Below are 103,380 nucleotides of genomic sequence, written 5' to 3' on the forward strand. Positions count from 1 at the left end.
TAAGGCAAGTAGTATATAAATCCCTAGAACATGCCGGTCAGTCCCAGGAGAAACCACTTGTTACAATGATACACACTGCGGGCAGTTGGCACTTCATGGAAGCAGCAGGGATGGAACTTTCCAAGCCCTCAGCCTTCACCACTTGAGCCATGTTAGCAGCACCAGGCTCCTGGCACAAGCTGAGTATTTCTGTTTCCATCCCGCCCGGGCAGAGCACATCTACTCTCCCCCAGTCCTTGTGACAAGCGAGGAACAACCCCGCACTCGGGGAGCTGCTCTGGAAATGACGCAGGCTACCAGACACAATGGTGAGGAGCAGATATTTCCCCCAACTGCGCTGCAGGGCAGAGCCCTCGCTGAACGGACACGTGTGGGTTGGCCTGAGAGGTCCTGTGTGTAAGGCTGTGATCTGGGGCTGAACAGGGATGAGGGGAGTGGGGACAGACAGGCCAGGAGCCATGGGTCAGGTTGATAAATTCATTTATTTGTGAGGCTCGTTTCCCTTTCCTGGCTGCTGTTTCCTCTCTGTCGACCCATCCAACCACCTCAGCCTGCGCAGGGCACAAGCCGGGGGGATGCCAGAGGCTCGGAACACGGCTCCATCCCTCACACGTTGCTCTGCTCGACTCCCGCTGTGAGGGAAAAGGAGAGGGAGCGGATGGGGGAGAGGGGCTAGAGAGGAGAATTGCTGCTCCTCCCCCAGGCTGGGCACAGTGCCAGCACCACACCCAGGGCCAGGAACGGAGCCCGGTGCTGCCAGAGCTGCAGGCCAGAGATCCCATGGCCCTGACCTCTCCCCTCAGGGGCAGGGCTCCCTCACGGAGTGTTCCCACCTGGGGAGAGGCAGCACAGGATCCAGCGCGGGCTGTGTGAGCCTAGGGGGTAGCGGGAACCACTCCCTGCTGTGCCCGACTCTGCAGAGCGGCCACGTGGCTGGGAGACACCCAGCTGAGAGGGACGTGGGGCCCTTGGACGCTGGGTGCCATAGACATGCTGAGGCTCAGCTCCGACCCTTGCTTTGGGAGCGAAGTGCTGGCTCGTCTCGCCCCTTTGTTCCAGTGGGACCCAGCGCGGGATGGATCGAACCACCTTATCCAAGAACCAGCAGTGCCCAGGGGAGTGAAGGGGGCTCCCAGCATTGGGACTGAGCAGTTGCCTTTGCGTCAGCACCAGGGGAACAGAGCCCAGAGCAAGCGCTGCATGCTGAGAGCCTTCCCTGGGCCCTCAGACCTGCAGAACAAGGGCTGGGAAAGGCTCAGACCAGGGGTGGGGAACCGAAGGCCCAGGAGACAGAAGTAGCTCTCGGCTTGCCTGGATCTGGCCCCTGAGACTCAGGGCTCCCCCCACCATTGGGGAGCTCATGCTGGTGGGGGGGGGGGGTTCTTACCTGTGTGCAGCCCCTGACTGATTTTTCTGTGGGTCAATGGTCCCCGACCCAAAAATGGCCTTGGGGAGCCCCTGCTGAGTCCTGCTGGGGGGGACTCTCCCGACCCTCCCCTCTCGCTCTCCCACCCTTTGGTTCTTCCATTTGCTCCCTGACTCTCCCTCTCTTGCGCCTCTGGTCTGTGCCAGCAGCAGGCAGCTCAGCCCCAGCTGCTGGGGAAGGGGGAAGGATCGAAGCTTTTAGGGCAGGCTGTGGCCTCAGGTTCCTATTCGATCCGACCAGGCAGCCTGTCCCTGAAAACGCCACAAAGCAGCAGCCCCGTGCGATGGCAGGGACCTGCCAGCTCTGCCTGGGCTGGAGCCCTCGCCCGGCCTGGGAAGAGCCTCTCTCAAAGCACCGCAATGACGCGGCTCCAGGGCAGCTCCAGTGGGGAAGAAGGCAGGTGTGTCAAGCGGGGGCTGAGGGGGAAGCTGCCGGCTCCGGCTGCACGGGGCCGCGCTGCCTGGAGATGAGCAGCACAAGGGAGGAAACGGCGCTTCATGCGCTACCTTTGCTGCAGGGGGCGCCGTACTCCGCGATGGCAAATTCATCTGGAAGACACAAGGAACGGGAGATGTGGTCAGGGCTGAGACCCAGCCAGGGCTCCTCGCTCGCCCCCAGCCCTGCGGCAGAGAGCTGGCACCGCACCGGAGATCTCAGGGGAGGGGCCCTGTCTCCGAGGCACTGGGCGAGCCTCAGCTGGGCTCCGTGGGAGGAAGGCTGCAGCGCAGCAGCATCTCCAGCAGGTCTGTGCCAGGTGTCCCCTGGCCCTTCGCAGGGCTTGTCTGACGCACGCCAGCAGGGCTGCCAGCAGGCTCTGGTTTGTCACCCGCTTTCCTACCTGGGGAGGCTGAGGAGCAAGTGTGCCTGCCTCAGGTCACACGCAGAGCTGGGAGCCCAGGGCAGGATCTGAACCCGGCATCCTCCCAGTTCCCTTTGGCTCTCATGTACCTGGGCTGGCACCTTCTCTGTGCTGTGCGGGAGGGCTCTGGGACCTCGCCCACTGCCAGGGTGCGAGCATGAGGCCAGAGGAGGATGCGCCCTTGCCCATAATCCCTGTGCGCCCCACATGCTCACTGGGGAGAGGGGAGATGCTCTGACCCATATGCCAGCAGGCTGAGTGTGGTACTGAAAGTGACTGTTCCCTCCCTGTGACCAGCCCATGGGGCTGACGTCCCCCCAGCCCTGCCCCCACACACCCGTCTCGTAGTAATCGTAGACTTTCACCAGCGCCGGCTTCAGACTCTGCACAGGGAAGTCCTGCTCCACTGCGAAGGAGAAGCTCTGAGTCACGTTGCTCACCTGAGGTGGGGAGAAACAGATGAGGCTCAAAGTCAACTCTTAGGCACCTCTCCCCTCTCTTCTCCATCTCTCCATCCCTTACCCTGCAAGTCCAGCCTGCCCCTTCCCCACCCCTCCCGCCAAGCTGCAGGGCCTGGCAGGGATTGACCTGAGAGAGGAGGAAGAACCCAGGGCTGGGGGGAGAACAGGGCCCTGGCTCTTTATGTTGGGGGAAGTTGCAGGAAGTGCAGCACAGAAATGCTGAGGGATGGTGGGGCAGCAGCAGATGCGGGGACCACTTGGGTTTGTTAATCCATGGCCTGGCCGTTCCCCCCCCTTTGGTGCCTCTATCAAAGGTTTGTCGGGGGTGACTCTTCCCACCCCATTCCAGCCCTGGGTGGCTGCTCACCTGCTCCATGTACAGCAGCACGTGGTTGGCGCTCAGTTCTGTGCGGTGGATATGGTGCTTTCCTTCCAGCTGCCAGGGGCCAAGGGAGAGAAGAAGGATGTTACTGATCCCCCTTTGGACCACCCAAGATGCTGAATGGAATGCTGAAGTAATCTCAGAATTGTTTGCAAGTAACTTTGAGGTCCTCTGAAGGATGGGTGTTGTCCCCCATGGATTGGGTAAACACAGCAACTATCTTTATAATGGGGAACCAAGATGACTCAGGAATTCAGAGACTAGTCAGGTTAACATTCAGACTTGGAAAGAGCAGAAATTATAAAACTGTCTACCTGTGAGGACCTAGAATGTAACAGGGTTACAAGATGCAATCAGCATGTATTTGTCAAGAAAAAACAGGTACTTACTTTCATAACTGTTGTTCTTCAATTGATTGCTCATGTCCATTCCACTTAGGTATGCATGCGCCATGTGCTCTGATTGTTGGAGAGTTTTCCCTTAGCCAGCAGTACCCGTCCAGCCAGCAGGGGAGCCCTCTGGAGTGGCGCTGTTATCTCAGCACATTTATATCCCTGCTGCACCCTTCATCTCCTCAGTTCCTTCTTGCTGGAACGCTCTGAAGCAGGGGAGGCGGGTGGGATGTGGAATGGGCGTGAGCAACACACCTCGAAGAACAACAGCTACAAAAGTAAATAACCATTTTTTCTTCTTTGAATGCTTGCTCATGTGCATTCCACTTCGGTGACACCAAGGCTAAAACCATAAATGAGGGTCCACCCATAGTGCTCTCAGTTCCGACATTCGCCTGGCCAAAGTAATGGCCACCAGGAAGGACACCTTCCAGGAAAGAAGCAGAAGGAATCATGTTGCCAACAGCTCAAAGCGGGGGGGGGGGGGGACCTATGACTCATGTGAGAACCAGATTTAGGTCCCAAGAGGCTCATGCACCCGGGGGTAGACCCTATCCAACCCCCTAAGAAAACTGTGCACCATGGTACACCCATGGGGTCTAAAACTGCCACTGGGCCAGGTGCTGTCACTGCAGATGCCAGGTCTGCGATTGGCCTGAGACACTATCACGGTGCTCGTGGTGCTGGGAGTGAGACTGGCTCCAGGACCTGCATCGGCATTGGGAGTCCGAGTTGCACTGGGAGCAGGAATGAGACAGCGATGCTCTGGACCACACCAACTCTGCGTCAGAATCCATCGAGTAATTGGACTCCAGCCAGGGTGGGGCTAAGGCTGGACCTGGGGAATCGGTGCCTCTCCACATGCCAAACCACGGACGCTGGCTTGCCCGGGTGCTCCACTGGCAGTGGGGACATCAGGTGCCCTGCTGCCATGTAATGGGCTGCCGGGGTGAGCGTGCTAGATGTCGAACTCTCCTGTATCCCTGCAATAGCAGGACTACCAGTACTCAAGGACCCATCGGTGTCGGTGCAGAAGTGAGCGCTGGGGAATGCAGCACTGCACAAGACACCGGGGCCGAGGGCAGTGTGGGCCTGCCTGGGTTTGGAGCCGATGATGAGGCATGGGCCCGAGGCCGGCTGCAGCACTCTGGAAGGGACAAGGACGAATCAGCAGTCAGCTCGATCAATTCCCACACTGCCTCAAACATGCCTAGAATGGAGGGACTTTTGACCGGAACCGGCTCCTACACTGCACTGCGGCTCTTAGTCACACTCAACTGGCCAGGAGCAGCAGACTTCATGGCCGGCATGGGTGCGACAGGGTTCTCCGACTGGGGGTGCACTGCAGGCGCATGCTGAGGAAGAGACCTGCCCTTCTCTTCTTGCGCAGAACCAGTGCGCCTCAATACCGACAGGGCTCCTGAAGACCCTGGTGCCTCCTGCACCAGGGCAGTGTGCTGTGGGACTCCAATGCCATGTCCGCTGACGGTGCCAGGCAAAGCGCTGACTCCATCAGCCGCCCTCCATCTTCAAGCACAAATATGTCGCGCTGGGTCCAGGGTAGATTCTGCAGTTAGCTGGGACTTGGGCCTTACCCAGACACTTCAGGAACAAATGGTGTGGGTTGCCACAGGGCATGCTTGGAACAGGCAGCACAGGGCTTAAAGCTGTGAGGCCTTGGCGTGCGCTGTGGCCTGGGAGGGAAGGGGAAGCAACAGCGGAGCCAAAACCCAAGCAACTTATCTAACCCTATCTAAACAGATACTTAGCAGGAGAAGAACAAAGGGATTCAAGTAGGTGCTAACTAACTCTGAAGACTTATGAGAGCATGCTTACAAACAAGGGAGAAGGGGCTCCAACAACCTTCATGGGCGGCCAGTAGGGGTATATATGCACCCATATAGAGGCGCCACTCCAGGGGGCTCCCCTGTTGGCCCGATAATCCAGTAATCCGAGCATGTAGCATGTGCACACCTAAGTGGAATGGACATGAGCAAAGACTTGAAGGAGAACAAATCATTCCAGACCAACCTCATGTTCTTCTCTGGGAGGATTACTGGGGAAGCAGCAGTCAACATATATCTTGACTTGTATAACGCCTCTGACACAGTCCCACATGACATTCTCATCAGAAAAGTCAGGGAAATGTGGTCTAGATGGAATTACTGTAAGGTGGAGGCAGAAGTCATGGAAAGACCATATTCACAGATGTTTGCGGTTACACCAGGTGGGTATATCTAAAGGGGGTATGCAGTCGTTAGTCCTGGGTCTGGGACTATTCAATATGATCATTTCACATGAATAGTGGAGTGCAGAGTGTACTTATAAAATCAGTGGATGACACCAAGCGGGGAGATCTGTAAGCAGTTTGGATAGGGTCAGAACTCAAAACAACCTTCCAGATTAGAGAATTGGCCTGAAAGCAACAAGATGAAGTTCAATGCAGATAAGTGCACAGTATTACACTTGGGAAAGAAGACACGATGCATGACTGCACAATGGGGGGATGTGGGGAGGTGGCAATACCGCCGAAAAGGATCAGGGAGTTAAAGAAAATCATACATTTCATATTCCTTAACAGTGTGATGCACCCCCCTCTCATGGGATCTCTACCTTGATGTGGTGGGGGGCTTGCTTATCTCAGGGACCTTCAGAGCTATGCCGGCGGGATCTTACTGCTCCTAGTAGGGCCAGGCTGGACAGGTTGATGGATAGAGACCAGACAAAAAGTGATTCCCTGATCCTCCAGGTTGGGGGTTGGGTGATGGGCTAACAACTCATCCCCATAAAAAAATATATTACGTTACAGAAACCTCTACATCATTCAAAATCAAAACCATCTCAGTCCAGGGAATTCCAAGGGCTTCCTCAGTGGAGGCTTATGATGTACAACAGTCAAACCCGGAAGGATGCTGTCGTGCCAATGACCCTTAGTCGATCCCAGATGCCCCTGGAGAGTAATCTGCTTTCACATAAGAAACACGTGATGATTGGCATGTGGAATGCAAGAACGCTGAGAGAAAAAGAGAGATGTGCACAAGTGGCAAAAAAAATGCAAGCGTACAAACTCTCCATCTAGGACATTTGTCAATAAATGTCTTAGACACATTCTCCAGCTAAAGTGGTACAATAGAGTGCCAAATGAAAACAAGCGTTAGAATGGATTCCAAAGGGAAAGAGGAAAAGGGGACGTCCCAAATAAACATGGTGACGTAGCTTCCTGGATGAAGTAAAAGCAGCTGGCTTAACATGGGATCAAATCAAGACTATCGCTAAGGATTGCAAGAGATGGAGAATGATTGTGGAGGCCCTATGCTCCATTAGGAGCCCAAAGGACTAATAGATAGAATAGATAGTGATGCACTTCCAAAAAATATGACACTCATTCTGGGGTGTATTACCAGGAGTGTCATATTTAAGACATGGTATGGGATTGTACAACTCTGCTTGGCTTTGGTGAGGCCTCATTTGGGCTACTGTGTCCATTTCCAGGCTCCGCACATTAGCAAAACTGTGGAGAAACTGGAGCGAGTCTAGAGAACAGCAACAAAAGGGGTAAAAGGCTTAGAAGACCTGGTAGGAAAAATAAATAGTGGGCGTGTTTATTCTTGAGAAAGGATGATTGAGGTGGGATCTGAGAACAGATCTGAGCACTGTTAAGGGCAGTTGTAAAGAGCCTGGTGAGCAATTCTTCTCCCAGTGCACTGGGACAGGCTTCTGAGGGAGGCTGTGGAAGTCCCAGCACTGGAGGTTTTTAAGGACAGGTTAGACAAACACCAGCTGGTTTACATGGTCCTGCTTCTGCACAGAGGGCCCTTCAAGTCCCTCCCAATCCTGGAGCTCTGTGATTCTTCACTGGTGCTTTAAGGGCAGAGGCTAATCTGTACTAAGGCAACACAAACTGCATGGACTGAGAGGGGATGTGTCCTAATTTGAGACCTCTGGAGCTGGGATTCTATCAAGTGCAGAATCAGCTCATGTCTGACCTGTCCCCAGAGGGGAGGGCTGATGCTGTGAGTGCGGATGGGGCTCTCTACTCCTCAGGCCTCATTAATCTGCTAGGATCCCACCTCAGGGTCCTGGAAGGGTCACCGGCCAGCGTCTGGGCCTCTCTGAGGAGACGCAGGACCTGGGATGGGCTAGGGAGTTGCAGGGGGGAGAGGGGTGCAGGGAGGTGGGGGCTCCTTGCTCTGCCCAGCACCCCGAGAACTCAGCCTTACCTCCCCTTACAGGAGCGCTGCCCCCTGCAGGGGAGAATGTGAGGTGTCTCCAGGCAGGTTCGCCCGCTCTGTGCATAACAAGAGATTACTGAGGGGGAGCTCAGGGGGATGGGATGGGGCAGGGGACGAGTGGGGCATCGGGGAGGGCTGGAAGAAGAGAGGGGATGAGAGAGATGGGAGACAAGGTGGCCAGGGGAGGGGGAGAAGGCTGATGCTGATGAAGGGAGTACGGAGGGACCAGTAAAATGAAGGACTGGGGTTTGGAGCTGATTGCAGGCAAGGGACCCTGAGGTGCAGGGGCCCATACACAGAATGGGATGTTACCTTCTTCACTGAAGGCTTCACAGGGATGAATCCTGACAGCATCTTAACGTCGACGATGACCATGTTGGAGATGGGACGTTTCCCTGTGTAGCTGGGAGACCAAGCAGGATACAAAACAAGGTTTAATACAGCTCAGCACAAAGCTGCCTGCAGAACCCCCCTTTCTGCCTGGCTACTGCTACTCCAGTCCTGGTACCTGGCTCCCTGCTTTGCCACTACCTTTAGTTCTTGCACTGCAGTTCAATCCTCCTGCGATTCCCTCCCTGGGATCCCCACAGCCCTGCCAGTGCTTCTCAGTCCTGCCTTGCAGCCAGCGGTGCCGTTTCAGATTCTGGTGGTGGGGGGGGGGGGCAAACTGTAATGGGGGGAAGAGAGTGAGAGCAAGGGGGGGCAGATTGAGGACAGCAACTTCAGCAGTGTTACTGAGCATGCTCAGTACCAGCCAAGCAGCAAATTGGGAGAGGGAGGAGGAGAATGATCCCATTCACCCTCCCCCCATACACATACATCACCTCTTTCTAGGGCTACCAAGGCACTGGAAAATTGTAGGTTTTTTTGCAATTTAGCAATTAGCTGACAAGAGCACTGTATCTAATCCGTATAGAAAAGAAAGAAAATGAAATAAACATTAGAACCATGCAGCTCTAATATTAGAATGTTCTGATAGCTTGTGGCAAGTCACTTAAATGTTATTCTTAACATTTTAATATATATTCTTACTTTGTTACTAACTGTGCAAGGAGAGACAGGGAGATGCTGTCAGGACTCTTGGGATATGTCTAGACTGCATCCCTCTGTCGGCAGAGGGATGCAGATTAGGCAGGTCGACATTGCAAATGAGGCAGGGATTTAAATATCCCATGCCTAATTTGCATAAAAATGGCCACTGCGTTTTGCCGACTCAGCACTTTGTCAGCACAAAGCGGCAGTCTAGAGGGGGATCTGTTGAGAAAGAAAGCCTTTTTCAACAGATCCTGTAAACCTCCTTGCAGAAGGCATAAGGGATCTGTCAAAAAAGGCTTTCTTTCTCAACAGATCCCCCTCTAGACTGCCGCTTTTTGCCGACAAAGTGCTGAGTCAGCAAAATGCAGTGGCCATTTTTATGCAAATTAGGCATGGGATATTTAAATCCCTGCCTCATTTGCACTGTCGACCTGACTAATCTGCATCCCTCTGCCGACAGAGGGGTGCAGTCTAGACATACCCTTGGGTTCTACCTCTAGGGACATGACAGAGGTCTATAAGATCATGAACGGTGTGGAGAGAATGAAAAAGGATTAAATGAAATTAATGGGCAGCAAGTTTTAAACAAACTTGAGGAAGTACTTCAAATAATGCACTACCAATATGTGGGATACATTGCCAGGAAATATTGCAGAAGCCAAAAGTTAAAAAAAAATCTATAAACTCATGGACGATAGATTTACCAGTGGCTATTAGTGAAGATGGTCAAATATGCAACATCATGCTCTAAGTGTCCTAAACCTCTGACTCTCAGAAAGTGGAGCTGGATGACAGATGCATCTGGCAACAGCCAGCGTTGGAAGACCGGATACAGCGCTAGATGGACATTGGTCTGGCCCTGTATGGCTGTTCTTATCTTCTTATGACCAAACTACCTTCTCTTCACCATTTATAAGGATGATAAAGTATATCTCCTTTTTGTACTCTGCACGGAGATGTATTAATTTTTGATGAAATGATTTCATCTGAGCCTAGTTGACAATTTTGAGTCGTGATTAATGTCAAATATGCTGTATGTGGAAAATCTCTTGTTTTAACGCATAACATGAAATGTTTATGTATAATATAAGAACGTGTGGAGAATGTCCCTCCAAATTTAGAAGAATATAAGGGATTTTGTTGGTTTTCATTGTAAATTATTGTTGTGGTCTAACATTAATAGGAATTGTCTGTCACATGAAAGAAGAAATGTTAAAAGCTATAAAACCGGGTATAACTTTGTGATAATGATAGAAATTACTTAAGGGGGGATCCAAATTAATACTGGGGGCTAGAAATGAAATACCAATGGAAGCAGCAAGCAAATTGAAACAATTTAAAATTTATGCATTCACTGGGCATGTGTCCAATAGGAATAAGATGCTGCTGGCCCACCTCTTATGAGCCCTAAAGCTAAGTCTGAAGTGACCATGTGCTCAGGAGAGTGGACTGAATCCAACATAAGAAGCTGCAGGACCCTAAGTACAACCAACCATTGCATCAGCTGTGGGGAAAGCCTCTCCCCTATTCCAGAGTTAAGAGGATAAGAAGAATGGGAGAGATTACATTTCAGAGACTGTACTTCTTCTATTATTTAATATAAATAACTGAAGGTTATGTTGCTGAATCTAGACACTCTAGTGAGGCATTATACAACCACATTTTAGATTTTAACTCTTATACGTTCAAGCAAATTGCTCTAAGACAGTGTTCCCCAACCTTTTTGGGTGGCGGGCTCTGCGCAGGGCTGCCGGGCTGCCCGGGTGTGGAGCCACACGCCTGGGGCAGGGCCACCCATGCATGCGTTGGGTGCCGGGGGCAGGGGCCGCGCACTCCCGAGGGCGGCACTAGGCAGGTGCACATAAATGCCCCGGCGGGTGCCATGGCGCCCGCGGGCACCACATTGGGGACCACTGCCCTAAGAGAATTTGAAAAAGAATTGTTTTAAGCAACTGCTTGTAATATTCAAAACTTATTCCTTTGGACCAATCCCGTTGAAGAGTAATAGCCATACTCTTAAAAGAGCCTTAAAGATAAGCACATCCTTGGAACTGTGATCAATATGTTACTGAGAATTGAGATCATAAGTAAATGTATGAGCATCTTAGCAGTTTGCATTTTTCTTTGATCTAATGGCTTAGCTTAACTCTAGTCTGTGATGCTGCTGGCAGGACACACAATTGGCTGTGTCTACATTGGACTGTTGAATTACTGGTTGTACATTAATATGGCTGTGGATGAATGAATACATTGTCATGTGGTTTAAAATAAGCAAGTGAACAGTATTTCTCAAATTGGGACAAGTTAAAAGCTGACCTAAAACCAACCCAGCACTGGAACTAGTAAGGCAATGCTCCCTGGACCTAACAAAAGGGGTTAACCTACTGGATTCTCTTCTGAATTTGCAAACCTTTCTGCTTACAGTACCTAGCTCCACTCACAGATGGGGAAAGCTGAGCATGTGCACAAGTGTTTGCAGCATCAGGGCCCAAAATTTTATCCATTAACATTTTTTCCAGTGTTGGTGTAAAATCTCTGTCACTTCAGATCCAAACTGGTTTAGTGCTAGCACTGGAAAGTTATCTCAGTAGCAATTGTGAGGGTTTTTTTTAAATAAACTTTCAAACCAAAAGGAGCTGAAAGATATGTCTGGTCTACTCTACTGACCTTATATCACTGTAACTCCACTGAATGTGCAACAGCAGCTGGCAGACTGTAGGGACTCATAAATAATAAGAGAAATATTTATATTGCCTCTATATAAATCCATCCAATATGCCTACGTCTTGATAGTGCATACTGAAGTGATCATCCCATCTCAAAACAGATATTGGATTTAGAAAAAGTGTAGAAAAGGGCATCAGAACGGGCATAAAACAGCTTCCATATGAGGAGAAATTAATAAGATGGGGACTTTTCAGCTTGGAAAACTAATGGGGGATATGATAGAGGTCTATAAAATCATGATTGGTGTGGAGAAAGTAAATAGGGAAAAGTTATTTACTTGTTCCCATAATACAAGAACAAAGTTTCAAAGAAACAAAAGAAGTATTTCTTCCCACAACACACAGTGAACGTGTGGAACTCCTTGTCAGAGATGTTGGGAAGGCCAAGACTTTAAGAGGGTTCAAAACAGACCTAGATAAATTCATGGGCCATCAATGGCTATGAGCAGGGCTCGACAATTAACATAATCTACTCGCCTGTGGCGCATGCGCAGCACGTGGTAGCGCGCAGCTGGCGAGACTGGCTTGGCGAGCCTTGGCTATTAGCCTGCATGGATAGGGATGATGTCACTACCCTTTGTTTGACAGAATCTGGGTATGGGCAGGTCACCTGTATTACCTGCTGGGTTCATTTTCTCTGAAGCACCTGGCATTGGCCACTACCAGAAGACAAAATATTGGACTGAATGGATTATTTATTTTACCCAGCATGGCTGTTATGTTCTTACCTTCTAACTTTGTTGTTAAGGGGTATGAAAATCTACACCACAAACTGTAGTTATACCAGCCTAACCCCTCTATAGACAGTGCAGTGTCGACAGGTTAGCTACTTCCGTCAATATAGCTACACCTATCAGGGAGGTGGATTAACTATGTCAAGAGGAAAGCTATTTACCATTGACATGGAGTGTCTTCATTAATGTGCTACAGCGGAGCAGTTGCACCTTGAAGCATGTTAAGCATAGACATGTCCTTAAACCTCCTAAGCCATATTTGGCCATCTAAGGGTGGGCTTTGTAAAATCACCCAAGTGATATTGGAAGACAAGTCGAACTGAACTCCATTTGCAAATTCTGAAGAAGAAAAATGGCCGGGTCAAAGTATTCAGCTCCTGTGACTGGGGACAGTTTGCTCTGTGGGATGGTGGTGGCGGCTGCAGATATAGGACAGGGACTGGCCTGCCTGTCTTGTATCTGAGTTAGTGTTGCTCTCACACAAAGGCTATTATGCATGTGCTGACTTGTGGTTTCCAGCCTCAAAGAAAAAAGCACAAGACAATATTTCTACTAATTTAGGGGTAGGAGTGTAAAGAGCTGGTAACATAGAAATACAAAAATCAGTCACTGAAAAGAGCAATTGCGATTACAAATTATCACAATTTAAAGTAAAAAAAACCCCCAGTTTTCGTTGTTAGAAAAATACTTTTTTTGGTGGCTCCCCTCATTTCTGGGGACTCCAGGAGCAGCTCTTCTCCAGCCCTACAGCTGCTCTGGAAGGCCTGGCCCTGCAAGGAGAGTTACCTGATGTTTATGGCGATGTCAAAAGTCTTGTGGGCCCTGGGGCTGTCACACGTCTGGGGGACCGTGTGCACTTCCAGTGCGAATGGCGCCTCGTCCGGCTTGGGGAGCACATTGTACCTGAGGCTGGTCTGAAAGAGAATGCACAGTTCTGTGTATCCATCTCTTCTCCTCTGTCTCCTTCACTCAGCTCAGTTCCATTCTTTCTTTATCCCCTTTCTCTCTCTCCCCAGTCCCCAACTCTCTCTGTCCAGTCTCTTTCTTCCTCATTTTCTCCTGTCCCTCACCTCTTCCTCTCTTTTGCTTCCCTCCCCTCCCTTCCTCTCTCCTCCCCAAACCACCCCACCCTGCCCTCTCCATGGTATGAGATGGGCTCCCCTCAGCAGCAGCCTCTCCCCCGCCCCAGGGCCCCTCACCTGCATGTAGACACACCCTTCTCCTGTCACCCCCATGCTGTAGTCCCCTGGCACTTCTGGCAATGCCACACGCTGGAGCAGAAGACGGTTGGTGTGATCCACCTGGAAGTGGGTCTGGAAGTTCCCTGTGGATTGCAGGGTCACTGTGGAGGCTCCTCCACTCTTGGCGTAGGTCGAGGCTCCATATTTGGACAAGGCCTGGAGTGCCACCACCGTGTCCTGCCAGAGAAGAGATGGGCCCAGGTGCCCAAGGAGATGAATTAGCCATTCCCATGGGCCTGGAGTTTCCATCCCTCCAAATCCTCCCATACAGCAGTGCCTTGCTGAGGTGTAGAAGGGAGACAGAAAGGTTGGCTATCCCATTTCTACCCATTCTCCCCCTTCACCAGCACACACTATGCTCCTCAGTCACTTTGGCCCCAATCCTCCAAGATATTTAGGCACCTATCGTCTATTGAAAGCTGCCAGATGTCTAAATACCTTAGGGAACCCTAGGGACCTGGTATCCCTGATGCTTCATTGACAAGAGCTGGGAGAAGACGCCACCCTCTCTCCCTTGAAGACATGCTGCAGACAGCCCAAGTGGAATAGAGCTGCCTGTGGCTCAGAAAGGACCATGGCGAGACAGGCAGGAGGCTTGGCAATGGAGTTTGAGAAAGTCTTACAGCCCTTGGGGTATCAACCTAACCAAGATAGCATAGAGAGGTAACTCCCAGAAGTCCTTGCCTCAGAACATTAGCATGGCCTGGACCAGCTCATACGGGAAGCTGGCACCTGCTGTTCAGTGTCACTCGGGATGGTTCTATCCTCTCTCCCACCAGGCATGTCCAGCAGTGCCTGGCTGCTGCTGCTTCTCTGAGGGAACCTCAGCTCCTGAGCTGGATTGGCTGGTCTGGATGGGGTCAGTGCTGGGGAGCTGGGAATGGCATTGCACTTGCGGGGCTCAAGGTGACTCATTTGTCATCCATATATAGGAGCAACATTCATCCTGTTTCTAGCTTCATTAGCTCTTTGTGCCTGTGGGGATCAGATGGAACTGTGCTCCATGCTATAACTATCCCATGATTTAACCCATATGGTGAGGAGACTGCACGCTCACCCTTTCTGCAGGGCTGCCTTTCCCTCCTCCCGGGTCACTTGTCTGTCTCCTGCCCTGTCCTGTCCGCCTCCCACCCTTGCCCTTGGTGCCTGGGCTGGGGAGGGGAACGGCTCACCTGGGTGGAGGAAAAGCCCCCGTTGGGATTCTGCTGTTTGCTGATCCACTTTGTGATTTGAGCTGCCGACGACAGGTCATCCCGGGACAGTTCCGGAAGCACGGTGAGGTAAGCCAGGAGCACGTAGGACGTCATCTCCACCTCAGCAGAGGGAGCCCGGGGGTGATAGAAGGGGAGATCGGCCTCGGGCTGCTTCCCAGGCCTCTGCCAGTGAACGGAGCCGTCTGCAGCGGGAGAAGGGAGAGGGAGGCAGGGGGAGAAGGAAACAGAGGCTGGGTAAGTGTCATTTCTAAAGGGGTTATTGATCTTCTGCTGGTGCAGGTGGGAGGACAGAGTCCCCCAAGCGCCTCTGGCACACTGGTGTGAGAGGGAAAGGGGTTAAGTAGCCCCTTGCTGGTTTGGTGGATTTACACAAACACTCAGTGACTAATCAGGCTGCCACCTCTGGGCCCACATCCCCTTTATCTTATGCAGGGACAGCCCAGAAACAGACAGGAGCAGCCTCTCTTGCACTCACTGACCCAAAAGATGGGAGGTCGCTCAGTGGTCCCAGCCTCAAGGGGCAAAAGGAGGATGAGGGAGGCAGTGACGGTCACACTCCATTCAGCTGGGCGAGGGCCCTGTGCACCCTTCTGTTCCAGCCCAGCCCTAGTCCTCCGTGGGTTTGCCCGGGACACGGGCACCTTGTTTGGAGGCCCCAATGATCCGTTTCCCCCTTTGCCAGTCCAAACATCAGGCTTCTCCTCGTCTTTCGTCTCCTGCTGCAGGGAGCAGGCCAGGGAGGAGCGTCCAGCGCGAGGAGCGGAGCCTGGAGTGAGGAGCGGAGCTGAGCCGGGGGGACCCGGCTGAGCTGTGCTGTTGCTCAGTGGGAAGGGCGCCATTGGGCCAGGGTGACGGGATATGCTCACGCACAGCACTGAGCTGCAGGGAGAACCCTTCCCCCCGCAATACACCTGAGTAGCTGCAAAGTCAGGTGCCCGCAGCCCTGGCCCCAGCTCACGTTTCTAAATCCCCTTTGTCCTAATGGGACTGGTTCAGCACGAGGAAAAAGCCGCCATCCAAGCGTCCCCACAGGTGCCAGACCTAGGGGAAGGGACCCAGGCCCAGCTCTCTCCTCCCTGGTGATGCCCCTTATGCCTGGGGACCTGTAAGGCAGCTCCAGTGCCCTGAAATGGGCCCCTTGAGGCTTCTCTCCATGTGATGCCCCTTGGACCAAAGCAGCTGCTGCCTCGCCCGCTGCCTCCTGAGCTCCTCCCAGCCCTTCCTGGGTTGCGGTAGCCAGCAGAGCCTGCGCCGGGGTGGAGGAAGCTCGAGGCCACTCAGCTGCTTCCGCCCCAAAATGGATGACAGGGCTGGGGAGCAAGAACCCTCCTGAGGCGCAGGGGGAGAGCAGGGAAGGGGGGGCTGGAGCCAAAGGGGCGGGCAGAGGGAGGGGCTGGGGAGGAGGGAGAGGGAAGGAGAAAGCGCGGATGAGGGATTCCAGCGAGGGGGTTAAGGGGCAGGGAGGGAGAGAATCGGCACCTCTGGGGGGTGGGGAGGGAGGGAGGGAGGGAGACACCTGTGAGAACTGGCGGACACACAGATTTTGTGCCACTACCCCTGTTTTGCTTAGGGCCGTGATTTTCCTGCCGGTGCCTTCAGTCTGGGCGCAGTTATACCCGCAGAGCGGTGCCTTGTCTGGGAAAGCTCCAGGGGAACAGTTCTACTGGCACACGGTTATCACTGCGTCCACACTGGGGGAGTCACACCACTTTAACTGCACGGGAACAGCTGCACAGCGCGGCTTGTGCACAGACAAGGCCTTTGGGTCCATCTACGCCGGGGAAATGCTCCGTGTTAGAAAACAAAAGGCATGACGCTGGTGAACGTGACTCTCAGCCAGCACAGACAGGGACGGCGGGGCCTACACTCTGCTGCTTGCAGGGCGAGGCGCTGGGGCACCCTCAGTGAGCCACCGGTGGGAAATGTGACTGGGTTGGCCACGACCGGCTGCTGGATTCCACCCCCCGACTCGGGTGCTGAGTGGCCTTTGGCAGCCTGGCGATACCTGCATTTGCAGAGCAGAGAGTTGCCTAACTCCCATGAGGCCTCTGGGCGGGGGGCTGGAGATGGGAAAATGTGTTTGTGGAGCCTGCAGAGGGACAGGTGGCTGCAATGATGGGAGGAGAACTGGGAATGTGGGGAGGGGGCTTTGGGGTGGAGTGAAGGAGCCCGAGTGTGTGAGTGGGTCCTGGGGCAACAGTGCATGTGCTTGGCATTAGCTTGTGCCTGGGGCCAGCTGCAGCGTGTGTGTGGGGGGGAGGGGCAGATGTGAGGCAGCAGGACCATTGAGATTTTGTGGGCGTGGAGGGAGTATGGGGGAGCTTTTAGTGCGGGAGGCAGCAGAGAGGAGAGAGGTTTGGAGCGCTAGGACCTAGCGGTGCTGCAAGCAGGGACTGGGGGAGCTGGAGAGCTCTCTTGGCTGGCTGCTAGGGCCTGCAGGGCAAGGCCCTGAGGTAAGGGCAGAAGAGGGTGCGGCAGTCGCATGGAAGAGGCCCTGGGACAGGGGCCGGCAGCAGGGGCGGATATAGGGCAGGGCAAGCGGGGCAGTCGCTCCCGGCCCCGCGTTTCAAGAAGCCCTGCACATGCGCCGTGGTGCCACCGCGCATGTGCCATGTCAAAGGGGGGGACCCTGCGAAATTGTGCTGCCGTGGGCAGTTGCCACTGAGGAAGTGGCTGGAGGGAGATTGCCGGTTCCCCGGAAAGGGAGAGCGCAGCGCGTGGCACGGCTGGAGGGCAGTGTCACTGAAAAGGACGCTGCAGTCCTGGGACTGGCCCGGGGCCTGAAATGACAGTAAAAGCGACAGGGCGCCTCACGAGGGTGCATTGGCCAGCAGAGCTAATTTCCAGGCCAGCCAGCAGGAGGCGCCACAGTGGCACGTGAATCCTGTGTCGGCCGGGAAGAAAGGCCTGGGAGCTCCCAGTGCGGGAGGCAGGAGTGAGGTTTGCGGAGGGGGACGGAGGAAGGGAGCAGAGGAAGAGGAAGGCCGGTTACACGGTGCAGCAAAGGGGAACATGGGCGAAAGGAACAGGAAATGCTAACCAGCTGCGGGGGGCTGGGAGGGGGCAAGCGGAGGGAGGCAGGACGAGGGAAAGCACCAATGCAAGGGACAGATGCAAAGGGAAAGTTGCCCTTTCCCCAAAGGCGGGATAGGAAGGAGGCATCAATGACCCAGTGTGAAAGGCCGGGGTACGACAGGTTGTGAGGCCAGAACTAAGCCTGGGCTGCCCCTCTCTCCATCTTGTTTCATCCTGTCACATAAGAGCCACCTGCCTGGTCCTCGTCCCTCCTGCCTCTGCCCTGCGGTGGCTTCCCCTCTGTGCGAGTCTGAGTCCCAGGTCACCTTCCACGTGGGGATGCAGGCCCCGCAGGCTGGGTCAGGAGAAGGGCCTGTCAGGAGGTCTCACCTTCTTTCACTGCTTCCTTGTCCAGCGAGTCCAGCAGGGCCCTGCGCTTCTCCTCCTTCCCCGCCAGGGCGAAGGCGTAGGCCAGCAGTGCCCTGGTGTACACGTGGGTTCCTTCCTGCTCCATGGCTGTCTCCAGGCAGAAGAGAGCATTGCGGACCACAGAGTGCTGTGAGGGGAGAAAGAGGGGGCTGAGAGGGGGCGGGGAGAGATCGCCCACTGCGCTTCCCCAATGCAACTTGCCCTTTAGCAGAGAGACCCCGTCTGGTAGCCAGAGGCTGACAGCTTCGGTGCAGAAGGGGCCGGGCCTTGGGTGGAAGGCGCGGGGCTGGGGGCAGCCAGTCCTCAGCACTGCCCTGGGCATGGCACTGGGTCGCCCAGCCCTCAGGGCCGAGGGGAGGGTGTGAAGAGGCAGCCTGGAGGCGATTTAAGAGGCCCAATGCTTTGTCTGTTGCTGCTGCCCCCATGGCAGTAGCAGTGGCCAGGCGCTCTAGACCCCTTTGAAGCGCTGGGCCCTGAGGCAACTGCCCGTTTTGTCCCCCCGTCGGCAGCCCTACTGGTAGCAGTTTTGAACCAAGGTCCTGATGATGGGAGACCTGTCTGGCTCTCATACAGTGAGTACACGGAGCAGAGCCACAGCGGCTCCTGCCTCTCGCTACCTTCCCCTCATCCCGAGGGGACATTTCCCACACGCACAGGCTGGGCCGGCCGGAGGCATGGGTGAGCCAGGCAGCTGCCCAGGGCGCCAACCGATGAGGGGCGCCTGATGGCAGCTGTAAGGGGCGCATGGTGTCCCTTACAGCTGCCATCAGGAGCCGTGCGCCTGGCTCCCGCAGCGCCGGCCCTGTGGCACTGGCCAGCAGCACCCTTCCTCCCACGGCTGCAGGGCCTTCACGGCCCGGCACGCGCGCCAAAAGGGCTCGGGCCAGCCCTGCGCACAGGGACAACTACGCACTACATGTCCCCACAAGGCAGTGCAGCTGGAAGGGGCACAGAGGGCCCTGGGATGCCTAGATCATGCACCACCCGGCCGACGTGCCTGATACCACAGGAACACGACGCGCTGGCACAAGTGGCCCTGTGTGAACTCGCTGCCCCAAATAGCCTTTTGGCTCCTCGCCGACGAGAGAACTTTATCCAGGGCCACGTGCGGGTGTGGAAGAGGCCTGACTGCGGGAGAACAGAAATCGGCCCTGGACGGGGACCCATCTGGCTAGTGCCAAGGGCGGGAGTGTTATTTCCCCGAGGGTTAAATAGCTGCACAACTCTAAGCTGGGTTGCCAGAGAAGGTCCAGCAAACGCTGCCTCCAAAGCTTTTAAACAACGATGATATGAAAGGATTAGCGACGAGACAGAGCCAGTGTCCTGGCCGGGAAGGGAAGCTCCAGGGAAACTCCAGCTCAAGGTCTGGATCTCACTGTTACGTCTTTTCTGACTGGATTGCCCCATGTTTCAAGGCTTCTGTCTCGGGGTGGGAGGCTGCCGAGTTGGGGCCCCTGCTGCGCCGTGGCTGGCGGGGTTATAGGTACGTACGGTGACGGGCAGAGGCATCTCCAGCAGCGCGATGGTGATGTAGGCCGAGAGCGTAACCTCATCATCCACCCCGCCCTGCAGGGAACCAGAGAGAGACATTAGCCCTGAACCTCTCCCCTGCTCCTCCTTCCTGGGGCCTTCGACATCCCTGGTCTTCCCACAAGCAGGTGCCTTCCCTGTATCCGCCCTCTTCTCCCTTCCCCTTGCTCTTCCCCCAGCTAGATCCCATCCGCCCCACTCCCAAGGCCCCTGCCCAGCTCCATGTGCCGCAGTGGCAGAGCTGTGCCCATGCGGGGCTGCAGGATCCCTGTGACACTGGCATCCTGTGTGGGTCCCACGAGGCCCACTGGAAGCCAGCTGGGCGGGTACGTCACCTTGATGGCGTTGTTCAGCAGCGTCCCCGAGCTGCGGAAGCAGCCGTTTTCCTTCTGTTTGCCAGCGAGCCAGGCCAGGGCGTCCTGCACGTGCTTCTCCTCGATGAAGATGTGGGAGCGGGCCTGCGCGAAGGACTTGAGGACGAAGGCCGTCAGCCTGCACAGAGATCAGCCGTGGTGAGAGCCCCTCCCATGCCCTGTGCTCGCTGGCGGGGTCGGGGGCCCCGGGCAGCACCTGCCTGGGGGGATGCAGCAGGAGCTGGAGGCCTGGAGCAGGGAGCCATTCACTCACTCCGCCGCCTGCCGACCTACGGCCCATTTTAGGACAGGAAGGGAACCAGCTTCCTGCACTGGTTACAAATGGCGAGGGCAGCAGTGGGGGGACAAAGTGGAAGAGCAGCCTCAGACTCTGCAGTGACCAGGAATGGCCAGGACATTGGCCCTGCACGTTCTTCTAGCGCCGCACTGGGGGCAGCACTCAGAGGAGCAGGCCCCTTATTCGGCCTCTGAAGCCCAGCGCCTCCTAGCGCCGCACCGGGGCAATGGAGTCAGGAGTGGCAGAGGGAAGAGCAACCTGTACCGAGCTGCCACTCCCTGCAGAGCCGGTGTGTTCACCCTGCAGAGCAGGCACTAGGCACCGAGGGGCTGCAATGGCTCCACCCTCCGTCACCCGCTCCTCATTCGCCTGAGGGCTGTGGTGGCCTAACCTGTCCAGCTTGGGTCCAAATACGTAATTTTGGAAAGGCCGAGTATCCACACTCAGACTTGGGGATGGATTCTCTGCCCTGCCCCCTCCACTCCCACAGCACAAAGGGAGCTGAAACTACCAGCAAGTTGTCCAGCCGGGGACTCTTTGGCCAGCACTTTTATGCCTTCTCCACATAGCCCGGCACAGAGGACAAGTGGCTGGCGTGTGCTGTGTTGTGGATGCACCTAGCTTATGTACGGGCCTCCTGGAACTGAGGGCAACTGGAGCAAGTTAGAGCAGCCCCCAAACGCTCTAACCTGACTTGAACAGGGAATCAGAGGGCTGGGAATGGCAGGCCTCCAGCACCTGAACTACATGAGATCTCCCTTCCCCAGGCATCCTCAGCTCTCCATCTCCTCATCTCTCCCGCCCCTGCAGCATCAGCGCCTGTTAACAATGGGCAAGCTCCAGGTTACAAGAGGAGGGAAGAGTTCAGCAGCACTGAAATCCTACCAGGTGTTTCCCGATTGCCCATAACGTGGCCCAAATGTGCTGTAGGAGCCGTCCCAGTGTTTGTAATTCAGCTGTGTCTGGTAACCTGAGAGGGAGAATGAAGGTGCGTTTTACTGCAGTGAAGTCCAGTGTAGAGGTCAGCTGGGAAAAGGGAATCGTCAGTTCCGTCTGCACACAGATGTCCTGTGCTCAGCATTATAACTAGGTATAGTTGCGCCCTCCACCTGAGTTTCGCATGCATCGCGCTGTTTACACAGATGTGATCAGCACTGTAACTACGTATATTTCACCCGGGGCAGAAGATTAATGATGTGCCCCCCCCCACCTGAGGTTAGCACGGATCATGCTGTTTACTTTCGCAGCTTATTATTTTTACTTAATGCATCTTTGCACCCTTGATTATGACGCGTCCAGCATGAGCACTCTGCTTGCCCTGCCCTTTTGACGGCCCGTTAAAATGCTGCAAATCCCAAGGTTGTTAGGATAGTAGAAAAATGCCAATATCAAGAGAGCTTGTTCTATTGGCATTGGCAAGAGGAAGTGAGAAGAAGGGAAGGGAGTAGAACTGCCTGCACACGAGGGGTTGTACGGATGGAATTATTGTTATTAATTTACTTTCTTACTTTGTAACTGAAATAGTTACACTGGTACAAAGCTGGGTTTGGATGAAGTGTGAGATGCAGAAGCAGGTTCAATGTACAGTACAAGAGCCAGCCAGCCCTCCCATTCCTACAACCAGCCTCAATCTGTCAGCAGAGAGACCTTGGTCTTCTATTAGCTAGTAAATGAAGGTTCAGGCAAAGGGTTATGATGTGCCTCTGCTAGCCACCAATGGCGAGTTTAAGGGTTCCTTTGCAGCAGCTAAACTAAATGGGAAGGCCATCTCTGAAGACTGCAACCTCATGAAATGAAGGGTGGCGCAGAAAAGGAGAATGAGGAATAATCAAGCGTGTGGCCCAAGCTGGGGCTGTCCTGTTGGGTGTTGCTTTCTTGTTGCACCGGCTGTTAACCGGTAACTTCTCTGAGTTGCTCCTAGACACGGGAATGTCTGACCACGGGGGAGGAGAGGGCCGGGAGGGGGGCGTCAGAGGCACCATTCCAAGGGGTATGACAAGGGCTCAGTGTGAGGGTGCTGCCGACGCCCTGGTGGCCAGGAAAGGCTGAGGGGCTATGTGGGGAGCCGACTCTCGTTTGCTGAGGTCAGAGTGAGTTACATCTGGGCTCAGACTGGAGAGCAATGGGGTGACGGGGCCGAGAGTGTACAAGTGACTACTCCCCGCCTCCCAAAAGTGGTGGTCCGTCCATCTGTCTGTCCACCCTTCTCAATGGAAACCTTATATGAGCAAGGCAGATACAGAAAGCTCCAGCACGACCTTGGAAGGGAGCAGGGAAGAAACAAAAGCCCCGTCCCGCCTCACCGCTGACTAAGTAGCCGATGGCCTTGGATTTGGTCTCCTCGCTCAGCTGCCCCGTCTTGTTCAGATAGTCCAGGACGTAGATGTTGGGGGCAAACAGGACCATGTTCTGCTCCCCGCAGCCGAAGGGCATCTGGAGGAGCTGCTGCAGGTTCTGCATGGCCGTGCCCAGGATATCGCCTGGGGACGGACCCAGAGAGCGAGTGTCACACAGAGGCAAAGGGCGCTGCAGAGCACAGGGGGCCAGTGTGAGAGGTGCAGGCCAGACCTGCGAGAGCTCAGGGGGCGGGAGGGAGAGAGGGACACAACAGAGGGCAACGTGCGCTGAGAGACGGGACGTGGAAGAGCGCCGTGAAGGGTGTGCTCCGAGACGGCCAGAGAGGAGCAGTGGGCTGGACGAAAAGCCGGAGGTGGGCACGAAGGAGAGAGGAAAAGGAGGAGAAGAGCTCGCTAGAGACCACGGCAGTGGGCAGCCGGGGACAGAGGGAGGGGCTGTGGCAGGTGAACAACAGGGCTGGGGTGGAATGGGGGCAAGGCCGGGACCGTCAGACAGGGAAAGCGGTGGCAGCAGGACCCACAACCGGGCTGTCCCATGGCCTCACTTACCCAGTACTGAGAAATAGGCCCTGGCTGAGCCCTCCACCACGTTCTCCGGGAGCCTCAGGGGCAGTGGCTGGGGCACTGTCTTTCCTGGGGACAAGCAGATCGATGGGCTAGCTGTAAAATCCCCCCTGAGAGCAGTGGCCAGGCCGCTGGGACACTGCCTCTGCTGCGGCCTTTGCCCTCCACTGCACAGGGCTCCCTGCCGTTAGCAGCCCCATTCCTCCATAGCTTTACAGTGACCCCCACAGGGATCCCCAGCTCCCCCGTCCGGCCTGGATCCCCTCCGTGCCACCCCGGCCCTCACAATGGAGGGAGGTGCCAGCACCTGATGAGCCTCCAGCTCTTCTTCCTCTGGAACCTTCTTATCTGTAATGCCACTCCATAGACTCAGAGAGTGAGGGAAGGGGAAAGCCCCAGTAAATCCCATCTAGCCCATACCCCTAGGACCCAGGCCAGGAACGTTCCCTAAGACCCACCCCTCCAGCCCTTCCTGTGGGGACCATTCCAGCCCTTCACCGCAGCAAACCTCTCCTCGTCATCCTGCTTTCTTCAGTTCCATACTCAGCTTCTAGTTAGCTCTTCCCCTTCCAAGCCTGCGGTGCCCACCCTTCCCTCTGCCGAGGACGTCAAGAGGGGCGGGGCTCTTACCAGCTGCACAGAGCAGGACGTTGTAGGTTGTTTCCTTCTCGAGCCCTTCAGGCTTTGGGTGGGGAGGAAAGGGGAATGGAAGGAAAATGAGAAAGGTGAGAACCTGCAGAGACACTGACCACCTGAGGAAAAGCACCAGGATGGCTGGGTGGGTGGGTGGGAGAAAGGAAGCGGAAGACTTGCAAAATCTCATGTAATAAAAAATCTCACTGAGCCAGCAGATAATGGTCGGAAATTGTCTACTAGGAAGTTGTTGCCTCCTGGCTCCCAAGGGGAGGATATTGCAACGTTATTCCATGGGTGATTACTTGGCGATAGCACACTGGAAAACACGGGCTTTGCTTGTTCCACAGAGAGAAAAAGGAGCCAAGTTACCATTCAAATTTCACTTGGCACATAGGCTAATTTTAAAGCAAAAGCCAAAACCGACTTACTGTAACATGATAGAAATGAAGATTTGGAGGAGACTTTGAGAGTTCATGTAATCCCACTCCCTGCTCTGAGGCAGAACTAAGAAAATCTTTGACAAGTGTTTCTCTACCCTATTCTTAAATCAGATATGAGGGGGAATTTGCAACTTCCCTAGCTGCAATCTAATGCAATTATTTCTTTTCTTACTCTTGGTGAACATGGAGAACAATTGATCATTTTCTTTAAAGCGCATATTATTTCTAGGGAAATTGTACATGAAAAAAATTAAAAATTCTGAATACAATATTTTAGAACTCTTTATATTTTGTCAGAATGATGACATCTAAGCATATCAATTTCAATTATTTTGATAATTTATTTAAATTACAATACCATGGATGGAGAATGGGAGTAGGAAGCACTGGAGAAAATCCCCAAACTCCCTTTATATAATAGTAATGGAGCTAGGGTTGACTCTTTATTTATAAGTATCAGAGGGGTAGCCATATTAGTCTGAATCTGTATAAACAACTAGAAGTCCTGTGGCACCTTAGAGACTAAGGGTATGTCTACACGATAAAGTTAATTCGAACTAACAGATGTTAGTTCGAATTAACTTTGATAGGCGCTACACACGCGAACCGCTAGTTCGAACTTAATTCAAACTAGCGGAGCGCTTAATTCGAACTAGGTAAACCTCATTCTACGAGGACTAGCGCCTAGTTCGAATTAACTAGTTTGAATTAAGGGCTGTGTAGCCACTTAATTCGAACTAGTGAGAGGCTAGCCCTCCCCAGCTTGCCCTGGTGGCCACTCTGGGCACCACCAGGGAAACTCTTCTGCCCCCCTCCTGGCCCCGGAGCCCTTAAAGGGGCATGGGCTGGCTACGGTGCCCGTGCCAGGTGCAAGCCTGCCAGCACCCAGCCAGCAGACCCTGCACCTGGCACGGCTCGAGCCGGCCACCCGCTGCCACCCAGCCCTCCTGGGAGCCTGCCCAGGTCCGCAAGAGGCGGGCGCCCGCCTGGTCTACTGCGGACATCGTGGACCTCATCCACGATCTCCGCACTAGGCACAGGAAAGTGGCCGTCTAGGGCAGGATAGCTGCCAGCCTGGCCACCCAGGAGCAGGTTTGCATGAAAATCAAGGTGGTCCACTGAGACCCCCGACCCTGAGCTTAGAATGGCCGTACTGGGTCAGACCAAAGGTCCATCTAGCCCAGTAGCCTGTCTGTCAACAGCGGCCAACAGTAGGTACCCTGGAGGGGATGGACCGAAGACAATGACCAAGCCATTTGTCTCGTGCCATCCATCTCCAGCCTTCCAAAACAGAGGCCAGGGACACCATTTCTATCCCCTGGCTAATACCACTCCATGGACCCAGCCTCCATGAATTTATCTAACTTCTCTTTAAACTCTGTTATAGTTGTAGTCTTCATGGCCTCCTGCAGCAAGGAGTTCCACCGGTTGACTATTTGCTTTGTGAAGAAGAACTTTCTGTTAGTTTGAAGCCTGCTACCCATTCATTTCATTTGCTGTCCTTTAGTCCTTATATTATGGGAACTAATGAAGAACTTTTCTTTATGCACCCTCTCCACACCACTCATGCTTTTATAGACCTCTATCATATCCCCCCTCAGTCTCCTCTTTTCTAAGCTGAAAAGTCCCAGTCTCTTTAGCCTCTCTTCCTATGGGACGTGTTCCAAACCCCTGATAATTTTAGTTGCCCTCCCCTCTCCCACCCTCTCTCTGATGCCCTGCCGGCACTGCTTCCGGCCATCTTTAAGCTCGGTTCAGGGTCCACTCAGTGTGGACATGCCAGTTCGAATTAACAAAACGCTAATTCGAACTAGTTTTTAGGTCTAGATGCACTAGTTCGAATTAGCTTAGTTCGAATTAACTAATTCGAATTAAGTTAGTTCGAATTAGTGCTGTAGTGTAGACATATCCTAACAGATTTATTGGAGCATAAGCTTTCGTGGGCAAAGATCCACTTCTTCAGATGCATAAATAAACTTTATTTATAGTTAGTAGTCAACAAATATCTGTTGCCATATGTTCCTATTACATTAGACACAACTGAAGAGTAAGTAAGAGTAAGTAATCTTTACCCCACTAACTCCACCCCTCCTTCTCTTCAGCAGGGAGCTGGGGTTTGAGAGAGGGTACTCTCTCTGTGGTGGGGCTGAGGGTTTGGCAGTGTGGGAGGGGACTCTGGGTGGAACTTGGGATGTAGGAGGGTGACAGGATGCAAGCTCTGGGAGAGAGCTTGGGTGCAGGAGGGGGCTTGAGGCTAGGACTAGGGGTGCAGGAGGGATAAGGGGTGCTGGCTATGGGAGGAGTTTGGGCGTTGGGGTGCAACCTCTTCTCACTTACAGCCACTTAAATCCTGCTGCTTATACTTAATACAATCACTTTTATTTACTATCAAGCCCAGTGTAAATACTTGTTCCCTGGGGGAACAACCAGTGTGCACGTTCCTCCTTTCATTGTGAAGGGGGCTTCCCCAAACAATTTATGTGGGGTCTGATCCCATTTGGTATCCCGGGAAGCTGGGCCCAAAACTGCATTTTCCTTGGGCCTGAAGAATTTCAGTATCTGTCCTTCTCTTCAGGGGGTGGGGGGGCAATCTCAGCTCTGGGCCTCGGCTGGGGGAGACCAGGGAGCTGGCCCAGCAGGACAGGGTGGTGAGAAGCCCCAGGGAGCAGGAAGGCGAGTGGCAGTGGCCATGTCAGCACCTCGGGAAGCATCCCCAAAGGGAATTCTGCAATCACCCCCGTCACATAACTCCTTACCTCTACTAAGAGCTGTTTGATCACCGTGTCCTTCCGCCCTTTGTCCAGTTCCTCCACTACCTCATTCCCACAGCGCAGATTTGTCCTCAAGGCCTCAGCACTCACTGAGAAATTCACATTACCTGAAGCAAAGAGGAAGCCTTTGGCTGGGCATCGCAGTACAGGCTGTCCATGTCATTCGCATGGTGTGCTGCTTTGCTGTACTGCTGATTGCCCAATGGTGTCTGGACACCTCCCATGCATGGATGAATGTATGATGCCCATTTTACAGATGGGAACACTGAGGCACAGAGACACTGACTTGCCCAAGAGCTGGACACTGAGTCCAGGTCTCCTCAGTCTAGTCCAGTGCCTCAACCACAAAGCCGGCCTACCTCCTTTCACAGCAGATCAGACTCTTCCAGAGAGATTGGAGCCACCCAGCATCTTGCTCCAGTATTTCTGGACCACTTGGTCCCTCACACAGAGGTTTTGGAGCCGGCCATTAGTGCCCGATACTGAGATTTTGGAGTTGCCAGGTCCCTTACCCAGTGATTTTGGGGTCACAGCCCACGACGCTGTTTTCCGTCCATTCACACAGAGACAATAAGATTCTTCTTCGTTCTCCACAGGGGTAGCCTGGAAGTCGGCAGATGGAGCCAGCGAGATGCTGACCTGTCAATTGGATAGAGAGGTGTCACCAGGCAGGCAGAGAGAGGCAGTCGAGGGGCTGGGAATAAATGGGGATGGGACGGTGCAGGGAGTTTGGAGGCCATGGGGATTTGGTGGGCAGGGACCAGGGGGGAGGGAAAGCTGAGGGGTCCTGTGGCTTGGAGAGGAGCAAGAGACTGAGGAGGGGCAGAGAGCTGGGCGAATGGTTCTGAGGAAACAGGTGATTGCAGGGCCTGAGGGACACAGGGCCAGTCGGGGGAAGAAAGACAAAGTGGTGGCCCCAAATCTGCCACCTTGGTATGAGTGAGAGCCCGCTGGTGTCTTCTGAGGGGAAGAGAGAAAGTGCTGGAAGTGAGGGAGGGACTGTCTGGGGAAGCTGAGAGAGAACAGAACTGGGAGCATCAGCGAGCACAGCAAGGGGCAGGGAAGGAACGGGGGGACGTGGATGAACAGCGGAGCTTGTTCTTGCTTCACTTGATCTAGAATGACCTTAGACTGTAGCCCATCCTGAGCTTTCCAGCGCACTGGGCTACCCGCATTCTCTAGACTTGCTCATCAGCTGCCATGTGGCCTAAGGCCTCCCATTTCAAACTACATTTCTCTCTGTGTGGTTGATAATCACACGCTTCCAAGTCATCCTGGCTCTGCCCCTCTGTCTTGGACTTTCTGGCTGCCAACTGAGAACCATAACAGGGAGTCGGTTATGATTCGTTTGGCACACATGCCCTACCCATCCACGTCTTCTCTTACAAATGCTCTGTGGTCGAGACCTCGCCTTAGCCATTTTTCTGACCTCGTCATTTGTTTTCCTTCCCTCATGGCTTGTTCCTAATATTCTCTGCAAGCACTTCTGATGAAAAGCATCTAACTTGTGAGCATCTGTTCCCTGAGCGTACGGACTGAAACCTCAAAATCGACAGGGAACGGCTAGAGAGGGTCAATTGATTCAAATATCTTGGAAACACAATAAGCCAAAACAAGCAAATAAGAATAAGGACCAGTAAAGTGAGTGAAGCCATTGGTAAACTTAGGAGCATTTGGAAACTTAATACCGAATCCTTATATACAAAAGCAAGTGTCTACTCAGATGTCGTAGTAGCCATAGCAACATACACAGTGAAAACTATCTAGAATGAAATCTACTGACATAAAAGCAGAGAGAAAAACCATCCCGGTCTTGCAGTGACCCCTTCCAGAGTCCCCTCCAACGCCTGTGTTGGAGCAGGAATACACAAGAGGCAGTGGGGCCATAGATGCAACTGGACATGACAGGCCAGAGAGTTTCCCAGCAGCTGTAGGCAGCTGGGGATGTTGTGCAGCAGGAGACCAAAGGCCAAGCACACGTGGCCATTCCAGAAAGCCGGGGTCTCTGCTGGGGGGAGGAGATTTACAATGTGTGGGTGCCCCAAGTCCCTTGCTTGCCATGGGCTCATGAGATGGGCATAGGAGGTCTAAGGCCAGGTGACTCCAGCTGCACAGGAAGGTGGGTTCAGGTATATCTGCAGCTTGCAAACATCTCAAGAGATTTCTTCTTTCCTGCACCTGCTCTGTACCCCTGTAGAAATGCACACCTAGCAGCCAATCAGATTCCGCCTTTCCATCACCCATTTCTTACCACTGTAATAAGACACTTTCCAAGGGACCAACCAGCTGCAAACCCTGGATGGGATGCTGAGCTGGATCTGGCCCATGTGGTCTCCTCCCTGCCCCTGCTGAGCAGAAGTGCGAGGGTCCCTTACCCTGATGCAGCGGCCCAGGTAGTTGAAGACAGTGGCCTTTAGCGTGAAGGCCTCACCGCGCACTACGGAGTAGGGCAGGGTGAGCTCCAAGAAGAAGGGCTGGAAGGCTCTGAGGGACACAGTCGGGGACAGGCCAAAGCCAGTGTCGCTTGAGGTGCAGAAGGCGTTGGCTTTCCACTCTGTGATGGTGTCGGGGATGGTCAAGGCCAAATCAGCACTGCCCTCTGAACTGGTGAGAAAACAAGAATGAGGTGATGGGGGGTGAGGGGGAGGTTGTGTACCTCTGGCAGAACATCGTGTCCCTCATAGCATCTGAATTTTCCTCCTCAACTTCTGTAGCTGCAGGGTCTCCCGGGAGCACTGAGCATGTCCATGCGGGTTGGCTCTTGTAGACTCGCTGCAGAGCAATTCCTCCCATCCCAGCCTACATTCAGCTCCACAGAACAGTCATCCAAGTAACAAGACTGGCGGGTGGGGGGGTGGTTTGAGAAAATCCCTCAGACACACGGATATAGAACAGGGATGAGGTGCATAGCTCATAGCACTGTCTCTGCCAGAGCTGGGACAAAAACCAGTGACACCTCCCTCTGACACACACGCTCCCTGCAGAGGTAGGTCAATTAATAGGGGATTGTCCATTGTGATCCACACAATGAATTGCCTCTCAGTTACAGAGAGGAGAGGGAGTGGATGTGGTACATTAGAATTAGTTACTTCCTGCCTTCCCTCCAGCTACCCATCCACCCCTCACCCTTATCTCTGGTCGATACTGCACCTGTCACAGAAGGATCAAAGCACTTCCCATGGCATGTGAATAACTTCTGAGTGTCTGTGCAGCCCACTTGACCACATTCCCCACATCCCATAAACATCACTTACTTCACTGGAACTAAATCCCAAATCCACGTCTCCGGGAAGTACTTCCGGATGGTCTCCACTGGGCCAAGAGTGCCAGTATCCAACCTGAGATTATGTAAGCCACCTCTTCCATATGCGTGCCTCGCTTCAGATGTTGGGGGAGGGAAGGGATCAAAAGGTGACATGTTAGACCTCGTTCTATACCAGGCCCAGGTCCACTGATGTGAGTGCGTCTGTTTTGGATGGGGGGGGCAACGAGGGCAACTTCCCCAGGGCCCACCAATTGAAAATTACTCCTGGCTGCTGCTGCTATTGCTGCTGGAGCCCAGTGGTGATGGGGACAGGACGAGGTGGGGCCTTGCAGAAGCAGGAGGGGGTAGGAAGAGGTGGGTCCCTTTCCTGGGCCACGGGTGGTGTGGGAGGAGTCATGTTGGGGAGAGTCATTTGGCTGGTTTCCAGCTTGTGTCCCTCCCCAGGTGTCATCACTGGTCCAGTGGATAGAGACAGTCACCCTGGTGGGTTCTTGTGGCAGATCCCCAGAGTCCAGTGGGGTCACAGCTACACTGCCCGGGGCCCTGGGTCCAAGTACTGAGTGAGTACAATTTGTGCACAGGCAAAGTTGAGGTTGGGCTGCAGCCTAAGTCAGGGCTACTCCTTATGTGGCCACGGATGGGAGAGAAAACAAAAAAGGAGTCGCTATAATGGCCTTCTGTTGGTATGCATTTTAGTAGTTACATCCCTGGACTCATCTCCAGTTATATCCCCAGCTCATAACTCTGGTCATCTGAAGAAGTGGACTGTGCCCACAAAAGCACATGATCCCATCTACATGTTTTGTTAGTCAATAACATGGGTTCCCAAACTGGGGGGCGTGAAGAAATTCCAGGGCGGGGCATGAGGTGACCCAGTCCCCTCACCAATCCTCCCCCAAGTTTTGCTGCTATTTTTGTTTTTTGTCCACGATCAGTTCCTTTTTTTCCCCCCCTCAACAAGTTTTGCTGCTATTTTGGGAGGGAGGGAGCATGAGGGTTTCTCAAAAATCAGAAAGGGGATGTGATGCTGAAAAGTTTGGGAACCACTAGTCTGTAAAGTGTTACCAGACCATTTGTTGTTTTTTTCTGTAACAGACTAACTTGGTTACCCCTTGAAATTCCTGGACTGTCATTGCTCATTAAAAGTGCTGTCATATGGGTAAAAATCAGGTAAATATTGCATTGTATTAATATCAGCAGAACTGACTTAAATGGGGCCTGCATGTTGGTAAGTCTTGCCTTCATTTTTGTATTGATGCCTGTCAGTGTGAAAGACATTATTTGCATATATTTGCATATATATTTGCATGTATACGCAACCATACTTAAGTTGTGGCCCTCAGCATGTGCTGTATCATTGTGGCCCCCGGGGCTTCCAAAGTTGAGTAGCTCTGGCCTAAATTAAAGCTCTGGCTCAGCCTGCAGAGTACACGTCCCAACAACCTCCTCTTTGAACTTGGCCTTTTTTTGCTTAGTTTTTCCTCTGGTGCTTCCTACGAAATGGGAGCCTGGCTGTGGAAATGAGCCTGATCCAGGTCAGAGAGCTGCAACCAAACTCAACAAGAGTTAGCAGCTGTTTTGCGCCAGCGGTGCACAGGCGCATGAGGAGGTGTCAGCTGCCTTTGCAGCTACAACAATGCTCATGTCCTCAGCCCACGAGCAGGCAGGGGGAACTGGACCAGATTCCTATTTCAGGACTGACTGTTGTGGGGTTTGGCCAGCACAGCTGAGAACAGAGTCTGGTCCAGTTGGTCTAGTTTCCATGCAGAGGAGAGGCTGAAGGGGGGGGGGGGGGGGGGAGAAAAGCAAAGAGGGTGTAAGCAGGGTGAAACAATGCCATTACCATATTCCATAGGAGCATAGAACCTTTGCGGCAGACAGAGGTTGGGCTTATGGACCTTGGTGCTGGTGAAGACTTTTAACCCCATCTCCTGTAAGAAGATAACCCAGACAGCCGTGTGAGAAAGGAAACCTTACATCGGGAGGTCAGTGACCGCCGGGACAGGATCAGGATGTGATGGGCTTATCACAGTGGGTCACTGCAATGGGCAGACAGTGATGCCTACTGGTATCACAGAAGCCTAAAATGTCAATGCCAGTGAGGCTAGTGGGGAACCAAGGGCTGGATTTATGTCATTTAAAGGCACCAGTCCAGCAGCTCCAGACAGCCATCCCCTGTGGCCTCACAGCAGGTTTATTCAAGGCATCAGCAGTGCAAGCTTCTTCCAGGCACTCAGCTGCTGCTGGCTGGCCAAGGCCCTGCCCTAGAGGGAGTTCAGTCTCTCTGGCCCAGTCCTTCCCCTGCCTCGCTGCAGAGACACCTAATGCGCACTTGGCTTTAGGAGTGAGTCCCACTGGGAACAAACTGGAGAGCCTGCAGGACACCAAACCCTTGCCAGGTGGGCTGGGCGCTGCCTCAGAGCAGCACTCCATGTGCACATGCATGTCGATAAAATGGGGGTCGGCCCATGGAGAGGGGACAGAGAGTGTGTGGCAGAGAATCTCTGCCTCTGCAGCCATTTTGTCAAAGTCGCCCCTTTCTGGGTTCTGTTGCTTTGCTTCCACGGTTAGGACATCTCCTTGTCATGTGTAAGTTAGTGATGGGGAAAGGAGCATCCAGTTCCTACAGCTGGGGGTTTCCATCTAGGCTTTTCCCTGCAGCTTTAGTTATTACCTCCAATGTATCAGTTCACAAGCATCCGGATCAGAGGCTATGTCGACACTGCAATGCTATTTCCGGATACCAGAGGTGCCCCGGACTATCTACCCTGTGTCTTTTGAGTGCATCCGCTATATCGAAATATAGTGGACGTGCTATTTCAGCATCCCCGTAAATCTCGTTCCACGAGGCATAAAGGATGTCTTGAAATAGTGCTTTATTTGGAAATTTGGTGCTATGGAGACGTGCCAAATTTTGAAATAGCCTATTTTGAAAAAGAATCGAAATAAGAGATGCAATTTGCATAGCACAAATTGTGTATTTTATTACACGCTAAGGGTGCAGCGTAGATGCACCCACACAGAGTCCAGTGAGGAAACTCTAAACCAACAGCAATTTCAGACACTACCAGGAGGCCTGGCGCTCACCTTGAGAATGTGGAAGGCATCCCCTTCCCCGTCAGGAGAAACGGGCGTGTAGATGAATCCATTTAAAATGACATTGCTGAGACTCACACAAGGGTTTTCGTCTTCCTCCTCCACATGGTGCCCCCTGTAATCATAGCCCCTGATGTCCTTCACCGGGAGTAAATCGTACACCTGCAGGGACACGACTCGATGGCAGTGACCACAGGCCCAATAATGACAAACCAGCATACGCCACCCTACTATCTGGTGAGGAAATTCTAAACCAACAGCAATTTCAGACACTACCTAGTGATCACAGACAACTTTACACGAACACACCCACGTGTGCAAGCCCAGTGCCCAAGGGTGACCCTACAATAATAAACCCTACAGTCAGAGCAGCATGCTCGCTGCTGCCTTTTCCATAATAACCAAGGGCTGCCCTGTGGCGCCACAATAATAAATCAGGACGTGTGGTTGTGTCCTCACACCAGGCCCCAGAACTAAACACCATGGGGTGCAGCAACAGTTTTCACGAGTGCCCGACATAGATCAACCCGCAGTGCAGACCCTGTGCTGACAAGGGGCACCCCAGTACCAGACAGACTGCCCTCAGCCTCACACGTGATTCTCTGCACTCTCCAGACACCACCGGCTCTTGTGCCCTTTGATCACCGGACCAGGCTGGGACTTACAGAGCTGGGCGACAGCTCGGCTTCAGGCTTCATGAGGAGGACGCTCTTGTCCACAGCTCGGACGGCGCACAGGGAGCCCGGGGAGGCTCTGACCTGTAGGTGAGCATCAGAGGCTGGGAGGCCCTCGACTGGTGAGAAATGCAAGTCGACCTGCAATGCCAGGAAAAGTCTTAGAGGAGATATTTCTCCAGATACCTTCACACACTGCCCCACAGCACAACCCAGACCTGGAACTGCCTCACACAGCCCTGCCCGTGCCCCTCAGACCTGCCCTGCAGCCCCCTGCTATTCCAGCCATGGGCTCCCCTCACAGCCCTGCCCGTGCCCCTCAGCCCTGCCCTGCAGCTCCCTGCTATTCCAGCCACGGGCTCCCCTCACAGCCCTGCCTGTGCCCCTCACTCCTGATGAATACAATTTAAAGATGACCAGCAGCTCCCCCTATATGTTAGTTCTGCTTGCACCTTCCATAATTTTGCCCATGCAAATTAGTCCTGAAGTGAGTTCATCTCTCATATTTAGTTGCTGATCCTTGGTCAGGGCCTGACAGGCTCATGGAGCTAGTGAATGTTTCCTGAGTTTCCTGTGAAGTTTGCCATTCTAGGTTTTACAGACGGGCCATGGTCCATGGGGTGAGTGTGAGTCGCAGATCAGGATGCTCACCTTATTGGCAAAGCAGTTTTCAATCTTGAAATCTTCCGAGTTGGCGACAACTTCCCCGCTGGGTAACGTGGTGTATACAAGTACCCGGGCCAGGGGGGCGATCTCGGGCCCCACGGGGACCCTCAGCTCAAATACCTGGACAACTGGCAAACAGAGAGCCAAGAGGATGAGAATGAGCTCCAGGACCACACACTTCCCTAGGCTCCCTCATCACGTCTGCAACATCAGCCACCCTGAAAAGTGCTTTAAACACAGCGTCATGGGGTCCCTCCCCTATGCTTTATGAAAATTGGCTTTTGGATATGAATATATGTAACTCAAAGATGTTTTATGCAAAATGCATCATGCAACATGTCACTTTTAAAGTTACAATCTGCTGAATCTGAATGTCCCATTTTTTGTGCATGTATGATTCTTGTTCTGCATGGTAGGGAAAGGAGGAGGGCACCTCTCCCCATCCTCTTGGTCCACCTTTGGTCTGCTCTTTCTCCTCCCCTCCCTACTTGCCTTTTCCCAGCATTCCCCAGGGCAGCACTGCTGAGAAGTGGCACCACACAGGCTGGAGCCAAGTGGCTGTGCCTTCCCCACTGCCTGTGAGAGAAGGGAAGGAGGGATGGAGGAAGGGGGGTGCCACACTATGGAGCAGACTGAGACGCCTGACGGGCTGGCCCTCCCATTTGGGGCGGGAGGAAGCACTCACACACTCCTTATGTATCCCTGTGTGTCATCACTGTTCTTGTATGTTGAATTAGGAAAATGAAGTGTGAATCTGGCTTGAATTCTGAATGTGGTAATGAGCACCATCAGGGATACTTTAGGAACATAACGGCTCAGTACTCAAACCAATGACCAGTGAAAAGTCTTGTTTGTCCTATAAGCCCAAACTATGATTGGTCCTAGAAAGACATGTGACTACCTGCTACTAGACTCCATCTTGAATCTAGTACTTTTCCATGGGTTTGGGTAGCCTAAATGAAGGGTCCCCACCCTGGGGGAAAGTGTATTTTAAAAACTGAAATTTGTCAGGTCTTTGTCTTCAGCTTGCCTGTGAAACTGCCTACTCCATGCTAATAGGATACACATGAAGAAACCTGGCAACAAAGATCTCTGAAAAAAGCTGTAGACCTTGACCAGAATAACTGTTTAGGATAAGAATTTGCATGTAACAAGTTTCTTAGTGGATTAGAATTAGCTGGCATCTTTAGTAACTTAGTTTGATCTTTTTTCACTTGCAATCACTTAACTCCTACTTTTTATACTTAATAAAAATGCATTTGTTTATTATCAAGCCAAGTGTAAATAATTATTACCAGGGTGGGCTTGTGCCTCTCTCTCTTTCATTGATAAATGGTACTGATATTAGGAGCTTTCTCTGTGTAAAACTTTTACACAGAGTAAAATGGATTGATTTGGGGCCTTGGTCCTCTTTGGGGTCTGTGTTCCTGGGTGCTGAGCCCTTATAGTTAACCTCTCTCAGAGCTGAACAGGTTCTGTTTTGCTCTCCTGGGGGGCAGTAATCCTAATTCTGTGCCTTGGTTGGGAGGAGACCAGAGGATCTGGTCCAGCAGGACAGGATGGTGGGGAGCCCCATAGGGCAGGAAGGCAGGCATCGGTGGCTTGATCAGCACAGCAAGATTTAGGTGATCAAACCCCAAGCATTTGGGGATCAAACCCGTAATACATGACTAAGAATTCTGGTGCACAGCGGAGCCCCTTGACTCCTACTGCAGACGCCTGTGGTGGGATATGCAGGAGAGGTAGATTTGGTGGAAAATCCAGCGAGAGTCTGGCACTGTCCTCCTGGAGCCCCATGCGAATGAAGGCAAGGAGAGGAGCTCATGCCGTGCAGTGACTCGGTGTGGAGGGTTGTGCCCACAGGGCTATAGAGGGGGTGGGATTCCACACTCTTCTGCTCATCCCAGTGGAATGATTTGTCCAGCCAGCCCGAATGAAAGTGGGAATCTCTTGACACTGCCATTAAGGAAATGAGTCGTCCTGCAGCACCTTAGAGGCTAACAAAAATATATTGTTAGGTGCTGCAGGACTCCTCTGAGTCTTTTAAATTGCAAGGCCACCATTTCAGATTTTGGTAGCAGGGGCTGCTCTATGCATGCAGTGAAGGGGGGGAGAAGAGAGTGAGAGCATGGGGGGTGGACTGAGGACAGAGGCTTCAGCAGTGTTACTGAGCATGCTCAGTACAAGCCAAGCACCAAATGGGGGAAGGAAATCAACTACACCCCCCCACACACACACCCCACCTCTATCCATGGCTACTAAGGCAATGGAGAACTCTACTCTGTTTGGCAGACAACTTAGCAGTTAGCCATAAAATATAATGTCTATTCTTACTTTGGGTATGTCTACACTACCCCGCTAGTTCGAACTAGCCGGCATTTAAAAATGGCGCCAGCCGGCTTCATGGAAATGAAGCCCGGGAAATTCAAATCCCGGGCTTCATTTGCAACTGTGGATGACTACATTACCCCCGCTAGTTCGAACTAGCGGGGTAGTGTAGACATACCCTAAGTTACTAACTCTGGGGAGAGGCAGACCCTGTCAAGGCTCCTGAGCTCTCTCAGCTCTGGAAGGGGTGTGGGGTCTGTTGGGTTATACCAAGGGAGCAGATATATTTCAGCTCTATATAAGAACATCAGAGGTCCTTCTAGGCCTGTATCCTGCCTTCCAACCACGGCCAATGCCAGGCGCTTCAGAAGGAATCAACAGAAGAGGCATCATCATGATCCATCCTGTCACCCATACCCAGCTTCTGGCAAACAGAGCCTAGGGACAACCTCCCTGCCCATCCTGGCTAGTAGCCATTGATGGACCTACCCTCCTTGAACTTATGTTGTTCTTATTGGAGCCCTGTTATAGTTTGGGCTTTTCCACCATCTTCTGGCAAAGAGTTCCACAAGTTGACCGTGAAAAAATAATTGTTCATTTTAAATTGTTGTCCATAAATTTAAATGGGTGAGCGTCTTCCGTTATGTTAGTGAAGAAATGAATATTTCCTTATAATTTTCCACATCACTCATGATTTTCTAGATCTCTAACACATCCCCCCCCTTAGTCATCTCTTTTCCAAGCTGAAAAGCCCCAGTTTTGTTAATCTCTCTCCATATGGAGGCTGTTCCTTACCTCCTAACTATTTCTCTTGCTCTTCCTGTACCCTTTCCAAATACGAAATAACTTTTTTAAGGATTTTTTTAGATGGGGTAACGAAAGATGTGGGCATACAATGACTTTATACAGAGGCAATATGATATTTTGTGTTATCTATTCCTTTCCTAATGAGTCCCAATATTCTGTTAGCTTTTTAGTTTTTAGACTGCACTGCACATTGAACAGATGTTTTCAGAGAACTAGCCACAATGATTCCAAGATCTCTTTTTTGAGTGGTAACAGCCATTTTAGATTCCATCATCTTGCATGTGCAATTAGAATTTTATTTTCCCATTTGCATTATTTTGCACTTATCAACACTGCCTTTATGTTGCCCAATCACCCAGTTTTGTGAGATCTCTTTTTAACTCTTTGGGGTCTACAGTGACTAATCCAAAGCTGAATGCATTTTCAAGCTTCAGGAAGTAGCCGAATTAATCTGTACAGAATAAACTTAAAAACAAACAAACAAATGGTCTGGTAGCACGTATAGACTAACAAAACATGTAGCTGGTATCATAAGTTTAAGAGCAGTTTTTATTGTTAGTCTCTAAGGGTATGTCTACACAGCAGCATTATTTTGAAATAACTGAAATTATTCGGAAATAGCAAAGAGCGTGTCTACATTACAAGCCTTTATTTTGAAATAAAGTCAAGCTGGAGGGCTTCTTATTCTGACTCCTGTAACCCTTATTTCACAAGGAGTAAGGAAAGGCAAAGGAAGAGTGTTCTTCCTTCAACTTCCTGCTGTGTAGATCATGCCAATAGCCAAATTAAGCTATTTAGACATCTACATTAATTGCATACCTTAAGTTGTGTAGCTTAATTCAACTTTAAACCTGCTGTGTAGACATTCCCTAAGGTGCTACAGGACCACTTCTTTTTTTAAGTTTTAAGTTTAACAGCAGTGATTCAAATGCAAATACCAGTAGCACAACATTCATTCATATTATTTTTTTCTACTATCTTTTACAGCAATGTTTTCATGATGATATAATGATCCTTCGATTACTTGCATGCCCAGAATTTTGTTGTTCTTAATCTCCCTTTCTCCCTCTTTTCATAACTCCCTGCCCCAAAGCCAAAGATGCAAGCAGCTCAAACTCTGTTGCAGTTAGGACCTGCCTCTGGAGTCAGGTCACGTAGCTTGAAGCAGAGCTTAAATATGAAATCCAGAAGTTTAAACTTGGGCCTACTGCCACCCTGGTCCTCCATAAATGGCTCCCTTGTTAAACTGCCATTAAGGAAATGAAATCAGTTGGGGGGATTGTAAGGTGTCCAAGAGAGCCAAAAAAGAAAAAGTGTAAGAGAAAAAGTAAAGAGGAGAGAAGGCTGCTAGTTTGGGCATCCCTTTCAGAGACAGCCGCTCACTATACCAGCACAGACAGTGAACGGGGTGGCACAAGCTCACAATAAGAACAGGCTGAAATTTTTCAGGTGCATTTTTTCTGTGGTGAAAAGTGCCGACTGAGGGAGACCAAAGCATTTCACATATTTAGGTTAAATTCACCAAATGATTTTGGACAGAAACAAAATTAGAACGAATGAGAAGGTTTGTTTCAGCACTTCCTAAACAAAAGGTTCAATTTTTCAATAAAACTGAAAAGCTGTTTTGAAATTTCCCTTCAATTCTATTTACAAAAGAGATTAAAGCAACTCTAAAGAAAAGTGAAATGATTCAGTTGCCCCCAAACAATTGTTTTTTTTGGGGGGAGGGAGGGGCGGGAGCTTCTGTTCAGCCAGTGACCCGGCAACTCCTTTATTCACACGGCTCTACTCACGTTCCCCATCCCCCACAGGATGCTCCTCGGTGCCTGCCCTCACGATGCCTCCCTTGGCCATCACCTGCCAGTAAGAAGAAAACTCCTGTCACAGGGACCTGGTGGGGGATGGAGGCAGGATGCTCACGGGAAGGCTGGGCTGGGGCTGAGGGTCTGTACTGATCCCCCGGAGTCTCACAGAGTCCCAGACCCAGACGGGACTTTACTGGGACCTGGACCAAGTCAGAAGTTCTCTCTCCCAGCAGAGGCCGTTCACTCCCTGGGCAATTCTGCATTTCCCTGCGTGGCTTTTACACGTAACTGTCAAGTCAAGTGAACCTGCCCTAAGGGTACTTTGGTGACATGGGACATATATGGATGTCTGGCCTCCAGTGCTGTGTCCTGTGTCAGAAGGTAAAGGTCTCTGGGGGTCTGGGCGTTGTGTCCTGTGTCAGGAGGTAAAGGTCCCTGGGGGTCTGGGTGCTGTGTCCTGTGTCAGGAGGTAAAGGTCGCTGGGGGTCTGGGTGCTGTGTCCTGTGTCAGGAGGTAAAGGTCGCTGGGGGTCTGGGTGCTGTGTCCTGTGTCAGGAGGTAAAGGTCGCTGGGGGTCTGGGTGCTGTGTCCTGTGTCCTGTGTCAGGAGGTAAAGGTCGCTGGGGGTCTGGGTTCTGCGTCCTGTGTCCAAGAGGTAAAGGTCCCTGGGGGTCTGGGCGCTGTGTCCTGTGTCAGGAGGTAAAGGTCTCTGGGGGTCTGGGCTTACCAAGTAGTAGAAGACGATTTCCTTCTGTTCCCGCACGGCCTCTGGCTTCAGGATATAGTGCACCCGGACTCCCACACTGGAGCCACAGCTAAAAGTCTGAGGCACGGGCTCGATTTTGAGAAAGCTCTGACTCGGGGAGTAAAAGCGCGTCACTGAGTGATGGGCACTACCGTACTCGGGGGTGACCCAGGTGCTGTCGTAACAGTTCAGTTCCGATTTATGTGTGGCCTGACAAAGAAGAACATTTCCACATCAGATCAAAGAGTGGGTAACACGTCTCCTCCCATTTCAAAAGGAAGCGGCCATGCTCTCAACACGGCCTTTGCAGATTCTCCAAGGCACAGCGCGTTGATCTGCATTTCTCATACTGCCATGGGGCGAGAGCCGGAGAACCAGAGGGAGAGTGACAGAGTGTGTGCTAACCAGAGAGATCCAGGCATAGAGAGGAGGAGACTGAAATTCCCAGCCAAGCAGACAACCCTTTGTTTTATCTCTTGATGAACACAGAGATCAGTAAACCCGAGGACGCTCCCTGGGAGCTGAGTCAGTGACACCTCCCACCCCCTAGGTCCCTGGATTCAGCCACTTACCGCAATCTGAATAGAGGTGTCTGTGAAGTTGACAGTGTCTATGGAAAACCAGACTTGGCCCTTTTCATTCGTCGTGTAGTTGGCTTTATATTTGTTTCCCCCCATGGAAATCTGGATTCTTTCGTTGGCGATTGGAGCATCAGTCCCATCCACCAGCTTCACCTAAAGGAGTGAATCCAATCGCTTACAGCAGGCAGGGAAAGCAGCTCCCAATGTCCTACTGGCCCGCTGCCCACGGTCTCGCCCTGTGGCAGCTGCAGACGCAAGTGCTACTTTTTCCCCAGAGCGTGAGATTGCAAGCCTGGAGTGGACTGTATTCATGTCTTATAACTGCCTGGGCTCTCAGAGGTTCCCTACCTGCCCGAAGAAGGGGATCCCCGGCCGGTAATGAGAGTCCACCTGCTCAAAGCTGATTTTGCTCATGGTACCTGTGATCTCACTGGAGTCTGTCCCAGTTAGCTCCACCCCTGCAAGGAAACATGGCAATGAGGGGCCTGAACCAGTGCACTGACCTTCCAGATGCTTTCATCCCCCCCCCTTCCACCACCCCCACCATCATGTTGTCCAGCTGTGCCAGGGCCCTTCAGTGCCGGCTTGCAACACCCACAGTGCCACAGGTCAGCATGAGGCATACCTGTCCCCTCTTCCGTGATCTTGCCTTCCACCTCAATATTCATCTCGTAACTACCCTTTCGCTTGAGCTGGAATATTTTAGTCTTCACCACACTGGAGACACAGCCTTGACTGTCCGCCTGAGAGAGAGACCAAAGAGGGAATCACCCTGCAAATCCCTGTTCAATTCAGGTCTGCGAGAACACGATCAGGCCAACATCCAAGACGTTTGCCAGCTGCTCGGTTTGCCCTAACCCCAGCCTCTTATTGGCTTGGTCCAGCCCGACACCCTCTTTTTCTTTCCTCTGCAACAAATCAGCTGAGGTATCTCTGGTTCCCAGTGGCTCATCCTACGTTTCTGCTGCCTTCCATGATGAATTGCACTAAAAATTCTCAAGGTTACACACCTGGTTTCCACCTGGTTCCCTGATTTTTCAGATCACGTCCCCTCGATTTGCAACTTCCCATCAGTGTGATTCATCTTATTGTGTCCCACCTTAGAACCCTCTTGCTTTCTCCAGGCATGTTTTCTCTTCCTCCTCCTCCTGTTCTCTCTTGTCTTTCTCCTCCCTCTGTCTAACTCAGCTCTATTTTCTAAACAATGGAGGCGCTAATGGTTCTTATCAGACTCTTGTAACCATTTAATCTTTAAATCTTCAACTATTCATTGTTTTTTAAGTTTTTTCTGTTACAGACTAACTCAGCTTCCCCCTTCCCACCCTTCCCGAAGCTTATCTACTCACTGTCTCTTTTTTCTTCCTCTCCTCCTGTTTCCTCCCCCTCCCTTCCCTTATTTATTCTTGGATCTGGACTTCAAACGCTCTGGTCATCTGAAGAAGTGGGCTGTGCCCATGAAAGCTCATGATACCATCTACATGTTTTGTTAGTCTTCAAGATGCTACTAGAATATGTGATGCATCTGACGAAGTGGGTCTTTGCCCATGAAAGCTTATGGTCCAATAAATTTGTTAGTCTCTAAGGTGCCACAGGACTTCTCATTGTTTATGCAGATTCAGACTAACATGGCTACCGCTCTGATACTGGACTATTTGTTGTTTTTTACGTTTTTTCTATTTTCTCTGTCACTTTTTTCTCCTTCATATTCTTCCTCTCTCCTTATTGCTCTACCCCATTCTCTCTACTTTCTTGCCCTGTCTCTTTCTTCCTCCTCTTGACTTCTCTCTTCCAGATCCTACAGTTCCCTCTTGATTTCACCTCTGCTCTGCTCCCACTTTCTTCCCCATCTCAATCCCATTCAGATCCAAAAACCCCTCAGGGTCCTCTCTTTCCCAGCTAGAAGAAACACCCAGCATGGGGTGAATCCTGACGTAACTGATGTCAATAGGAGTTTTGCCATTGATTTCAATGAGGCCAGGATTTCACCTGAGGGGTTTCTCTTCAGAATTTGTATCCGAGTCCAGGCCTCACCTCCTGTTGACCAGTACCTGTGACAGAGCCTTCCATAGTGAGCACAGAATGCCAGCTAAGGTCTAACAACCCCTTCTGACAAACATGGATCACCATCCCCAAGAGAGTTGCTTCCTGACTATGGCTTGCATCTTGGACTCACCTGCCCGGTGAATTCCTCACACACAGCCTCGCTCTCTCTTCCATAGCAGCTTGACCTGCCTTGGGAAAACCTCCGGCACACACGGACACTCACGAGGCCGGGGACAGGGGGCCCATAGGTGTATCTGTAACCAGTGGGGTCAAAGAGACGCACGATGCTTAGATGGAGAGAAAGAGGCAGGCAGAAGTGGCCTTTGGGGCCCTTTACACTGTTACCCCGAGGACTCTGTGCCTATTTTTCCATGACTCAAGTGATGGGGCTGCAACCATTCCCAGGGGAAAGGGTTCAACTCCATAGCAGACCATTAGGACATGCTGCCTGAGAGTCCAGCTCTTCTGCCCTTAATCAGGTGAGTTTCCCTTTCCCCAGCTGCCTCTCATTTAGTCCAAACTTTCTGGTATGGAAGAGCCCAGAACTGTGGACTAGGTTCTAGCTGTAGTCTCCTCAGAGCTGTGGGGCCAGAGCTGAACACTGTCTTCCAGCTGGTGCCTCACTAGCACTGCAGAGAGGGAGCTTACTTATCTCCAGCCATTGCTTCCTACAGGACACCCCTTCAGCTCCAGGCATCTCTTCACCCCAAAGCATGAGACACATGGGAGGGTGTTCTCATGAATATGGGCAAGGAGCTGGAGGGAGAGGTTTGTGAGGAGGAAAGGATGGAGATAAATCTGGTGAGTCTGCTCATGGGGTGGAATGGTGTTAAGAAAGGGGACATTTGGACTGAAGAGAGAAGAAAACTTTAATGACAGGAAGCTGTTCAGGGCTGAGGCTTCATTTCCTGGGGCAGGGGGAGGAGCCCCATCCCTTGGGACGTTTGAAGCCAGAGCTGGGGGCAGACTAGAGAGCAGAGAACAATCCTGCCCATGGGCTGGAGATGGAGTAAAAGTGACCCAAGGGGCCTCCTCCAGCTCTGGTTTCCGGGCTGGTAGTGGGAAGGCAATGATGGGGGAGCAGAAAGAAGAGCAACAACTCACAGGCCACAGACAGCTACTTTCAGCTCCTCGTCCTGGATGGTGATTTTCTTGGGCATCCTCACCGACACCTCGAACTTGGGCAGCACTGAGGGGGAGAGAAGGGCCAGATGCTGGACAGAGCGGAGGGAGCACACTCACATCACAGTCACTTCCCCACTGAGTGACAGACCCAGCCTGTCTCCCTGGCCCCCGATGCATGGTCCAGATTCTCAGCCTGCTATAAATCACCACTGATGTTCTGGATATGATAGGCTACAAGGAAGTGGTGTGAAGAGTGGAGTGGGAGAAAGGCGGAGAGGAGAGGAGTGAAGCAAGTGTCACTGGCAGAACACAGGGGGAGCAAACTGTGCCTCTGGCATGCAGCATTCCCACAGGTTGCTCTGCACCCCTACCACAACCTGCACACAACTGATAGGAAATGGGCCACACAAAAATAAAGCTGCATTGTACTGAAACTGAAATCACAGCCCAGATCTAGGAGACCTGATGGATAGGTCTTTGCATGAAGACCCCCAACACTACCCGTGACTCTTGCAGTCTAAGTCATGGGGAGAAAGCTACACACCCCTGACTCGAAGCTGAGATTGAACTCTAGTGCAAGAGCTACAAATGGCACCCTAGAAGGAGTTCTTGTTCCACTAAAGTAGTGGTCTCCAAAATGTTTACCTCACTTCTCCCATAATCCATGGGCCCCCAAAGCAGGGGCCAGGAGGATGCAGAAAAGGTAAAGGAGTGGAGGTTGGGAGCACAAGTGGGAGCAGAGCCAGAAGTGGAGGTGAGGTCAGTTGCCTGGTCCCTGGAGGCAGGGCTGGCAGCTGGGCCCAGGAGAGGAGTTAAATGGTGCTTCCTTCCCTCCTCCATGGAGGCTGGCCTATATCAAAGCTGAACCCTGATGAATGTTCCTCTCCATGCACCTAAGGAGGTGTGCCTCATAATTTGCACTAAAGCATCCAGTTTTTCCTGGCCTTTAGCTCAGATAAGTCATCACTAAGCTGGACACCCTAGATAATCTTAAATTGATTTTTGTGCCAGGAACACATCCCAGACATTAGTTCTGTCTTCAAACAATCTCAGCCCCAGCAGGAGTGAGACCCTTCCTTACCATATTCCTCCACAGTAAAGGAATGTTCTAGATTTGTCCCCGACTCCTTCTGTACCACCACATTGTAGGTGCCTTGGATGGGCTCAGAGGTGAGGAGGAAGGAGAGCTGGGTGAGGCCCCCATTTAACTCCACCTCTCGCCACTGGAACACTCGGTTCTTCTGGGGGTCCTGCAGATGGGGAGAGCACAAGGTCACAAGACAGAGTGACTCATACAGGCAGGCTGGCTACATAGTATGAAGCTTCAGAGCAGGGCCATTTCAGTCCAATGCTCAGCAGAGACACAGGAAATACATGATCATCCCTGTGATGGTCTATTTCATATTCTATAAGGAAGCAGTCTTAAATATGAATATGCCCAACTCACACATGCTTTAAGCAAAATATTGCACGTAAGGTATCATTGGAAAGCCTGCAATCTTCTGAATGTGTAGATTCTATTTGTATGCATGTACCAGTTCTATATCTGAAATTAGGAATACTGACTGTAGATGTATGATCATTGGGTTCATGTGGGGAAAAACCTATTTCCAGTCTATCAGGAACAACAATGAAGCAGCTAATAACCCATTATCCAGAGACAACTGAGTAGGAGAAAACTATCTCCATGCAGAAGTGCTACAAAAACACATGTCCATGTCACCTGATGCTGGAATCCATCTTGAATTCTGTACTTTTCTGCACAGGTGTTAGAGAATCAAACAAAGGCTTCCTGCCCTAGGGAAATTCTATATAAAGCAAGGTAAGTAAATTATGATTGTCCTCATCTGGCTTTACAAACCATCTCCCCACCTCACAGGGATATTTGGAAACAAAAGGACTGTAATGACAGAGGCAGAGGGTATGTCTACACTAGCCCCCTAGTTCGATCTAGGGAGGCTAATGAGGGCGACCGAAATTGCTAATGAAGCGCGGGATTTAAATATCCTACGCTTCGTTAGCATGTGCCCGGGTGGTCACCATTTTAGAAGTTGACTAGCCCGAAGTATCTGCCCGCGTCTACACGTGACAGTGAAACGGGATTCTGAATTAAAACCCTTAAATTGAATTAGTTGTTAAACCTCATTCCAGGAGGAACAACAGCTAATTTGATTTAGGGCTTTAATTCAGAATCCCGTTTCACTGCTGCGTGTAGACGTGGGCAGTTACTTCGGACTACTCAATTTCTAAAATGGCGACCGCCAGGGAACATTCCAAAGAAGCGCGGGATATTTAAATCCCGCGCTTGATTAGCAATTTCGGTCGCCCTCATTGGCCTCCCTAGATCGAACTAGGGGGCTAGTGTAGACGTACCCAGAGAGAATTGCTGGACCCAGGTGAAAAGAACTTTACTTGGAATAAGAACTAGGATGAGAAATTATGATTTGTAACAGATTCTCTTAATGTACAGGCAGTCCCCAAGTTACGTGGATCCGACTTATGTCGGATCCCTACATACGAACGGGGCTTTTCTCACCGCGGAGGATGCGGGCGGCGGGACCGCCCAGATGTGCCGCGGTCCCGCCACCCGCATCCTCCGCGGCGAGAAAAGCTGCTCCGCGTCTCCCCAGCAGACCAGGGAGACGCGGAGCAAAGCCGAGGAGGACGCGTCTCCATGGTCTGCTGGGGGGGGGGGGGGCGCAGCTAGTGCACCCCTCCCTCCCACGACAGACCAGGCTTTTCTTGCCACGGAGGACGCGGGCGGCGGGACCGCGGTGCGTCTGGACAGTCCCGCCGCCCGCGTCCTCTGCGGTGAGAAAAGCCGCTCCGCGTCTCCCTGGTCTGCTGAGGGGGGGGGGGGGGGGAACCCCAGCAGACCAGGGAGACGCGGAGCAAAGCCTTGGAGGACATGGGCAACGGGAGTGCCGAGACGCGCCGCAGTCCCGCCGCCAGCATACTCTGCGGTTTTGCTCCGCGTCTCCCTGGTCTGCTGGGAGGGGGACGCAGCTAGTGCGCCCCCCCCAGCAGACCAGGCTTTTCTCGCCGACACCTGGGGTAGAGCAGCTGGGGTGCTGCCGGTTTGGTCCCGCAGCGCCGCTCCTCGGCGCTACTGGACCAACCCGGCAGCACCCCAGCTGCTCTGCCCCAGGCGTCCCCAAGTCAGCCGCTGTTGAAACTGACCAGTGGCTGACTACAGGAAGCCCGAGGCAGAGCTGCTCTGCCTCGGGCTTCCTGTAGTGAGCCGCTGGTCAGTTTCAGCAGCGGCTGACTTGGGGACGCCTGGGGTAGAGCAGTTGGGGTGCTGCCGGCACTGCGGGGACCTACCCGGCAGTGCCCCAGCTACTCTGTCCCAGGCATCCAGATTCAGCCACTGTTGAAACTGATCAGCGGCTGATTCCAGGAAGCCCGGGGCAGAGCAGCTCTGCCTCGGGCTTCCTGTAGTCAGCCACTGGTCAGTTTCAACAGTGGCTGAATTTGGACGCCAGTTCCGACTTACATACAAATTCAACTTAAGAACAAACCTACAGTCCCTATCTTGTACGTAACCCGGGGACTGCCTGTATTATGTTTAGTTGGTGTGTTTTGCTTTATTTTGCTTAGTAACTTACTTTGATCTGTCTGCTATCACTTAAAACCACTTAAATCCTACTTTTTATACTTAATAAAATCACTTTCATTTATTAATAAATCCAGTCTAAATATTGTTACCTGGATAGGGGACAAAAACTGTGCATAACATGCTTCCATTGGTAACAGAGATGAACAAGTTATGGGCTCGTTCTCTATACATTTTATACAAAGCAAGATGGATTTATCTGGGGCCCTGGTCCATTGACTGAGCCTTCCCAGAGCTGAGCAGATCTGGGTCTGTGTTGCTCTGCTCTGCTGTGAGCTGTGACCCCAACTCTGTGCCATCACTAGGAGAGACCTGGCTCAGCAGGACAAGGCGGTGGGGAGCACCAGAGGGCAGGTAGGCAGGTTCAGAAGTAAGATCTACCCATCAGGTGACAGTCTCAAGGGTAATTATGACCAAACCTGTCACAATCTTCCTCTCCTATAGCTTAGAGCAGGGCACTTGGCAGCCAGCTCTGTACTTTCCCACTAGTCTGTAAAGATTTGTAATTATGAGAGACCTTTCCAATGAAGTCCTGTGCAATCAGTATGTGATCATACAACCAGATACCAGCACTGAATCTAGTTGATTTCTGCCCACCCCATCAACATGCTTACAACTGCATGGAATGAGCAAGGAGGATGGGAGAGAGTGAGGCTAGGAAAAGTTTGGCGGGATAGGATGGGTTTCCTCTGATCCTTTGAGCTCTCCTGTTACATTTGCAGAGTGAGAACTGGCAACTGGTCTGCTGAACAGAGAATTACTCAAATTATCTCAGGCTGAGAAAACCTTCCTGCAAAGGTACATACAAGGCAATGGAAATGTTAATCTGGTTTTAAATTTCATGTTATTTGGGCTACTGCTCCAGTTCAAGCAGCTAGTGTATCTTTGACCAATACAGCTTATCCCTGTATTGGAAGGGGAATGAGCTATGCCAGCATAAGGTTTTCTTTACACTTCCAGGTAGAAAGTGCTGCAGTAGCAGTGATTGAACACGGCCATGAGTCCCATGCACAAAGAGTTCTCAGCGTGCTCTAGTTAAACCACCTCCACAAGGAGCATTGCTCCAAGAGCTGGGAGCCTGCTTTCACTTGCACTTTACAGCGCTGCAACTTGATGCCCTTGTGGAGGGAGGAGGGGTTCATATCCCTGAGCGAGAAAGTTACAGAGCAGTAACTTGCCAGTGCAGACAGGCCTAAGGCACCTCTATGCTGGTATAACCACGCCCACGCTAGCATAATTATTTTGCTATGAAATCACAGCCCTGACTGACAGCTAAACTGGAATGAAATTGGCAGGCAGATCCAGGCTCACTTTGACAAAGACCCTTGTCAGCCTCTTTTAAAGAATCTAAAAAACCCAGAAAAGGCCCATTTTCCCCCTTTACTGGCCATGTTCCAATACATGCTGCAGCCAAGGACCAAAATCTCTGATCCAGGGCTGATCTGCCGGAGACCTGGCACCCAGGGGGAAGTAGAACTCTGTCTCCTGCTCCTCCAGACTTCCCCTTGCCTCCCTGCACCGAGGCTCCTAGACCTGCACTAACCATTCCCAATGGACACCACGCTCACTCCTGCTCTGCTGCGGAGCACAGGAGTCTCCCAGTCCCTGCAGATGCCACCAGCTTCCAGCTAGTAGCTGTGAGAATGAAAACAAACATGCTACTTACCTTGATGAAGACCAATGGAAACTGTGGGGAGAACAGGGAGAAGCAGAGTCAGAAACACAGGTCAGACATGGCCTGAGCTCATTTGTCCTGCTCAGGGGATTTCTGCAGCTCCCCTGCATTCCCCTCTGCCCCCGCCCTGTTACTCAGTGAGAAACTCCAGCAGGGCCTTCTAATGCTTTACAGCCCGAGTTGGTCAGTTTCACACAGCAGTGAAATCAAACATTTCGTTCTGCATTTAGGGGGTTCAGGGCAAACATTTCAAAATCACCCAAATGCCTCATTAGCATTTTCCTAACCAATTGGGGTGCTGGGGCCCAGAGACAAAGGGACTTGGGTGTCTCATGCCCATTGATTTCAGTGGGAGTCAGGCACCTACATCCCCTTGCAGTTCATACTTCGGAGCCAAAGAGCCACTGACTGTCAGTGAGACTCGGGGGCAGATTTGTAAAGGAGTTTAGGTGCCGAACAATTCAGACAGGCACCTACTTGAATTTCCAAGTGCTGAGGTACCTAGTTCCCACCACAGCCAATGGGCGCTAGGCTCCTAACCTACCTGCGTGCTTTTGAAAATTCCTCTTGGTGCCTAAACCTATGTCTGTAGGCACCTCAGCCCTTTGGCAATGTGGCCCAGAGTGCCCAGGTCACTTCTGCAAACAGGACTTGGGTTCTAAGTCACTGAGGCACTCTGGAAACGTGACCCCGGGTGTGCAGCCGCTTGCTCCCCCACCGGGGCCCGGCCAGAGCGCCACTCAGGTGAGCCCGGTGGGAGCGGCGGTCAGCTGGGGAGCACGGACCCCAAAAGGCTGCTTGCCGCTGCTTGCTCCCCCTCCAGGGCCCGGCGGGAGTGCCGCTCAGCTGGGAGCAGCACAGCGTGCCACAGGGGGAGGGGGAAAAGGAGGGCAGGGCAGGGCACCAGGCAGGGAGGGGAAGGGGGTAGGGCTGGCCGGAAGGGGGGTGGGAAGCAGAGCTGGGGCAGATGGGGGGCTGTAGGGAAGGATGGGGAGGCCTGGAGGAAGGGGGAGGGAAGCAGCACTGGTGGGGGGTGGGATGGGGGCCGTGGGGCTGGATGGGAGGAGGGGGGCGGGAAACAGACCTGGCGAGGGGGGGAGGTGCAGCCACAGGCCACTTGCCACAGCTTGCTCCCCATCTGGGGCCCAGCTGAGCACCGCTCAGGTGGGCCCAGTTGGACAGGAAGGGCGGTGGGGGGGTAATGTACATGGCCAGGGGGCGGGGCCGTGTACGTCACAGCCCCCTCTTCCTCCTCCCGCCGTGGTGCTGAGTGATGCGCCCCTCAGCCAGGCCGCCGCGGGGGTGTGTGTGTGACAGACAGCGCCGCCCCTTGGCTGTGTACGTCACTGCCTCACCCCTCCTCACCTCCCCCACATTGGCCCAGCTGAGCGCGCAACACTCAGCCGAGCCACCACAGAAGGAGGGGAAGGGGGCGGGGAGGTGACGTACACGGCCCTGCCCCCCTTCCCCTCCTGCTGTGGCACTCAGCTGAGTGCTGCGCCCCTCAGCCGGGGAAGCCAGAAGCGCAAGGGGCTGTTTGGGCTCCCCCAACGTGGGAGGGGAAGGGAGGGCGGTGATGTACATGGCCCTGGCCCCAGCCGTGTACATCACCGCCCTGCCCCCCTTCCTCGCGGCAGCCCGGCTGAGCAGACAGCACTCAGCCAAGCGCCATGGTGGGGGGGAAGGGGAAGAGGAAGGGGGGTGGGGAGAGACAGGCAGGAGGAGGAGGAGAAGAGAGAGGGAGAGAAAGAGATGGAGAGAGAGGCAGGAAGTGGAGGAGAGCTGAGGAGGGGGGAGGCAGTATGGAGAAAGAGAGAGAGAGAGCGTGCTCAGGAAAGAAGACCTGAAAATCCCGTTGGCTAGTTATACCATAGGTGATCCAATGAGGAATCCTTTTTTTGGTTTACTATTCTGGCCTTCAGGACAGTACAATGAAGTACATGCATTAATTTTAGCCCAGAAATGGAAAAAAGTTCCAGAAGAAGATTTTTTCCAAGATAAGTATTTTTAGGAGAATTCTAATTAGCAGTCCACCGTTTTGGCTAAATTATTTACTGCCATTAATCATACTGGATGAATTCCCTCTTGCTGGAAATCCAGTTCTTATTTTTTTTAAAAGGGATCAGAAAGATTCCTTCTTCATGTAGACCTATTTACTACAGGTTTTTATTATCTGGACTTGAAATATGGGCTTTCGAGGCTAATGTATTAGGCAAGGGCTCCAGCTTTAGGTTTAGTAGAGCCACATTGGATAAGTGTTTTATCTCATAGTATTGATAAATATAATGTGGTTAAGGATACTAGTTTATATGCTGCTTTCCTGTATCTAAAGATGGCATTTGATTCGATCAACCAAGATGAACTTTGGGCAAAATTAAAAAGGAAAGGTACTGATTTAAGACTTTTGCATAGTTTTGCAGCTCTATACCAGTGCAAAATAGTTAGGATAAGAACTAAAGCCTTTGGAAAATATACTAATGCATGAGTATACCAGCTTTGTTTTCCAGGGTCTCTTCTTTTTAATTTATATATTAATGAGGTGGTTGATATTGTAAAGGAAAATAAATTCTCTCCATTGCATTTAAGAGAGATCCAGTTCAGTGTTTGTTATGTGCTGATGGTATGATTGTAATTACAATATCCAAGAGACCTCCAATGGTTATCCTCTTGTTTTTTCCTCTTATTGTAACTCTTGAGCCTAGTTCTCAATTATAACGAGCCCAAAGACATGATTTTGGGGATGAACCATTTGCAAATTGAATGGAGGATAGAAAGCTACAAGTCTCTGCTTTTACTTTATTAGGGATAGAGTTTCATCATTTGAGCCACTGGTCACCTTACCAAGAAAACCTAAGACAAAAGGTCCTTAATTCTGCCCAAGAGATGCTCTATCTGCTCACATGTTGGGAACAGAGCTGGCCCAGAGCTAGGAATCTTTGATGCAAAAACATAATATTGCACATGCTCTATGTGAGGGGGGAGGCAATAATTGTTGGTAGGGTACACTCCAAGAATGTGGAAAGTGGTCAAGGCTGCACTCTTCCATATTAATGGAGGAGATGTGGGGTCTGGAATAGAGGTTGGGTGCAGAAGGGAGCTTGCAGTAAGAGACTGGGGGGCAGGAGAGGGTGTAGGATCTGGGAGGGAGTTTGGGTGAAGGAGGCAATTGTGACCTGGGTTAGGAGACTTAGATGCTGAGGTTTGGGTTGTGACCTTGGATAAGAGGGATTTGTGACCTGGAGCAGGGGCAGGTTTTGGTTGTGATCTGGGGTAGTGGATTGGGGTGTAGAATCTGGGAAGGGATGTGGGGCCTGGAGTGGCAGCATAGAGTTTGGGTTATGTGGGGTAGGAGGGCAAAGGGTTGGGGAGCCAGAGGCAGACTCTGCCCAGAGCCTTGTCTACTTGACTCCCAGCCAGTAGCCTTCTCAAGCAGACTCCCTGCCCCCGCATTGGCTGCATGGGCCATGTGATTTTAGAAGCCTAAGGGGAAGGGGATGGAGGGTGCTTCACAAGCTTCCAGTTGACAGCAGACAGGTCCCATTGGCTAGAAACCAGTCAATGGGATTGTGCTGGGGCAGGAGCAGTGCATGAAGCCTTTGCATCCTCCTTTGGGCTCACAGCTGTTCAAATAAAGCCCCAGCAGGTTCTCTCAGCAGTGCGTGGGGAAAGGGGACAGGCACAGAGTCTGCACAAAGCTGCTGGCTAGATTTAGCGGCTTGGAGGGAGGGGGAATCCAGCCTGAGGAGGATATTTTGCCCAGGTCTGCTCTATGAGTTTCATATGGGGCCAGATTTCAGCCTTAGAGATCAAAGTACAGTAATTTTTTGAGGACACTTATGATTTCCCCAAATTCTGCCCCTTTTGTTTTTATGTGCTGAAGGGAATTTTTTCCTGTAAAGTCATAAAGCTTGTATTGCTTTTGTTAAATTTTTCCTCGTTCTTGCCTTCAGGAGATGGAGAAATATGTGTACTCCATATTGCCATGATAGAAGACCCTCTAAATTATTAGAGTTAGGCTAGATTTGTTTCTAATACTCATTTCTTATACCTTTTAAGCAATATAATCCGCCACTCAGAGAGTGGCAAATATTTTGTTTATCTACTTTGAAGATGTCTCATGTTTGACTGAATGATCAAATCCTCATTTCTGTAAGGGATATACTTAATTAAGATTCCAAACCAGGAAAACTGCTGTTCTTATAGATAGATATGGAAACATTCATTCACATCTTCATTTTTGCCCTGTAAAAGATTCACCTCATTTTTTTTAGTTTAGAATTTATCAGCTTCTGAAAACATAGTGGATTGTACCTCTTTGATATAAAAAGAATTTATCACCATGTCAAAAGATAATACTTTTAGTTTTTTTCTCTGTCCATGATAGTTATCATATTGGTGGCAATTTTTTGTGCCAAGGAAGAGGTATGTTATTAAGTTCTGATTGACATTTTAAGGTAGTATATGTTTTATATGAATGTTACTCTTGTAGACTGTGTACATTTTTATTTCTGTATTTACAAAAGGCTTATAACATGATTTAATACAAATGAGACTAGCTAGTTTTACAGTACAATAAAGCACGATTCATATTATGTCAAAGGGATGTATACTGTCCCAGGTACACTCTGGCAATGAAGCTGAATGGGGTGCAAATCATGGTAGAATCTGACTCTTATGAAGACAATGTGGGGAGTCTGAAGGGATCATTTGCTTTACAGAGTTGCTCTCGTGGCTCTAGATGGACATTAAAAGCAATAAGATCCTCGGGCATCACAAGGGCCTTAAAGGGGACATCATCAGTGCTCACCAGCTCAGCCATGGACGCTGACGAGGGTGATCAGACCTACCTTCTCATTGAGGGGACGGAAGTCTTCATCCAGAGAGACGATCCGAAAAAGAACTGTGGAGACATGATGGAGAGAGCAAGAGATTCTCACTATGAAAATTGCAGCTGCTCTATCAGGCACCATGAGTCATTGAGGCAGGGGCTGCGTGCATGCCTGGCCCAGACGGAGTGACCAGTGGGCACATGGCAGGGTAGGATGCATGCACCACACTCCCCAGGCTCGTGACTGGTGGGGGGAGGGAACGGGGGTTGGGGGGAGGGAAGGCAGGTTTCCAGCCTGCTGTACTAACTTGGTGACGAGTTGTGGGGTCTGAGGAGGCAGGGAGGATTTCTTGCTTTGTATATAATTCCCCACCTGATTCCCTGTACCTGTTTGTCCCGGTTTGTAGATGGGCTTGTCTGTCTGGACAAAGACCAGGCTCTCTGAGTTCTTGACCAGCACCGATTTCCGGCTCCTGAACTCCAGCGTCGGCCCCTTCACCAGCACCGTAAGAAACGCTGCTGCTGGGCTACTGGACTTTGGAACCTGGAGAACAGCAAAAGAATCCCAAGCACTGCTACAGGCTGGGGACTGACTGGCCAAGCAGCAGTTTGGCAGAAAAGGACCTGGGCATTCCAGTGGATGAGAAGCTGGATATGGGTCAACAGTGCATCCTGCTAGCTAAGGTGGCTAGTGCCACTAGGGCACTAATTAGGGTGCATTAGTAGAAGTATTGCCAGCAAATGTCGAGAAATGACTATTCTTCCCTCTACTTCCTGAAGTGTAGACAGCACCAAAAGTGGAGATAAGGTACTTCTACTTCAGCCACACAATTAACATAGCTGATGTTGCTTATTTTAACTAGACTTTGTCCTGTAGTGTAAACATACCCTTAGTAACTATTAATCTTGTCTGAAACTCTGCACAATTGTGTGGTGTGAGTGGAGGATGTATAAGTGTGACAGCCCTTACAAATGCCCAGATGATCACGAAGCGGGAACCTTGAAGATAACCAGGAAACAGCCATTGTGTCTGAGGCTGAATTAGCAGCCATTGATGAACCCTGGAGACAGGCAGAAACACCCTTCTCCCCACCCTAGAGTGAGACACAAGACTAGGAAATCTGACATTCCCCATCAAAGGATAACTCTGGAGAACACAGATGAACACCTCCTAAGGATGGATGGTTGCAGCAGGACACTGCAACACCCCCAGCCCCCAATGGGAACTGACATGTATAAAGTGGGGATCTCTTGCCACAAGAACTTGGGTTCAGTCCTACAAGCCAAGCCTCAGAGGAGCCCTGAACTGTGATTGACAAGAACCCTATTCCTCACTCAGTCTGTTTGTCTGGTAAGACTGACTACCATGTGCGTGATAGAAATGTAGCCATGTTAGTCTGGTGCATGTAAGAGATGTGCGTGTAAGAAATACCATGTGCTTCTTAAAAGCAGTCACAGAGTGTGGGGAGCCACCGGGCCCTGCACCCCCATCCACAGCCAGTTGTGAGACTCAGCCAGCAAGTAGAACGGAAGGTTTATTCATTGACAGCGCAGCACAGACTTCTTGTTATAGGAACCAGGAGCAGTCAGTACAATCCATCTTGGGGGAGAGGGGCCAAGAGTCAGGGCTCTAGGCCGCTGATTGGCCCAAGCCAGGTAGGCTCCCCTCTCACCAAGCTAGCTGAAAAATTAACTCACACCCCCAGCAGCTCCTTACCCAGCCCCACCTCCTGCTGTGTCCTACTTCCCAGGCAAAGTGTCACCTGACTGAATCCTCCACCTAGCTCAGGTATCTGATGACTGGGGCCATTCCCTACATACCTTCCCTCAGGAGTCCCTCCCCAAAAATCCCATTCCTCGCTGGGCACCCCACACACAGGCTACGTCTACACTGGCATGATTTTCCGGAAATGCTTTTAACGGAAAAGTTTTCCGTTAAAAGCATTTTCAGAAAAGTGCATCTAGATTGGCAGGATGCTTTTCCACAAAAGCACTTTGTGGAAAAGCGTCCGTGGCCAACCTACACGCGGTTTTCCGCAAAAAAAGCCCATTTTCGCAATCGGGGCTTTTTTGCAGAAAACAAATCTGTCTACACTGGCCCTTTTGCGCAAAAGTCTTTCAGAAAAAGACTTTTGCCTAAACGGGAGCAGCATAGTATTTCTGCAAAAGCACTGACAATCTCACATGAGATCGTCAGTGCTTTTGCAGAAATTCAAGCGGCCAGTGTAGACAGCTGGCAAGTTTTTCCGCAAAAGCAGATGATTTTGCGGAAAAGCTTGCCAGTCTAGACACAGCCACACAGTCATTGCAGAGCAGCACAGGCCAGTAGGAGTCACATACAGCATAACAAATAGTGAACGCAAAACTAGAGTGAACACTGTGGCTGCAAGAGCCACAATCCCCACTACATCACATTTGCATAACACCAGCCCCCCTAGACACACCTTGCCTCAGTGACCCACTGCTAGGCATCTAACCCTTTACCTAATCTGAAATGGCCACTCATCATTGGCAGGGGTGTGTGGACCTGCAGACTTTGCCTCCCCATGGCCCTAGTAGCCTCAGGCCTTGCAGCCTGGGAACTCCCCTGGCCAGAGCTTCCCCAGCTCTGCCTGCTTTCCCCCAGCCCTGCTCTAACTACAGCCCTAGTATTCTCAGGGTCCACAGCCTGGAAGTGAGGCCAGGCGTCCCCAACTCTGCCTGACTCTTCCCAGCTCTGCGCTGGCCCGCCCAGCACTGCTCCATCTCGGGAAACCACCAGCTTCTCTGGCAGCCAGGTCCCTCCTGCCCCCCAGCCCTTATTTATACTGCCCCATCTGAGCCCTCATTGGCTGTCTCTGCCTCAGCTGCTTGCTCCACAGCTCCAGCCCTCACCCGGGGTGGGTTTTACCCTTAAAGGGCCAGTGCAGAGCAGATGTCCCGTCACACAAGCCTTTTGTTATCTAATCACCCTACCTCCCTCTGTTTATAAACAAACTCCCTGCCCCATGTGGAGGAGCACAAGCTCTGCTGAAGTGAAGAGCTGCCTCTGGGGGCTAGGGCATGTGCTTTAAGCAGACCTCAAGTATGAAATCCAGGGGTACAAACTTCAGGAGGAGGTAACAGCACCCCTTAGTCTCCCCACCTCTGCCAACAGAGCCAGCCACTCCGCAGCCAGTAGCACAGCATCTCCCAGCTGGGGCTGGGCATAGAGCTCCATACTGACTGAAGAAGCCCACTCCAAACGAGTCACCCACCACACAGCCGGCAGGAACGGAGGTTTCCTTAGAATGTCTCTGACCGGAGCTTGCTGCCTGCTGTGGTTTCTGACAGTGCCTGGCCTTGCAGGGGCTTGTCCCGGGCTGTCACTGTCTTACAGGCTCAGGTCACAAGCCCCATGGGGATCAGATACTCACGGTGAATGGGACGCACTTGAAGACGTCCTTCCCGGTAACCACGTCTGCGATCAGACTCCGGTTCTCCCCTGCATGCTCCAGCGTGGCGCTCAGCGTCACAGACTCGTTCAGGTGGGTCAGCTGGATACAGACCTTTTCAGGAACTGTAGTGTGGATCAGAAAGGGCACGAGGACCATGTACTGCCTGGGAAGGGAAGGGCAGGGTCAGAGAGGCAGGGCTGGGGGACAGAGAAGGCGTGGAGGGAAGGGCATGGACTAGTGGGACAGCCGAATCCTGACCACCCATCCAAACTGTAATTCATGCACACAGGATAGGGACTTGCATATGGGGTTTGTAAAATGCAACATGCCTCTCTGCTTAGCCAGCTGGGCACCGAGCACACCCCTTGGAGTGAAGGAACTCGTTCTGTGTCACCTTTGAGTGCTGCTGCCCAAGGGCTGTTTGCTCAACCTCCTGGCAAGCGTGGGGTGGCTCAGGAAGCTCCAGGCATTATGTGATTTTTGTGTACCCATAGCCCCGTACTGAGGTTCCCAAATCTTATCCGAGCATCCAGGAGGGAGCTCCTCTGAAATGCTTGTGCCCACGTAGAGTCTGGCAGCTTGTACTCAGGCTCTCACCTCCTCTCCCACCGTCTGTCCATCTGGGCGTGTCACCTGCTGCCCTCAGTGAGGGAGGGATGCAAACGCTGTGTGGGGCCTGGCCTCTGAATGTAGGGAATGGCCATCCTGCTGAAGGGGCGCATGGCCCAGTGCAAGCGGCTTTAGCCAGGGAACTCATTGCTGTTCCTGCGTCTCCAGTGACATGCTGTGTGCTGTTGAGCATGTGGCAGGGGTGCTCTGTCCCTCAGTTTCCTCATTTCTGATACGGGGATCCTGAAAATGCTGCTTACGCCTCCATTTAATGTGCATGGAGATCTCTGGATAAAACATGCCAGGTACTTTTAAATGTTAACCAGGACTTTGCCCAGGCTGGCTCACCCCTCGCCAGCAATGACCACAGTGAAGTCATGTGGGCTACCGGAGAGCTGCCCGGCCTTGGCAGGGCAGAGATGCTGGCCGAGCGTCATGCTGGGAGATGGACGTGCAGCAGCGTGAAGCTCCCTGGACAGCCCAGCTGCCTGCTGCTCCTTTGCTTAGCTAAGATTTCAAATGGACAAAGTCAGGTTGGAGCAGCCATCACCTGGTCCTGATGAAATTCCACTTCACCCTTTGCTAGGCCTGAGCCAAAGCCCACAGGAGTCTATAGGGCTCTCCGTTCACGCCCTGGGCTTAGGATCAAGCGTGGAGTGATGTTCTCTCTACTTTTAATCTCGGTCAATAAGGGCTGGGGGCTGATTCTCCTCTCCTTGGCACCTGGTGCAGAGTGAGCCCAAAAGGTTCTGCTCTTGTGGCCTTTGACATCAAATCTACCCTGCTGTAAAGGAGGAGCAAGGCCATGGGGAATCAGGGCCCGTGTTTAGCACTGCCAAGTGTCCTGCTTTGTGTGCAACCCATTTGGCAGAGAACAGAAAACCCTGTATGCGGAAACCAGACACTGCACCAGTGCTAAATTTGTGCTGGACTTGCCAGGCTGAGCCCTGGCATCTCTGGGCTTGGGAATTGATAGCCTCCGCACCTCTGAACTCGCTGCATTAGTTGGGAATGTAAAAATGTTGCTTGAGCCTCAGCACTTCCCTCAGTACAAATTAAGCAGCGCACATGCTTCTCCCTCGGGCGGTGGGGCGGATGACAGAATGACCAACACATGACAGTCACATTGCTTGAGACCCTGCTGGTGGGCACGCTGACACTTCAGTGAACAGCACCACAGAAGCTGGCTTCCTGATTCCCCAGGAGGTGCTGGCTCTTGCTCCTTCCTGACCCCGTCTCTTCCCATCCCGCTCGACCACTTCCCACTCCTGCCCCACCCCCTCCCCCGAGGGTGCCTCATTGATGACTGGTGCCTCCCCACAACAGGGAGCATGAGCTAAAGGTGAGGTCAGTGTTTCCCCTTGCCATGCCCATCCCCCAGACCCAGCCTGGGGCCACCAGGATCTCCCCACTCCACATGTGCCCACGTTATCTGCTGCTCTCCCTGGTGGATGGGAGGCCAGGAGGGGGCCACTGGCCCTTTCCAGTTGCTGCTCTGCAGCCAGGCAGCTGCCTGGGAGATCCTGGCTGGGGAAGCAGTTCCTACACCCTGCCTGGGATTGGTTGCCAGGGACCATGGCTGAGTGAGCTGGAAATGTGCTAGGAGGAGGCTCACTTGCCCTCTAGCCCAGCTCTGGAGCCCAAGCCAGGAGGGGACACTACCTCCCCAGCCTGGCTCGCTCGAGCAGCCACCAGCCAGGGCTGCAGAGCAGCATCCCAGCATCTGAAAGGGTCTGATCCTGAACCTTCCACTCCCCTGCATCTGGGGTTATCCCCCCGATGAGTCACTCAGTCCCAGTGTGCCTGGCCCCAACTTTTCCTGCCCTATTCTGCCTTTTCCCCTCTTCTTCCTGTCCCCTGTCTGGCACCAGTCCCCCTCCGCCCTCCACCACTGAACAGCTGAGTGTGCAGGTGGGAGGCACTTGGAGGGAAGGAGAGGCACTGGGGTGGGGTGGGCTGGGGACGAGGGGAGGGGCACATCAGTGGGTATGAGCATCCATGGAGTCAGCGCCTACAATTAACACAATATGAGATCATCAGTGAGTAGCTGAGTCGTAAGAAGGCAGCAGGCAGTTTCCTGCAGTTGCTCCTGGGCTGCTAGAGGCAGCGGTGGCATTTCCTGAGCAGGCAGCCTGGTGCCCCCTCCTTCCCTGATGGGTCATAGCAATCAGCCTGGAACTTATGGCAGAGCCATTTTGGGAGAGAGAGGGGAAGTGCAGCCCCCCACACCAGGATGCTGCTCACTCTTCCTCCTCTTCCCCTCATTAGCAGGGAGTGAGGGGGTGTACACAGCATTCCTCTCACTCCTGGCTGGGGAGCAGAAGAGCAGAGAAGTGAGCGACACAAACTGTGTGCTTCCTCTTGCTCCCCCGTAGTGAGGGAAGGGGAAAAAGAGCAAGGAGCTTCCTGGTACAGGGAGTTTTAGCCCCTTCTGCCCTCCCAAGATGGAGCCCTTGCCTGTGGCTGGGGTAGAAGCAGAAAGTGAGAAGCCCTGGTTCCCCTTCACCCCTCCCCTCAATACAATCCCCCAGCCACAATGAATGAGCAACCCAAAGCACCCCTGGGGCTCCAGTCCAGCAGGCTCACCACCCAGCATCAATAACACTAGCAGCTCTGCCACAAACACACTTGAGCACTTGATATCCCAGCCAAAGCTGTCAGATTATATTCAGCTTCCTGGAGAACACGAACTCTCCTTTCCCTCCACCAGCTTGGGCAGGGTGTGTCGACTAAACTAGGCATATATACAACACACTCCTATGACAGTTACTTCATTAAACAGTTTGCAAAATGCCTCCTAGAGCAAAATGAAACTGGTGACTGTGCCTCACATTCTGTTCTACTTCTGCCCTCTCAGCCTGCGTGAACTTTACCTTAGACTGAGGGAACGAGACTGGACAAAAGTCAGGTCTCATGGCCATGTTTACACAGCAGGGCTAAACTCCAAATAAGCTTCGCAACTTCAGCAATGCTGATTGCGTCACTTAAATTGAAATAACTTATTTTCATGTTTACACAGCAGTTATTTGAAAAAGAGCACTCTTCCCCTGACTTCCCTTACTCCTCGTACAATGAGGCTGTGTCTACACTGGCGCGATCTTGTGCAAAAGCAGCCGCTCTTGCACAAAAACTTGCAAGATGTTGCAAAAAACATTATGTCAAAATAACTGCGTGTGTGTAGATGTGGACTGTGTTATTTTGGAATAACGCTGCTGTATGGACACAGCCTGTAAGACAGATGGAGAGAGAAGAGCTGGGCCTCTCCTGTGCAGCACAATGTAACCAAACCCCAAAAAGCAGCTGCTTTTGCTGCAGAGAGAGCACATCTCATCCTTTAAACGTGCAGGGCACAGACAAGCCTGACCAAATAGAAGCTACTTGCTCACAATAGAATAAAGCTGGGTGAAAACGTCTGATGAAACTGTTTTCTGTCAGAAAGCGTAGTTTAGTGAAATGGAACTTGTTGAGTTTGACCAGTGCCCGGTAGAAAAATGAGAAGACAGATTGTTTCAATTATTTTCATTTTAATAACATCAAAATGTTTTATTTTGATTTTAATACTATGCTGTATTATAACATATACTAGCCAATAGCCTGTCATAAGACAGGATTTTCGGGTCTCTCTTCCACGTCTGTCTGTCTCTCTCTCTCTCTCTCCCCTCCTCCTCCTGCTTCCCCCTCTCTCTCTCAGCTCTCCTCCGCCTCCTGCCTCTCTCTCCATCTCTCTCTTTCTCTTCTCCTCCCCCTCCTGCCTCTCATTTGGGCTCCATGCTCCCTGTGCAGGAGCAAGCAGCGCAAGCAGTCGTTTGGGCACTGCGCTCCCCATGTTGCATGGGAAGCGTGGAGCCCAAACGGCCGCTTACACCTCTTGCTCCCGCGCGGTGACCCGGCTGAGTGGCACAGAAGTCAGCCGAGCACCACAGCAGGAGGCGAAAGGGGATGAGGCAGTGACGTTCACAGCCAGGGGGCGGGACCTGGAGCACATCACCGCCCTGCCTCCCTTCACCTCCCGCCATGGCCCTTGGCTGACTTCTGTGCCGCTCAGCCAGGCTGCCGCGGGGGAGCAAGCGGCCATTTGGGCCCTGCACTCCCCATGCAGCACGGGCCGCCCAGAGGGAACAGCCAGCATTTCAGCGTTACAGACTCTAAGACATTGGGCTGCTATATATATGATGATATTTTACATTATAATTATTTAGTATTATCATAAAAATGTGACATTATCAAAATGAAACATTTCTATATTTCTGAATAAAATTTTTCTGGAATTATCATCTTCCCAAAATTTAAACTACAAGTCCCAACTTGGAATGAAAGGAAATTTTAAAATGTCAGGCTTTCTGGTGACAGTTCCGGTTCCCAGGCAGCTATGAGACTGTCTCCCTATTGTGTATTTGTATAAAGCCAAGCACAGTTCAGGGCCCTGGTCCATAAGGGGGTTGGCACTGCTGTGTCACACACAAACAATTGGGTTCCATTGGGTTAAGAGACCTGACATTGGAATTATGGGACAGGATCCATCCCCCACTGAAGCAAGGCAGTGAAAACTGCACCTGCTCATGTACACTAGTGAAGAGGTGTGTTGCACCAAGGAGAAGTGGGTGTGCACTGGAGGGCAAATACTTTAATCTATGCTGAGTTCCATTAAAAAAAAAATTCTGTGTCCATTGACACTGCTAAAGGGATACTCTGAGTATGCCCGGATCCTGGCTGTCTTTAGCTACACCCCCTCTTTACCCATTCCAGAGGAAGTGGCCATTCCAGCAGAATGTGCCATTGCCAGGGTCGGTGCTGACAAAGGAATCTAGGTCACAGACTCTCTTTGGAACAAAGCACCCTCTATGGTTGCCAAGGGAAGCAACTGGCTTTAAAGAGGAGAAGAGAGAAACACTTGTCTGAGCCCTCACAGGAAAGGGAAGTAGGGCTCATTCCCAAAGACACCACTAAGCAGCTGGCACTTTGCCCACAAGCCACAGAGAGAGAGCCAAACACGTGTATATGTCTAAGTAGAGATATATCCAGAGAGAGCTGTCTGAGTGCTTCAGATTAGACTAGAGCATGGGGCTGCAGCACAGGACTGAGGGGCACTGGCCAGGCTGTGTGAGGAGCCCAGGGCTGGGATAGCAGGAGGCTGCAGCTAAAGACGGTGGAGCATTAGCACAATTGTGAGTGGGATGAAGGAAATAAAAGAGAAGACAGCACCAGCCCCCTCTGCATGAGCAACTTACGGTTCGGTGGTGGGTGAGGTAGGATAGCAGGGGGCTGCAGGGCAGGACTGAGGGGCACTGGCAGGGCTGTGAGGGGAGCCCAGGGCTAGAATAGAAGGGGGCTGCAGGGCAGGGCTGAGGGAGGGGCACTGGCAGGGCTGTGAGGGGAGCCCAGGGCTAGAATAGCAGGGGGCTGCAGGGCAGGGCTGAGGGGCACTGGCAGGACTGTGAGGGAAGCCCAGGGCTGGAATAGGAGGGGGCTGCAGGGCAGGACTGAGGGAGGGGCACTGGCAGGGCTGTGAGGGGAGCCCAGGGCTAGAATAGAAGGGGGCTGCAGGGTAGGGCTGTGGGGCACTGGCAGGGCTGTGAGGGGAGCCCAGGGCTAGAATAGAAGGGGGCTGCAGGGTAGGGCTGTGGGGCACTGGCAGGGCTGTGAGGGGAGCCCAGGTCTGGAATAGCAGGGGGCTGTAGCTAAAGACGGAGGAGCATTAGCACAATTGTGAGTGGGATGAAGGAAATAAAAGAGAAGACAGCACCAGCCCCCTCTGCATGAGCAGCTTACGGTTCGGTGGTGGGTGAGGTGCCTCCGGGGAGGAGGAAGAGGAGCAGGAGGAAGATGCTCGGGCCACCCAGCAGCTTGTCTTTCCCCATGGTGCAGCGCAAGGTTGGTGAGTGAGGCAGACACGCAGCCTTGTCTGCTGGCTTCCTGCACCCGGGCTCTCTTCAGATCAGCCCCTTTATGCTGCTCTCTGCAAACAGCCCCTGGGAGGGGCGAGAGAAGGGCAGGGTGCCAGGACCATCTGGGAAATGGGGAAAGGTACATGAGGAGGAGCCAGGCCCAGCAGCTCTGACTCCTGGCACAGAGACTGTCCCTGGCCAGACCCTGACATGCTGGGGGGCTGGGTATTTCCTGTTGATGTTCATGTGAGACACTGTCCTGTGTCTGAACCAGTCACACCCACACCCGTTTGCCTCACTCCAGCAGCACCCTGCCGTGGGGGGCGGGGGCCTGTAGTTCATTACCGGGCCAGCCCAGCATTCGGTGGGGGTTGGAAGCAGCTTCCAAACACTGCCCAGGGCGGCCAGAGTAACCTTTCTTGGCCCCACCCCCTGGACGGCCAAACACAAGAGATGAACAAGCGCAAGCCAGGTCTCAGCAGCAGCAGCAGATTGGTCCAGCAAGTCTTAAGATTTATCCCCCCCCCCTTGTGATTTTTGTCTTTGGAGCTTCCCAGGCTTCCCCACTTTGTGCACAGCTGTCAGTCTGGCCCTCTCCACCAGAAGGGGGAGGGGTGATGGGAATTTGGGCCCTGCTGCTGGAACTCTCACCCATGTCCGGGCATTAAGCCTGTTCCTCACCCCCATCAGGGCCCCAGGCACAGGTGTCGACTCCATGGGGGCTCCAGCCCTGGAGCACCCAGAGGGCAAACAGTGGGTGCTCAGCCCCTACCAGCAGCGCTGCGGATCAGTTCCTCCCCTTCCCGCCCAGCACCTCCCTCCTGCCTGGGTTCAGCTGTTCAGCGGCAGGCAAGAGATGCTGGGGGAGAAGGGCCGGAGGGAGGCAGGAAAGGCGGGACAGGGATGGGAATAGGATGTAGGAGGGGCTTTGGGGAAAGGAGTGGAGTGAGGGCAAGGCCTAGGGACAGAGCTGGGGTTGAACACCTGTGGAAATCAGGGAGGCAGTGTGTGTGCCCCAAGTTTCATCAGTTCCCTACACGGCCCCCACCTCCAGCCTCAGATATGTTATTACTGGGGCTCTTACCCCTCTGAGGGGAGGAGGCTGCAGTATGTGTGTGTGGGGGGAGAACCAAGTCTCTTCCCCCCGCTTCCCAGGCAGCTGCAGAAAGGAGAGGAGTGCGGGGAGGAGCAGAGGAGCTGTCTAGAGTGGCCCTCCCCTCCTATGAGCATGGCAATGGCAGAGGACTATCTCTGGACTTCTAGCCCCAGTATTATCTTGTACCCACACAAGGAGAGCTCCAGCCCCCTCTGAATAGCTGTCACCTCCAATAAAATCTCAAGCGTTGGCAATACTGCATTCCGCTGGGGCGATAGCCAGTTACCTCCACTACTATCCCTCTGGCACCCCGGAGAGAAACTGGAGCCCGGTACCTCACGTGGGCAGGGAACCAACCCATTCCCATTCACTGTATCTACAGAGATGCTACAGAAGTTTTGGGACCTCCATGAGTTTGGAGAATGGTGTCCCCTTTCCCTCCTCTAGTCAGTCCTGTCTGCTGGGCAGCCACTGAGAGGCCATTTTGTGTACAATTGCCCCCTGCTGCATGGTGTGTGTAGATCTGGCCCTGGCCATAATCATGCCCTTTTCTGGTTGCATGAGTGCAGCTGTTGGGGTGGGGCTGTGTTTGTGCCGCTGCCCTTGCCAGGGATGTGTAGGGCATATTTGCTCTTGTCCACAGCACTTGCCTCTCTTGGCTGAACAGCTGTGCAGGAACCAAGCCAGACTGCTCCATATTTCAACCAGTGGGAGGCTACATCCGACTAGCTCTGAGTACCCCAATGCTCTCCATTGTGCCAGGGAGAGCTTCTTTAGCCCCCATTTGTGAATGGTCTCTGGAGCACAGAGAGTGGCACACTGGGGTCTACATGAAAGAAGGAGAGTTGTCAGCAAAGATGTCAGAATTGGGAGAAGTGGGTTTATTTCTCAGTCCTGCCACCAATTCACTGTGTGACCTTGTGCACATCTCTTACCTCTCACTTTACTGGTCTGAAAAATGGTGTAATTATACTGATCCACCTAGCAGGGCATGTGGGGCTCAAACAATTAATGGTTGTTAGGTGGGTTAGAGTCTTCTGATGGGAGGTGCTATGGAAAGGCAAAGAAGAAACCCTTTTCAGGGCACATGGGAAAACCGAAGACAGACTTTCTGGGCACGTCTAGACTGCCCGTGGCTTTTGAAAGAAGATATGCAAATTCAGCGCAAATGTATATATCTTCTTCTGATCCTGTTTTCGGAAGAGTTATTTAAAAAAAAAAAAGCAGTCTAGACACAGCTCTTTTGGAAAAAAACCCCTTTGTATTCATGCCAAATTTGCATATCTTCTTTCGAAAGCCGCGGGCAGTGTAGACGTGCCCTCTGAAGGTGGATCCCTTACCATGCTCTGGAAATAAGATCATTAAGGATGCCTAGGCATCCCCTGCCATGCTTCCATGGAATGAATATCCTGAGATATTGGGAAAGCCTCAGTTGGAGGAAGTTCCCCAGTAGATCTGGGAGAATAAGAAATGTTTCCATTCCCTGACAATTTTATTTTATTTTTTCAAATTGATATGGATCAAACCAATACTAAAAGTTTTCTAAACAGTTAATAGAGTGACAGAGTAAAAAAATGGTCTCAACTGAAACATTTCATTCAGTCTGAAAGAAAATATTTCCTTTTTATTTTGAGTGTTTATGTTTTGAGTATTTTAAAAAATAAAAATTGAAGTAAATTTTGAAAGGCCCCCCCCCCAAAATAACCAAAGAAAAAAAAACCACAGCAACAAAAAATCTACAACCCCTGACATTTTATTTGAAAATTTCAAAATAACATTTTCTTTTTTTGGGAGGAATTTGTTTTAAGCTCCTCTCTCAGCCTCCTCCTCCCAAAATGCACCAAAATTTGCTGTTGCCCAATGTGCACGCATTTATTGGCTTCAGAAGAGAATTTTGTACAAAAAATGTCACTCAGCGATAATCCCCAACCCACACAGTCCCAGCTTTAGTTGTTTTCAGTACAAACAGTTGGAAAAAACAAACATGTGCTAAGGTTATGCAATTGCCAGTGGCTGATAAGTTAGCCTTCATCTCACTGTGGGTCTTGACCAAGGAGTGAGGTGGAAACATCTGAAGAATTAGTGGTTTAATAGTCCTTGGAACAAGGACTCTGAGGACTCTGTCAAACAGGACAACAAGTTGAGATTCCCCCTCCCCGACTCAGTCCCGTTCATATTGACTCTACCTTTATATGCAAAGGAAATGTTTTAATGACGCAGCTGTCAATTCATAATGGGCGAGAATTTGCGGATCAAGAAGACTCTGTGAAATAATGGTCCTAAGAGGGTCCAGTGTTGTGGGGTGGGGCTGCAAGGAAGGATGATAGGCATTGGTAAGGCTGCAGAGAGTCCAGAGAAGAGCTCTGAGAATGATTAAAGGGTTAAAAAACATGGCTTAGCATTCAGATAAATCATCTGAGTTCCTTGTGTCTAAAAAGAGAAAGTTAAAGGATGACTTGATCTCAGTTTGTTCACAGGAAACAAATATTTGATAATGGACTCTTATTAAGATCCACTAGCTACAAAATGAAGCTAGACAAATTTAGACTAAAAAAAGATGCACATTATTAACAATTGTAACAACTTATTAGTGGTCATGCTGAGTCTCCATCAGGAGCAATTTCAACTCAAGATTGTCATTTTAAACACATTTCAAAAATAAATGTCTTCAGCTTGTGTTAGACATGAGATCAAAGCAGATGATCACAATGGTCTCTTCTGGCCTTGGAATCTATAAACAGGGGGCTGCAGGGCAGGACTGGGGGGCACTGGCAGGGCTGTGAGGGGAGCCCAGGGCTGGAATAGCAGGGATCTGCAGGGCAGGGCTGAGGGGCACTGGCAGGGCTGTGTGGGGAGCCCCAGACTGGAATAGCAGGGGGCTGCAGGGCAGGGCTGAGGTATGACTCTGCATAAAGGTTGTAGGACACCTTTTCTACATCATTGTGATGTTTTCTGTGTCTTATTGACAATCCTGAGACTTCTAGTGATATGTGTGTGTGTGTGTGTGTGTGGTGGTGGGAGAGTGGTGATGAAGCAGTGTCCTGGCTCGCCGACAGCACAAATGACTATCAGCTGTGGCTAATAAATAGTCTTCCTTCATTGTGAAAAATTTGAAGTTGTTTTGAACAGAACAAAGCAAAACTCTTTTGTCCTGAGTGAGGATATAAGTCCAAAAATTTGAAAATATGGAAAGGCTGAAAACATCTCCTGTGTGGAGAACCAGGCCAGAATTTATCCACTTGGTCCAGAGGCTGCCTGACTCTCTGGGCCTTTCACTCTCTGGGTTGGTTGACTCTTTGGGCCTAGGAATGTTCTCAGAGCTGCCTGAGGAGCTCTGGGAGCAGAGGTTCCGGCTAGCTCCCCAGGTGAGGAGCAAGCAGAAACGCAGGCAGATTCCTGTTCCATGTTTCAGCCATGTCTAGTGAATAGCAGGGAACATTTTGGCAGTTTCCGTTAGCCTGTGTTTGCTGAGCACATTGACAGAGTGGGAGTTTAGGAGAAGACAGGAAAGCAGATAACGGAGGATTTGGAAAGCAGGGCAGGGCAGAATTTGCTGATTCATCACTTAGTGACTTGACTTTGTTACAACAGGGGTCGGGGGAGCACAGTGGATTTGAGCCAAGGGACAGAGCAGCCAGCTGCATATTTGTAACTGAGGCATTGACTGGCTGCAGGGCCCCCTGGCTCAAGTCACCTGACCGTGGTTTATCAAGAGGGACACTGGGTAAACAACCAGGAGTCCCAGCAAGGACATGCAGACTGCCTTTGTGCCAGCTTCCCTGGGCCAGGCATTGTGCAGGGTGTTCTGCAGCCCTTTCATTCTCGTGCCCACATGGGGGGGGGAGGTGCATGCACCCAGACCGAGTGCCAGCCCCTTCCTGCATGGCTCTCAGCACCTTCCATCCTGCACTGCACTGAGATGGGCTCTATGGCATAAACCTATGGCCCGAAGCGAGGAATGAATGAGAGCGGTTAGAGTGATTACTAGAATTGGGGCCAGAATCTTGGTTTTGGAGAGCGTTTGTAATGCTGAGAAGAGAACCCTCGGCTGTGTCTACACTGGCCACTTATTCCGGAAAATCAGCCGCTTTTCCGGAATAACTTGCCAGCTGTCTACACTGGCCCCTTGAATTTCCGGAAAAGCACTGACGAGCTACTGTAAAATCATCAGTGCTTTTCTGGAAAAACTATGCTGCTCCCGTTCAGGCAAAAGTCCTTTTCCGGAAAACTTCTGGAAAAGGGCCAGTGTAGACAGCACAGTAGTCTTTTCCGCAAAAGAGCCCCGATCGCGAAAATGACGATCGGGGCTTTTTTGCGGAAAAGCGCGTCTACATTGGCACAGATGCTTTTCCGGAAAAAGCGCTTTTCTGGAAAAGCATCCTGCCAATGTAGATATGCTTTTTCCCGAAATACTTATAACGGAAAACTGTTCCGTTTTAAGCATTTCCGGAAAAGGGTGCCAGTGTAGACGTAGCCCGTCAGTGGGGTTAATGGAGAGCAAACTCAGAAGTGTAAGCAAGGTCTTAATGAATTCTTCCCTGCCATCCATCTGGGGGGATGCTTAGATATCCAGCAAATAGAGTACTTTGCACAAAGGGATCAACTTTGGCTGGTGTTGAGTTTAGTATTGCATGCTGAGGTAGTGAACTGTTATCAATATTGCTGTCACTATTGTATGCATAAAGGGAAGGAGACCTGTGCTTAATGTGTCCCAAATAAGGACATCCATCACCATTAGCTGAAAGGACCTGGTTAAGGTCATTTGTGTGTGTAAAATTAGACACAGGGAGTGGGGAATAATTTGTGAGTAGATGCCATGTGGCCTAGAAGACGAAGGCACGTATGGATGGACACAGTTGGGGCGATGTCGAGGACCTTCAGTAGGTCTTGTATCGCTTGAAACCTGTCTAGGGGCAAGTATGCCCTTGCCGTGATAGAATCTAGGATTGCCCCTATAAACTTTATATTTTGTGTTGGAGCAATGGTTGACTTCTGTTCGTTTATTATCAGACCGAGAGAATCGAACATGCTTCTGGTTAACAAGACCATTTGCATGGTTTCCTGATGCATTGGTGCCCTTATGAGACAGTCGTCCAGATATGGAAAAATGAGAACATGCTGGCGCCGGAGGTATGCCGTGACGACCGCTAGAGTCTTTGAAAAAAACTCTGGGGGCTGACGCCAGGCCAAAGGGGAGGATCCTGTACTGGAAATGGTCATTGTTTAATCACGAAGCGTAAGAAGCATCTGTGCGCCGGATGGACTGTAATGTGAAAATATGCGTCCTGTAAGTCGAGGGCCGCAAACCAGTCATTGTGATCTAGAAATGGAATTACTGTGGTTAGAGTTACCATCTTGAAACATCTTTTCTGCAGGTAACCGTTGAGCTGACGCAGATCGAGAATCGGTCTCCACCCTCCCGTTTTCTTTTGGGTCAGGAAATAACGGGAATAAAAACCTTTCTCCTTGAACTCTTCCGGGACCTTTTCTATGGCTCTGATAGCTAGCAGGCACGTAGCCTCCTGCCATAAGAGAGTTTCGTGAGAATGGTCCCTGAAAAAGGACGGGGTTGGTGGATAGGTAGGGGGTATAGAAGTAAAGGGGATGGTGAAACCTGAACTTATTATTTCCAATACCCATTTGTCAGTGGTCACTTCGGCCCAACGATGGTAATAAGGCCGAAGGCGATGATGGAAGATGGGTATGGCATCGGCAGTGGTGGTAACTACAACTGGTGTAATCGCGCCCTCGACGGGCGAGTCAAACTTGTTGTTTTGCGTGCGGCGTGTTGGTCGCCCTAGATGGTTGAGGACGTCTACGTTGAGGTCTTTGTTTGGACCAAGCATGATCAAAAGGACGAGGTTGTTGTCTTTGAAACTGAAAATCATATCACCTTTGATACGGGAAGTACCTTCAGCGACGGAACGGTGGTACGTACATGCCAAGAGTACGAAGAGTCGTACGCGAGTCTTTGCCAGTGTGCAACACCTCATCTGTTTTGTCCGCAAATAATTTTAATTTGTCGAATGGCAGGTCTTCAAATTTTGCCTGCAAATCTCTAGGGGCCCCAGCGGCAGCCAACCATGACGCTCTACGCATGGATATCGCGGTGGCTATTGACCTTGCGGCAATATCTGCAACATCCATGGCTATCTGAAGACTAGCCCTAGAACAAGCAGACCCATCCTGTACAACGGTGCGGAGTATAGCCTTATCCTCCTTGGAGGCGTTTTGGGCAAGCCCTGCCAACTTAGCAATATTATCGAACCCATGGTTGGACAGAAGTGCCGTGTAGTTGGCGATGCGAAGAAGGAGGGTGGAGGAAGAATAAACTTTCCGCCTGAAAATGTCCAGTTTCTTGGTGTCTTTTTCCGCTGCTGCATTTTTTACTTGCGGATTTTTGGCACGATTAAGGGCTGCATCCATTACTAGGGAATTCGGCTGGGGATGCGTAAAAAGAAATTCCAAACCTTTGGAAGGAATGAAATATCTCTTTTCCACCTACCTTGAAACGGGCGGGACAGAAGCCAGGGTGTGCCAGATCTCTGAAGCTGGTTCGAGAATGGCCTCGTCAATGGGAAGTGCTGCTCTTGACTGCTGCCTGAGATCTAGAAGCATGCATCCCAAAATGTGGTATGGGGTGCCTGTAAACATAGGTGTAGTGGTGCCTGGAGTGGCGGTGCGGAGAACGTGGGCTGCGGTGATAACGAGGCTCCCTGGGAGAATGGTATGTCGGAGGAGACGGAGACGGTGCTGGTGAAAAGATGGGCGAGGGAGAAGGGGATACCCTTCTCGGAACCGACTTCCTTTGAGCCTTTGTAGGTACGGCCGAAGGCATGGCAGGAGGCTCATCGATAGAGGAATGCCTAGAAGTTTGATCCCCATCATCTAGTACTAGTATCGGTGATTGCCGCACCGGTGAAGGCAGGGATCGTAACGGTGCCTCAGGCAGGACCAAGCTGCAGTGGTCCGCTGGTGCTGGTTTCATAATAATTTGCGGTGCCACTTCCGGTACCGCAGATTGGCTGCAATTCGGCACCGCCTTCGGTGCCATGGGCGATCGGTGCCCCGGTGCCGCCTGCTCCGTCGGTGCTGCCGACTGAAGCGGTGCCGGCTGCGGTGCCGTGTCGTGTCTCCTGTGCCGGTGCAAGGTTGGTGCCAAAGCTTTTTAGTCAGGCACTTTCATAGGCAGCCTCCCATGAGCCGACGGTGCCGACGTCTTCCCTGTAGTCTTAACAGCAGTTGACTGCGCCGGTACCGAGGAGGAGCGCACCACAGGGTTATGCTTCTCCGGTTTTTGTTTTGCGGGTTGAGCACCCGTTCCGGAGGTACTGGGTCAGTCACCCTCACTGCGTTTAGATAGAGGGGCCACGGCCAGGGAACGTGCCGGGGAGACTTTCTTCCCCTTCTTCTGAGTTGACCCCGTCAACGGTGAAGACCTCCTCTTGCGCTCCATAGGGGGATCTCTTTGACGCGTTTCTGAAGGCTGTAGAGCCTTATCAAACAGGATGAGTTTCAGCCTCATGTCCCTGTCTTTACGTGCTCTAGCCATTAGCTTGCAACAGTGAGCACATTTGCCTGGCACATGGGACTCCCCCAAGCAACGTATGCATATGTCATGGCCGTCAGATGCTGGCATGGGGTCTTTACATAAAGAACACTTCTTAAACCCCGGTGAACCGGGCATTTTGAAGTAACTGGTTCCAACAGTAAAACGAACTAATAACAAAACACTAACTATGTCCAACTTCAACTATATAAATATAAATATAAAAAAATATTAAACAACAACAACTAACTAACTAACGAAGTAAAAGGTGAGGAAACTGATGAAATTTTTTTAACTTTTCTACAGAAAGAAGCTAATTCTGAGGAGAGACTCTGATCTCCGTCAGCAGCCTAGGACGGTTGAAAGGAACTGGCGGAGGGCTCGGACCGCATGACTGAGGAAACCACGCGAAGCCTGCCACGCATGCGCGGTTCGGCCGACTACAGCTACGAAAAGCCTCTGATCAGCGGTGCCGGGACGAGCCTGACACCTAGAGTGGAGCACACACGGGGACCACTCGAAGAAGAACATGCCTTTAAAGCCTGCACCTGGGATCAGAGTGAGTAGTCTAGGAGATTGCTGAACAGTAAATAAAAGCACTGGACCATTATAAAAGTGTGCCTTTATTCGTCAGAAAAAGCACCCCCAAAAGCTGGTAAGTGAGGTGCTAGCAAAGAGTTACCACCCACAAATGTGTGTAGGTCCAGGTATCATAATCACAGTTGGGAGAGGGGGTGGAGTGCCTGGGATAGTGAGAACTTGCAGAAAGTGAAAAGGAATGTGAGTGTTGGGGGAGATTGTTGGACACTGAACTTTGAAAATGCTGCAGGTGAGGGTGAACCCATGTTGGCTCACTCTGCTGTTTGACTAAACACTTGAGAATCTCCATCTCTTCCTCCATCACCCTGATCATGCATTCTGTGGCTTGCCTGGTGAACGCCTCATTGTCCGTGTGGTTCTGCAACTCCCTTTCCAAGCATTGTTCCTGATGTCTGCATTCACTTGATGACTGATTTAACATTTCAGGAATCATCTCCTCCCTCTTTCTTTTAGGGTGGTTCCTTATCCTTAGGGTGGTTCCTTATCTGTTGCAACCTCTCTGACAAGGATGTTAAATAGCAGTTATCTGGCCAATCATGTAGTCGGTACAATTGCCATTCATTTCTGTGCTGTAATTTCCCAAAATGTCAGGCAGGGCAGTCTCCTGGGGCAGCAGGCAGTTCTTGCTGTCCCTAAAAAACTCCTTCTGAAGGACTTGTCAGAGTGGATTTTGACAGGCTTAAATTTGGTCCAAATACTTCACTGCAGAACTGTAAGTACCAGGGGGAGGAAAGACCTTAAAATATAAATAGCAAAAACCACACAAACCAGCAACATGGAATAGTACTATAGAGTGTGTAGAGACAGGCTGGGGCCTCAGCTATAAACAATTCCAAGGGAGGGGGCAAGGGGGATGAGGAACCCATATTTGGATCTGAATTTTGAAATTGATCACTACCTTTCTAATGGGCTTAACCCAAATCTTAGATCTGCACAACTCTGATTTGGCTCCAGAAAAAGAATTTTGTGGTGTAGGTCCTCCTTTGTTTATAAACTGATGGGTTCAAACTGATTAATACTGTACATTGCTCCTTAAATACATCCAGGAACTAGGAGTTCCTGTGCATACTGGAACAGTGATCAAATAGATCAAACATAAGCAGAACACAACCACCAGTATGTCATAAGGCATATGCTATTCTAGATCTCTGTGTTAATACTCCACTCACAAAAGCGGAATATGGTAGAGCAGATGGTTGCTTCTTTTCTCCATTGCCTGCAGATAACACATGCCTGTTCCTCATCTACACCCTCACAAGTACCACTTCCCAGTGCCTAGACAATCTGTAATGATTTTAATATAAGGTAAACTGACAGAAGTATAGGTTCAAATGGTGGCCACAGTAAAGGAATCCTTACCAAGCTGGGGTCTCTAACTTAAGCAAAGCTGTAGTGAAGTAGGTTGTGAATGAAAACTCATCATCTACTCCTCCATGAATAGGACACTCAGGCCATATGTACACTACACGGAAGATTGATGCTGCCCCAGTTGATCTTCCCACGACATTGATTTCAGAGGGCGCCCTGTCAGTACTGCTGGTACTCCTGCTCCTCACAAGGAGCAAGGGAAGCCAACAGCAGCATTTGCTCCCTTTGGTCTCCTGTTGTGTAGACGATACAGAAATACGATATAAGGTACATTGACTCCAGTTACGTGATTTACATAGCTGAAGTTGGGTATCTTACTTCAACCTTCTGCTGTAGTATAGACTAGGCCAAAGAGAGCTAGTCAGTGCAAGGAAAGAAAGGAAGAACCATCTTCTCCACTTCCAGTATCTTACTAACACTACGGAAAAGGGATGCAGATGAGACAAGTCGGAATTGCAAATGAAGCGGGGGATTTAAATATCCTCCGCTTCATTTGTATAAACATGGCTGCCACTTTTTTCCGGCTCGGGGCTTTGCCGGAGAAAAGCGCCAGTCTAGACGGGATCTTTCGGAAAATAAAGCCTTTTCCAAAAGGTCCCTCTCCTGTTACCCATTCCCAGCCTTTGACAAACAGAGGCTAGCGACACCATTCCTACCTGTCCTGGCTAATAGCCATTGATGGACCTAACCTCCATGAATTTATCTAGTTCTTTTTTAACCCTGTTAAAGTCCTGGTCTTCACAACATCCTTGGGCAAGGAGTTCCACAGGTTGGCTGTGTGTTGCATGAAGAAATACTTTTGTTTGTTTTAAAACTGCTACCTATTAAGTGAGCCCTAGTTCTTATGTTATTTAGTTGTTCAATAACATTTCCTTATTCACTTTCTCCACACAAGACATGATTTTATAAACCTCTCATAACCTCTTCTTAGTCTTCTCTAAGGTGAAATTCTTTTCTAAGCTGAAAAGTCCCAGTCTTTTTCATATAGTAGCTGTTCCAAACCCCTAATTATTTTGTTGTCTTTTCTGGACTTTTTCTAGTGCCAATACATCTTTTTTGAGATGAGGTGACTGAATCTGTATGCAGTATTCATGATATGGGTGTACCATGGATGAAATCCCAGCATTCTGCCAGTTGAATTAGTTAGCAGAGTGCTGGAGAGATGGTGGAAGATATGTTGATATCAATGAAAACTATGAGGTATAAAATATTTCCAGCTGGACTGGGATACAGTTGGTCACCCTATTCTGTTCCTGGACATAGTAGTTCAAATCCTGATGAAAGTCAATAGAATTACTCATAATTTACACTGGTGTTAAAACAGAAAATTGACTGGGAATATTTTGCACACAGCCGTAAGCCCCATAGGACAAAATATGCTTTGTAATAATATTTTTTAGTCGTTACACTAGATATACAATGGCTGGATATTCAGAGACATCATCTTCAAGCCATTATTGAAATGTTTCCCAGCATTTTGGAAGCAACTGTTTGACTTCTGTTTGCTTTCCAGCCAGACTAGTGTTTCAGATGGTCATCAATATAGATATAAATCATTTGCACCAGCCAAATGCTATATATGAAGGTGTGAGCCTGCAAGGAAACATGAACACCAGAGACATGAGCTCAGCTCAGGTCTGTTTCCTTCCATGCAGGCTGCGATAAGAAATTTTGTCTATCTAGACAAGATTAGTGCCTCAACCCCTCCTTCGCTAGTCCCTATCTCTGGGAATTAGTTTCAGCAAAATCATCCATATGATTAGAAGGAGGTATCATTGAAAGCCCTTCACCGCTGCCTAAGTATTCGATGGCCTTGGATTTGGACTTCTCACTCAGCTGCCCCATCTTATTCTGTCCAGAATGGAGATATTGAGGGCAAACAGGACCATGTTCTGTCTCCCACAGCTGCAGGGCATCTGGAGGAGCTGCTGCATGATATCACCTGGGAATGGAAACAAGTTAGTACATGAAAGCTCTCAGTCTGTACATACGCTTAAGTTTCAGAAAATCCATTTCTCCTCCCCCCGCCCCCATTGGCACACAGGTTCCCTCTTTGCTACATATAACACTGAGCAAGGACAGTGAGGATATGTCTACACTGCCACGCTAGTTTGAACTAGGGTGGCTAATGTAGGCATACGAATTTGCAAATGAAGCCTGGGATTTAAAGATCCCGGGCTTCATTTGCATGTTCCCGGGCAGGTGCCATTTTTAAATGCTTGTAGTTCGAACTGACTGCCCACGGCTACACACGGCACAGACTAGGTAATTCGAATTAAAGCTCCCAATTTGAACTACCATTATTCTTCCTGCAAGGGAGGTTCCCGGCCAAACCAGTGATTTCAGCTCTTAGTGATTTCAACTCTTAAGCCACCACCTAGGCTGGCCAAACATTCCAGCTTCCACTGGACTAGCAAAAAGACTCCTCATGGAGTCTGCTTTAGGTCTGTCCTTAAAACAAGGGGGAAAGGGGCAGATTGAGCCAGTCTTACAGCTCGCACCTGGCAGGCATGAAGCAGGCTCTCAAGCCCTTTCCACCCCAACTCAGTTCACTCAACTCTAGCAGGGGGGAGGCTTATTCCTCTGAGACCTCTTACAATGATGGTGTCTCTCCTGGTGTCATATTTTACAGTTCCCACATTTAGGGGTAGCATGATTTGTGACCCCCACAACAGCCCCAAATTAGTTACAATACACCACATTTCATTCCAACACTGATTCTCCATCAGCCCTGGCTGAATTGGATTTACATAGCCACATGTCGGACTCCTTCCCCCTCCTGGCATGAGCTGTTTTTACATATCAGCAGATAACAGTTCATTATCTTGCAGAGCTAAACAATTGTAGTGAGCATACCCACCCCAGAGCAGCTCTCTTCTTTTAGCTGACTGATAGCAAGCAATAGTGTAGCCCCTGCTTACACATGCTCCACAGCTTCCATCAGTCCCCACAGAGTGGTGCCCCAGAAATACTGGTGCCCTAAGCAACTACCTGTTCTGCTTATGCCTAAAGACAGCCCTGAATAGCTCTGATTGCAATGCCTCTTCTTTGAGTCAGAGATTTTGCTTTATGAAGCAGTAGAAAAGCATGGGGGGGTCTGCCATACTGGCCAGATGTCAAGCATTGGCAGCTGTTGTGTGTCTGGAGGCTGTCAGGACCAGCTTCTGTTTTTCTAAATTTTGTTCCTCCAGTTTCCCGGGCAATGTCAGGTAAGTCCAGCTAATCTAATATATAAGGGTATGTCTACACTACCCTCCTAGTTCGAACTAGCGGGGTAATGTAGGCATACCGCACTTGCAAATGAAGCCCGGGATTTGAATTTCCCGGGCTTCATTTGCATAAGCGGGGAGCCGCCATTTTTAAATCCCCGCTGGTTCGAACCCCGTGCAGCGCGGCTACACGGGGCTCGAACTAGGTAGTTCGGACTAGGATGCCTATTCCGAACTACCGGTACACCTCGTGGAATAGGCATCCTAGTCCGAACTACCTAGTTCGAGCCCCGTGTAGCCGCGCTGCACGGGGTTCGAATCAGCAGGGATTTAAAAATGGCGGCTTCCCGCTTATGCAAATGAAGCCCGGGAAATTCAAATCCCGGGCTTCATTTGCAAGTGCAGTATGCCTACATTACCCTGCTAGTTTGAACTAGGAGGGTAGTGTAGACATACCCTAAAGGATAATGTTTGTGCTCTAATAACTTGGACACTAAGAGCTACAGCAACCAGACTTTCCATGGGATAAAACCTTCTCCTGGAGGAAAGGTTAAGGTACTGTGGGAAGGTGTTACACCCTCCCCCCACACACACAAGCTCCACCGACAGTAATGCGCTCCCAGGCTGCCGCTGTTCTGGGCTTGTGGCGCTTGCACAGAGGCGGCGAGCAGAGGACTGCCCTCACGGTGCAGGCATGCCTCAGCCTGCATGCAAACCGGTGGGCAGGTGGACCCAGGGAGAGCAGGAGCCCCGGCAGGGATGCCGGCATGGAAAAGAGCGCTGATGGTTAAAACTGAAGCCAGGCCAGACACAAGGGCTGTGTTTACATTAGCATCCCTTTTCGGGAAAAGGGTGCCAATGAGACTTCGGAATTGCAAATGCCGCGGGGATTTAAATTTTCCCTGTGGCATTTGCATGAACATGGCTACTGCTTTTTTCCGGCTCGGGACTTTGCCGGAAAAAAGCGCCACCCTAGACAGGGATCTTTCGGAAAATAAAGCCTTTTCCGGAAGTTCCCTTATTTTAAGAGGGGTAAGTGGAAGGAGGTGAGGGAGGAATGGGGTACGAGCCCCCAATGGGGAGGACTGGGCTGGCTCTGCAGGCTTCTGGGGGTGGAACCTCTCCTGCAGCCCCCCAATTGCCCCCTCTCCCCAGATGGCAGCCTGCGGCAAGTGCAGCCGGTCTGATGGCCGAGTGCTGTGATGTGCCCAGTACTCTGGGCAATCCAAGCCAGGACTGCTTTGCAAGCGGGGCACCCCTGAGAACTGTCTGTCCGGGGTGGGGGTCGGGTCCCTTTAAGCACAGCCCTCGGCTAGCCTGAGACAGCATCTCCACGCTCTAAGTCCTCCTCTGATGCCCTGCCGGCACTGCTTCCGGCCAGCCTTAACCCCGGTTCAGGGTCCACTCTGTGTGGACATGCTAGTTTGAATTAGCAAAACGCTAATTCGAACTAATTTTTAGTTCTAGATGCGTTAGTTTGAATTAGTTTAGTTCGAATTAACTAATTCGAACTAAGTTAGTTCAAATTAGCGCTGTAGTGTAGACATACCCTTGGACAGTATAAGAGCTACCACAACCAAACTTTGCATGGGATAAACCCTTCTCCAGGATGAAAGGTTAAGGTACTTTTGGACCCAATTGGGGTCCCACCCTGTCCCCCTGTGGCACCTACGGCCCTGGGCGCGAGCTGGGGTGGCCCTCCCATGCCCCGTCCCATCCACAAGGTTACATAACTGACCTTCTATTGCCCCCTTTCCCCCGCCAGCACACAGTGCCGCCACCCCCATGCACACAATGGCTCGGGCACCCACCCTGCCCCCTGAGGCACCTGCAGGTTCAAAAAAGAACAAGATAGATTCACGGAGGTAAGGTCCATCAATGGCTATTAGCCAGGATGGGCAGAGATGGTGTCCCTAGGCTCTGTTTGTCAGAGGGTGGAAATGGATGATAGGAGAGGGATCACATGATGATTACCTGTTCTATTTACTCCCTTTGAGGCATCTGGCATTGGTTGCTGTTGGAAGACAGGATACTGGGCTAGATGGATCTTTGGTATGACTCAGAATGGCCATTCTTATGCTCTTTTAAGCATGGAACATAATAAACTTATCAAGACCTGAGAACAAAACTGGGATTGATCTCTGTGCCAGGTTTGCTGGCTCCTTCAGGCACATCAGCTCAAACTGCAGAGCCTGGGAGTAAATAAAAAAATACCCCCCCTTAAATTATACACCAGGCTACTCAACTTTGGAAGCCCCAGGGGCCACAACGATACTGACAGCACATGCCAAGGGCTGCAACTTAAGTGCGGTTGCATACTCATGCAAAATATATGCAAATAGCTTCTTTCACATTGATGGGTATGAATATAAAGCACTTCCCACAATGTCCCATTGCCCCGAGCACCTCCTCCCTGGGGGCTAGAAACAATGACATCCTGTACCCATCTTTTCCAGCCAGCCCATCCACTTACATCTTCAATGCTCACCCTACCTGGAAGATGCCTCGCCATTGTGGAGCATGTTCCTAGTGGAGGCCTTGTTCAAAACATCCCACCAGTGGGCCACATGCTGAGCCCTGTGTAAACCCAACCCACACTGTGGGCCGCAAATAAATGGGCCAAATGTTGAGCAGTCCTGTTATACACATTGAAATCTAGTTGAAATACAAAAATATATTTTGGGGGGGTTTTTCAGACCTGGGACTAAACCCCAAACTCACTTCCCATGTCCCAGCTAACATTTTTCTAATGTTCAAAGAAGAATTAATGCGGAATGTGCCACTGAGCAATGTAATTTGCATACACACATTGTCACATTGCTGGATCTTGAGGGGAGCAGCCAGATCACTGATGCACCCATAGGTGGGGGTGTTGGCCCCAAAAATGGTATAGAAGGGGGCCATGTGAGGTATTGAATAGAAGCTTATTATCTGATAATCCTATGTATGCTGTTCATGTGTTTGTATAATGTCTGGCTACGTCTAGACTGGCCACACAAGACAGAATAGTCATGCAAAGCAGGCAAGTCAGAATAGGGAAATCCGCAGGGGATTTAAATATCCCCCGCGGGATTTAAATAAACATGGCCGCCGCTTTTTTCCGGCTTGGGGAAAAGCCGGAAAAGAGCGTCTAGACTGGCGCGATCCTCCGGAATAAAGCCCTTTTCTGGAGGATCTCTTATTCCTACTTGCAAATAGGAATAAGAGATTCTCCGGAAAAAGGCTTTATTCCGGAGGATCGCGCCAGTCTAGACGCTCTTTTCCGGCTTTTCCCCAAGCCGGAAAAAAACAGCGGCCATGTTTATTTAAATCCCGCAGGTGATATTTAAATCCCCCGCGGATTTCCCTATTCTGACTTGCCTGCTTTGCATGCCTATTCCATCTTGTGTGGCCAGTCTAGACGTAGCCTTCTGTGTGTGCAATTATTAGCATGTACTTGTATAGACACTGACGATTTCCCTTCATGTGGTTAAGCATTGGGCAGAGCCGAGCCTGTGGTTATGCTAATTACCGAGGCCCTGTGGGACAATGGCTCTCAATGGGCCAAGGACACACCTAAAGAATGGGGGCTGTCACCTGAGAGCAGCCAGCAGGGAACACAGAGATTGGCCTCTGTCCAGGTGACCTGCTACATACTAGAAGAGGCCAGGAAGGAGGTATAAAGAGGCCATGTGGTCGATGCCATTTTGTTCTCAGCTCAGCACTTCATCCCAGAGGCAGCATTGCAGGGATTGAAGAGCCCGGAAGACCTGTGAACCCATCCTGATGCTAGGATGTGTAAAAAGAACTTTTAAACCAGCAGCTGTAACATCTCTGCTAGAGCCTGCATCGAGGACTGGGAGATTCGGTGCATGTAACGTACTATTCTTTAACAACCTGACTCTCATGCTTTTCTTTCTTGTGATAATAAACCTTTAGTTTTAGATTCTAAAGGATTGGCCCAGCGTGATTTGCGGGTGAGATCCAGAGGGTAAATTGACCAGGGATCTGTGGCTGGTTTCTTGGAACCGGACAGAACTTGTTCGGGGTAGGTGGGATTGGGTGCTAGGACCGCCCCCCACCTGTGTATGAGGCCCGGGGCCATCTGGGGCACGGATATTGCTGGGATGTCGGTGGAGTTTTGCTCGTGAGGCTTCAGGCAGGCAGCTGAAGCGCTCTGTGAGACTGGTTTGTGGCCTATTTGGAGAGGTCACCAGTCTGGGGGCTGTAAGGAGCCCCGGATTTGAGCAATTCGCCCTGAGCGGACGCCCTCAGCTGTGCCCAGACATGGCCCAGTCTCACACACATATAAACAAACATGAAATTAAAAGAAGTCAGAGACTAGTCCAACACTCCACACTTAACATGAAAGTGAAAATTTTTATATAAGGAGTGCACTGCTATTTGATTGTAAGTGTCAACCCCAGTTTGTCCTTGTTTTAACTACAGTGCTATGCCAGGGATGGGTCTGAGCCCATGTGTCTCCGCTGCGTGCAACTGCTGAATCTACCATATTGAGATTTTAATAAAATGGCAAAAGTCAGAATAAATTTCCCAATCACGTGCACAAAACAATTTGATGGATTAGATGTGCTGCAACGACTCCAAGCCAAAGTGAGTTTAAGTCCAGGGATGAAAGCATCTGCAGTGCAGATGGAGATGACTGGCTGAGAGATAAATGAAAAACTGGTCTTGCAAGACAAGCATTTCCTCCTCAACCTCTCCACAGCTGGAAACTCAGTCCTCTGATGCTGAAGTCAGTGGGGAATAAAAGGTGCTCAAAACTTTTCAAATCTGAAAACGGCACATTTAATTTTGAAGCAGTTGCTTGGGCCCAGTGAAGTTTCAAACCACAACTGCTGTTCTAGGACCTGAAAAATCTACACAGAAAAATGCTGCAAATTGTCTTTAAAATAGGCAGACATTTAATGCAGACAGCTGTCCTGTCTTTCTGATCTCAGCACTGAGACTGTCACAGTAGACCAGCTGATGGAAAGGAAGACGCTTCTTTTCAGTTTCATGCCCATCCTTCTCTTTTTTAAGAAGTAAATTAATTTCATTCCTACCCTACTTCTGAACTGAAGTAGAACTTTTTCCAAATATTTGTTTTGCCACTTGTGTATGTGTGTGAGTGAGAGAGAGAGAGCAAGCATGCATGCAAGACTATAGACAAAAACACCTGTGTCCATCATGCTTATGGCCAATTGCCAAGTAGTTGCATTGTGTCATTGGCTACATCTAAACTGCATCCCTTTGTCGACAGAGGGATGTAAATCAAGCACATTGAAATTGCTAATGAAGTAGGGATTTAAATATACCATGCCTCATTAGCATAAACATGTCCGGCACTTTTTTCCCCGAAACGGAGTTTTCGAAAAACAGCAGTCTAGACACAGATCTGTTGAAAATAAAGCCTTTTTTGACAGATCCTATATTCCTCAAAAAATGAGGTTTACAGGATCTGTTGAGAAAGGGTTTATTTTCCACAGATCTGCATTTAGACTGCCATTCTTTTTCGAAAAAACTCTGTTTCAGAAAAAAGTGGTGGCCATGTTTATGCTAATGAGGCACAGGATATTTAAATCCATGCTTCATTAGCAATTTCAATGTGCCTAATCTACATCTCTGTAGATAGAGAGGTGTAGTCTAGACACACCCATTGTGATGGAGAGGATTAGGAGCTCTGGGGCACCAATCTATTCCAGAGCAGGGACAAATTGCAAGACAGTAGAGGGCATTGAAAGGGGCTCCTGTTGGACTTGTACCCTAGAAGGGTTTGCTCTAGCTTTCATCACAGGCAGTGTTTGACTCAGCTGGAGGGCTGAGTCACCTATGACACACCAGAGTGAGGACAAGAGGGAGAGAGAGATGCAGAAAGAGTGCAGGCACATGCACACCCTAGGGGGTGCTCATGAGAGGGGTGTGTGATCCCGTTACATAGTAACTGATCATTTCTGGTAGTATCACATTCAAGAAGAAATATACTCCCTAAACTTGCTTCAGGCTGTCACCTGTTAATGCTAGCCATTGGGAATATAATCAAATTCTATAGATACAGAACCTGTAATTACAAACCACAGATTCTGGCTGAAAGGACTGCACTCTCCATGTCCACTTCCTTGTGGTGTTCTCTTCTGACAATGGATATTTCCTATTTCCATCTTTGAGATGGAGTCAGGACAGAATACAGTCGCTCTCACAGGGATGCCTGTACAAAGAACTGAGGGCATGTCTACACTAACAAGTTTTGGCGACAAAACTTATGTCGACATCAAAAAGTTGATAGAACAAAATTCGCTAGAGGGTGTTCACACATGTTCCTATATTGACAGATAAGGCTAGTACTATCATTGACAGTGTGAGCAGTGCACTGTGGGTATATACCCCACAGTGCAGTGTTGCAGGAAGGCAGAGCTGATCCCTGCACATCATCGGATTCCCCCCCTCCCCAATTTCTCCCACAGCCTCCTCAGCTTCTGGGAGCAACATCATGAGTAGCTCTTTGAGCTCTCCCTGCTGAGGAATGTCAAAGTGGCAAAGACCACCCCCCCCTTACTCCTGCCCCCTGCTTGCAGTTGTGTCCCTAGTTCAGGGCAGAGCAGGAGCAGGAACAGTCCAATGATTTGCCCTTTGTTCCTCAAATGGAGCAGCTCACTCAGCTGTCAGACACTTCTAGGAGCTTTGAAAGGGGAGGGGTGCATGCCTGCAAGGCAACAGAGATCAAAGTGCTGAGCAGAGCCATCAGGGCAGGCACTATGGACAAACAACAAGGCAGAAGCCAGTTCTGTGAACAAAACAAACAGAATCTACACTGGTTCTTGGTTGACAATCAATGGAGAAGAATCAAAAATATTTCAGAGAGGTGGAAATGTTTGTCCCCAAAACTGGGTGTTTCCTGACAAAAGATGCAATGCAGCATTTATGCTCTCACTGTTTTGTCACCAAAAGAAGTTTTTGGTGACAAAAGTTGGTAATGTAGCTATACGCTTAGCCATAGTCTACACTAGAGAGTTATTCAAAATAACCCCCCTTATTCAAAATAACAAGCAGGTGTCCACACTACCAAGCCCATTATTTCAAAATAACAGGCTAGTTATTTTGAAATAACTCCTGCTTTCCACAAGGAATAATACTTGTTTCAAAATAGTTATTTTGGGAGTTATTGTTTCAATAACTTACTCAGAAACAATTTCCTAGTATAGACATGCACTTAGAGAGGAAGAGTCAGTTTTCAAGACAGCTAGGTTTATGGATTTAGGCCTTTGAAGAGTAGACCTAGAAATGCGTGTGGAGTCTGATAGGAAGCCAACATAGGGCAGAGAGCTTGTAATGAGCCATCACTTACCCCACAAGTGGCCCCCTTTTAGCCAAGTGCCTGTGCCTGTGCCTGTGCCTGTGCCTTGCTATGGCAGCCCTCCTGCAACTCAGCACTCCATCCCTTTTGAGCTCCAAGGAGGAACTGCCTCCTGGCCCAACAGCTTCCTTTTAACAGCCTTGCTGAGCCCTGATTGGTCATGTCCTTTGTGCCGCTCTAGTGTTCTTGGAGGACTTCTCTATGGTTTGCTCTGGGTGTCACAAGCTTCCAGCAGGGAGCTTTGGGACCTGATCCACCCCATCACAAAGCCACAGAGGTTTATAGAAGACCTGTAGTGTCCTGTGTCTCTTTCCTTTCTGCAAAACCAGCCATCCAGTAGTTAGTGCCTACCTGACTTTCTCAGGCCTTCAGTATTATTTGGAAGGAACTTCTTCCTCCTAGATCTTTCAATTTTTCTTTGTTCTGGTCCCTAGCTGAATGCATTGTTGCAGCCTTGTAATCTAGTTATTTGGGCTGGTAAGTTCCTGTGGACATGCTACCTTCTGACCATGGTGGACATGAGCTACAATTCTTATTTCCAGCAGGTCTGTTGGGAGGTTGCCAGATACCTGAAGAAGAGGCTGGGGTGACAAACTGCTCTCTCCATTGGTGTGTGGGTCCTGGTGAAGCTCCTTTCATATTGATATGCATGTTTTGACTTTTTGGGGGCAGGCACCCCTAACATATCACTGGCGAGACATTGGATGACCAATGTAAACTTTAGGAGTGCGGCTCCTTTCTCGAGCCACTTGAGAAATCCTGTGTTCAAATGGTGTGACAAGTCATGAAATCCAGCTATAATGGTGAGCATATTTGGCCAGCCAAACTGCCACCTACCCGCCCCTGAGGAACTTGTCACTATAAGGGTCTTCTAGGTGACAGTAAGTAGGAGCGCCCCAGTGTGCAGCTCTAGCAGGAGCTGGCTGAGCTGTGGCAAAAGCCAGCAGGGAGCTGTTGAAAGATCTAGAAGGGACCTGAGTTGCAAAAGGATGGTACCAGTGAGAAATTGTAAGTTACTTTCACCATTCTGTGTAGCAGGCAATTTTAGTTGCATATCTAGGCACTACCCATGCACACAGGTCATTAGAATCTTTTCTGTTTGTTTTGCAGTGTGGAGATAGTGAATTGAAGTCATTTGCAAAACTCGTAACTAGAGACAGGCCTGAATAAATATTTACTTGGGGGCATTCCCAGATCACAACTTTATTTATCTAACAGGCTGGTCCAAGACTCTTGATCTTAATACATTAGAAGCTATCTCTAAGAGGAGTGAAGTAAAAATATCAAACATGCCTCGCTCTGTTTGAGCTCCACATTGGTCTTAAGGCTGCTCTGTGTGGTACAGAAATGTGCTCTAGAAGGTGTGATTCTAAAGTGCACTAATGTTTTTTGTCTCCAAAACTACATTGCAAATGAATATCCCCCTCATGTTCCTGCATGGAGCACATTCCCTAGTTCTGCATATTTACTGTCAATTACATTTGGCTTTGTTTCACTAAAATAATTCAAATGCAGTTGGCATTAAGATGATAAGATTTGCAGCAATTCAGACATTTGGCTGCAGTATCATAAGCAGTACAGGTGGCACCTCTAAAATCCAGGATTCTCTGGTCCAGCAATACCTGTGGTCTGGCTTGATGTTCCAGGACCAGAGAGTCCTGGTGTGCTGCAAGCGGGTAAGGGGGCTGAAGAGCTGATATGCAGCTCAGCTGGGCTGTGAGGGGCAGGGAGAGGGGCAGGAAGCTAGTGCAGCTCAGCTGGGCTGCAAAGGAGGGAGAAGGAAACCAGTGTAAAGCTCAGCTGGGTTGTGGGAGGGACCGTGAGCTGCTGGACTCAGGCTAGAGCCAGGAAGGTGGGGCTACTAAAACTTCCTGCAGCATTCAAGCTGTGGCCTTCAGTGGATTTATGTCGAGGCAATATGAGATTTTCTGTCTGAATACTTATCCCTTTCCTAATATTTCTTAACATTCTGTTGACTTTTTTGATGCTGTTGCACATTGAACCATCCACAATAGTTTTCAAGGAACCATCCACAATGACTCCAAGATCTCTTTCTTGAGTGGCAACAGCTAATTTAGATTCCATTGTTTTGTATGTGTATTACTTTGCATTTTTAACACTAAATTTCATCTGCCATTTTGTAGCCCAGTTATCCAACTTTCTGAGATATTTTGGAGTTCTTCACAGACAGCTTTGGACTTAGCTCTCCTGAATAATTTTGTATCATCTGAAAATTTTGTTACAATGTTCACTCCTTTTTCCAACTCATTTATGAATCTATTGAACAGCCTTGTACAGATCCCTGAGGACACCACTATCTACCTTTTCCCATTTTGCAAACTGACCATTTGCTCCCTCTCTTTGTTTCCTATCTCTTAATCAGTTACTGATCCATGTGAAAACCTTCCTTTTTATCCCATGCTTATTTTGCTTTAAGAGATTTTTGTGAGGGACCTTGTCAAAGGCTTTCTGGAAGTCTAAGAACACTATATCCAGTGGATAACCCTGTGATAGGATCTCTGCAGTACAACCTACAACTATGATACATACCACTGAAAATAAGAAGGGAGGTATGTTGCCCACTGAGTAAATTGTTGTGCTTCCTGTATTCCTTCAGTGAAGTTTCGAATTGTGAGCCTGGATGAGGCTTTTAAGGCCATTGATAAACTGGTGAGTATCCCTCCGGCTTTCCAGGAAGTAGGGGCCATCAGTGTGCAGAGTGTACCAAGACTCAGCAGATAAACAGAGTGATACCCCCATGAATTACACTTGTGAGGCATACCTCACTTGCCCTGTGCCCCCTAGTAACAGAGAGCAGGACTGGGATAGCTCTTGTATTAATTTAGCTGGAATAAAGGACCCAGAGAGTCAAAGGTGTTAGCAAATATAGCGTCAAATAAGGTTTGGGATTCGGCATTTATGGAGACCTCAGGCTGCTGATTACCAAGGCAAACACACCATTGAAAGTCCTACTAATCTTTCACTCAAGATCCAGAAAAGAGAAAGACAGTTAACACTTTTGAAATCTAAAGTAGCAAGTAAGGCTTTCATTTAAATAGTATCTCCTGTTCCTTTCCCTTTCACTGCAGAGAGTTTTTAGAAAAAAAAAAACCCCTCCGTCAGGATTTTTGGTAGCATCAAAGATGGTAACAGCTGTTCTTTTTGTGGGAAAGAGAAGTTAGCTGAAATGGGGGCTGACTGGCTAAGCAGTAGTTTGGCAGAAAAGGACCTGGGGATTACAGTGGATGAGAAGCTGGATATGAGTCAACTGTGTGCCCTTGTAGTCAAGAAAGAAGAACATTGCCAGCAAATCTAGAGAAGTGATTATCCCCTTTCATTCAGCACTGTTGAGGCCACATTTGGAGTATTGTGTCCAGTTCTGGGCCCCCCACTATAAAAAGGATGTGGACACATTGGAGAGGGTCCAGCAGAGAGCCAGAAAAATGATGAGGGGACTGGAGTGCATGACCTATGAGGAAAGGCTGAGGGATTTGGGTTTATTTAGTCTGCAGAAGAGAAGAGTGAGGGGGGATTTGATAGCAGCCTTCAACTTCATGAAGGGAAGTTCCAAAGGGAGGATCCAGGTTGTTCTCAGTGGTGACAAATGGCAAAACAAGGAGCAATGGTCTCAAGTTACAGTGGGAGAGGTCTAGATTGGATATTAGGAAACACTATTTCCCTAGGAGGGTGGTGAAGCTCTGGAATGGGTTCCCTAGGGAGGTGGTGGAATCTCCATCCCCAGAGGTTTTTAAGTCCCAGCTTGACCAAGCCCTGGCTGGGATGATTTAGTTGGGGTTGGTCCTTCTTTGGGCAGGGGGCTGGACTCGATGACTCCTGAGGTCTCTTCCAGACCTAGGATTCTATGATTCTAATGCAACACACTTGTGTGCAGATAAGCAACTTCTTGGTAAACGCCAATTAAAAGATGATGACAAGGCTCAAGGCTGAAGTGACAAGTGTTTTGCCAGTCAAAAAAAAAACCAAAAAAACCTAACGTGTTTGACAGTACTCTGAGAAAAAGGAGATGAGTTGCCAGTGACTGTCCCAAGAGGTGTCTGGGAGCACTGTCAGGGAGACAGGCAAACACAGAGGCTACGTCTACACTGGCCCCTTTTCCGGAAGGGGCATGTTAATTTCAGCCATCGTAGTAGGGAAATGCGTGGGGGATTTAAATATCCCCCGCAGCATTTAAATAAAAATGTCCGCCGCTTTTTTCCGGCTTTTAGAAAAGCCGGAAAAGAGCGTCTACACTGGCCCCGATCCTCCGGAAAAAGCGCCCTTTTCCAGAGGATCTTATTCCTACTTTGAAGGAGGAATAAGATCCTCTGGAAAAGGGCGCTTTTTCCGGAGGATCGGGGCCAGTGTAGACGCTCTTTTCCGGCTTTTCTAAAAGCCGGAAAAAAGCGGCGGACATTTTTATTTAAATGCCGCGGGGGATATTTAAATCCCCTGCGCATTTCCCTACTACGATGGCTGAAATTAACATGCCCCTTCCGGAAAAGGGGCCAATGTAGACGAGCCCAGAGGCTTTGAGGATCAGTCTCTAGACAGGCAGTTCTGACAGAATCCCCATGTGGAAGATGGCTGACATCCGGTAAGCTAACAGGCACACAGTCTGGTCTATTGCATTTGAGATCCATTTTACTAATAATGACCCTCGGCTGTAAGAAGAATGGTCAGTCACTGGTTACCACTGTCACTGCCCTGGAGGTAACAGAGCTGCAGTGTCTGCACATATCAGACCTGCTCAGGCAAATCCTGGTTACTACATAGGGGACTTCCAATCTGAGGTCTGTGTGATTCCATCCTGAGGCCCCGGTGGGAGCTGGAAGCATGACACCGAGAGGGGCTGTATCCTCAGAGGCAGACAATAGCCGTTCGGCTGTTAATGGTGACAGGAATGACCATCCAGCCTGGAAGTTCTCCTGAGGCCCAGCAAGCGAATGCTGCTTCAGATCAGTTACAGTGAAAGCTTTCTCTATGAAGTCCAGGTTCTGATCCCATTGAAATCAATGGGTCCTTTGCCATTGACTCTCACAGGGCCAAGATTTGGCCCTTAGAGTAGATGTGAAAGTAGTGACAGTGCAGTGTAACAGACATGTGCAGTGTTTCACCGGAGTCTCCTAACTACCAGTTCACTCCCAAGGGTTTTTTTACATGGGTGTATCTGAGTGTGCCATGTTAGCTGGGAGTGGAGGGAAATAATGCCAGTTCCCACCCTCTGCTGCCTCCTTTGCTGATCCTAGTCTCAGCAGTACAGGATTCAAGGAGCTGTCCTTACCACTTGTGCAGATGAAGATCTGGGTCACCTCCCTGTCGAGGCTGTCAGGCTGCTCAGCTCAGAGGGAAGGTGACACAAGCAGGGTTCTGGTCTGCCCTGGCCATGGTGCTCCCTATGCACATGGGGGCTACGGTAATATACAGGTTATATGCATGACAAAGGGGTTATGGTGGAGGATGGGGCTAGAAAAATGGACTGTGACTAATACTAGTCCACAGCTTTGCAGGCAGGGGTCTGACATGCTTGTTCTTTTGAGGCCAGCCCTCTCTTGCTCTGTGGTTGGAGCCTGCAGACCATGTTTGTCATATGTAGCAAGCACTGGGCCTCTTGCAGAAACGGAGGCTTATTGGGCTCCATCTCTCCATTTGTTGCCTGCTTTCCTCATCCCCAGCTGAGTGGCTTTCAGCACAAGCAGGAAAAGGCAAATGCTGTGGCATGGCTGTGCTGGGGTTCAATGGCCTGAAGTAGCAAAGCATTTGTAGAAGTAAGTGCTGGGCACGGACTGCGGATTTAACAGGAATGGGAGTTTCATGAGGCATACCGGAGCAGTTGGCAAAGGCTCCCCTTGTTGACTGCACCACATCTAGACTGCCCCACTGTGCTGGATCAGCTGATCATCGGCACAGTGCGGTGGCCATTTTTATTTTAATGAAGCGGGGACTATTTAAATCCCCGCTTCTTTGCCTATGCCGAATAAACTATTTTACATGGCTCTGTTGACGGAGCCATGTAGTCTAGATGTAGCCGAACAGATCACAGTCTGAAGCTACTTTTGTACAAGCCACCACTGTATGCATGGGACTGCCACTGAAGAGATACTGTAGGAGAGAATCATTATGGGATCTGTATAAAAAACTGCCACTAAATATGGAATTGTTGAGGCAATTCAGGGGTTTGTTTCACCATGCCGTAGTTAGGACCAGTGATACATTTCACACCCAACCCAGAGTTTCCCCAGGTGAAGCTGTGTTCCTATCTGAGGGTGTGCTTTGAGCCCCATCTCCAGTTTTGAGGATGGCCAGGACCATCCCCCCACCTCTTCTGCTAATGGACTCTCCCAAGCACAAGTTCTTCTTCCCTTTGGTGACTCACTCTGAGGCAGAAGTCAGGACTGAAGACCTCAGGTGTGTCAATAGAAAACTGAACAGTGCCAGTCTCACTGGCGGTCTAGTTGCCCCATTCTTTCCACTGAGCCTCAGCTGGACAGTGTCATTGGCAATGGGAGAGGTTTCCTCCCATGCTAGCATGAGCTAACTCAAAGTGGGGAAAACACCAGACATCTAAGACATTCAGGAAATACTGAAACCTGAGCCTCTTTTCCCACCCTAAAAAACATCTGGTGAGCCCTGAAGGTCAAAATTCCTTGTATGTTACAGTGAAAAGCAAAAACATCTCCTACAAAGATTAACATACTTCTGAGACTGCTCAGCATGTGTTACTTGTTGTCCGATTGTAAGAAAGGTAAATGCCCCCGGGTGATGAACACCATGGACAAAATCAGAAAAAGCAGCATTAGGTAACACTGACCACTTCTATAGCACTTTACATCTTCTAGGCATCATACCAACATTAACCAACCCTCACATTTCTCTGACCAGATAGGGAAGTTGTTATCCCCATCTTAAAGATGGAGAAACTGAGGAATAGGGAAAGGAAGGGATTTTTCCAAACACAGTAAATCAATGGCAGAATCACTAGTGGAGTTCCTAGTGATATGCTCAACCCAGTCTCTTGGACTAGCTCCTCCCTACATACTGTGGCAGGGCATTGCCCTGTACTGGCCCTTTAAGGGCCTGAGACCTGACGTCAGGAGGAAGCCCAGCTGAGGCAGCTAAGGTGGGCCCAGCTGGAGGCCATATAGAGCAGCTCCTGGGAGGAGGAGAAGGACCTGCCTGTAACGAGAGAGACTTCGGCCTAGCAAACCCAGGCTATTAGGTCTAAGGCCCTAGGGGCTGCAAGGAATAAGCCACGGAGGGCAGGGCTTGCATGGAGGCAGCCCTAAAAGGCTGGGCTGCAAGGAGGCAGCTGCAGTAGGCTGAGGGAGCTTGAGCCAGGGAAGCCTCAGGCCATAAGTCCACAAGGCAGGGTTGCAGAAGGCAACTGGGTAGGCACAGTAGGTGAAGAATTAGGGCTTCTAGGGAGTAGGGAAGACTCTGGAGGAGAAGTGGAGGAAGAACAATGACACCCCCCACCCCCGGAAGGGGGCGCAGACCAAGACCGGAGTGGTCACTGCTGGAGGGCAGTGCCCTGAAGAGAACATCTCACCCAAAGGAAGCACGTTGGCTTTGGAGCAGCCAGTTACTTCCCCAAAGCCACCCTGAGGGAAGAAGCTGTGTGGAAAGTGAGTGAACCTGCTATAGTATCCTGGGGTATGTCTACACCAGCCACCTTAGTTTGAGCTAGGGGGGATAATGTAGTCATTCAAACTTGCAATGAAGCCTGGGATTTAAATATCCTGGGCTTTATTTGTATGTTCTTGGGCACTACCGTTTTTAAATGCCCTGTACTTCAAACTACCTGCCTGTGGCTACACTCGGCACAGGCTAGGTAGTTTGAATTAAAGCTCCTAATTCGAGCTACCGTTACTCCTCTTTGTCCCCGGGGAGGAGAGTGTGGAGGTTGATTGAGGAAGAGGTTGGGGGGGCAGGAGTGGGAGGAGGAGGAGGAACAGTAGCTGGGGGGCTGCAGGGGCAGGACTGGCGCAGGGCAGCACGCTCTGCACCAGGGCCTGCAGATGGTGAGAGATAGCATAACCCTGGGCAAGCAGCTCCCACTGGAACTCCTGGTTGTCCTGCACCTGCTGCTCCATGATCCGGATCTGGGCTTGCAGGGCCTGCAGGTGCTGCTACTCTGTATTCCTGCCGTGTGGTGGTGGTCCTCCTGAGGCCACGGGTGCAGGAGCATGTCCTGGGTGGGGTGGTGCGCCCTGCACGAGCAGCTGGTGTGGCTGTAGAGAAAGAAGAGAAGTGGTTAGTTCTCCCTGGGGACACAGTGGATGATGCTCAGTGCCCCCTGCAAGGTGAGGGCAACCATACCCTGCACTGTCAGAGCTGATGAGCTTGCACAGAGCCATGGCTGTCATGCCCGGCATTGGGAGCTGCCCCGAGACTGAACCCTTGTCCCTGTGCTGTGTATAGTGCAGCCACGGTGGGGGGAAGATGTCCCCTGCCCTTGTGTAGAGGGTGTGTGAGAAGGGAGGGAGTCCTGCTCTGTCCTGTCCTGAGGTTGGGAGCGTGTCGGGTCTCTTCACACACAAGTGTGGCTATCAGGCCATGGCCCCTGTGTGGCACACAGCTGGAGCCACTTGCTCAAGGGTGCCCAAGGGTGCACAGGTGGCTGTGTGATCCGTGGGAGGCATGGCCCATGCGCTGTCCATGGTGTCCCTCCCAGCTCCCTTCCCCTCCCCCCCTGGGTTGGGGACAGTGCTGGCACTTACCTGGTATGGCCTCCCCGGATGATGCTGCCGACTCCGGTGCTGGGACAGCTGGTGGTGGCCCCTCTGCACCTGGTCAGGGCCCTCAGCTTCCGGCTTGCTGCCCCCGAGGCTGGCGCAGACTGCTCTGTCCCCCAGGATTTGATCGAGGACAGGGAAGTAGAGGCATGTGGCAGCCCCTGCGGTGGCCCTGGCGTACGCCTGCTACAGCTCTTTAATTTTGAGGTGCACCTACATCCCTTGCGGGCCATGGTGGCCACCATGCAGCCGTTTACAGCCGCGTTCCTCTGCCTAGTGTGGAGATCATGGACATTGGGGGCCTCCCCCCAAACCTCAAGGAGGTCCATGATCTCTGCACTAGTCCAGGTAGGCGCATGCCATCTACAGCCTCTGGCTGGCCCCTGGGTGCTGCGGGATTGGGTGGGGGATGGCTGGCTGCTATTGTGCAGCCACTGGGTGAGGGTTTGTGGCTGCTGGCAGGCCTGGCTCTGGCACATGCCCAGTGGCCATAGTCTACTCCTTTTAAGGGCCCCGGGGCTGGAGGAGAAAAGATTTTTCCTGATTGTGCCCAGAGTGGCCACCAGGGGAAACCGGGAAGGGCTGGAGGCCCCCAATTTGAAATGAGTGTCTATACAGCACTTATTTCGAATTAGCTATTTCGAATTTGGTGTTATTCCTCATAGAATGAGGTTTACCAAATTCAAAATAAGTGCTCCACTACTTCAAATTTATTTTGAAATAGGAGTTTGGCTGTGTAGACACTATTTAAGTTAATTTGAAATAACAGCTATTATTTCGAATTCACTTTGTAGTGTAGACATACCCAGAGGGCTTTATAAATTAGCATTTCTTTGTTTCTTTAATCCCCCTTCCGATCCTCCCCACCAGGGGCTCGCGCCCCCATTCCTCCCTCACGTCCTTCCACTTACCCCTCTCTAGCCCCCCTTCCTGATGTCAAATAAAAGACATGTATGTTTAGTCTGCAGAAGCGAAGAGTGAGGGGGGATTTGATAGCAGCCTTCAACTTCCTGAAGGGAGGTTCCAGAGAGGATGGAGAAAGGCTGTTCTCAGTAGTGACAGATGGCAGAACAAGGAGTAATGGTCTCAAGTTGTGGTGGGAAAGGTCCAGGTTGGATATTAGGAAAAACTATTTCACTAGGAGGGTGGTGAAGCACTGGAATGGGTTCCCTAGGGAAGTGGTGGTGGAGTCTCCATCCCTAGAGGTGTTTAAGTCTCGACTTGACAAAGCCCTGGCCGGGTTGATTTAGTTGGGATTGGTCCTGCCTAGAGCAGGGGGCTGGACTTGATGACCTTCTGAGGTCTCTTCCAGTTCTATGATTCTATGTTCAAAAATAGAAACTGGGTTTATCAAATAAAATGGGGGAGCGGGGATGAACCTCTGGGGAGACTGGGAAAAGGAGGTGGGAAAGGGGAGGACAGTGTGTGAGAGGGGAAGGGGAAACCTGGGAGGAGGGAGCTGGAAGGGGGAAGAAGGGGGAGGGGAAGTTCAGGGCCCAGGGTCGGGGGTCTCACTGGACCAACTTGATTTTCATGCAAACCTGCTCCTGAGTTTGCATGTGGCCTTTGGTGGCCAGGCTGGCAGCTATCCTGCCATAGACAGCCACTTTCTTCCATCTAGTGCAGAGATCATGGACTTTGGGGACATCCTCCCGCCCTCCCCCAAACATGAATAAGGTCCATGATCTCCACCCTGGACCAGGAAAGCGCCCACCTTCTCCAGCCCCTCTCAGGCTCCTGGGAGCTGGCAGACTGCTCCTGGGGAGCGGTGGAGGGCTGTCTGCCAGTGGCTTGCTGGCTCATGTTTTGGGGCCACTGGGTTAGGGGCCCCGGAGGCCACTGCTGGCTCTGGGCTGGCAGCCTTGGAGCTGGCACAGGCACTGTGGACAGAGTCTACCCCTTTAATGGCTCCAGGGCTGGGGGAGAGGAGAGTAAGTTTTCCTGGTTGTGCCCAGAGTGGCCACCAGGGCTCCCTGGGAAGGGCTGGAGGCCCCTATTTCAAATTGTGTCTACACAGCACTTAACTTGAAATAGCTATTTCAAATTTGGCATTACTCCTCATAGAATGAGGTTTACCAAAATCGAATTAAGCGCTCCGCTATTTCGAATTAAATTTGAAATAGCGGTTTGCATGTATAGATGCTACTGAAGTTAATTTGAAATAAGGGCTGTTATTTCAAGTTAACTTTGCAATGTAGACATACCCTCCCTCTTTCTATACTATCTGATACGCTGTAGCTGATACCTTACACACCATAAACAGTCACTTTGAGTTCTTGATCAATGAAGAAAGGACTTTTTGGTACATTGACCATAACTTCAAACTTTGGTAACTATCCATAAAAATTTGTTAGGCCTGCTTTTTCCTGAGATGAGACAGTAATGACTAAACAACTGCCCCTAACGAGTTATCCTGAAGCAGGGCTATATAAACAAGGTCCTGACCCTTTGCCGTCACACAGCTATGGGGACAGATTGTTAGATTTTCAGAAGCTGTGGAGAGAACGTGTGCCCCACAACATTTCTAGCCAGAAAAGTCAACATAAGCCATTGGGATCAGCACACATTTACAATGCAGTTTATTGGTGCACGCACTCATTATGCAAGAACAGCTCAATACTTCATGGGTTGTTAGGCCATGTCTACGCTATGCAGAAGATTAACGCATAGCATAGCCATGGTTGATCCTTCAGGGTTCAATTTAGTTGGTCTAGTGAAGACCTGCTAATTCAAACTGAGATGTTGCCCCTGTCAGTGCTGATAGTCCTGCTCCTCACAAGGGCTGTGTCTAGACTGGCCAGTTTTTCCACAATCATCCGCTTTTGCGGAAAAACTCGCCAGCTGTCTACACTGGCCGCTTGAATTGCTGCAAAGGCACTGATGATCTCATGTAAAATTGTCAGTGCTTTTTCAGAAATACTATGCTGCTCCCGTTCGGGCAAAAGTCTTTTTCCGAAAAACTTTTGTGCAAAAGGGCCAGTGTAGACAGCAGAGAGTTGTTTTGCGCAAAAAGCCCCGATCGCAAAAATGGCGATTGGGGCTTTTTTGCAGAAAAGCGCGTCTAGATTGGCCACGGACGCTTTTCCGCAAAAAGTGCTTTTGCGGAAAAGCGTCCTGCCAATCTAGATGCGCTTGTCTGAAAATGCTTTTAAAGGAAAACTTTTCCATTAAAAGCATTTCCGGAAGATCATGCCAGTGTAGACGTAGCCAAGGAGCAAGGGAAGCATTTGCTCCTGTCAACCTCCCGCTGTGTGGTTGGTGATTTATGATACATCTACTCCAGCTACAATTCCAGCCACGTTACTATGTATTTCTTAAATCTACCTTCTGCTCTAGCGTAGACCAGGCCTTAGAGTCAAATTCTTCTTAGCACCAGTTTTATATTATAACTTCACTGATTTCAATAGCACTATCTCCAATTTACAGAGGTGTATATGAGAGGATGCACATACAGGATCAATTTAAGTACAGTTGAGATCTACAGGATGCCCACAGTTCCTGCCAAGCATTACAGAGCATACACATCAGGCTAAAAGGTATGGCCTAGATCAGGGGTTGGCAATCTTTTCAAACCAAAGAGCCAAACTACATCACAATTCGGACAATTGGTCAACAAAGCCACATAAGAATGCCCATTTGCATGACTGAAAATGTATAACTTAATATTATTGATCATTGACATAATGATTAATAATAGCAGAAATGAAAAATTGGACTCTCAGACTTTATTTAATGGTGTCAGCAGGCAGGGGGCTACTCCGCTGGGGGGTCTGTCAGTTTACTCCCTGCCCGTTGCCTGCCCGGGCCAACTGCCCTCGCTGGGCTCCTTTTCACCCCGCCACTGACAGTCTGATGCCATTGTCCCCTAGCTGGCTTGGCTAGTTGGCCGGGGAAGTTAGGGGGACACAGGCAAGCCCTCACTCCAAGCCCCAACCCAGGGCCTTAAGGACTGGGGCCAGTGTCCCAGTTCCAGTTAGTAGAGGTTCCACCCCGCAACGCACCAACCTTCCGGGTTACTACCCAGCCCTGGGTCACTTCCTACCTTCCCCGTGCTTGAGCTGTGGTTCAAGGTCGCTCCCCCGGTCTCTTACTAGCGACCTCCTCTCCTGGCGGTAGCACCTCTTTTGAGCGTCTGGCCACGGGTGCGTTTACCATGAAGAGAAGTGGGGGGAGCCACATCAGTATCAGTGGCTCTTTCCTCTCTCCCATTCCCTGCTGGCCCTTGCCCAGGCTGGCCCCACTGCCCGTCCCGAGCATGCACTGTCTCATCAGCAGCCGGGACACTCCTGCTGCTTCTTCCACCTCCCCTCGGGTCCTGCCACGCTCCAGCGGGGAGCGTAGGGCCACCTCTGTCAGCCCCCTGGTTGTGGTGGAGCAGGCAGTGCAATGTTGGGGGCGACATGGCCATTTCTCCTCAGTATTCCGGGGACAGCGCAGCCGCAGTGCGGGGTGGTGGAGCAGCCCTGCCACACATGGGACTTGTGATGCTGCATCTTTTCATGCATTTCTTTGAAGTTTACGTCATAACTGATCAAATCCAGCTTCATGCAGGCATTCAGGCTGTCTTCGGTCAGTCTTATTGCAGGGGGCTGGGATGTGGGGCTGCAGGGGGCTGGGTTAGATTATATGAGGGGCTCAGGTGAGGGGGTTCAGGTGTGTGATGGACTCAGGGCTGGGGCTTATGGGGGTGCAGGAGTGTTGTATTGCTGTTGCCAGATGGGGGCTGGGCCCCAATTGAGGACTTGTTGGCCAGGCTTCATTTTTAAATAAAGTATTATGGCCAACACAAAAGGTTTCAACGCTCTTTATTAATGCCGTGGGTGGGGAAACTTTTTTGTGTCGGGGCCACTGAGCCACAGAAACATCTGTCAGGACCACACGAGTGAAAAGAAAACAACCACCCAAAACCAAAGAAAACCCTCACTAATGTGACCCCTAACTGAGATACCTTACTCCCCTGGCATTTCAGCCCCATGGTGGGGGAGGGGCAGGGGCAGGTGCAGGGAGAACTGGGGTTCAAGGCCTCAGGCCAGATTAAGTCCTCTGGAGTGAGTGGATTTTGTGAGCCCCCAGGGTGTGGGGTGGGGCCACAAATGAGGGGCTCAGTGTGTGGGACAGGGCTGCCAGTGAGTGGAATAGGGATGGGGGTGCAGGATCTGGGTAGGAGGTGGGGTGCAGGAGAGAGTGAGGGTGCAAGGTCTGGGTGGGAGGTAGGGTGCAGGAGCAGGCTGGGGGAAGGGTGACTGGCTGGGAGGAGAGGGCAGGAGCAAGGGAAGGTGCAGGAGTGGGCTGAGAGCAGGGTGTTTGGCCAGGGGGAAGGGGCTGGAACAGGGGATGATGCAGGATCAGGCTTGGGAGAGGGCGTCTGGCCTGGGACAGGGTGCAGGAACAGGTTAGAGGTGTGGGGGTCTCAGTGGGTGGGGGATGAATGAGTGGACTGGGGCTGGGTATAAGGGGGGCACTTACTTGCTTTTGCACCACATTGCAGGCAGCATGTAACATGGCCTCCTGCTGCTCCCATTTGTTAGATTCTTGTGAATGGGGGCAAGGAAGTGCGTCCCTATGAGGCTGGTCCCCCAGCCAGAGGAAGAAAACAGCAGCACACGGAGCCATTTTTGGCTCTGCTTGTTCCCTGCATGCCAGATCCAGAAGCGAGAGATTTCAAAATACTGAGGGAGTCCATTAACTATCTTACCATGTAGCACAGTGATAACAGCGTAGTTAATCCATGCATTTCACACAAACACAGCTGCTTTCTAAACCATACACTCAGGGAGCTGGAACTAGAACCCTCACCCACCAGCTCCAAAAGCAGGGGTTTTTATGAACTGAGGTAAAGGAGAACTCTTACCTACCCTTAGCAGGAGTTTTCATATCATCACTCTGGGCCCAACAACTAGAGGGTAAGATCACACTCCCAACTGTGCACAAAGCCCGTGCATACTGCATTTACTCCTAGGGAATTCTGCACCAAAAATAAAAAATTCTGCAACAAAAGATTAAAAATTCTGCCCGCAATCATTTAAAATTCTGCAAATTTCTCCATGTTTTATTTGTCAAAACAACTCCATTCTTTTTGGTAATTTATTTCAAAGTACCTGTCAGCAAGTATGTCTGTAACAATACAGATAGAAAAAAAGATTCAGGTTTTTTGTTTGACAAATAGATTCTTTACTAGGCATATTAATGCAGAAATCTGAATAATAGTCCATTTCAACTATGGTACAGAAACACGTCTCACCCCCCTCTGAAGCAGTGCAAAAGCTTGGGGGAGCCAGGGGTACAGAGGAACTAAGGAGAGTGAAGTACCCCACTGTTTCCCCCTAATCCCTGTCTCCTGGCCTGGCCTGGCCTGGCCTGACAAGAGGCACTGCTGTACTTATGCTACAGCACCCTCTTGGAGGCAAAAGGCAGAACTGCAGCAACATTTTGGCAGAAGATTTTTTCTGCTCCAAAAATTGCAAATTATGCGTGGTTCATGAATTATGTAGGTATGCAGTAGTGCAGAATTCCCCTCGGAATATGCATTGGATGCCTGTGGAATAGTTACAGTATCAATACAATTGTCATGAGCATAGCTGCTTGCAATATGCCATCAGAGTCTTTCTCCACAGGGTAGTGATGGCTGCTCAAGATGGGCTCTTCATCAACTGGAAGGAGAGCTGGGCAGTGGCATCTTCAGATGTTCCCTCCAGCCACTGAAAGATCCAGTTGTGCTGTGGGCCCTGAGCTTGGACAAGCACAGGCATGTTCTGATTCTTATTATTTTCCTCCCATGCAAACATTCTCGTTCAGGTTTCACACTGGGGGGGATGCGATGAGAAGTCCTGAGGCACCTTATAGACTAACAGATTTATTGGAGCATAAGCTTTCATGGGCAACGACCCACTTCGTCAGATGCAACGGAGATGGTGGCTCGTGAGCTGCCCTGCCCCTAGGTACACACATTGGAGGACCCAGAGTAGTGATAAATGCTCTTCTTTTTCTATTATAAAAGTCTCTAGTAACCTACAACCAATGGCATCACACTCACATGGGCTTGGCACAAGGTTAAGAGTGGAAAAGCCCCAAAATGGTTGATGGAGAGGGAGGGTGTTTTGACAAGGACTCAGTGTTATAAAACAGCATTCACCCCAGTGGTCTGGAAAGGCTACATAAATCGTAAGAACAGCTTAAGTCAAGACCAGGGGTTAGAGTCTTAAGAAAAGGAATCAATGTGTAGTTGAAGTTTTCTGTTATCTACATGAAACTCCCTGGAGACTGAATCAGGCTGTAAGGATCCCATCCTTAGAAATAAATGAAATACAAGAACAAGGCTCACCTGAAGGGTGATCCAGGTATACCAGCTTCAGAGGGGTAGACAAGTTAGTCTGTAACTGTAAAAACTTAAAAACAGTGAATGGTCTAGCACAGGGTTTCCCAACCTATGGGTCAGGACCCAAATATGGGTCGCCATTACATTTCAAAAGGGTCACCAAGTATCTCCCCAGGTGGCTCTGCCCCTCTCCTCCCCCCATTTTTTAATTGCCTTTGGTCACCAAGTCTTCCTGAATTGTCAAAATGGGTCCCCATCTGGAAAAGGTTAGGAACTGCTGGTCTAGCAGCACCTAGAGACTAACAAAACATGTAGATGGTATCATGAGCATTCATGGGTACAACCCATTTCTTCAGATGACTGGAGAATTAAAAGTCCAGTTCTAAAATAAATAGGGGATGGGGGGGAGGGAGGGAAGGAAGGAAAAAAATAGTGAATTAGAGTGTTCATGTTACATGAAGCTGATAGAGAAAGTGCAAATTGTTCTTAAGTACCCATTTTTTAAGTCATGAGGATGTGGAAGGTGGCGTGCTAGCCAGGTAATGTCTTTATTCATACCTTTGTTATGAGTCCCAAACCTGTAAATGAAGCTAAGTTCCAATGCTTCCCTGTGTATTTGGCTTGTGGAATTTGCCTGACACAACATGGAGGGCAGCCAGCAGGCTGACAGAAACCCCAGAGTTTACAGGGAGAGCTTATTACATCTCAGATTTTAACTGCTAGGATATATGATCCCTTCGCAGTGGGCAGCCAGGGAGGCTGAGAGATGCCCCAACGGATCTGTCCTCTGGAAGCGACATGATCCAATGCTCAAGCTCCCCCTATACTGGCTGAAGTTCTTTTAAATTGTCCTTGGTTCTGTTACAGCAGCTGAAGGAGTCAGGTTAAAACTTAAACAGTTACAGGTTTATTAAAAAGGCTTATAAATCATATGGTTACAATGGCTATTGCTCTATTTCTTAACGGCTAGCAAATATAGCTCTTAAAAAATGGTTACAAAGAAAATAAAGATAGAAAATAGAAATAATGGTACCAAGTGACAGCTTAATCTTTAAAGAGCTCTAAGTCTATGTGTACACTTAAGACAAAGGACCACATCCAGGTACAATTTTTACCCCCTTCTGTGCCTCTCAACTCCAGTGGGTCAAGCCAGGGCCGGTCCCTCAATTCCTAGGAAAGACGAATACAAGGTGGGCATCCCCGTAGAACCTCGGGAGGTCAAACACCTAACCCGACCAGCAGATAGATGGTAGATTGACACTCAAAGTAAGCGTGCTGCTGGACCCATCTTTATACCCATAGGGGCCCGTATCCTCTTTCTTATCTAAAATACTAAATTGTACTGGTCTGTGTTTGTGACGCCAGTTCTTACAAGCAAGTTTCAGCTTAATTTACACTTCCAAGAGAGATAACTAAATTATGAGTACTGGACATTTTTTTTACTGGGCGAGAGATTCCTCCCCCCACAGACGCCTGCCTGTGTGTTCATATCGATATGGGTTTCAGTCAGGGGCAGCCTCTTGGTCAGCAATTGGCGTATCTCTGTTTACAGCCATTCAGGGTCACACAGCAGCCCGGGCCTTCTGTTCAAGGCTTTTACTGCTCTGTGTGCCCTGTATGCTCCAGGAAAGCAAAAATGGATGTTACAGGGGGGTTCCTGTCTGGCTACACCTACCGCTAAGGTATACACATGGCAGAGCACTAGGCAGTTGAATTCGTTTTGCAGGTAGGCACAGTAAGAAACACATTAGGAGGGCTCTTTTGCTTCCACTTTGAAAATGTGGGAAAGGGTGCTTGCAAACTACAGCCCTCCTTGCTGTACCTTTGCAAAGGGTATGCTGCTTTTGTGATGTCCCTCCCCCATCTAATGTGCTTGCAGACTGCAGTCCTCCTTTGCCACAGGAAACCTGTCTGCCTTGTC

General features: G+C 50.6%; 1 protein-coding gene across 3 annotated transcripts; it reads right to left on the bottom strand.

The window, feature by feature from the left end:
• Positions 1-463: 463 nt before the first annotated feature.
• Positions 464-64,303, bottom strand: LOC102443957 (alpha-2-macroglobulin). Of its 3 annotated transcripts, none has more exons than XM_075902349.2 (36): positions 64,142-64,303; positions 57,743-57,926; positions 54,735-54,891; positions 54,367-54,419; positions 49,511-49,531; positions 45,310-45,478; positions 44,208-44,292; positions 43,234-43,357; positions 41,686-41,803; positions 41,409-41,518; positions 41,052-41,213; positions 40,462-40,689; positions 39,725-39,788; positions 34,782-34,924; positions 34,122-34,271; positions 33,448-33,618; positions 32,204-32,291; positions 30,350-30,473; positions 29,471-29,699; positions 27,608-27,734; positions 27,081-27,202; positions 23,879-23,930; positions 23,234-23,317; positions 22,631-22,807; positions 21,213-21,297; positions 20,012-20,168; positions 19,638-19,712; positions 18,108-18,273; positions 14,661-14,884; positions 13,447-13,665; positions 13,034-13,161; positions 8,065-8,155; positions 3,114-3,182; positions 2,623-2,725; positions 1,933-1,974; positions 464-632 (listed from the first exon to the last, which is right to left on the bottom strand). In XM_075902349.2, exons 1-36 carry the CDS (start codon positions 64,228-64,230, stop codon positions 607-609), a joined length of 4,416 nt encoding a protein of 1,471 aa, XP_075758464.2. In that variant the 5' UTR covers positions 64,231-64,303; the 3' UTR covers positions 464-606. The 3 variants fall into 3 exon arrangements, with proteins under 3 accessions (XP_075758464.2, XP_089627901.1, XP_075758471.2); XM_089771775.1 differs by having other exon boundaries at positions 464-628; positions 1,932-1,974; XM_075902356.2 differs by lacking the exon at positions 464-632 and having other exon boundaries at positions 1,922-1,974.
• Positions 64,304-103,380: the final 39,077 nt, after the last annotated feature.

This window comes from Pelodiscus sinensis, chromosome 1 (assembly GCF_052426305.1).
Source record: "Pelodiscus sinensis isolate ZL-2025 chromosome 1, ASM5242630v1, whole genome shotgun sequence".
Taxonomy (NCBI): domain Eukaryota; kingdom Metazoa; phylum Chordata; order Testudines; family Trionychidae; genus Pelodiscus; species Pelodiscus sinensis.

Bases quoted from the DNA above. Each gene is read 5' to 3' on its own strand.
- LOC102443957 (XM_075902349.2), bottom strand. From the start codon at position 64,230: ATGGGGAAAGACAAGCTGCTGGGTGGCCCGAGCATCTTCCTCCTGCTC. The intron at 57,927-64,141 runs GTAAGCTGCTCA...TTCCCTTCCCAG, and splicing joins ACCTCACCCACCACCGAACC to GCAGTACATGGTCCTCGTGC. The intron at 23,318-23,878 runs GTAAGAGCCCCG...GCTTGTCCCCAG, and splicing joins CGTCCTGCTCTGTGCAGCTG to GAAAGACAGTGCCCCAGCCA.